The 133,399-nt window shown below is 37.9% G+C and overlaps 1 protein-coding gene and 1 non-coding gene across 3 annotated transcripts; one reads left to right on the top strand and one right to left on the bottom strand.

Moving 5' to 3' along the window:
* Window positions 1-73,516: 73,516 nt before the first annotated feature.
* CLINT1 (clathrin interactor 1) lies at window positions 73,517-132,300 on the top strand. 2 transcript variants are annotated; one of them, XM_078446405.2, is made up of 12 exons: window positions 73,517-73,744; window positions 104,252-104,356; window positions 104,896-104,992; window positions 106,422-106,530; window positions 107,481-107,645; window positions 110,449-110,626; window positions 114,007-114,253; window positions 116,160-116,229; window positions 123,360-123,434; window positions 127,229-127,521; window positions 129,400-129,550; window positions 130,547-132,300. In XM_078446405.2, exons 1-12 carry the CDS (start codon window positions 73,704-73,706, stop codon window positions 130,891-130,893), a joined length of 1,878 nt encoding a protein of 625 aa, XP_078302531.1. In that variant the 5' UTR covers window positions 73,517-73,703; the 3' UTR covers window positions 130,894-132,300. The 2 variants fall into 2 exon arrangements, with proteins under 2 accessions (XP_078302531.1, XP_078302530.1); XM_078446404.2 differs by having other exon boundaries at window positions 129,346-129,550.
* LOC132682574 (U6 spliceosomal RNA) lies at window positions 111,042-111,145 on the bottom strand. The gene has a single exon (XR_009611751.1). It is a non-coding gene; the product is annotated as a U6 spliceosomal RNA (small nuclear RNA).
* Window positions 132,301-133,399: the final 1,099 nt, after the last annotated feature.

The following is a 133,399-nucleotide window of genomic DNA, read 5'->3' as shown; positions in this document are numbered from 1 at the left end:
ATTGCTCTTATAAAAATCGCCTTAAAAAAAAAAAAAAAAAGCTGCCAGGAACCACCTGGGAGAGAAGAGGCAGGGCCAGCCAGCTCCATCTGCTAGCCTGCCACTCAGCCCCACCTCAAAGCCAAGACTGGACTGGTTTGCTTCCCTTGGGGGCACTTCTCCGCTCCCCTATCCTTCTGTGTCTTGTCTTCAGGGTTTGTGAGAAAGCAGAAATGGTTCTGTAAAATGAAGACAAAAAAAACCCAAAAAACAAAACCTCTTCCTCCTTTATCCTTCCTCCTCCTTTCTTTCCCTGCTACTCCCTCACCTCTTGTGTTTTCGACCTACACAGCAAGAGTTTGGTTACATACAGGATAATGGAAAACAGGGTTCTCACTGAAATAAGAAAGTTACAAATATGGAAAAGGGGAGGGGCACCTGGGCGGCTCAGTCGGTTAAGCGACCGACCTCTGCTCAGGTAATGATCCCACAGTTCATGGGTTCAAGTCCCACATCAGGCTCTGTGCTGACAGCTCAGAGCCTGGAGCCTGCTTTGGATTCTGTCTCCCTCTCTCTCTCTCTTCCCCTCCCCCACTCACACTCTGTCTCTCCTCTCCCAAAAATAGGTAAATAAACATTTTTAAAACTTAAAATTTTTTTTTTAATTTTTTTTTAAAAAGTGGAAAGCAGAAATAAGCCTTATGGTATTGGATTGGAATTGGAGGTATTAGTGTGAATTCAATGGTTTTAATATAGATACATATATGTATGTTTATGTCCATTCTGTTCACTAAGACTAGAAGCATAATATACCAATAATAGTACCCCTAGATCTTGGTTTCTGTAGATCACCCTCCATGTGAGTAAATCAAGTCTCTTAGGAGAAATGGCTGATTGCAGGGCTGGGTAGGAAAAATACAAGATAAACCTCCAACATCTTTTTGCTCCAGAAAGTAAGGAAGAACTCAAAGAATGATGCGGACATACCAAAAAGACACAGAAGTAGCTATAAAATAGAGCAATCATTCTAAATGGGAAAATGCTAGAATCTTTCTTTTTAAAAAATGGAATGGATCCTGCTAATACCACTTCTACTCACATTGTAAAGGTCTAAGCCAGTATGATAAGATAAAAACAAATGAGTTCTAAGAATTAGAAGAGAATATAAATCCATAGTTAATTGCATATTATATGATTATTTAAAAATAAAACTCAAAGGGCACCTGGGTGGCTCAGTCGGTTAAGTGACCGACTTCCGCTCAGGTCATGATCTGTTGATTCGTGAACTGGAGCCCTGTATTGGGCTCTGTGCTGACAGCTCAGAACCTGGACCATGCTTTGCATTCTGTGTCTCCTTCTCTCTCTGCCCCTCCCCTGGTCTCACTCTGTATTTCTCCCTCTTTCCAAAATACATAAACATTAAAAAAATTAATAAAAATAAATAAAGCTCAAAATAATACTTTTAGATAAATTATTAGAAAAAAAAAATTTTTTAATGTTTATTTATTTTTGAGACAGAGAGAGACAGAGCATGAATGGGGGAGGGTCAGAGAGAGAGGGAGACACAGAATCTGAAACAGGCTCCAGGCTCCGAGCAGTCAGCACAGAGCCCAACGCGGGGCTTGAACTCATGGACCGCGAGATCATGACCTGAGCCGAAGTCGGCCGCTTAACCGACTGAGCCACCCAGGCACCCCTAGATAAATTATTAGAAATAAGGTTTTACGTGGATGGAACTGGAGGGTATTATGCTAAGTGAAATTAGTCAGTCAGAGAAAGATAAAAATCATATGACTTCACTCATATGAGGAACTTAAGAGACAAAACAGATGAACATAAGGGAAGGGAAACAAAAATAATATAAAAACAGGGAGGGGGACAAAACAGAGGAGACTCATGAATATGGAGAACAAACTGAGGGTTACAGGAGGGGTTGTGGGAGGGGGGATGGGCTAAATGGGTAAGGGGCAGTAAGGAATCTACTCCTGAAATCATTGTTGCACTATATGCTAACTAATTTGGATATAAATTTAAAAAAATAAAACAAGTTAAAATAAAATAGATAAATAAATAAAAATAAATAAATAAATAAATAAAATAATTTAAAAAAAAAAAAAGAAGGTTTAGGGGTGCCTGGTGGTTCAGTCAGTTAAGTGTCCAACTTTGGTTCAGGTCATGCTCTCATGGTTTGTGAGTTCAAGCTCTACATCAGGCTCTGTGCTGACTGTGCAAAGCCTGCTAGGGATTCTCTCTCCCAGTCTTTATGCCCCTCTCCCACTTGCACACTAGTCTCTCTCTCTCTCTCTCTCTCTCTCTCTCTCTCTCTCTCTCTTTCTCAAAATAAACTTTTCATATATAACATTAAAAAAAATAAAGTTTAGCAAGTAAGTTGGCTACAGAATTTTTTTTATGGTGAAAAAATTTAGATTTTAGTAGCTGGACTGTTTAGATCTTAATTTTGTTGGCAATATACAAAGCATCATAGTCAGGAGCCAGTCAAATTATGCCTCTAACTAAGCCTGATGAGGGTGTTGACCTTAGCCATGTCAGTGTCACAGAGCTTCTTCATAGCCATGCTGATTTGGTGTCATTGGCCTTGACATCCACAAGGAACACAAATGTGTTGCTATATTCTATCTTCTTCATGACTGGCGTGGCGGCCAGGAGGAACTTCATGCATAGTAGGACTTCATGACCTTGTTTCTCCTGATGGCACTCTAACGATATTAGAGTAGACTTCTGAGCTGCTCCTGGAAGATGGGTGATGTGTACATCTTTTTTCTGTGGCTGTGGACATCTTTCAGCACTGCTTGTTGGCCTTAAAAACCTTTGCTTAGCAATAAACAATTAGAAAATGTAGTTTTAAAAAAAATCCATTTACAAGGGTATCTGGCTGTCTCAGTCAGTAAAGCATGAGACTCTTGATCTCAGGGTTGTAAGTTCAAGTCCCATGTTGAATATGGAGATTACTTAAAAATGAAATCTTTAAAAATAAATAACCATGTACATAATACAGAGAACATCAAGATAGGAAAACTAAGAATCACAGAGGAAATTATAAGACTTTGTTAAAATATTAAGACCCAAATAAAAGAAATATCTAAGATGCCCATGATTAGAAAGACAATATGGTGGAGATATCCATTCTCTCCAAATTTATCTACAGATTTCAACATAAAATCTCAACAGGATTTTACATGGAACTTGATAAACCAATTCTAAAATGTACATGGAAAAGGAAAGGACCAAGAATGGATAGGATCATCCATACAAGAGCAGAGCAGTTTGTAGGTCTTGCCCTACAAACTATCAGGAATATTATGAAACTACAATAATTAAGACAGTTATATTTGTGCAAGGTCAGGTAAATGGACAAGTAGAGTGGAATGGAATGGAATGGAATGGAATGGAATGGAATGGAATGGGCTATGTTAGGACAGGATAGAATAGAATAGGATAGAATAGGAGTCAGACAGTACAATAGAGAGCTCAGAAATAAATCCACACATTTATGTAATGTTTTGATAAACGATAGAAGTGGCATATCACTTCAGTAGGGAAAGAAGTAACTGTTCAATAAATAAAACTGTCATAAAAAATGCAATCTATATAGAAAAAAAATGGATCCCTGTCTCACACTATATCCAAAAATCAACTCCAGATATGTAAAAACATAAGTATAAAAAAACAAAACTTGTATTTTTAAATAGAAAGCATTAACTGGGTATTTTTTTACCTTGAGCAAGGGAATGATTTCTAAACAATATAAAAAGCATTGACTGTGAAAAACAAAACTGAGAACTTGTTTATCATCAAAAGACACCTTAAAGAAAGTGAAATAAGACATTAGCTAGATGTCCTACAATTTAACTCAATTCTGATGCAGTGTTAGCCTGATCCTACAGTATAAGGGCTATTAATTATAAAGGATATTAAAGATGCAAATGAACATCCAGATAATCACTACAGGTGATAAAACCAGAGATAAAGAGGTTTGGAAGGAGCTGAGCACAGTACTTTCTGTTCCCATGGAGTTTGGGGTAAACCACCCTCCCAGAACTTTCTTGTTCACCAACGTGGAAGCTTTCTGAACCCTCCTGTCCTTTAGGGGTTTTACAGAGACTTCATTACATAGGCATGATTGAGTAAATCATTGGTCTTTGGTAATGGAACTCAATCTCCAGGGGTGTGGTTGAATGTTGGAACCCTCTAATCAAAAGGTTGGTTCCCATGGCAACTAACATCCTTAAGGGTGGTCCAAAAGTCACTTCATTTTTTTTTTTAATTTTTTTTTTAACGTTTATTTATTTTTGAGACAGAGAGAGAGACAGAGCATGAACGGGGGAGGAGAAGAGAGAGAGGGAGACACACAATCGGAAGCAGGCTCCAGGCTCTGAGCCATCAGCCCAGAGCCCGACGCGGGGCTCGAACTCACGGACCGCGAGATCGCGAGATCGTGACCTGAGCTGAAGTCGGACGCTTAACCGACTGAGCCACCCAGGTGCCCCAAAAGTCACTTCATTAACATAAACTCAGGTGTGGTTGAAAGAGGCTTGTTATGATAAAAAAAAAAGACACCTTTATTGTTCACCTTACTTGGGAAATTCCAAGGATCTTAAGAGCTCTGTTGAGAATAGAGGAACACCAAATATATATTTATGATAAATCAAAACATCACAAGACCCTAGAGAGCTCCTTTACCCATTCCACCATGTGAGGACAGAGCAAAAAGATAGCCATCTATTAACCAGGCTCTCACCAGACATTGAACCTGTCAGCTTCTTAATCTTAGACTTCCCAGCCTTTAAGACTGTGAGAAGTACCTATTGTTTATAAGCTACCCAGTCACTGGTGTTTTGTTACAGCAACCCAAACAAAGATAGGGTGGCTTCATTCACATGCTGGATGGTTGGCAGAATAGGTGGTATAGGAGCCTCCCCTGGGACCCTTGTCTTTACTCCCTCTGTTTTCTCATCTTCTAGCAGGCTGTTCTGAGCTTCCTCATGTAGTGACAAAAGGGATCCAGCAGCAAGAGAGGGCAAGCCCAATGTTTTTGTTTTTTAAGCCTCTGGCTGCATTACATTTCTTAATGTTCCTTTGACTAAAGCAGGTCACATAGCCAAACCCAGATTTAAGAGGTAGAGAAAAAAACTCTATCTCTTGATGGAAGGACAAGAAAATCACATGGCAAAGAGGAGTGCAATCTGAGATGGGAAGAATTTGCAGCCATTTTACAATCTACCAAACTGTAAACATTTAAACAAGGATGTGAATTCATATTCTGAGTAGTCAGTGACTTAAATTACTAACCTGTCATCCTAGCCCTCTGTAGTTTGATTCCTCAAGGAAAGCTTTTCCACCAAGTCTATAGAATAGTCCATGTTTTTGCTTTTCACAGAGCTCTCCTGTGCAGATCTCTTGTCCAAATGGGTTGGCTGAGACATTTCTATGAAAATACTATATATGTCAATGATTCCCAAAGAGAACAAGCATTCCCCCCACCCCTACCAAAACTCCACCCAGAGAGACTTACCAGACATGTGGGGGGGGGGGAGCATATAATTTGAAAACACTCAAATAAATGACATAATTTTATAGTTAGAAAATGAAATATATACAGCTATTTTTATAATACAAATTATAGAATGCATCACATTTCTAAAATGGAGGCATGGGTTTTAAAACTTGAGAAGTGCCAACCAGATACTAGAGAGATCCCAGTTTCCAGGTATTCCCTGAGCTCAGTAGAAGCCATTTCTCTTCAAAAGAGACCCTGTGGTCATAGGGTCCAGTTAAAAAGAGAGCATCCCTGGAAAAGTCACAGGAATATTATTCTCCCGGCTGAATCCACCCTGTGGCTAGTTGGCACTTGGCAACCTGACAAGTGTTTTACATTCAAAAGGTCAGACTCTGAGTGAATCTGCCCAGAGACTCTGGTACCACTCACGCCTGGATGCCCAGGCCCAGCGTCTGTCCCCTGCCCCTGCCATTCTGACAGCTCTGGAGGAAGGGACCCAGGTCCCTGGTTTGGGCTGTCAGCACAATGACGGCAGCCCTTTTACTGAAGGTCAAGCTCTAATTCTCACTCCAGGGAGCCTTCCCTCTCTTTCTCTCTTTCAGCTTGTTTATCTTCATAATTGTTGGTATTTTTCTCCTACTTTACATTCTTCAAAACATTTTCCCTTTCACACTCTCATTTGATTCTCTCTGCTAGGAAGGAGTATCAGAGTTAGTAGTTTCCCTTTTGTAAAAACAAACTGAGGCCTAGAGAGGCCAGGCAATTGAGGATTGGAAGAAAGTAGAAAGTGGTGATGAAGAACAAAGGCTCTGGAGTTAGAATCCTGCCAGTTACCAACCAAGTAACCTAGAGCAAACTACATAAGCTCTCTCTGACTCAGTTTTTTTCCCATTTCATAAAGTTTTTCAAGAACAAAGCATCATAAGTAAAATGCCTGGCATATAACAATAGCACCATAAGCCATCAGTATATTCCTATTATTTATAGTGCTTCTGTTGTCATATAGATAGTGAATGGCAAAGTGAGGACTAGAACACACATCCATGGGCCTGAAAGCCATACTACTTGTCTCCATCTTTCAATAAGTAGAGTGGTGGTTCTGTTCTGCTTTCCCAAATAAGAAGTAAGCTATCTCATGAAGGAGTAGTCTAAAGGTCTCCTTTAAACCCATCTCTTTATGTATTTTTTTAAATAATTTTTTTAATGTTTATTTTTGAGAGAGAGAGAGAGACAGATCATGAGCAGAGGAGGGACAGAGAGTGAGAGAGAGGGAGACACAGCATCTGAGGCAGGCTCCAGGTTCTGAGCTGTCAGCACAGAGCCCAACACGGGGCTCAGACCCACAAACCACAAGATTGTGACCCATCTTTAGAAAGTGTTTTGGGGGGGGCGCCTGGGTGACCCAGTCGGTTAAGCATCCGACTTCAGCTCAGGTCACGATTTCGCCGTCCGTGAGATCGAGCCCCGCATCAGGCTCTGGGCTGATGGCTCAGAGCCTGGAGCCTGCTTCCGATTCTGTGTCTCCCTCTCTCTCTGCCCCTCCCCCGTTCATGCTCTGTTTCTCACTGTCCCAAAAATAAGTAAACATTAAAAAAAAAAAAATAGAAAGTGTTTTGGGGGTGCCTGGGTGGTTCAGTCGGTTAGGTGTTGGACTTCGGTTCAGGTCATGATCTCGTGGTTCGTGAGTTCGAGCCCCATGTTGGGCTCTGTGCTGACAGCTGAGAGCCTCGAGCCTGCTTCAGATTCTGTGTCTCCCTCTCTCCCTGCCCCTCTCCTGCTCACAATCTGTTTCTCTCTCTCTCAAAAATAAATAAACATTAAAAAAATTAAAAAGAATATATTTTCTTATAGTTTGCTAAGACTTCAGAAAAGAATCCCAGCTCTACTGATAATCAAAGTTCTTGCTTCTAGCCAGAAGTTTCAAATTCTTCCCAATGAACCTTTTATCAAATTCGCTTAAAAATCACTAAATTTTAATTGCTTGAGTTTTTTTTTCCTCCTTCATCCCTGGGTGATTATTAATAAATATGTTGGTGAGCAGGAAAAGGTTATAAAATTGGCAAGAGAAAGAAGAAGGTAAAAAATAAATAAATAAATAAATAAATAAACAAATAAGAGTCACATTACCTGATAATCAGGTTGCCATTCCCTGAATAACCCACAATTTGACTTTGCCCACCATAAAGAAAATTAGAAATGTGTAGTTACAGGATGCAAAAACAAGCAAATGAAAGCTTAGAAGCAGAAAAGAATTAAATTTCAAATGTAATAGTGATGATATTAAAAAAAAAATCAAATGGGAAAAAAAATGAAGTGAGTCTGAATCCCCAGGAAATATATTAAACCATGGCTGTGAAAGACAAAGAGAACAGAAAGAGAGAGAAAAACAGCATAGAAATCTACCTTCATTACACTGTGTCCGACCAAAGAACAGTATAATGAATCTCCCACTACCATTAAATTAAACACAAATTGCTTTTGTTTCTAATTAACATCTGCCTTGCCAAATGTGATGTGTGAAAGTCTCCTTTTTAATGTCTTTCCCATGCCACAGAAATATTACAACCAGAATGAAAGCTTATGGATGTTTTTCAATAGCTTCCTCTAAAGTATAGGCCAAACCTTGTTGAAGGTATATGTGAGAGTCATTTGAATTCCAAATGCACTTATAAGGACCGGCTCTATTACAGTGCATAGCAAATGAATACATAATGAGGAGATATTCCAGACCAATTGTTCCAAATTATGCTTTAGATTATCTTCATTTCTCTTTTGAAAATATGTCTTGTTATTTTTAGCATAACATAAGAAACCCTTGACTTTTCTGGCATCAAATTTCACCCCCAGTTTCTATAATTGCTCTTTCTTATGCTTTTACACACCAGCCTGACCTCATTGGACTTAGATTCTTGTCATTTCTCATAAACTCCTGCCATCCTTCAAAGCCCAGCTCAAACCTCCTGCCCTCCTACCCTGTGTGAAACCTCCGCCAACACCCTCAGATAGAGTGAGGAATCCCTCTTCAGTGCTCCCAACACCTTATGTCCATGCCTCTATTATTATCCAGGTGGCCTTCAGCAAGAATCTTCTCTTGCAATATCTGAACTCACCAGGTAAGGGGTGTAGCCACAGTGCCCATACAAATGGATTGTATAATAATTGAGTAACAGAGGGGCACCTGCCTGGTTCAGTCAGGAGAGGATGTGACTCCTAATCTCAGGGTTGTGAATTCAAGCCCCACATTGGGTGCAGAGATTACTTAAAAATAAAATCTTCTGGGGCGCCTGGGTGGCTCAGTCGGTTAAGCGTCCGACTTCAGCTCAGGTCACCATCTCGCGGTCCGTGAGTTCGAGCCCCGCATCGGGCTCTGGGCTGATGGCTCAGAGCCTGGAGCCTGCTTCCGATTCTGTGTCTCCCTCTCTCTCTGCCCCTCCCCCGTTCATGCTCTGTCTCTCACTGTCCCAAAAATAAATAAAGGTTAAAAAATTTTTTTTAAATAAATAAATAAATAAATAAATAAATAAATAAAATCTTCGAAATTGAGCAACAGAGATCTATAGGAGCTAGCTTCAATTTAAAAGTGGGGGGAGGTGGGGCACAAGTGATAAGTATACATGGAAAGCACATAAAATCCAAGCCAAGATTCTGAAAGACAGATATAAGAAATGGAAAGCCATCTCTCATCCAAAAGTCACACTCTCCCCTATTCCATCACCGATTCACCCTTACATCTGCTTTGCACTACAGACTGACTTTTTCTGTTATCAGATTACACAGCGAAAGAGGAGGATGGTAGTGGAGGGACTCGGTTCTACCACAATTTTTGCACCTACAGGGCAGAAGTGCAGCCATGCCAAAAGAATCCCTTGTTGTCTCCTCTTTGGTCTCAATTTCAAATTCCAGGGAAGGAGTCAGAATGCCCAGTTTGAGTCGGGTATCCACGGCAGTTCAATTTACTAACTTCAGTTGGTCACAGCTATATGATTTAAACACAATTACTAGGGACAATGAAAAGGGGGCAAAAGAGAAGAAAGAATCATTGTGAGCTAAGCAGACGGCCCAAAAGGTGACTCCTACACAGGTGTTTTGTTGAATAGAAGGGAGGGAAAGAAGGAGGAAGGGAGGAAGGGAGAGGAGGCAGGAGGGACAAATCCAAATACATTTGGAGGGCTTCCCTATATTGGTAAGAGTCAAACCAGAAGGTTAGGAATTTAGTGTCTTAATGTAGATACTTATGAAATCCAGTGACAGTGATATCATCGATGTCCATATGCGTGTGATGAGTATCCAGAAGTAAGTAGCCACTGATAGGGACTCTTAGCTTTAACACCATGTATGCCAATCAGAAGCAGGGATCTACAGCTTAGGAAAATAAAAAATTGGCGAAGAGTCCACTAAAGAGCCCAAAACCAAAAATCCATACATCTGTCAGTGGCATCTGCTCCAAGCAATGCAGGGTCTGTGGTCTTCACATTTAATACACATCAAATCTTAGCGGGAGGCAAAGGAGAAACCCGTATCTATTCACACTGATGCATAAATGTGTGTTTGCAGCAGATTAGCTGCCCTTTGGACATCAGATTGTCAATAAAATTAAAGCCTTGGTATGACCAAGGTTTCCCAAAGTATGGTCTACATCAGAATCTCAAACAAGCAAACTGCAAATTTAGCTCTCAAGAAGCTTCTTGTGCACAGCATCACTATGCAGTAGTGGGGTAAGCAGCCTCTAAAATGACCCTCAGTAATACCCAAGCTACACCATTTTGTAGCCACCCCACCCCCAACATTGTACGAGGTTTTGTCTATATGACCAATAGCATATAGCAGAAGTGACAGTATATCACTTCCAAGATTAGGTTATAAAAAAATTGCAATTCCAGACTTGATCTCTTTCTCTCTTCCTCTCTCTCTCTCTCTCTCTCTCTCTCTTAGTCTCTCCCTTTATTTCTCCCTCTTCTTTTCCCTTTCCCTTTCCCTCTCCCTCTCTTTATCTTTCCTTAGACCACTCTTACTGGGGGAAATGAGCAGCCCTATGGAGAGAATCATGTGGTGAGAAACTGAAGCCTCCTGCCAACAGCCGCATGAATGAGCTTAGAAGTGGATAGTCCAGCTCCTCCAGAAACTGCAGCACCAGCTGACAGCTTGACTGCAACATCATAAGGGACTCTGAAATCAGAATCACTTAGCTAAGTCATTCCCAAATCCCTGAGCCTCAGAAACGATGTGAGATAATAATGTTCATTGTTTCGAGCTGCTATGTTTTGGGGTAACTTGTTATGCAGCAATAGATTATCAATACAGATAGTCTCTTTCCTGTGTGCCCTTCCTGTTCCTGATTACTGCTCCTCACATCAAGAGATGAAGTTTAGGGGCACCTGGGTGGCTCAGTTGGTTAAGTGCCTGACTTTGGCTCAGGTCATGATCTCACAGTCCATGAGTTCAGTCCCTGCATCGGGCTCTGTGCTGACAGTTCACAGCCTGGAGTCTGCTTCAGATTCTGTCTCTCTCTAGTTCTGCCTCTCCCCTGCTGGTGCTCTGTCTCTCCCTCAAGAATAAATTAAACATTAAAAAAAAAGAGAGAGAGATGAAGTTTATTTTTCCTCCACTTAAATCTGAGCTGGCTCTGGGACTGATTTGAGCAATAGAAGGCTGCAGGAGTGACATTCTGGAATTTCCTAGCAACTTCCACTTCCCACCACTTGGAACTCAGACACATGCAGTGAGCAACCAAAGCCACATGGAACGGGAATGTGGAGGAGAGCTGAGGTGCTCTGTTTGGCATTCCCAGTTGAGCTTCTAGCCAACAGCCAGCACTGATCGTGTACCACGTCTTGGACATCCCACCCAACTGAGCCCTCCAGATGACTGCAGCACCCCCCCCCCAATGCCATGTGAAACAAAACTGTCCAGTCAACTGAAAGAATTGTGAAAAATAATAAATTGTTTTTGTTTTTTTAAGTTACTAATTTTAGGGGTAGTTTTTATGCAGCAATCGATAACCAGAACATAGTGTTTTAGGCTATTAAATTTATTCTTTAATGACTGTATTCTGAGCATCAGTCCATAAGTGAAGTATAGATGTCTGTCCAGAGAACCTTTCTAGGCAAATAATTCATGCCATGTAACATAGTCCTGCACCTTGTATCTCCTTCACATATCTCATGATGTGGATATCCACCAGAAGCCCACTTAGGCTTTTTACATTGGCTCTCTGGATTTCATTCCAGCTTCGAGTAACTACTTGAATAGCTACCACTTTCTGAGCTCTGCTAGGCCCTAGCACTCTCCTAACTATTTTTCTTAATTTATTAAATTATTATAGCAATTCTAAGAGCTAGGTCTTATTGTTAGCTTCATTCTCCAGATGGGGAAACTGGGACCCCAAGAGGTAAAGAGCTTGCCCACAAGCTCACACAGAGATAATACACAGTGGAATCAGCAGTGAGATCTGGACAGTCCACCTCCATATCCACACTCCTAACCACTATCCCGTACCCCCATCCATTCTATGAGGTAAGGTAGATGCTTTTATTACCTCTATTTTAGCTACAAGGACCTGAGGCTTAAAGACAGTGAGTCCCTGACACAAAGTTCACACAGTTAATAAAGGGAAAAGCTAGAAGGAAAACTTCCTCTAACACCCATGTTCTTACACATAACTGTGTTCTGCACCCCTACGTTTGGAGAATGTGCAGATTGTAGCAAGGTCTGGCCCACTCACATAATCTCAACTCTTAGAGACTCTACCTTATCAGGTATTTTAAGAACAAAGTCAGTGAATCATGTATCTGCAGAGTAAACTTGGTAGCTCCTTAATCCTCCCTACCTTCCTTTTGTAGGAGATCCTCAGAACTTAGCAACATTCCCTTGAGTTCTTTAAATACTCTGAAAACAGCTGGCTCATTTTCAGGGACTCAGAAGAAACTCACCATATTTAGAAGTTCTGAGAGAAGAAAAAAAAAAGAGCAAACTCACAGATCTGCAAGAGAGAAGTATTCCCTCTGTTACTACTCTCATCCTGAAAACCCTTTTGCGCTCTTTTCATTTTAAATATGAACATCCTGAAACCCCTTTTGCTCTGCCTTTGTTTTAACTATGAACATCTCTATCCAGGAAATTTTCCACATCTATACCCTACAAACAGTGAGAAAATTAAAAGAAAACAAAATTTCCCCTACACTATTTCATCTGAGGTTCATGAGCTTCTTTTAATAGCTAAAGGTATTTTAACATACGTAGCCTGATGATTTGAGAATTTACTGCAGAATAATAATCTAATGAGATATTTCTGTGTCCATTTCTTCTTTGTCTATCAGGAAGGAATGAGTGGTATTTACCCCTCCCCAAAGGGCCTTTGTTCCAGGACCAAAAAGGAAAGCTGCTTGAGATGGGTGGAAGGGGGAAGGCCTTGATTACAACCCCAAATCAGACTTGTAAGTGCTGGAGGCCTTGTTCAGGGTCAGGAGAGACAGGCTCTTTCTAACAGAGCTGTAAATACTCAGCCGGCTTCCCAGAGGAGATTTGGGAAAAACAGTCTTGAAGCAAGTAGTTTGCAACTAACTAGGTTGATCCAGAGTGGAGAGGAGTAGTAGGTTACTTGGTCCTTTGATGCTTTGAGGGTAATCTGAGGTAAGACTCTTCAGGACTGTGGGTGGAGGATAAGGAAGAGTTGACCCTCCCCATACCTAGGGCCTGTGAGGTACAGGACTGGCATGGCCTCAGGGACCTCAGCAGCAATCTGTTCATCTTTGGGTGATACTTTAATGGAGGTCAATGCAAAGAATCTTGGGGAGCTCCACTAGATTTTAAAAGGTCCCGTATACATGGTTTATAACTGCCATCTATATAAAGTTGAGGCTTCATGTTGCAAATAAAAACTATTCAAGCTGTATTTGGTCAAAAATAAGATTTTTTTATAGAATTACAGGATGTTGGTTTCTTCTCTATCAGTCAGACTTCAATCAGATAACAGAACAACTATCAATATTATAGAATGAGAAATGTATTAGTATAGAAATGATATTTGCACAATTGTGGGAGTTGCTGGGGAAGAAAAGGTCTGAGAAGACCAACTAGAGGATCAGGAAAGTCACTACCTTCCCTGAAGCCTAGCCTGGGGGGACAAGCTGGAACAGTGGGAGGCAATGAGGGTGCCATAAAGCATATGCCTACTAATGTCTACGTTGACATTGCCTGTTATATCTCTTCTCCTCTTGTAAGCGTCCCACTTGTACCCATCAAAAGAATAGAAATGTACTCCAAAATTCTACCCTTTGGAGGAGTCATGATGCTACGGCTTGCATTGGAGTGAAAAGGGTCCTCATTCAAACTCCTCATTTTCATGCCTGTATGTACAAAGTGACTACACTATTTTATTTCTCTGCAGGAGTCCTTGTCTCACTCAGAATAGGTGTTCAAGTCTCAGCTTAATTGATTTTGACTTTATTGATTTCACAAAACTTCCAGAACAGTGAATGGGTGAGTGATGGTTTTGAAACGTTTGCAGGTTCTCCCACAAAATGTGGAATCTAATTCAACCTCCCCTTGATTATGCACTGACCCCCGATAAGTGACCTCTTCAAAGGGACATAGTACAGCAGAAGTGATGCCATGAGACTTGGGAAGTTAAAAAATAAAAAGCAATATAACTTCTACTTGGCTTTTTCTCTCTCCTTAGAACACGTACCCCTGGGGCCCTGCGCCATTGTGTATGAATTCCAATTACCCTGAAGCCATCATGCTAGAGAGATTACACAGACCTTGCAGAGCTAGAAAGAGATGTCAGAGGAACCCTGGTTTATCCAGCCCCCAGCTGTTCAAGATTCCTAGCCTAGGCAAGGAGTAGCTTTCAGATGCTTCCCCTCTCCCGCTGCCAAGTTGCTCCGGCCCACACCAAGGAGAGCAGAAATGAGCTTTCTCCGCCATGCCCCGTTCAAAATACAGATGTGTGAGCAAAATAAATGTTGTTGAGAGGTAAGTCATAAGTTTTGAGGTGGTTTGTTATGTAGCCATTTTCACTGAAAGAGGACGCAAAGCAATTTTCCAAATAAGCTGTAGAGTTCTAACTTAGAATAGCATCAAGTAAGTAGAGCTGCCAAAGATAAAACTGCATATATCCCAATGCATCACTATGGAAGTGCATTCATCTGAGTCACTAATCTCTCCATCCAACAAATGTGTATGAACTGTCTGTGTGCTAAGGACTCAGCAGCAAAGACAGAAGTGGTTTCTGCCTTGATGGAGCTTTCAGACTAATGTGGATTAAAGAGACATTGAAGGAGTAATTTATGAGTGTCACAAAAGGGGAAGCCCAGGAAGCTCTGTCAGATAAGTCACATGTCTTTTCTGGAAACTTCTTAAAGATATTTTCCCATTAATTAGGAAGAATCCTTAGATACTGGCAATGTTCCAGACATAGAAAGCAAAAGAAATCAATTTACAAGTTCAACAAATGCAGGCTACCTGTGTTACAAAGGTTTATGATGGCTGCTTTTGACTATGGCAATCAGCTGTCCTTTCTCTAAATCAAACATACATAAGTAAGATGTTGATTGTATGCTCTTTTCTGAGCCTACCTCGAAATTATTTATAATGATGAAACTCTAAGATCATCTTGTCTAAGAAACACTGCTATGCAGAGTGGCCATAGTTTGGTTGCAAATCGAAATCATGCACAAGATCTATATTAGAAGCTAAAAGCTTTCTCATCAGGCTTCTGATAATGAAGTTTGCTAACCACTCTAGTGCATAAAGTAGAATTATGAAAACTGATTCTGTCTAATTATCAAAGGGTCGGAGTTTTTCCGCTATTCTCAAAATGTAGCCATTGAAGCGGCTTGGAAACTCGTTGTCCGGAATTTAAATTGCCTATTGCCAAGGCTCACTGACTGTTCCAGGAATGAACAAAAGTACTTAAAATCTCCGGACTGTTTGATTACAGGTACCTATCCGCCGTTTGCTCGGTCATGTACAACTGTGCAATTAAAACAAATGGTGGCACATAAAAGGCTGACTGAGGTAGATTTAGCCTGTGGGCAGAGTGCCAGTTGTTAGAAAGAAGTGCCAAGCATGGTGGGGAAAACAATGAACAGAAGACACACGGGCCCCCATGCAACATACCCTCTTGCGGCTTACAGTCTAGTCGGGGAGAAAGACAAGTAAATGGCATCAACAGGACAGTGTATAACAGCAGTGTATAACTGCTTGCAGAGGAGCAGTTGAGTGTGGTGAGGGATGAGAGAAAGCTAACTAAGGAAGCAACCTCTAAGCTGAAGGTTGTATAGAAGTCAGCAAGGCCAAGGTGTGGAGGAAAGGAGAAGAAGGCATGGTTCAGGCTGAGTCAGGTACAAGCTATGACACTGAAAAGAATCAGAATGTCAGAGAAACTAAAAAAAAAATCAGAATGGTTGGAAGATTAGGAGACAAAATGGGGAGATATAAGGCTGCACAAGTAGGGAAAAGGGCCGGCTGGGGATATGAAGGGCTTCGTAAGCCATTTTAAAGAGGTTCGACTTACTGTGACTTAGATTTCATTTCTAACACGAAAAAGACAAGGTTAGCTAGCATCTCAGAATTGTTCCTTAAAATGAGATTCACTTTTATGAGGATCTCTAAAGATCAAGTAAATGGAAGAATCTGTTCTTCTTTGGTCTTAGGTCAAGACTTCAGAGAACATGGAGTTTCCGTTCTCATGCTCACATTTTTGTCTTCCCAAGACTGGGAGCTATTTACTCCTTTACCTACTCAGCCCTGACCTCTCTCTGCCCAGCAGATTAGAGAGGGAGGCTACAGAATGAAGTCTGAAAGATTAGAAAATATACTTTTCCGTTCTTAAGAAGGAATCATGCAGCAAAAAGGATAAGGATTACTGTTTCAGACAAGCACAAGACTAAGTAAATACTGAGAGTTTATAATTGTCAAAGATTTTACTTTTCGTGTGAGGAAGACTCCTGCATAGAACATTTATGCCTTTTATCTGGGTCTCAGAAAAATCATGTATCTTATGGTTTAGTATACAGCAGGTGTGAATACACTACTACCACTTGGTAATCAACCATTTTTACTGTAGGCAAAGTGATTACACACTTGTAAATTTACTCAGTTATGGAATGACCACCTCTCCTGAACGCTGCTTGGTTTGCAGAAAGGACCTGAGCCAAGTGTAGGATGCCTCCTTGTTTGAGTACTAGACATTTAGTGTACCTAGCTAGCATGGTACTAAGGGGAAGAAAATAAGAGATGAATTAAATACAAGCCACAGTCCATTGGAAGTCCAGGCACAGGCTTGATGACATGGGGCAGGCAGGTCTTCTAGAGCAAATCAAAGTCTGAGTTCTGCAAAAACTTTACACTCTCCTGTTTCCTGGACCAACCAGAGTAAACTAACAATAAAGAAATCCCTTAACACTGAACATAAAGACAAGTGTATTAGTTCTCTATTGCTGCCATAACAAATTACCACAATTTAGTGCCTTAAAACAACACAAATTACTAGGAATTTACCCAAGGGATACAGGAGTACTGATGCATAGGGGCACTTGTACCCCATTGTTTATAGCAGCACTCTCAACAATAGCCAAATTATGGAAAGAGCCTAAATGTCCATCAACTGATGAATGGATAAAGAAATTGTGGTTTATATACACAATGGAGTACTACATGGCAATGAGAAAGAATGAAATATGGCCCTTCGTAGCAACGTGGATGGAACTGGAGAGTGTGATGTTAAGTGAAATAAGCCATACAGAGAAAGACAGATACCATATGGTTTCACTCTTATGTGGATCCTGAGAAACTTAACAGAAACCCATGGGGGAGGGGAAGGGAAAAAAAAAAAAAGAGGTTAGAGTGGGAGAGAGCCAAAGCATAAGAGACTCTTAAAAACTGAGAACAAACTGAGGGTTGATGGGGGGGTGGGAGGGAGGGGAGGGTGGGTGATGGGTATTGAGGAGGGCACCTTTTGGGATGAGCACTGGGTGTTGTATGGAAACCAATTTGACAATAAATTTCATATATTGGAAAAAAAATTAAAAATAAAACAACACGAATTACTTTATAGTTCTAAAGATCAGAAGTCCAAAATGAGTCTAATGGGCTGAAGCCAAGGTGTCAAGAAAGCTGTGTTCCTTCTGGAGGCATTAGGAGAAGAGCCATTCCTCTCCTTTTCCTGTTTCTAGAGGCTGCCTACATTCCTTGGCTCATGGCCCCCTTCTCATCACTCTGTCCTGTTATTTCATCTCCTTTTCTGACTCTGCTGCCTCCCTCTTTCCCTTATAAAAATCTTTGGAATTACATTGGGCCCACACAGATAATCCAAGATAATCTCCCCATTTCAAGATCCTTATCTTACATCCATGTTTTTCTTCTTCTTTTTTTTAACCTCAATATAAATATAAAAAGGTGGGGGAGGAAGATCTCTAACTTAATCACATCTCAAAATCCCTCCTGTCATGTAAAGCAATATAGTCACAAGCTCCAGGGATTAGGACATGGACATCTTTAGAGGGCCATTATTCTGCCTGCCACAATAAGAAGAGAACAATCTGTGAGATCTGAAAGAGTGAGATTCTGTCTGGTTTGTTTGACATCATCCCCAGCATAGTACCTGGGCTCATCATCAGTAATCAGTGTATACCTATTGAGCAACTGAATAAATGAATAAGGAAAAAGAAAACATGTGCTACTTCCTGCATTAACCCCTCATGTGAATAAGTAATAGAAGTTTCCAAAATCTGTAACTTGTGTCTCTTAAAAATTTGAAGGACTGAATGGGTACTTAGTGTCAGTTTGGGAAGATGAAAAAGTTCTGGAGATGGATGGTGGTGATGGTTGTACAACAAGATGAATGTATTTAATGGCACTTTAAAATGGCTAAAATGGTCAATGTTATGTTATGTATATTTTACCACAATAAAAGAATATGAAGAAGTCAAGAAAAAAAAACATACAATGGGCCTTAACAAAAACAGTAACTGACTTGGATATCCCTCTTACAATAATTTCTGGAAAGAAAGTGTGGAATATCCTCAATCTTTGGGCCAAATTTCCTTCTCATCATCTTGTTTTCCTCCTAAAGCATTAGAATTTGTGACAGGTCATGTTCATTATGCCAAAATGTTTTCCATTTGCTTTTGGAGTTACACTAATGTAGGAGAGATCAGTCAAGCGAGCAGATTTTTATTTGGGCCTTTGGTTAGTTTACTTTTCTAAGTATCTTCATGTGTCTGCATCACAGTTTTAAACTCATACTCATCCACACACTTCCTCTAACACATAAACACAGTTACATACACACACATAAACCTGCGCAAGAAGTTAGTGTTGCTCAGACCCAACGAGTCTGTGAAGTGAATTTTTCACTGATTTATCAGTTCATTTGAGCAAACTGCAGATACAGCCTCAGAAAGACCATTCTCAGAATAGATGATCAACTTTTATCCCAGAGCAACAACTAGGAACCAATTAGAGCCATTCTCTTCAATGGGGCTTATTATTAGTGTTAATCTGTGAATAGAAGAGTCCAATTGTGAGGAAGGTTAGCAACCCCAAATAACATGCCAGTAAGGTTTATTAGGCTTCTGCCAACACCTTTAGGCTGCCTTAATTGTTTCTTCAGGGCTGGTTTCACACAGAGAATGGAGTCATTTCCAGTGCTCCAGCCTAGTTTCTCAGCTTCAGGTGCAAAAGGCAGGGAAGAGCCCAGAAAACTTGGGTCTCTCTACTAAACCTATCAGAGAGGTATTTTAAGGAACATACACAATGTTGCACGTCTAAAATCAGTAGAATAGAACCTGGAGCCCAAATCTGTCTTACTCGAAGTCTATTACATTTCTACTACATCACACACTGACCCACTGCTGAAGAGTCAGTCCTCAGAAAAAGACCAAGCCAATGTATGCCTTCAACAACTATTCTTCAGTCCTTCCCCAATATCCTGGCCCCCTTCCAGCAGCCCTCCCTCTCATTCTTTTACAGGAGCCTAGTCCCCTGCCATACACACCCATTAAGGAATAAGGCAGTCAACCTCAAGCCAACCTTTCAAGCCAACCTCATCTAGAACTAACTGGGTGCTTTACTTTGGGCCTGAACCTGTGTTAAATGTCTCACATATGTTATGAAAAATATTTTGTAAAATCTTATTCTTGGATATGATTGGTGATGCTGAGGTCTGAGAAGTCATCAGCAAAACCAGAGCCTGAATTTATGACACCAGACCAAGTTCCAGGCCTTTCTATTCTACCACATTGCCCTTGGGGCCAAAACTTACAACTCCATCTTCCTTACCACAGTGAATGTCAGTAAGTGGAGTATAATATTGACTTTGTCATATAAACAAAGCAGGCAAGGGAGAGAATGGAGACGGCAAAGAAACAAGGAGCCCTTAGCCAAGGGAAGAAAGGACTTTTCTATAAACAAAGCTCTCTTACATTTTGCTTTCAAAGAATTTCTTTATAGCCGCAAGGACTCTATGAAATACATTTGTGTTGGAAAGCACAAGAATGTATCAATATTTCTTCTGTGTTTTCTATGCCTTGGGTTGAAGGAGCTTGGCAAAAATGGTTCCTTCCAGCAGGAAGCTGACCCTGATCCCAGCAGATAAATAAGGTAAGATGGATCCAGAGCCAGTCTTGATAGTGTCCCAAAGCCCTCTCACTCTGACCAATATCTTAGAAAACGAGATCAGACGTTTCCCAAGAGATTTGCCCACAAGAGGCTCATTATTCTTTGAATCAGTCTGGAGTAAAAATCCCTCTGTGAAAACAGCCTTCCCTTGGAGAGCTTAATGTTATTTCCTGTCTCAAGATCGCCAGGGCTGAGAGTACTCACTCATGAGCACCCCTTTGCAAAGTTGGGAGTGGTGTGGTGTGCAGGGAAAGACATTTTATAGAGATTCAGGTCAAGGAGCAAGAGAAGATTCAAGCTGGATCTTGATTTTTCTTTTCTTTTCTTTTTCTCAGCCAATAAAACTATCCAAGAAATTGCTTCCACAGACCAAAAAACTGAAGGTTTGAAAGGAGGGATTCTAAGTTCTTAAATCTTTTTCTCTGAAATTAAACACAAAAGCAAACTAACACTACCAAACCAGTGGTAAACAACTTTGATGAAAACTAATCGGGGCAAATCAGTGTGGCAGGGATATTTGGTCTCCTTTGAAAGTGCCAGAAAATCATACAGTTATCAGACAGTAAGTCTCTAGCCTGCAACCCAGGACAATGGAGGAAACTTGCCGTGGATTAAATTGATACACAGAAATCCCTCTGTGGGCGGCATGTACTTACCAGGGAAGTTGGTGCCTGAGCTTGGGAAGAATCAGAGTCAAATGTAACAAACAGTTCCAGGGCAGAGTTAAGCTGACCAACAACATGAGTTTTGTTTGTTTGTTTGTTTGTTTGTTTGTTTGTTTGTTTGTTTTTGCCTATTTTACAAACTTGAGTTTGTAAAATTTAAAGAGTTGAAGAGAAGAGTTAAATCTTCCACTGACAAGTCTCCTGGAGAGCTTGTGTCTATTCTCTTGCTGGTTATGGCATTTGAAAACCCCAAGCCAAGTGGTCCTCGTGGAATGTGCAAGGAAAATTCCACTTCATCTGACTGACACCACGCTAGAGTCAAATTGTAAAGCTGGCCGAAGCCTCATGATATACGCGGAAAATAAAATGCCTTGCGTTCCCATACTGGCCCTGCCACCATGTCCATGGGAGATCAATGCGAGACCTTATTTTTCTCCTCTGCAAAATGAGGCTTTGGATTAGATCATCTCTAGCATTCCTTTAAGCCTTCACAATCTAGATTTCTAAATTTGTCTCTGGCCCTTTTTATTTCCCTCTATTCCAAGTCCTTCTCCCCAAGTTTTGTCACTTGCCTACTACATTCCAAGGCAGAGGACAAACCCAGACATTTCTGTAAATGGTAATGTCTGTAAATATTATGATTTAAAATACACACACACACACACACACACACACACACACAAAAGGATAAAGGTTTTGTGATCTTTGTTTTGCGGATGCAGAAGCTGAGAGAGATTAAAGCACTCGCCCAAGGTCAAAGGTCAAGAAGAGGGTTGTGTCTGAATTTGAATTCAGGACCATCAAACTCTGAAGTTCACATTCTCTTCGCTATACCCTGCAGTCTCCCTCTGTGGCCCTGGACCTTTTCTAAGAGTCCCAGGGCAAATGGCTCTTTTTTTTCTCAACTTGAAATTCCTAAGGAACAAACCTCTGTTCCCCATCAAAACTTATATGTCCTATCTCTCACTTCCTCAAATGCTTATCAGTTTTGCACACATTTTCTTTGTAACTGAGATAGAATAACCTATTCTGATAACTTATTCCAACCCATTTATAAAAAAGAGGAAGAAACTGAAGCCCAGACAGGAAGCATTTTGCTCATACTCACAGAGTATTTACACATAAGACCCAAATATAGCCCATCAAACAAACCCAGCTGTCACATTTTAAACTTTTTAAAGCTTTAATTTGTCACACAGCCATGACTACTAAAATGTCACTGAATTACCTCAATTAACATATTAACTCTCATAGGTAATATTTTTTTATAAATAAGATATGTTCTCTTTCATAATAAAAATAATACATGTTTATTTTTGACAATCTGGAAATTAAATCAAAACAGGACAAGAAAGAAATCCATGTACAAATCACCCAAAAAAGAGGAAAGTTAATTTTACCAAATTTACTTCCAGTACTTTCTCTTTCTTTTCTTTGACATTATTTCAGTTTTATTTTTTATAAAACTTTTTTTTCTGATTTTAAAAATATGTGGTCCACAAAGAGACACCACTGCACCCCCATCAGAAAGACTAAAACTTAAAAAAAAATTAAAAAAAAGACTGACACCATCAAATATTGGCAAGGATATGGAGCAACCAGAACTTGCTTATATTGTTCGCAAGAGTATAAAATGATACAACCACTCTGAGAATGGGCCTGGCAGTTTCTTACAAAACTAAATATATACCTACTCTATGACCCAGAACTTCACCCAGGTACCTATCCAAGAGAAAAACATATGTCCATAAGTGACTGTATAAGAATGTTCATAACATCTTTATTTATAATAGCCCCAAACCGAAAATGGACTAGGTGTCCGTCAATAGGAAAATGGAAATACCAAAAGTGATACATTCATACCACCCTCACGACAGAGAACAACAAACCGCTGGTACAAGCAGTAGCATGGTTGAATCTCAAAAACATTACGTTGAATAAAAGAAGCTTTACACAAAAGACTATATACTATACGAACCTATTTACATGAACTTCTGTAACAGGCAAAACTAATCTATGCTGGAAAAAACGAGAACAGAAGTTGCTTTGGGGAAAGGGATTGACTGGAGGTGAAGGAATTTTCCAAGGTGATGTCAATGTTCTGTGTCTCGCTGTGGATTTGTCAGGTGGATGTATTTTCAGAACCCACTGAATGGTACATAGAATCTGTGCACTTCATCACAAGTAAATACTACCCTAAGAAAAAAAAAAGTACCCAAACAAATTCTTAATTTTAAAAAATGCATAATGAAGTATTTGGGCAAAGGTATAGAGAGGCCAACAATGTATCTTGAAACGCATCAGAAAATAAAATGGATAAACAGAGAAATGGATAGATCAGTGATAAAACAAATATAGTAAAATGTTAATTGTAGAATCTAGGTTGTGGATATATGGGTATTCACTGTAATTCTTCCATATTTTCTGTATGTGTGAGAACTATCATAATAAAATGTCTGGGGGAGGGGCGCCTGGGTGACTCAGTTGGTTAAGTGTCCGACTTCAGCTCAGGTCATGATTTCATGGTTCATGAGTTCGAGCCCCATGTTGGGCTCTGTGCTGATAGCTCAGAGCCTGGAGCATGCTTCAAATTCTGGGTCTCCCTTTCTCTCTGCCCCTCCCCAGCTTTCACTCTGTCTCTCTCTCTCTCTCAAAAAATAAATAAACATTAAAAAAATGTTTTTAATGTCTGGGGGAAAACTTCAAAAAAAAAAAAAGTAGAACATATGGGAAACTCAAAAAGTTCAAAGAAAATAAGCCTCTCCCAAAACACTAATGCCCAACAACAATATTGAAAACAACAGTGAATTGCCTTCCATCCTTTTCTTCTGGATTTATGGGTTAGGTGGGTGTTTTTACAAAATTAGTATCAAAGCGATATAAATCTTCCTAGTATGAAGTAGCAATTTATGAATGACACTTTCCCAGATCATTAAATACTCTTCAAAAATATTGTATTATAATTTATTTAAATTTATTTTGAATATTTTAGGTTAACTTTCCACTACTATAAATAACACTTTCATGAACATAGACAAGTAAATATGCATTTTGTCTAGGGCCTTACATCCACCTCACACTATTACCAAAAGGAAATACTTTTCAAAACAACATAGCATTGTGGTTTAACAGGTGGAAATATGTCTACCTCCACCGCCTACTAAACGGAAATGTGCTAAGTCTCCCTAGGTCTATTTCTTCTTCTGGGTTCCAAGGTAGTTATTACTGGAAGTGCCTAGCACTGTGCCTGGCACATAACTAACTCCCAATAAATGGCAGCTATTATATTTCACCCAGTCATGTTACTTGTGCACTGTGACAGCTAGTTGAGCATATTTCTGACAAAGGAAATATTTGGGGAAACACTGCAAGAACCATAGACATAACAAAAGCCTGTCTGATTTGACTTAGTATCACCACATCTCGCACAGTTTCAATCCTATAAGAGGTCCTTAATAAATATAAGCTAAATAAATTAGTAAGGAATGAATGCATAAATAAAGGGCAGCTACCTGACTTTAATTCACCTAGGTGTGATGGCAGCCTCAACTTCCCCTGTAAGTTTTTTTCTGCCTTTGTCCCTCTGGAAGCAGCTGAACACATCTATCCTTTGTTAGCTGAAATTGTATGACATGCCTCAACCAGGAGACCAGAGTTCAAAGTCTGGTTCTATCTCGAACTAGCCACGTGTCTTTGGACTGCTAAAAACATACCCATTATTCTATTTGACTATTACGATAGTCTGTAATGAGGGAGGGGTAGAGAGCATGTCATTATTCCCCTTGTTCAGATGTGGAAACTGAGGCCCAGAGAAGTGAAATGATTTATCCAAATTCCCTCCTCTCCTCCAGACCAGGAGGCAGTCAGGTAAACAATTTCCACAGGCCTTTCTGGCTGTAAGGGGCTTAGGCTGCGTTGTTTCCTTTTGACCACTGCCTGGTTGCAAATAGATCCCCCCATCTACTATTCTTCATGCTACATCCTCCTGTGTTCCCTCTCCCTGCTCCCTTTCCCACAGCCAGCTGTGTCAGGTTGCGCTAGGGATTTTTGACAACAGAGGGGGCTGCTGAGCCAAACTGGGCTTTCTCCAAATAAGGAAGAAGAGCTTGCCTGCCTGCTTAGATGTAGCCTGAGTTCCTCATTCCATCCTGAGTTCTGTGAAGCCTCTTAGGTCACAGTAGCACAAAATATTTTAGGGATTTGTGGTACAAAATATAATCCATGAAGAACATGTGCTCTGGTCCTAGCTCTGCTAGTAACAACTTGTCACCACAGGAAAGTCCCTTCATAGAAATGTAAAAAAAGTCCTAGCGCAGGGGTTCTTAAACCTGGCTGCACATCAGAATCTCGCAGGCTGCTTACTGAAACACACAATCCTGGCAGATGCCCGCCACTACCCAGCTATGGTCATCCCCTCTGTGTTCTTAGACATCGTCATGCATGGTGAACCCTTGGGCCATTACTCCTTCGAGCTGTTTGCAAACAAAGCTCTAAAGACAGCAGAAACCATTTATGCTCTGAGCACCTGGAAGAAAGAATTTGGAGAAGAAATTACAGAGTTATTCTGGGATTTCTGTGCCAGGATGGTGACTTCACATGCCTTATTGGCACTAGTGGCACGTCCTTCTACGGGGAAAAATCTAATGGTGAGAATTTCATCCTGAAGCATATGGTCCTCAAATCTTGTCCATGGCAAATGCTGGATCCAACACAGAGTTCCCAGTTTTTTATCTGCACTGTGAAGATTTAATGGATGAATGGCAAGCATGTGGTCTTTGGCAAGGTAAAAGAGGGCATGACTTTTGTGAAAGCTAATGGAGCACTTTGGGTCCAGGAATGGCAAGACCAGCAAGACGATCACCATTGCTGACCATGAACAAATCTAATAAATTTGACTTGTGTTTTATCTTAACCATCAGACCATTCCTTCTGTAGTTCACAAAAGTACCCCTTCACCCTCATCTGCTCAAAATAACCTATAATCTTTGTGATCTCACTGCAGAGAATATGGGTTCCATATTTTTCTTATCCCCCTCCAAGTCTAGCTGGATTGCAGAGTTAAGTTTATTATTATGAAATAAAAACTAAACAAAAGAAAAGGAAGAAAATATACAATCCAGGGCCCCATCTCAGACCTATTAACCAGAATCGCCAAGAGTGGAACCTGGAAATCTCTAATTTTATAATTTCAGATCCCAGGACTTTCTGATACAGAGACATGTTTGGGAACCACTAAGTTAGATAAACTCAAGCTCTTTTTTTTTTTCATTCTAGATGTAAACTCGAAATGTCAACCTCTCTTCTGCTCCCCAAAAAAATACAACTCCTTTAATTTCTGGTTTATTGGTCATTGAATGCCTAAAGAACTGTCTTAATAATGATTTGAAGGCAGCATTATACAGTAGAAATAGAACATGAGCCACAAATGTGAGCCACATTTATAATTTTACATTTTCTAGCAGCCATCAAAAAACAATGTTAAAAGAAATAGGTAAAAGTAAGTTTAATAGCATATTTTAATTAATATATGCAAAATATTATTTCAACTTGCAACAGATATAAAATTATTGAGATATTTTACATTTTTTTCTTTTGTGGTGTCTCCATGATCATTATGTATTTTACTTGTACAACATTCATCCATTTGGACTAGGCACATTTCAAATGCTCTGTAGCCACATGTACCCAGTGGTTCCCCATTGTAGGGCTGGTAAGCTGCATCAATAGCGGATAGGGCAATAATCAATTAGCAGTATCCATGATGAGCAGGATATTGGGGGCGAGGCACATGTGCCCTATAGTTGTCATCACTGGGTAGTAAACACCAAATGACCTAATTTCCAGTTCTCTAGAGATCAGGCAAAAGGACAAAGGTCAAAGAAGACTCCGCCTACGACTCATTCATGATGAGGAGACAGGAAATCCACACTAGTGGTTAGTGGTTAGAAGCACTGCAATAGAGTGTAACAAATATTAAAATAAGTAAGATAAAGACTTAGCCAGGAGTGGGTAGAATAGCCCAAGCACTAGCACTTGAGAATATATGATCTTCCTAACTCAGGGTCAGTATAATGGGCCTACTGAAGGGCTATTGATTGATTGATAAGGAACATTCCCAGTGTGGTTGAATATCCACTATGAGAGATAGCCAGCTGATACATTGCAGAACAAGGAGGGAAGGAAGGTACCTAGGCCACGAAAATAATAACATAATCAGTAATAACAATAGATCACATTGAAAAATTATAATTTTAAAAAGCACTTTATTATCCATTTTCATTTGTTCTTTATGACATGGGCAGGCAGATGAGATGTGTGTGCCCATTTTAGACTGGGGAACTGAGGTTCAGAGAGGTATGTGTTTGCCTAAGTCTCAATAGCCAGGGAGTAAATAGCATAGTTTCTCCACATGAAGCTCTCTAGTCCATATAGGAATTCAATCCTGGTCTCATTATCAGTGAACTCTGGCCAACTACTTACCTGATGCAGCTATAAATATCATTAATTCACTTTTCAAAGGCCTTTTCTCTTCTAATAGATTAAGTCCTGTTAGCTTCCTATCCACTCCCTCCTCTGTGTCTGCGTCTGCCACCTCCTCTGCCCCTCTGCTGTCTCTAATCAATCATCTCCCTGGAAGGTGTAAATGCCTTTGCCTGGGGCAAGGATGCCTTTTCTACAGCACCACGTGGAGCTGACAGCCCACTGGTAATACAGAAAGCAGCACTTTCCTCTGCTGGCTGAGCCCAGATAACAACTTGCAAAGTCACTCGTGGAGGCATGGAAAGGTTTTGAGCATGTGATGAAATGAGCCGATGTGTAAGGCAGACAAACAGTTGAAGTGGAAAGAGGAAGAACCAGAAATAAAAAGAGGAAGAAGGGAGGAGTAGTAATAGTCAATATTGGCTCTTTTTCCCATTCAGCTCTTAGCTTCTATTAGTTCCTCAGAGAGGCCTTACCTGTATAGGCTACCCATCACGTCACTCTCTATCAGATGATCATCCTTTGGTTCTGCACAGCATCTGTCACTCTCAGAAGTCTTTGTTATTACCTGTCCCCACCCCAGATTGACTATAAAGTCCATGAATACACAAATCTTATCTGTTTTATTCACTGTTCTATCTGTAGATATTAAAACCACACCTAGACCATAGTAAACGCTCATTAAATATTATTTTAATGAGTGAATGAGAGGTTGGGCTAAGTACTTAACACCATTTACAAGTCATATCATTGAGCCCTCACCTTAATCCAAGGAATCAAGTATTAACCATCTGCATTTTACATGTTCCAATAATCTAAGCATGAGGTGATAAGAGTTTATAACCTATATACTGTAAAGTCACTAGTAATTTCCTAATCCTCAAATCCAAGCCCTTTTCTCAAAGAAACCGTTTCTCATTCATCCCAGCCTTGTTTTAACATTGGGAGACTGTTGACCTTGGGTTCCTCCTAGAAAATCTCTTTTGGATTCCACACATTCAGTCATTTAACAAAAGTTTATTAAGCACTGACTATGTGCCAATCGCTATTACAAGGGTTGAGGGTGCAAAGTTTTGGCCAAGTAGAAATTAAGAAGGGACCTAATACAATAATGCTAGTTTTCTCTCCATCATTTCTTCTCAACTTCCTCCACTTTCAGGTCCCCATTTTTCCTCAATCTCTCACATGTGAGTATCCCCAAGGTCCAGCTGTAGGCCTCTTTTTATGCACATTCCCACCTGAAAGAAAATGGTGATTTCAATCTACCATTGCCTCTTAAGCAGTCACCTATATGCAAATGCCTTCTAAATCAATAATCTCCAATGCAAACCCTTCTCCTAAACTCCAAATCTACATCTCTTTTCTACCAGGACAACCCATCATCACCTCTTCTCAACTCTACAACCTGCAAATGGAATCCATCAAGTACCCTGCCCTCCCAAACTGGCCTGAATTCCTGGCATCTATTACTACAGAGAGGTCACAAGGGAGAAACCAAAGAGACCCAACAATTTTTAGCTTCAATTAAGTTTATTATCAGCAATGGAAGCATGTGCTCCCTACCAGGTCTCTAACCCTGCCCTCCACCTCTCCAAATGTCATGGCAACCAAAAAAAAAAAAAAGTAAGTTTTCCATGGCTCAGCATGAGGAAGAGTATCCATAATGCACTGAGTCAGTCCAGTGGTCTGAAATAACTGAAACAGCAAACTAGTAGTAGGAGAACTGGCCTCATAAGGTGACATACAGATTGGGAGAGTAGTCAAGTGCACTAGAAGTCAGGGCTGTAAGTACAATGGACGCATTTTCAGCTGCACTGTAGAGTCAGCAGAGGGCCCAAGGCCTTAGGCTTCAAGGTAGGAGGTGGGAGCAGGGGCTCCTACAAGAATGTTAAAATCCTTGAAGTTAAGTCATTATGTACTATTTAAAGGCTCTATTACACTGAGTCCACTTTGACCCCCATGCAGGGATGTGCTAGAGTCAAAAATGCACATAGAATTTGAGTTGCAAAACAAGTGGAAAATCCTTGGCTTAGCAGATTCTGGTGTAAGGAATGAAAAGTTGACAGACTTTAGCATTAGAAAAACTTTTGCAAGTTAACTCAACCCCTTGGAAGAATTCCCTTTACTGCAGAAAAGGTAAACTGAGTTTGAGGACCACCAGTAATAAGTAGTATTAAATAAACAGGACCACTGCTAATAAATAAATAAATAAATAGTATCTATGTATACATTCTTTGAGAAAGAATGGCGTGATTGATGATTTCTGCCATAACAAGGAATGAGAGGCAAGGTAATAACAGGAATATCCCACCTATTGGGATGACCATTTGCCATCCCAAATGGTCAGGCATTTTTAGATGTATTCTGCTAATCATAGTCAATAAACAACAACATTTTATTTTTTTACTACACAAAAATGTGTATTTAACTTAAACAAATACATTTTATTTGAATCAAGTTAAGGAACAGTTGCTAACATTCCATATTGCTCAGGACAAAGCCATGGGTTCAGTCTCTGAGGGCTAGTTAACTTTGCTCTGTTAAGCAATACCTGATTTCATCCCTTGAAAAGTCATAGATTTACTTATAAATATGTACTATTCCATATGTGAAAAACAGATCAAAATGAAATGCACTGTCAATATTAAGATGTCAACTCTTCCCAAATTCATCTACAGTTTCAGTGCAATCTCAATCCAAAATCCAAGCAAAAGAAATTTATTATTTAAATTTCTATTCAATTCTAGAAATTGACAAACTGATTTTAAAATTTGTGTCAAAATGCAGATAGGCCAAATAATTTTTTAAGGAACAAAGTAAGGGAGCTCACACTACCTGATTTCAGGAATTATTATAAAGTTATTACAAACAATAAAATATGATATTGATGAAAAGACATACTTATAGATCAGTGGAACAAAATAGAGGGCCCAGAAACAGATCCACACATACAAGTTCAACTCCTTTATAACAAAGATGTCAAGTCAGTCCAATGAGAGAAAGGATAATCTTTTCAACAAATGGTACACCAAAATTAACCACACCCTTACATTATACTACACACAAAAATAACTCAAAATGAATCAAAGAGCCAAATGTAAGAATCCAAACAATAAAACTTCTAGAAGAAATCATACAGACTTTGGAGTAGTCTTAAATCAAAACATGAATTTAATAAGTTGGACATCATCAAAATGAAATTTTTTTGCTATATAAAAACCACTATTAAGAAAATGAAGGCAAGCAAGCCCCAGACTAGGAGAGAAGATCAGCAAAATAGATACCTTGAGAAGGATTGTAAACATATATAAAGAATACTTACAACTCAGTGATTATTAATAAGAAAAACCAATTAGAGCCTAAATAAAATATTTGAACAATCATTTCACCAAAAAAAATATACATACACTCACACACACACACACGCACACACACACACACACACACACACACAGATGGCAAACAGGCACACAAAAATGTGCTGATCATTATTAGTAATTAGGGGAATGCAAATTAAACGACAATGAGATATCATTACAATTCTTAAAATGTTTAAATAAAAAAACGAACTATACCAAGGGTTGATGAACACATAACTGAAAATTTCATACACTGCTAGTGAAAATGCATAATGACAGAACCACTTTGAACAGTTGGCAGTTTCTTAAAAGTCAAAAATACACAGGGCGCTTGGGTGGCTCAGACGGTTAAGCATCCGACTTTGGCTCAGCTCATGATCTCACGGTTTGTGAGTTCGAGCCCCGTGTCGGGCTCTGTGCTGACAGCTCAGGGCCTGGAGCCTGCTTCGGATTCTGTGTCTCCTTCTCTCTCTGCCCCTCCCCAACTTGTGCTCTGTCTCTCAAAAAAGAAATAAATGTAAAAAAAAAAAAAAAGAAAGTCAAAAATACATCTGCCATACCATTCAGACATCCCTCTCCTAGGTATATACCCAAAGAAAAAGAAAGCATATATACATACAAAGACTTGTATGTGAATGTTCATAATGGCTTTAACTGTAATAGCCCCAAATTGGAAAAACTCAAATATCCATCAATATGTCAATAGATAAAGAAATCAGAAATCCACACAATGGAATACAACTCAACAGTAGAAATGAACAGATTATTAATACACACAACAGGGATAAACTTCAAAATAATTACAATGAATGAAATAAATCAGACAAAAAACACGATATACATGTTTGATTCCATTTATATGTAATTCTAGAAATGCAAAAATAATTTACAATAGAAAAAAGCAGATAAATAGCTGTTGGAGAATATGGTTGGGAGACAAGAAGGAATTTTTTTGGATTTTTTTAAAGTTTATTTATTTATTTTGAGAGAGGGAGAGAGAGAATCTCAAGCAGACTGCACGCTGTCAGCACAGAGTTTGAGGTGGGGCCTGAACTCAGGAACCATGACTGAGTCGAAATCAAGAGTTGGACGCTTAACCAACTGAGCCTCCCAGGTGCCCCAAGAAGAAGGAATTATAGTGAAACATAAAGAAACTTTTGAGAGGTATGTGTTCATTACACTGATTTTGGTGATGGTTCACAAGTGTAGACATACATCTACACTCATCAAATTGAACACTTTACATACATACAGTTTATTTTATGGTTTTTATATTTCACAAAGCAGTTTTAAACATTTTTTTTAATGTTTATTTGTTTTTGGGACAGAGAGAGACAGAGCATGAACGGGGGAGGGGCAGAGAGAGAGAGGGAGACACAGAATAGGAAGCAGGCTCCAGGCTCTGAGCCATCAGCCCAGAGCCTGACATGGGGCTCGAACTCACGGACCGCAAGATCGTGACCGGAGCTGAGGTCGGACGCTTAACCGACTGAGCCACCCAGGCACCCCTCACAAAGCAGTTTTAAAAGCATGAGTAAAGACTAGAAATTTAAATAAACTAAAATGTTTAAAAAATTATATTTTATTATTGAAGTACAGATATCATGTATTTTATACATATTTCCTTTGCTCTATTTGCATTTTCCAAAATTGTAATACACTATTTTTAAGTGTTTTTCTTTTTTCTCAAATGTACCTTTGTATTTGCTCTTTAAAAAAAATTTTTTTTTAATGTTTATTTATTTTTGAGAGAGAATCAGCACGAGCAGGGAAAGGCAGAGAAAGAGGGAGACACAGAATCCGAAGCAGACTCCAGGCTCTGAGCTGTCAGCACAGAACCCGATGTGGTGCTCAAACTCATGAGCTATGAGATCATGACCTGAGCCAAAGTGGATGCTTAACCGACTGAGTCACCCAGTCACCTCTGTATTTGCTCTTTATAACAAGGATAAACAACAAAGAAGTTTAAAAGGCAAAATCTACTTACCATACTCATCATCACTGTCAAATCCCAATTCCAAATTAACCACCATTAACAATTTCATGTGGGGCTTTCCAGGGTTTTATCCATGAATATAAACTGACAGAAATTGTGTGTGTGTGTGTGTGTGTGTGTGTGTGTGTGTGTGTGTTAGTTTGGCAGTAGGATTTGGTGGTGGTAGTGAGTAATGGCCCCTCTTCACTTAAACCTTCCCAATCTCACAAAGCTCCTCTTTTGGCCAGCTTTAACATAGGATCATACAGGGAAGGGAACTCTGGGAAACAATTCTTAGCTGAACCAAGCAGACCCAGTATAATTTAACACATATAATACAGTATATCATGCTTTATTTCTTTATTCCTTTATTGATTATATGTATTTAAGTTGATTCTATGTGTTTGCTGTTTAAAATTGCTTATTGGGGAGCCTTGCTGGCTCAGAAGACCATGCAGCTTTTGATCTGGGAGCTGTGAGTTCAAGCCCCACCTTGAGTGTAGCAATTAATTAAGTTAATTAATTAATTAATTAACTTTAAAAAATAAAACAAAATTCTTACAATAAATGCCCTTGAGTATTTCTATTTTTGTACCAGCGTTCTTTTGTAAGATAAATTCCTAGAAGCGAAATTGCTAGGTCAAAGGATATGTGCACTTAAAGTATTTATAGATAAGTCCAAATTGTCCTCCAAAATGGTTGTGGTAGTTTACTTCCTTTTCTATATTGCTTCTTTGTCAACACTGGATATTACTTACCAATATGATAGAGGGAAACAGTACCCTGCTTCATTTTGCATTGCTTAGCATATTAAAAATGATTTATGTTTCATATGTTTAACAGGTTTATCTTTCTCCTTTGGGTTGCCTGTTGATATTCTTTGCTCTTTTTTTATATATGGAATTGTCATTTTCTTGTTTTCTTGCTGTTCTATAGTGCTTGGCTTTTGTTTTATTTTGTTTTGGTTAGGGTCATATCAACTTATTTTATAATAAAAAAAATTGTAACGTGTGCTGAAGGACTAAGTCATTTAAGTATGGTTCTATTAGTATAAGGATTCTCCACTTCTAGAAAAACCAGAGATGTGCAGATTCTGTTGGTGGCAGGTCAGATGCTAAGCCATCTCAAATGAAGCAAAGAATTACAGTTGACCCTTGAACAACATGGGGGTTAGAGGTAACAACCCCCCATACAGTAAAAAATCCACATATAACTTTGGACTCCCCAGACACTTAACTGCTAATAGCCTACTGTTGACCTACAGCCTTACCAATAACATAAACAGTTGATTCACATATTTTATGTTATATGTTTTATATATATTATATACTGCACTCTTAAAGTAAGCTAGAGAAAAGAAAATGTTATTAAGAAAATAAGGAAGAGAAAATACATTTACAGCACTGCACTATATTTATCCAAGAAAAAAATTGTATAAAAGTGAACCCACAGAGTTCAAATCCTATTCAAATCATGTTATTCCATAGGTCAACTGTAGAGCTATTCTGCACTGAGCAACCCAACTATCATTTTGGGGAAATCCACAGAATTCTAACTCCAAATATAGATACTCTCTCTCAATGTTTAACCAATATTCACATTGTCTGAGAACTCTGCTTGGAATTTTTCAGAGCCTATTCAACCAAGGAATACTAAAAATGAGGCACCCATACTATCATCACCACCATCCCCTTTTTGCACTCATGGTAGACCTTGCTAATTGATCACTCTTTCTTCCAGAGCTCAGATGTAGCCTAAAAAGCTTTCTCTATGGGTGCCTCGCTGGCTCCTTAAGCATGTGACTCTTGATCCTGGGGTTGCGAACTGGAGCCCCACATTGGGTGTAGAGATTACTTAAAAATAAAATCTTAAAAAATAAAAAGCTTTCTCTATGCAACATCCCAGGGAGCTGCTACCAATCAATCAGAATTGGTGTTTAAGATAAAACTTGTTTTGCCACCCTGGTTCTAGTTCAAACTTCTGTTTTTTAGAGAAAGAAATGAAGACCCAGGGTGGGGGTGTGACATACACAAAAACACGCAGCAAGTTACTTGCAAAGCCAGAACTCAAAACTAGCCTTCTGCTTCCCAGCTGAATGCTTCTTCCCTGGCACCATTGTGTCCTATCTCTTCTGCTACCACCAGGGAAAGCCTTTTCATGGAGCATTTGGTGAAGAAGACCCTTTTACAGAGTGACTAATACATGCAAATGGTTTGATCACACATTTGTGTCAATAATATCCTGATAGGCTTACAGCTGGATTAAGAAGGGGACTAGTAGGGCAATCAAGAATCTATTAAGGGGCACTGAAAAAGAGTGGCAACTGTAAGAAAGTGGAGAACTCACATCCTATGGAATTGAATGAAATATCAAATACATTGTGGTAGAAGTGGGGAGCTAGGGTCCCCTCAAAGAGCAGTCTCAGTAGCAACAGATGGTCTCTAACCAGTAGTCTGATTAACTTTTATTTTGCAGAGTCGAGCAATAACAAATCCTTGGGGAAAATAAAGAAAAGAATAAAGACGGACAAAAGCTAGCCTTCTTCTCTCTACTTCCTCCATGCGTGCTCCTCTACACTAATATTGAGCAAATATCTGACTATCAATTTAAAGGAACACTATATTTTTGGTGTACTCTGAGCATCAAATCATTGATCCTCAAGGTGCAGTCTTATGTCTCCAACCACCTTTGTTCCCTTACCCCCACCCCAACTCCACCCATCCTTCCATCTTACCTGCTCTGCAAAGGCTTCCCTAACTCGAACACTGCCGGTGGTTATGGGTTTCTCCTTGGGAGTATCATCTGCATTTTAATTAGGCCTTGGGAGCCTGTTATCAGCAAGTATCTCTGTATGGAAGGACAACCTGCTTCTTCTCTACCAGGCACATACTGTGCCTTTTCTTATTTGTATGCCATATAGCACCTGGTTGATTTTGCCACTGCTCAAAAAGTATTTGGTGACTAAATGGCAGAAGGAAAAACTCCCGTTAAACTTCTGGGTTTCACTTTCAAAGGGTCCATGGAGATCTTGGCAGCACACAGAATTGCCTTTCCTCAAAGGCCTATCTGATTGGGTCCTGTGCCAGTCATGCAAGGATTCTGCTTGGAGAGGCATGATTTTGGCTTGCCAAAATTCTTTCGTCCTTTCCTTCTTTCTTTCTTTCTTTCTTTCTTTCTTTCTTTCTTTCTTTTGTTATTTTTTTTTTTTTGTGACTGACTCTCATTTTATCATAGTATTATAAAAATTTGTTTCTACTTTCTCTCATGCCTAGGCTAAAAACAGTTTATGGTGAGACCTACAATGTAATTTATTTCACCCTTTATCTTGAAGGCCAGATATAGAGAGAAAGAGGAAAAAGAAAGAAAAGGGGAGCAGGAATGAGAGAAGTATGAGAATAATGTGAGTTCAATGATAAATGCAAATCTTTATCTAGAATAGTGGTTCTTAAGTAGGGGGAGAGTCTGTCCCCCAGATAGGTGCCAGATTAAATATAGTACACCCAGTTAAACTTATACATTCTAAAATTTATTCATTGTTTCTCTGAAATTCAAATTTAACTAGGCATCCTGTATTTTTATTTGCTAAATTCAGCAATCCTATCCCAGGGGACACGTGGCAATGTCTAGAGGAATTTTTGATTGTCATGACTTGGGGGTTGTTAAAAGATAAACTGAGACATATTAAAATTTTTAAGAGTTTGTTCGAGCAAAAATTGATTCAAATCTGTAGCACCCAACTATAAGTGGCTAGAAGCATTCCTCCAACAAGCTCTAGTGGCAAGACTTTTATGGAGAATACATGCAAGAAATGCAAGGATTGATCGGCTGTAGCTTGAGCTGTTACCTTATTTGGGAAAACCTAGTTGGCTATTTATGGTTGGTTGTCCTCAGGTTTTGATTTCTTAACCTTGAGGCATTTCTAGGCTTAGGTTTTGGTTTGCTTATGCAGGCTGCTAAGGTTTTAGAAACACCTCAGTCTAATGGCCTCCTTGTTTAATCAATTTAACAGGGTGCTACTGGCAACTAGTAGGTAGAGGCCAGGGATATTGCTGAACACTCTATAATACCCAGGACAATCCCCCCACAACAAAGAATGATGTGGTCCAAAATGCCAATAGCACCACTGTTGAGAAGCCTTGGGTAACTTTTATGTCTGAAAAGCACGCAGTCTGGCTAAAATGGCATCGTAGGAAAACAGTACTCATGCGGGTATGGATAAGCATATATTTTTCCTCCAGAAGACTATTTGCAAAGTTTCTTTGTTTTAAATCTACGTACTATGAGGGGCGCCTGGGTGGCTCAGTCGGTTAAGCATCCGACTTCGGCTCAGGTCACGATCTCGCGGTCCCTGAGTTCGAGCCCCGCGTCGGGCTCTGGGCTGATGGCTCAGAGCCTGGAGCCTGCTTCCTATTCTGTGTCTCCCTCTCTCTCTGCCCCTCCCCGGTTCATGCTCTGTCTCCCTCTGTCTCAAAAATAAATAAAAAACATTAAAAAAAAATTTAAAAAAAAATAAATAAATAAATCTACGTACTATGATAATCTAGAGTTTCATAAACGTAATTTCTCCAATTTCTCCCTGGGGAAATGTGACAAAATTCAGATCACATTTGGAGGGGAAAAATACTCAGAAATATTAAGTGATTTTCCAGGATCCCACAGAGCCCAAGGAAAATAGAATTAAAACTCAAAACTGCTAAACACATCACTCATTGCAATAAAGCCACCCTATCTCACTTCTCCTCCATTCTCACCAGACTCCGAATAAGGCAATTGCAACAGAGTTTTAGTTTTCAAGAGGAGATCAAAAGTTTTCACAACTGATTAGCATCCATCCAGAAAGCAATAGCTTCCCTTAACCTTGAGATGCAAATAGCCAAAGATTGTCAAGGGATCTGAAGGGCTGGAGGATTTGATGGAAGATCAAATTCCCGACATTTCCAGGGCAATTAGTTTCACATGCAAAGTCACAGGAAGGTCCTGCCTACTCTCCAGGAGCAGTAAAGCTGTAATAAGACCCTGCCTGAGCTTTACAAACTTGGACTAATTGGCCTGCATCTACCCAGCAGAATACATTATCGTTATCCCCATTTCATAGAACACAGAAGGTGGGTAGAAATCTTTTTACGCCACCACCACTAGGCACAGGCTTCTTTAATATTTCCCACTATGGATCACTGTACATAAACTCTGGGTACTGGGACTGCTTAGCTAATTATTCATAGTAGTGGAAAGGAAAGACCTGAAATTAAGTCAAATCTCTTTGCAGGTGCCTCTTAAAATTCCACTTGAAGGTGAATCCTGGCCTCAAAAGGGTTTAAAACAGTTTAACATTTTTATCTGATAGTTAAGGAAACCATGGAGGAAGTTGTCAGTTACAGTCAGGACTTCGGAGCATGAGCTAAATTGATTTTGAAAGATCTGATTACTGAACCACTTCCCTCACACTGGCGGCCAGGGCTGGAGCCACGGCTGACTTCTCCAGACGTGCTGTGGCAGTCAAGATCCAGCCAGGTGGCCGCATCCATTTGGTGACTCAAATGCAGCCTGTTGTCACGATGGATTTTCTGCTCACAAATGTACAGTTATGTCTGCACGTCTTTTTGTTACCGCCATGGTTCTCTCAAGGACAGCATGTTAGCTTCCTCCAGAGCCATTTAATGACTGGGGAATCTTCCACTGGGTGACCCTGCCTGACTGACAAGGGATATGACAACCCCAAATTCTCTAGGGCTTTCACCTTAATGCTTCTCTTCCTCTAGCACTGATGAGGCTTCACCTTATGCAAGCTGGCAGCCTGCTTTCTCAAATCAGCCAAAGGACACTGGTTGCAAAGACTTGCCCAGAGAGAATGTGGCCAGCCAAAGATGCTGGTGGAATCCTTGCTGGCAAGACTGACTCCTGTCTGAACATCTTAACATTGAACTACCTTTCATGAGACAGGTAAGGCTGATAACAGGAGGTCTAGGTCCTACAAAAGTTTCTGGCTTCTTTACCTCTCAAGGATGCTGAGTCAGGTATTATGGTTAAGAACAGGGTGCAGTCTCTGACATTTTACTAGCTTTGTAACCTTACACAAGTTATTTTTTAACTACAGTTTCCTCATCTATAAACGTTGGATAATTGGGACACCTGGGTGGCTCAGTTAAGTGTCCAACTCTTGATTTTGGCTCAGGTCATGATCTCAAGCTCATGAGATTGAGCCCTGCGTTTGGCTCCACTCTGGACTGTGAGTCAGCTTAAGATTCTCTCTTTCCATCTCCCTCTGCCTCTTCCCTTCCTTAAAAAAATGTGGGATAATGATACTGAGACTGAAAAGAGTTGTAGGGAGCAATAAATGAACCACTGGCACATGGTAAGGGCTCAATAAATATGACCTTATATTTATTGGTGGTGGTGGTAGTGATGGTGTTAGTTTGGGCTTCCACTATAAATCAAAGGTACAGGCAAATTCAAGCCTTCAGGCTCACTCTACAGCACCCACAAAAATGAAAGAAAAGAAAAAAGAAAAGAAAGAATGAGTCATAAAGGGGATTAAAAAAAAACCAAAAACCTCCAAGTTGCTGCATTTCCTTATTGCCTGTTGCATTCTAAAACCTCTCTCTACCCCCACCCAGTCCCAGTGCCCTCCTCCTGCCCTGTTTTTACCAGAAATCTATACCACCCATTGACCTTTACTTAGCCCTCTGACATGTGCCCTGGCACACATTAAACTCCTGCTGTCCATAACATCAAAGCTCCCACTAGCTCATTGCTCGGGTCTCTGCCATCACAGTATGCTCACTGGAACAGCATTGCATACTGGCAAATAACAATGCTACCTTCAAAGGGTGACCTGAGGAGTGCCAGGAGGCCATGCTTGCCCAAGAACCTCCCTGTACTGGTATGCAGTAGACCTTCCTTTTGTCCTTACTGGCCTGAAATGTCCAGTGTGAAATTTCCAGTTTAGGCAACATCATCCCGTGGACTACTACAGAGAGGAATCATTTATTACATTAGAGAAAAGCCACTTCCCTTTCTAAGTACTCAGTAACACACTGGTTCACAAGAATTGAGCCGATTAGAGAGCCGAGTGAGACCTGGGCCACAGGATGAGGAAGTTTTGATGGTATCTTAGAGAGAAAACATTTTACTGCAAGAAAAGCAGGCAGCTCTGGAGACCATAATTACTGGGGGAAGAATAAGGGCTTGATATCCAGGAACTTAGAAGGTAAGATGCCCAAGATTGTAGGGCAGATATATAGGAAAGGTCACCTTCTCCCACTTTTTGTAGACGCGTCTTGTCTCCCTGAACAAGAAGGCAATGCTGTCTGGCTGCATATGCATATTCATGGCCCCACATTGCTGCAGATAGAAAGGCATGAATATCTTAAATCTATGTTTTCTGTTTCTGTCATGAGTGTGGAAACTTTTGCAATCACATTGTGGAAGGCAGGAGGTTTGAGGGGAGAAATCAATTACCTTTTGAGCTTTAAGAGCAATAAACTTTTTCACCTGCAGGGTCTGTTGGGTAACTGATATAAAAAAAAAAAGCGGGGGGAGGAGGAGGAGAGGGGTGCTCCATGTGGGGCTTTTATCATGTCCCTGTAGTGGGTCACTTTATATGGGAAAAGGACCTAAGGTAGAAAGAGCAGTAATAAATGCAGACCAGAACAGTCCAGACTTTTAAAGTAGCTCAATTTATAAAGTCATTACTTTGGGTTACCTGAAGCACCTGAATTATCAAATGTAATTTTTATTGACTTGCATAGATGCTATTAACGTTTGGCACCTAACTCTTCCATGCCTGCACGCTTAAAAAAAACAATCAAAGAGGAGGAAAAAAGGCAGGCAGATGTATTAGGATAACACCTCTCCCCACAAAATCTCAGTGATCTGAGAGATAAAGGCTTATTTCTCATTCTCATCACAGTCCAATGTAAGATGCAGTCCCTCGGGTACCCAGATCCTTCCAGTGGATTCCCTCTTTGGAATGGGTCAAGAAGGAAGAAGGAGAGAGCACAAAGAAGGCTTCTCTGTGCTTAACCAGCTCAGCCCAGAGGCAACTTACATCATTTCAGCTTATATCACATTTGTGAGAACCAGTCAGATGCCCCAGATTTAATGCAAAGTGCTGGAGAAACAGAGTCTAGTATGTGCCCAGGCAAAAGAGAAAATGGATTGGTGAGCACTTAGTCTCTACCATAGCAAGTGACATTAATTTTAGCACCAAGCCAGTTTAACATTTGGTTTTCCCTTCATTAACACAATATATACTGCAGATATGACTGGGCTGAGCAAGATTCAAATTCACAGTAGCTGAATCAGAGAAATAAATCATCTTTCCCTAGATTGGCACGTTTTTGGAAGACTTGCTGTCACTTCCTATTTCCTGACCATGGCAGACATAGCTAATTAATTATGAAGTTCTCCCCTATAACTCTGGTCACAGCCTCATAATCGCCTCAGTATAGAACTGCAGATGTTCACAACCAAGGGGTCAGAGTCAACATACAAAACAAAACCTATTTTTGTCCCTGATTCTTTCCACCCCTCATATTTTACAAAGGATGAAACTGAAACTTGGGAAAGTAGAATAACTTCATTTATTCATAGACAGAGTTCTATTTTGTCCCTACTATATACTAGACATTATGTTAATCTTAGACAATATTCCTTCAAACAAGATGCAGGCCTGCCCTCAGGAACTTAAAGGAGACTAGGAAGTCAGATGAGAAGACAGGTAATTACAATACAGTATGACTACTGCCATGAAGGGGGTAAGGGCAGAAAACTATGGGAGAACACGGCAGCGACAGCTAACCTACTCTTGATGAGGTTAAGGGCAATCTTGCTAGCTGTCTAGCATTCATGAAAAATGAATAGACTTTAGCCAAGTAAAGGGTGATGCTGAAGAGCAAGAACCAGCCTGTGCAAAGACCAAAAGTAAAGATGAAGATGGCATATATAGAAAACTGGAAGAAATTTATCCTGACTGGAGCCATAGTGCAGAGAGACAGAATTAAGGGTGTATCAATTAGTCATTGCTGTGTAACAACCCATCCCAAAACTCAGTGGTTTAAAGTAAAGAGCATTATTACTGCTCATGAGTCTGTTGGTCAGCTGAGTGGTTCTTCTAGCCTCAGCTGGGCTCATGCACATATGAGCAGTCAGCTGAGAATAGGGCAGATAGCTCTCTCTCGCATGTGTGGGCATTAGCTGGCTGTAGCCTGGTTTCTGATAGCCCTGGCTATCACAACTGGGCTCTCCTCCAAGTAGTCTCTCATTTCCCAGCAGGCTAGCTGGCTTTGTGCACACAACAGTGTCAGGATTCCATAAAAAAGAGCAGAAGCACTCTAAGCCTCTGCTGCCCAGGCTCAGAATTGACTCAGTGCCACTTCCAGTGCATTCAGTAAGCCAAAGCAATTCACAAGGACAGCCCAGAGTCAAGAGGTAAGGAACCAGACTCCACCTCTTGATAGGAGAAGCTGCAGTCTTTTTGCAAAGCATATGGATATAGGGAGGGAGAATTTAGGCCATTTCTTAAAATCAATCTACTACAGAAGGAAAACAGTGGCAAGAAGTAAACCTCCAAAGAACATAAAATGGGCTGTTTTCCAAACCCAGGTGCTTACAGAGACAATAGAGAGCCATGGAAGAGTGAGATGTTCAGATACAAACTCTAGAAAAGCATTGCTTTTTTATTTTTTATTTTTTATTTGAGAGAGAGAGAGCGTGTGCACACACAAGTGTGGGGGGTGGGGGGGAGAGAGGGAGAGGGAGCGGGAGGGAGAGAAAGAGAGAGATTGTTCAGGCTCCACACTCAGCACAAGGTGAGGCTCGATCCCACGATCCTGGAATCATAACCTGAATCGAAATCAAGAGTGGGATGCTCAACTGACTGAGCCACCAAGGCACCTCAAATCCAAAAGACAGTTGATAAAGGACTAGATCATGGCAGGAAAGATGCACTGCATAGTGGTTAGGTTCAAGAGAAATTATAGATAACTACCTATTGTGGGGGTTAAAAGAAAGAGAAGCCTCTACAATTACATAGCTGGTGAAAGAGCTAAAATTAAAGCCAGATCTTCTACATCCCAAACTGATGTTATTGCCATTCTACCCTAGGTACAATATGTTAACTTCAGAAAATTTTCCACTACTCCCCTACCAGTTACAGTGTTTCCTAAACTTCTTTCTGAATCCATCACCAGAAAACAGGGACACCAAGGTCATTCTAAGAAGTAAAACTCATTGAGATATGAAGCCCTGCTTATCACACTAACGGTCAGTAACAGAAAGCTTTTAGAGATAGAGAAATAACAATAGACCCTAATAACTAGCATGTCTACTAGGTGTGGTTTAAAGAATCATTAACCATTGTTAGATAAATAAATGAAGGCGGTTACTTACCCAGAAGCATGCTTCTCAGAGTTGCTTATGTGAGAAGAATCTCAGTTGCAAATCAACACTTCCTATACATCCACCCTTTTGACCTTCAATTTAGGGCTCCCATTGAAACCAGTTTACTTTCTCTGCCCACACTATCCTCATCCCTTGGCCTGTCTCTCCCAGCCAGCAGCCTGCAGGCCTCAGTTTACTGTCAACTGCACTAGAGAGTGACTTCTCCCGAGCTCCTCACCGTGAATCACATGCATGCCAAATAAATATTGCCTATATTTTGTCTAATCATTGCAAACCTACCCTCCAAATCTGATTAAGTCTATCTAATCGATTTTGTGGGTCATGTGATAATAGAAACTACCTCTGTTTATGTTTCATGGATACTTGCCCCTGTCCTCTCACTGTACACTACACTTTTCTGCCAAGGGGATCAAAACATTTTGTGAATGTTGTTTCATTTGACATTGGATCTTTGGGGTTAGGTTCACATCAGCTGTCATTACTCCTTTTCTCCCCCCAGGTCCAGTGTGACAGTTGATTGCAAAGATGGCCTCAGTAATTCTGCCCATCCCTTATACTGCACATCCATCAGCAGCAACTCCCACCAAAAGGTGGAGTCTCAGTCCCCACCTCTTGCATCTGGTTTGGCTTTATCATTTGCTTGAACCAATAGAAGTTGGCATATGTGACACTGGGCAACTCAACAGGCCCTGTAGCTTCTGGTGTGTCTCTCCTGGAGCTGAGGCCATGGTAATTAACGACTGCCAGACAGCCTGCCAAGCTACCTTGCTAGAGGATTAAACAAGAGGATGTGTACTGGGTCCCCAGCACATACTTGGTGTTACAGTCCGTGTGAGTTTCTTGCCTCATTTTCTATAGTAATCAGTTTCTATCCAGGTAAAGCTTGAATTAAATTAGTCATTTTTGCAACCTTTCTTTTTAAGAGTAGGAGAATAGTTTCCCCCTCTTCCTTGCTCAGAAATGTACTAAGGACCTGGTGTGATGATGGCCAGTTGGTATGTCAAATATGATTACAATCTGAAGGACAGAGGCAGAGCTCTTCAAAAACCTTCTGCCCCTTACTGAGAGAAAGGGTTCACTTTGTAATATGTTCTCAAGCAATGAGCACAAAGAGGACTTTGAGTTCCGAATACTAAGTATAGTTCAAACATCCAACTCATTGGAAGCAGAAAGGAAAATCACAGGCTTTACAACAAAGTCACTCTTCAGGTTCTCAGAATCACTTGAAAAGACCAATTTTACTGTTTGCCTGCCAAACCTGGGTTTTTTGTCCTATGGCTGCTAACCATGTAGGTCTCCGTGGGTCACCAAGGCCTCAGAAGCAGAAAGACTGGGCTGTGTGCGGTAGCAGGAAAAACCAGTCAAACTGGTGGAGGGCAGAGCAGCAGGAGGCAACTTGCTCCTTCCTTGGAGTTCTTTGAGGTTTACAGGAGAAAGGGGTGTGGTGGGCAGATGGGGGCAGTGGAGAGGGTGGTCTGGCAGTGTCTTGCCAAGACTGTATGTGTGAGGGCAGCAGCAGCAGGGCTGATAATGGTCTAAAGCCCTTAACAGAAAAAGATACAGTGCCTGCTAAAATATCCAGACCACCAATAGGAAATACAATGAACCAGGGTCAGCCGTCTCCAGAAGCACCCACCCAATGCTCCCATACATGTTCCTCCCAGCACATAGGTACTGTGGGCACTAGGGACAGAAAGTGGAGAAGGAGAGAACGGAGAAAATCAATAGCCCCCACAATGAGATGTTTTGTTGGGGTGGTAGGGTGGAGAAGGCTACTCTTATGCCAGTTTTCTTTGGCATCTGAGTTGATCCTTGCCAATACTTGCAATGAATTGAAGTCTGTATGAAAGTTATTTTTAATGAGTAGAAATCGTGACTCAATACTCCATTTTTGAGCAATGTCATATGTTTTTATTTTTCTAAACTACACAGAATCCACCTTCCTGCACCATGCAATCAGGTCAGTGAAAAGACTGGTATCTGTCATTTTTGTGGCTTCCTCTCTCTGCCTTGGTTTGTGTCAGAATATGGGGAAAAATGGAGATAAGAGCTCTAGTTCAGTCCCCATCGGTCACTGTCATCACACTAAGCCCTCTAATATGCACACATGGCTGAGAGCTGTTCCGTCCATTTGTTGGCACTTGCTTCTCTGCCTCTTCCTTCATCCTTCCTCTCCCTAGGTCCTCAGGCCACAGAGGCTGAGATACTCTTCCCAAGAGCACAGCATCCACACAACCACCTGCTGGCCAAGGAACTGCCATTTTTGAAGGGCTTTGAGCAAGAGGCAGCCTAGAATTCAGACACCCTACACAGAAGTTTATAATCCCTATCCCTGCCAATCCCCAGGACAGAACTTCATCACAGCCCTCCTGGCTGGAAAATGAAGAAGGTTGTCAATGCACCTTTGGATCAGGGAACCTAAAATTCAAGTCTGTCTGCCCTTCCTCAGATGTGAATGGAAAATTTACCTATTCATTCTTTGTCTCTGAGTTTACCACAATTAATAAAACAGAGCATAAGCTAAATAATAATTTTTAATGCTTATTTATTTTTGAGAGAGCACAAGCAGGGGAGGGGTAGAGAGAGGGAGACAGAGGATCTGACAGTCTGACAGCAGGGGCTTGAATTCACAAACCATGAGATCATGACCTGAGCTGAAGATGGATGCTCAACTGACTAAGCCACCCAGGTGCCCCAAGTTAAATAATTATTAATGACAGCCTGCTTGATGTCAAACCAGGGTAATTTCTCTGCCCTCCCACTTTGGGTAAATAATAGTAAACCTTCACTGATAAGCACAGAAATGCAAAGTTGCTTACACAACTTGATCATGCTTTCTTTGTTCAAGTTAGTACCGTCTCTAAGACAGTAAATTCCTTGGGAGTCATCATCAGATCTTTACTTTTCAGTATAATGACAATATGATGCACAACTAGGCAGCTATTTATGATAAACCCTTCTAATGATAGTTTTCATCATCATTATTGTCATATAGTTCCACTTACTGGGAGCATATTTTGCAATAAACAGTACAACAAGAGTTATACATGCATTACCCCATATTTCATCCTCAGAACAAACCATACAAGTAGGCATTATTATCCCCATTTCATAGCTGTGAAAATTAAAGCTCAGAAGAATTACATTGCCCATGATTACTAGCTAATACATATAAGAACTGGGATCAAGGACACATGGTCTGACTTAAAAGCCCAAGCATTGAACCTCTGTGATATGTAGTCTTCCTACCACATACAGGACATGTCCAAGTGTGGCTCACAAAGTTCCTGCCCACGTTTCCAGATTTATGGACAGCCACACATCATATTTCAGGTCTATTAGAGAACACTCAAACTCTGAACACACTCTGCTGTTTGACACGTTGGAGCCTGGTTCATATGGGTCCCTCTGGTAGGATCACTTGCTTCCCACCTCTTTTGATCATTCATCTCACAAAAATCAGCTGAGACATAGGGTCCCTAGAAAACCTTCCCCAATCCTTTCCCCAGGCTGAGTTTGTGTCCTCACTGTTGTCCCCTAGTACCAAAGGCATTCCTCTGTCACTGTCCTTACCACACAGTATTGTAGTATTATATTTCCTGATTATTTGTCCTACTAGACTTTAAGTTCCTTAAAAAATAGGAGATGTGTGTATATATTAGATACACACACATATATATACACACACATATACATATCCTTTTATACATAAATGCATTTCTTATTATATATAATATATATCCTATTACCTATAAAATATATTTAGGTATATTTCATATATTCATATTATACACATAGTTTTAATCTCCAACACTTAATATATTCTCTATTATGTATCAGATACTCAATAAATATTTTCTGACTTGCATTGTCAACAATGTTCAGTGATTTTCCAATGCTTATCTAAAAGTATTACCCACAGCTTTGGAACAATAGGTAAAAAGTGATCACCTTTTAATTCAACCAATATTTATCACAAAATCACTTATGAAAAGAGCATGAAGGGACTTTGGAGAAAATTTAGTTCCAAATGGTGTATAGATGAAAGACTCTGAAATGGGAAACAAGGAACTGAGTTCAAGTCCCTCGGAGCTACTTTCCAGCCCAGGCAAACTTGTGACTGCTCTACATTTTGGGTTGCTTATCTATGGAATAGTTAGATTAAGTTAGATTAAGTAACTTGCCTAAGATTCTCCCTAGACTGTAAACTCACTGACAGCAGAAGGTTTTTGTTTTGGTTTTTTGGTTTTGGTTTTTTTTTTTTTATCCCCAGCTTCTATCACAGTGCCTGGCCCATGGTAGGTGCTCTGTGAATGTTTATGGAAGGAAGAAAGGAAAAGAGGAAAGGAGGAATGTCATACAACTAGTAGTAACTGAAAGCCCCAGAGTGCTGATTCTCAAGTCATAGGTTTTTCCACTTGATCATGGCAAGAGGTGCTGTAGGTCAGTGGTTCTCAGTGTGGTCCTGAGAATCAGCAGAATCAGCATTACTTGAAACCTGAGAAATGCAAATTCTCAGGCTCCATCTTAGACCTGCTGAATCAGAAACTCTGGGGGTGGAGTACAGCAATCTGGGTTTGAACAAGACTTCCAGGTGGTTCTGATGCGTGCCAAAGTTTGACAACCATTGCTGGAGGAGAAACTCTTCATTATCTGCCTATATTTGAGAATAAATGGACAGAAAAAAGGTGAATTTATTTATAGCTTTTAAATAATTTATCCTAGAAATCTAATGCACATTATTTTCATTGTCATTTCCTACTAACTTGACACACTTATGATACAAGGGGGAAACATTTCTGGAAAGATTACATCAATAATGCAATACATTTGTGGTTAAAAATAACATTTAGTAAATTGTTTTCTAAGCATAGAAGACTACATAATCATGGCTAATAATATGGATAAAAATGAAAATTGTAATGACACTTATATAGAGCTTACTGTGTACCAGGCACTATTCTGAATCTTATTACTCAAAACAATTCCATGAGACAGGTACAGTCTTTATCATCCCCATTTTATAGGGAGAAAATTGAGACATAATGTAGAAGTTATGTAACTTGCCAAAGGTCACATGGCCTCATAGATCCAGGATTTTTACCCATGCAGACCAGCTCCAGGGTCCAATAGATTAACCACTATGCTATACAATAAATCATCCATAATTGAGAGATCATCACTGACTATTATCAGTTACGGAAAATTTGGTATTTTCCTTCAGCTTGGTAGATGTGTGTGTGTGTGTATGTGTGAGTGTGTGTGTGTGTGTGTGTGTGTGTGTGTGTATACATCTGTGCATATACACATGTATATATGCTATATTGGTAAATATATTTATTTATAACTGCTATATTTACATGTAAATAATTTTAACATAGTTTTTTACATTTTTAACATTTTAAAAATATTTTTAACATATTTATTACAATTTAAAAAATGAAATCAGGTCATCTGCTACTGTAAGCTAATTCCTTTATTTAATAATACATTGTAGAGGTGCCTGGGTGGCTCAGTGGGTTAAGCATCCGACTCTTGATTTTAGCTCAGCTCATGATCTCATGGTTCATGGGTTTGACCCCACGTGGAGCTTGGGCTCCATGCTATTAGCAAAGGGATTCTCTCTCTCTCCCTCTCTCTCTGCCCCTCCCCTGCTCTCAAGTGCATGCACACACTGAGTTGTTTTCCAAGTGCTCACACAAGCACAGGCACACTTGCTCAAAAATACATAAACTTAAAAAATGATACAATGTAAATAAATACATTCCAATATTATAATTCTAAAACAATTGTAATGCTGTACTTAATTCTCTTCTATGATTTAATCAATTCTCTAGCAGTGGATAATAAGATCATATCCAATGTTTTGTATGATAAATAACATGTTAATGAACATATCTGAACTCAAAGTGTGATGATTATGCACTTCATTTTTGAATCTCTGAATAAGACTCCAATGTGGGCTCACACAAATAATGAAAGATAACTCTCTCCAAATAGTGCATATGGTCCTTAAGCTTTCTTACTTAAAAACTTTATGATAGCAAAATTGAATTATACCCCAGATCCTAGCAGCTAGACTATCTGATAATTATATTGGTCATTTAAAAATACTCTGAATGACAATTTCATTAGCTTTATGTTAAAGAAACCACAGATACTGTATCATCAGAAATTCAGAGATGCAGTGACGGAAGAACTGAATAGCAGTCAAAGGTCAAAATATTTGTGAAGGAGAATAAGAGCTTTCCTTGCATGTAGATTCATCACATGGTGAGACAGTATCTAGAACATAGCAAATGTTTTATAGCTGAATGAATATTAAGGTCTAGTAAATAGATGAAAACGTGAGGGAAACTATAGACCAGAAGAACATAGGCCCTCTCTCCTGACTTCTCTGAAAAAGCTATTCATTACACTGTGGCAAATAACTTCAATATTATTCATATACCAACACTATAGAGAAATATAAATAGCAAAGCATTTCGTTTACATACAACCACATTCCTGGTACAGACTTCTAAGGCCTCAGCAAGTTTGGGTTTGGCCTGAGGTCTCCCAAAACCAATTTCCCAAGGAGTTTGAAGAAAACCAAAATACTTAAGCCAAACTGGAGGGACCCAGAATGTATGCTACAGGCCCCAAAATTAGGATTTCTGGTCCACACTTATTACAGTAGGAAGGAGAGGCATGATTCTGCTAGACTTAACATGATTCTCCAGACTTAACTAGTGGGTCAGTGCTGGGGAAATACATGGGGAGGAGAAAGGCTGATAATGCCAAAATTTTCAGGAAAGCCCCTCTTTCTTTGCTGTGGGAGTTGGGGGGGGGGGGGGAGTAGCAATCTGGATAATGAAACACCCCAAAATTCCCAAAGTCAAAATGATGCTGTCGTACAGGACTAGGGCCTTATACTCATAGTAGATATTATACATGAAATGGGAGAAGAAAAAAGTCATTGTTAAAATAAAGATATATACCGCCAGAAGAAAGCAGGTCATTCTGGTGTCAGAACCTAAGGAGACCTTTTTCCCCTTAATTATCTCATTCACTTTTGCAATCCAGAGAGATGGGTTCTTCCAGTATAACTGATCTTCTTGGATCATGTAACTTTTAAAGGCGTGCTCTTGATGTAAATGTTTGAGAATCCTTAAATACTGAAATTGGAAGGACTTTCATATTCAACAAATCTCATTCTAATATTTCTCAAATGAGAAAATTAAGGCCTAAAGGGATGAAGCAGCTTTTCCAGAATCGCAGAGCAAGTCCATAGCAGAGCCAGGATGAGGTTCACAATCCTGATTGCCACTCCTACACCACATGGTCACTGCCCCATGTCTGTGGTCTTAGCCTAATTATATTACCTCCCTCAGACCATCAGCCAACAGATGTTATTTTAGCCGAATGCTGCTTAATTCCTTTGCATTCCTTATTCAACACCTATTTACTGAGTACTTTCTACATGTCAGTGTCCTAAAGGCAGGTGAGAAATTAGCAAGATAGGTCAAGCATTCACAGAGTAGGGAAATAAACAGGCAAGAAGCAGGTAAACATATAAAGAAGATAATTTCAGGTCATAATAAATGTTATGAAGACGACATAATAGATTAACATGGCAAAGGGTGTCAGGGATTGGAAGAGGCTACGTGAGACAGAGTGGTCAGGACAGGCTTCTCTGAGCAGGTGACATTTGTGGTAAAACCTGAAATATGAGTAGGAGTTGGTCAATTAAAGATCTAGTTGAACAGCATTTCAAGCAGAGAAGAAAATAAGTGCAGAATCCCTGAGGCAGGGGTTCCAGTTCCAGGTGCGATGCAGTAAGCACATTCCACTCTATTTCTCCCTCCCACTACACATGGCTAGACACCAGGGTAGCTGTCTTAATTTAAACAGCAGAAGGCAAATTGAAGAAGACTAGAATTTAAAGCACCACCAAGCTAGCTGTTAATTTCCTTTTCTTCTTTTCTGGTGTCCCAACCTGATTTCAAGGTATTTTGATATCTGGAGCTGGGCACTGGGCACAGAAAAAGGTCCAGAAGAAGCCCTCCAGCTCTGGCCTCAGGAGACAAAGGGGAACTCCTAAGGCTAAAGGAGACTGTTAAAATTGCTTGGAATTGTTCTGTTCTCTGTCCTCTCATGCACCAGCCCCCAGGTCATCCCATGGTGGCAACGAAAAAACAGTTTGACAGTAACAGCAGCCAGGGACTACAGATGCCTAACCTTGTGAGGAGAAGTGCCTTCCTCTCTGATCAGAGAGGCAGTGGTCCCAGGGAGGTGGAGAGAACACCTGTTGCTTCTTTTGTCTCTCACTGTCCTCCCACCATGTGGCCCCGACATAGGGGAAGCTGCAGGAGTCCAGCACTGAGTGTTGTACCTAAAGGCCTGATGACTGAACAGGCAAGCACCAGGAACCTGGAAAGTACTGGAGATTACGGAAAGGGAGGAGCCAGAAAGAATCCTCCCTTCATAAAAAAAAGGAAATACAAATGATTCAAACATACAAAAAAGATGCTCCATCTTGCTTATAGTGAGAGAAATGTGAATTAAAACAATGCTGAGGGGCACCTGGGTGGCTCAGTTGGTTGAGCGTCTGACTGGGGCTCAGGTCATGATCTCATAGTTTGTGAGTTCGAGCCCCACGTCAGGCTCTGTGCTGACAGCTCAGAGCCTGGAGCCTGCTTTAGATTCTGTGTCTCCCTCTCTCTCTGCCCCTTCCCTGCTCGTGCTCTGTCTTTCTCTGTCTCTCAAAAATAAATGAACATTAAAAATTTTTTTTTTAAATTGCTGAGATACATTTCTCACCTCTTCATATCTTTTGCCGCCTATTTGGCAAAAAATCTAAAAGATTAATGACATATTCTGTACAGATACTTGGGGGAAACAGATTCTTTCATTCCTTGATAATGGGAAGGCAAAATGATACAACCTCTATAGAGGTGAATTAGCAATATATTGAAAGTTTTCATTTTCTCTTTAACCCAGAAATCCCACTGCCAAGTATCTATCCCAAAATAACACTTATGAAGTATGAAAAATTGTATGCATATTTTGCCAAGTGTAAACCGGCATTATTTGGAATAGCAAAAAAATGGAAACAACCCAAAAGTTCACCAGTAGGGAGCTGGCTGCATAAATAATAGTACGTGCCTGCAGTGGAGTTCCCTAAGCTGTGAAAATGCTATGAAGTGATCTCCAAAGTATAACAATGAGTAAGAAAGCAAAGCAGAGAAAACTTCTTTTAGTAAACTCCTGTTCAAATACATACATACTTACACAGACACTATGTCTATGTATAATGCTTATATACATTTAAAACACATTGTTACCTATTTAGGAGGGACAAAACAGGGTAGAGGTGATAGAAGACAAACTAGACTTCCAAATATAATTTGTTTTGTAGATTTGACTTTCAACCATATAAATATCAAATGATTAACAAAAATAAAAATAAAAGCACTCCCAAAGAAACAGAAACAAATAAAACAAAAGCTAACAGTATATTGAAAAATTATTTCACATGACTTAAAACATAGTAATTTGACCATATATCCCTGGTGGAGAAAAAGAACTGCAAATACTTCCTTAAACTATTTTTAAAAATCATATTGTTAGCAATACTATTGCTATGATTATTTTGAAACTATTATACTCATGGTAGAATAAAGCCAACACATAACTGTTGATAGGAACCAAGACTTTCAGAATAAGAGAAAAGAAAATCAAATATATAAACCAAAGAAGTAATATGCTGTAATAATAAACTTTGAATTATTATGAACTCATAATGTCTTTCTTCTTTAAACAAAAAGTATTTCCAAGCTCTTTCCATTGAAAAGTCCTAGAAACAATAAATCCAATAGTAATGAGTACTTCCAATCTTCAGATTGTGGCCTCTAAATATCATCTCCTTAAAGAAATGGCCAAATCCAGGTTGGGATGGGAAATATAAAAGATACCCTGCATAACTTGTCATAATAAAAAACAAGGAAGTAACAACAAAAAAAGTCTAGCATGAAGTCGAAATGACTCAGAAACCATAGTGAAAAAACTCCCCCTGGCCAAAGTTGGGATAATTTGAACGTCAAAATGAATGGTAACAATAGTAACTGATTAAAATAAGTCAAATGTATTAAACTCCAGGAGTTCATTTTTAAAAATTAAAAAAAAAAAGGTGGGGGGCGCCTGGGTGGCTCAGTATGTTGAGCATCCAACCCTGGCTCAGGTCATGATCTTGTGGTTGGAGGGTTCAAGCCCTGCATCAGGCTCTGTGCTGACAGCTTGGAGCCCGCTTCAGATTATGGGTCTCCCTTCTATGCTTCTCCCCACTTGCACTCTGTCTCCGTCTCTCTCAAAAATAAATAACTATTAGTAAAAACAATTTTTTTAAAACTTCTTATTTTTGAAAGATGCTAGGGAATGAACTTATTATTCTCATCACTGGTGAATAGAGGGAGTATCAAGCATTTATCCTTGTTCTCAGAGTTTCCAAATAATTGATGAGAGAAAAATTTCTCTTTAGAAAAGAATTCCAGTTAAATGGAGAAAGAATAATAGAATTAGACCATGACCATCTTTGCCAACCCTAAATGAAAATAATGGATCTAGGCAGTAATCATCAATGGCAGCTAGTATTACCATGGAAGAAGACAAGCTCTCACTATATGCCTCTCAATGGAAATTCCCAACACCACCTATATTAGTTCTCTAAGGCTGTCACAATAAAGTACCACAAACTGGCTGGCTTAAAAACAGAAATGTATTTTCTAACAGATCTAGAGGCTAGAAGGGTGAAATCACGGTGTCAGCAGGTTTGGTTTCTTCTAAAGCCCCTCTCTCATCTTGGCCTGTAGATAGCCATCTTCTTATATCTTCACATGGCCTTCCCTCTGTAACTGTGTCCAAATTTCCTCCTTTTACAAGGACAGCAGTCATAGGTTAGGGCCCACCCTAATAGCTTTATTTTATTTTATTTTTCCTTATTATTTTTTTAATGTGTACATTTTTAATGAAATTTATTGTCAAATTGGTTTCCATACAACACTCAATGCTCATCCCAAAAGGTGCCCTCCTCAATACCCATCACCCCCCTCCCCTCCCTCCCACCCCCCATCAACCCTCAGTTTGTTCTCAGTTTTTAAGAGTCTCTTATGTTTTGGCTCTCTCCCTCTCTAACTTTCTTTTTCCCTTCCCCTCCCCCATGGTTTTCTGTTAAGTTTCTCAGGATCCACATAGGAGTGAAAACAAATGGTATCTGTTTTTTCCCTGTTTGACTTATTTCACTTAGCATAACACTCTCCAGTTCCATCCACGTTGCTACAAAAGGCCATATTTCATTCTTTCTCATTGCCACGTAGTATTTCATTGTGTATATAAACCACAATTTCTTTATCCATTCATCAGTTGATGGACATTTAGGGTCTTTCCATAATTTGGCTATTGTTGAAAGTGCTGCTATAAACATTGGGGTACGGGTGCCCCTATGCATCAGCACTCCTGTATCCCTTGGGTAAATTCGTAGCAGTGTTATTGCTGGGTCATAGGGTAGATCTATTTTTAATTTTTTGAGGAACCTCCACACTGTTTTCCAGAGCGGCTGCACCAGTTTGCATTCCCACCAACAGTGCAAGAGGGTTCCCATTTCTCCACATCCTCGCCAGCATCTATAGTCTCCTGATTTGTTCATTTTAGCCACTCTGACTGGCGTGAGGTGGTATCTGAGTGTGGTTTTGATTTGTATTTCCCTGATGAGAAGTGACGTTGAGCATCTTTTCATGTGCCTGTTGGCCCTAATAGCCTCATTTTAAATAAATTACCTCTTTAGAGACCCTGTATCCAAATACAGTCGCATTCTGAGGTACTGGGGATTATGACTTCCACACAGGGATTTGGGGGAGACAGGTTAGCCCATAATATCACTCATTAAATATTCTTGCCCAAAACTAGAATCCAAATCACATCAAGTCTCCAGAACTAAATATCAGTTTACAGAGAACACAGGGAGAAGAGAAATATGTCATACAACACAATAAAAATGCAATCAGCAAAAACCAGAATTTGGAAAACTCCAAACTTTCCAGACAATTGACTGATGTGTTTCTGCAAAAAATACACTGCAAAAACAAAAGAAAGTGGGGAGCACCTGGGTGGCTCAGTCAGTTAAGCCACCGACTCTTGATTTCAGCTCAAGTCATGATCTCATGGTTTGTGGGATTGAGCTGCAGGTGGGGCTCCATGCTAACAGTGCAGAGCCAGCTTAGGATTCTCTCTCTCTCTCTCTCTCTCTCTCTCTCTCTCTCTCTGCCCTTCTCCTGCTCTCTCTCTCAAAATAAAGAAATAAACTTAAAAAAAAAGAGGGGCTCAGTCCAACAAGCGTCCAACTTCGGCTCAGGTCATGATCTCACAATTTGTGAGTTTGAGCCCAGCTTCAGGCTCTGGGCTCACAGCTCAGAGCCTAGAGCCTGCTTCAGATTCTGTGTCTTCCTCTCTCTCTGTCCCTCCCCTGCTTGCAGTCTGTCTCTGTCTCTCTCTCTCTCTCTTAAAAATAAACATTAAAAAAAGGAAAGAAAGAGGGAAGGGGGTTACCTACAGGTTACCAGAGACTTAAGAAATTATGAACAAAAGCTGTCTATGCACCTCATATGGATCCTAACAACTTTTTAATGACAATTTTTTAAAGATGAATTTATGAGATAATTTGGAAATTTGAACATTGACTTATTCTGAATATTTTTACAATATTAAGGAATTATGATTATTTTTAGGTGTGATAATAGTATTGTGGGTATGGTTTTTTAAAACAATCTTTGTCTTTTAAAGATACATATTGAAATACTTACAAATGGGTGATATGAAATCAGGGATTTATTTCAAAATAATACAGTGGAGAAGGAGGCTAAGAGAGTATAAATGAAACAAGAATGGCAATGAACTAATGATTATATCTGAGTGGTAGGTACACTGGACTTTATTATATCATGCTCTTTATTTTGGGGTATGTTTGAAGTTTTCCATAATGAAAAGAAATAAATGAATGAATGGATAAGTGGTCATACCAGGCATCCTACTGGGCAAGAGCAAACCAACTGGGATGAAAATAGGTAACACTAATGTACTAAAGGAAGTAATTAGAAGTAAAATGTGATTAATGAACAATTGCAGCTACCCTTTGTAAAATGTCAGCTAGACTCCACAAAAGAAACATTATCTGTCTGTATGTAAAATCACAAATCTCAACTGTTTTTCCTCTTTATAACATATCTGGAGCAGGAGGAAAATTGGGTTATTTCACAAATAGAGAACTTAAGACTCAAAGATGCCTGAAACCACAAGCTGGTGAGGACCTGAGACAAACCAACACCCACGACTTTGGGCTACAACTGGTTGCACTTTTCCTTTACCACTTACCCTACTCTGCCTCTCCGGTCCAAACAAAATGAGAGAGGGACAGCCACTTGAGTCCATAGAATTCTCTTTCTTTGTTCTTAAGGAAAGCTGTTTTAACAGTTGACCTTGCTTTGTCCTCTATTAGTGCTATTTTTTTTTTAAAGGTATTTAAAATAGTCCTTATCTAACAGAAATGTTTGTAGTTACATTTCTTCACTTCTACAGTAATGAATATAAAATATCTCCTTTGTGCCCATGGTGACATAGTTTGAACTATGACAACAACAGGGAGAATATGAAGGAAACAGAGATCATGTGGAAAATACTCCTGCACTACTGATTTTCTGCTGTGAGTTTCAGGTATTCCTCCATGGCAAAATGATACTCCTCAGACATGACTCACATGCACAGTATCTCAAACAAAATGGCACCCACCTTTCTCATTTGGAGAGGTTTTATTTCCATTGTTTTAATTTTTATTACACTCTTCTTAATAATGTGGGGAGGTAGACTCCATTTCAGAAAGATTTCCATCAAGACAGATAAAAATGAAAGGTTCACCAGAAACAGACTCTTAACCATAGAGAACAAACTGATGGTTATCAGAGGGGAGGGGATGGGGGATGGGTTAAATCGGTCACGGGAATTAAGGAAGGTTCTTGCTGTGATGAGCACTGGCTGTTGTACAGAAGTGTTAAATTGTTGTATTGTATACCTGAAACTAATATTACACTGTATGTTAACTAACTGGAATTAAAATAAAAACTGAAAAAAAAAAAAAAAAAGGTTTAGCCCATGAAGCTGAAGCCTGTCTTCCCTGGCTTGCCTGGCTACAACCAGGCATTACTCAAGCTATGAATGTCACCTTCTCTCTCTCCCCAGATTTGTAACTCCCTCTGAATATCAGGAAAAGAGCTGAGGTGGGCATTAGTGATTTGTCCTTTTTGGAATCACCCTCTTGACACTGCTCTTTCAAGCTACTTGTTCTCTGGCCACTTCTCTCTCCACAAAGGTGGTGGGGGGAGGTCTGGAGAGAGGGGCCCTTACTTCCCTTTATGAATCCACCTAAAGCCCAAAGGACTGGGGATAGAGGGGTGCGAAAGGGCCTTTTGATTTGGTCTCCCATTCATGAAAGGACTAAAATTTGTCTTTAAAGTTATTTCCAAATGAGGTCATCTATAAAGATAGAAAGATAGGCTGGCAGGACTGGAAGATACTGATGCTCGCCTTGCAGATTTAGGCTTGTGTCCTAACCTCTGAACTACAGTGTCCAGAATGTGCAATACATGTACTGTGTAATTACCCTGTGAAGAGAACAGTTTTATTGCTCACATTTGTGTGTGCGTTGCAAAGCATTAATTTGTTGTATGTAAATGTTTAAAGCATACCACAATATTTTGCAAACACATTTTGTAATTTCCTTATTTTTTAATACACTAGTGGCCTCAAAAAATGAAAGTGGCCCTGGCCTCCCTTGATGTTTGAAGGGCCTTGAGAAGGGAAAGAGGAAGACAAGGTGTGGTAATAATAGTCACAACAGTTAACATATACTGAGCACTTTTATGTGCTAGGCACTGCCAGGAGTCCTAATTTAATTTACATTAACTAGCACATTAATTGACATGTACTAATTCTTTTAATCCTCACCTATGAGGTAGGTATTATCTTCATTGAACAATAAGAAAATTAAGGCACAGTTGATAATTAGCTGTGTATCAAACTTCACTGAAGGGTTAAAAGAAGCAAAAGGGAATTAAAGAGTATGAGGAAAATAGTGTAAAACTATATATACTAAGTATGACTTTTTGTGGTTAAAGGGGAAAGCACCTAAGAGGTTAAATCCTTCATAAAAAGAGCTTTCTTTCTGGAAGCTCCCAGATCCTCACCTTGTTTCTGGATCCCCGTATTCTCAGATGAGAGCACCGTCTTCCTCTCTACTCTGGAAAATTTCACTCATCCTCACAAGGGCTGTTCTTGCCCCCAGGGTCATCCCTCTTCCTCAACCAGGTGATGTGTTCACCACAGGTGAAATATCTCAAAGTCTCAATTACTAAGTCTAGAATAACACTCAGAAATTTGTCCAGAGGTGGGTAGTAGAGGGGGGAGTTGTTGGTACTCCAAGTGTCCTGTCCTCTTTGGTGTCTCTCTGACACAATAGGTGACAGTTAAAGATCTTTATTCTATCTTGGCCTGTCAATAACTGTTGTATCTACTTGTATCTTCCAAATATTGGCATTAATTGTCAGAAGCAGTTAAGTATAAACCAACCCATAGGGATATACAGCATCATCTCTAAACACTTCATAATTTACAAATACATCTTTCTCAGCAAGGGAGTCAGTGCTTTAGATTACTATGTTTTGTTTGTTTGGTTCACTGACCCCTCCAATCAAATTGGGTTCCCCTGGGCATAAATGCCTGGGAGAGATGGGCAGTGAGTGGGTGAGGGTACACAGGCTTAGGTCTTCCAGCTCCACCACAATATCAATAAAGTTGTCTTTTTTAATACACTTCCTCTACATTCTAAGTGATCAATAAAAGACTGTGGTTGATAGTCTTTGGTCACATTTTACCCTAGCACCAAAAGCATTCAGTAAGAGTTCCCTGAGGGCCTGGCTGTTATTAAACATTGTATAACTACTTTCTTTGAGCCAAGTACCAGGGCCTGGCCCTCACCCAGCTAAGCGGTGAGAAATCTCATGTTAATGTTTCATTATGGTAAACATTACTTGGAGCTGACCCAAGCAAAGGGAGAAATGGGTACTATAAACAATTCAAAGTCATTTTTTTTTTATTTTTTTTTTATTTTTTTTTCAAACGTTTATTTTTGGGACAGAGAGAGACAGAGCATGAACGGGGGAGGGTCAGAGAGAGAGGGAGACACAGAATCGGAAACAGGCTCCAGGCTCCGAGCCATCAGCCCAGAGCCTGACGCGGGGCTCGAACTCACGGACCGCGAGATCGTGACCTGGCTGAAGTCGGACGCTTAACCGACTGCGCCACCCAGGCGCCCCTCAAAGTCATTTTTAGAATGAAAGCAAGCAATTCTCTGTGAATTGTTCCCAATGCCCAGAATAACAAGTTAAGTTCTCCAAAGCACTTTTATACCTACTACATTGTTTCAATCTCACAATTACACAGAAAGGTTGTTAGATTTGGCTTGACTACCTACATTCAATAGACCAGGAAATTGAGACTTGTGAGTTTAAGTGATTGGGCAAAGTCACCCAGCTAATTAATCATAAAGCAAAGCTTGTTTCCTGACAACCTAGTCCAACTCTTGCCAAAGCACTAACATTTGCCCTCTTTGTATCTGTAAAGTATTTCACAGTTATTCCTCCTGTATATTTCCATAGCCATCTTTTTCTTTTTAATTTTTTAATGTTTATTTATTTTTCAGAGACAGAGAAAGACAAATCATGAGCAGGAGAGGGGCAGAGAGAGAGGGAGACAGAGAATCCAAAGCAGGCTCCGGGCTCTGAGCTGTCAGCACAGAGTCCGACACGGGGCTCAAACCCACAAACTGTGAGATCATGACCTGAGCCAAAGTCAGACACTTAACCGACTGAACCACCCCGGAGACCCTCTATAGGCATCTTTTTAAACTCATTTAATCCCTGTGATAATTAATTTTATGTGTCAACCTGACTGGGCTAAAGGAGGCCCACCACAGCTGGTAAAACACTATTTCTGGGTGTATCTGTGAGGATGTTTCCAAAAGAGATTAGCATTTGAACTGGTGAATGGGTAAGCAGATGGCCCTCCCCAATGTGGGTGGGCATCATCCTATCCACTGAGGCCTCAAATAGAATAAAAAGGTGGAAAAAGAGCAGATTTACTCTTCCTCCCTGTGAGCCATGATATCTGTTTTACCGGGCCCTTGGACATCAGCACTCCTTCCTGGATCTCGGGCCTTCAGACTTGAACTGTTAAACTGGGAATTACACCCTCACCCTCCCTCTGCCACCTCCTTTGGTAGGTTCAGTGTTGTTTTAATCAAGAATACAAGTTTGAGACACTGGAATGATCTCTGAAACAAAAGTGCTCGAATGGAAGGAGACAAAAGTTCTTCATGTAAACCAGGAGCCAGCAATAATTCTAGTCATTGTTATTAACTTAAATATAACATGAAAATCACATGTAACCAAAGAAAAAAATGATAAATTGGACTTCATCAAAACAAAAAATTTTTGTGCATCAAAGGGCACTATCAAAAAAATGAAAAGACAAATCACAGAATAGGAGAAAATAATTGCAAATCATTTACCTGATAAGAGACACAAATGAAATATATAAAGAACTGTTACAATTCAACAATAAAAAGACAATTTAATTCAAGTATGACTTGAATAGACAATTCCCAAAGAAGATACATGAATGGCATACAAGCACACAAAAAGATATTCAACATCATTAGCCATCAGGGAAACACAAATCAAAGCCACAATGAGATACCACTACATACCTATTGGAATGGCTGTAATCAAATGCTAACAAGGATATGAAGAAATTTGAGCCCCTCATACATTTCTGCTGGGAACGTAAAATGGTGCAACCACTTTGGAAGACATTCTGGTAGTTCCTCTAAAAGTTAAACATAGAATTACCATATGACCCCATAATTCCACTCCTAGCTATATACTCAAGAGAATTGGAAACGTATCCACACAGAAGTTTGTACACCAATGTTCATAGCAACATGACTCAAAGTAGACAAAATGTGGAAAGAATGTACATCAACTGATGCATAAATAAAATATGGTATATCCATATAATGGAATAATAGCCTTAAAGGAGGAATGAAATACTAATATATACTACAAATGGACGAACCTTGAAAACATCATGTGTAGCTTAAGAAGCAGACACAGAAAGCCACATATTGTATGATTCTATGTATATTAAATGTCCACAATAGGCAAATTTATAGAGAGGAAAGTACATTAGTGGTTGTTAGGAGCTAGAAGGAGATGGTGACGGAAGGTAAGTGAGTGCTAATGACTGTGGATTTGGGGTGGGAGGAGGCACTGATGATAATGTTCTGAAATTAGATAGTGGCTTGTTTGCATACCTTGTGAATTTATGAAAAATCACTGAATTCACACCTTAAAAGAGTGGATGCATACCATGTGAGTTATATGTCAATTTTTTTAAAAAGTGTAACTTCTGGCTTCTTGTGGTACTACATTAAAGGAAACAAATAAATCACTTAATTCAGGGCACCTAAGCCTATCATCAGGGAGCCAAGCAAGAAAAGAACAATGTTCATAAAGTCACCAGGGAGATCAGACTGGGTGTTATGACTCTAAACATATTCTAGTAGCAGTCCATGTCAGTCTCTAGGGAATTTGCATTCATGCTTCATACCATGACTAGCCCCAAAGTAAAACTGTGGCCTTAAGATCAAGGTGATCTCATTTGTCATTTAACCTCCATCTTGCCATCTTTCAGATGTTTCTTCTTCAATATCAGAAAGAATGAAGATCAAGTTTATGACTCTTCCTCAGATAACTGAACTCAAGTCAATTTAACACATTTTATTGAGTACCTGGGAAGTGCCAGACTCTTGCTAGCCCCAGGGAATCAGCCGTGATCAGGATGGATGTTCCCCTCCCTTGATGAACTTTAAATTCTGATGTAAGAAACAGATAATAAAAAATATTCTGGTTCTTCTTCAATGGTCCAATCCATTCCCAGTCCATTCAGTGGCCTTTTCCGGCCTTCTTTGCTTTCTGGAGAGGTCGGGTTGACCTCTGAATTACCTTAACCAGGCTGCCATGTACTGGTAGGAAATCAGGAAAGACGAAGAAAGAGATCAGGGTATGTCTTCTGTACTTCTCCCCCTGCCTCAGCCCCATGGTTCTGGCAGTATATTTCAATTACTGTATCTCCTGTAGGACAGATCTTCCTCCACAGTGCCAGATCTCATTAGAAATTCTATTTTTTCCCTTCGTCTTTTTGTACTGAAGCATATGTAGTAGATTATCTGTAAAGACAGCTACTAGTGATTCATCTCAACTCTATATGCACATGCTCTCCTCCCCTTAAAAGGTAGTATTTATTTCACCTTCCCTTCAAGCTGCATTTGCCTCACAACTTGCTTTGACCGTAGAATGTAGCAAAGGGGATGTTTGGTCAAGTTCTTAAAAGGCCTGGTAGCTTCCATTTTGACTTTCTTGGGATCTAGCCACCTATTAACAGCTCAGGCTAATTATGAAATGAGAGACTCCATGGAAAGAGAGCCAAGCCTAGCTCACCCCATACCATTCCAGTCACTCTAGCACAGGTATCGGCTATGTAAGTGAGCCCACCCTGTATCCTCACCCAGCACCACTTGAGTTGCCCCAGAGAACTCCACCAAGTGCAGAGTGGATAAGCCATTTCCACCAAGCCCTGTGCAAATTGAAGAACTATGAGAAAACAAATGGTGATTGTTTTTTTAAGACACTAAATTGTGTGGCAATTTGCTACACAGCAATAAATAATTGAAACTGATGGTAATGGCTCCTCACCACTGCAAGTTCCAAGTGCTTTGACATCCTTATTAATACACTTAACCCTGATCTTGACTCCATAACTGGTCTGTTTGCTTCATTCTTTTCAATTAAACCTTTTCAAGTTGAGTTCTGTTTTCTGTTCTAAGTTCTGTGGCCCTGCCTAATACAAGTAAATAAATAGACAATCACAGATTCTTGTTGATACCAAGATTAAAATAAGCAGGCTGCTGTGACAGGGGATGACAGAATAGAGAATTCTTCCTATTAGGCTGAGTGTTTTGACTTGGAAAAGAAACAAACAATGGGAATAGCACCCTTGGCCATGCCTGCCTTCTATCTTCCAATATACTTGAAAGTGCAGTTTTGAGGGATGTGAGCCATACTGACCTAGAAAAACAGGACTGAAAAATGGGGGAAATGTTAAAAGAGACTTTTATACAAGGTATGAAAGTATAGGTTTATCTCAGTTAGAACTACTTTGAAATTAAGGCAACATGTTTTTATCAGTCTAATGGGCAAACGTTCAAAGGAGCAGCAGAATCTCGTGCTATGAGGATGTGACAAAATAGGCTTTTCAATATGTTGCTCATTGAGAGTGAGAACTGCTATAATCTCTTTGGTATACAATCTGCCAATATCCAATTAAATAAAAAAAAGAACACTTATCTTTCCCTAGTCCCACTTTTTTTAAAGTTTATTTATTTTATTTTGAGAGAGAGATTGCACAGAGGAGAGGGGCAGAGAAAGAGGGAGAGAGAGAGGGTCCACACTGTCAGCTCAGAATGTGATTCAGGGCTCAAATTCATGGAACCCTGAGATCACAACCTGAGCTGAAATCAAGAGTCAGAGGCTCAACTGACTGAGCCACCCAGGTGCCCCCCTGTTCCCACTTTTGAGACTCTCTTCTAAACACCATATGTAAAGATAGAAGTACAAAGATACATTTTATTGTAACATTGTTTACAATGGCAAAAACAAAAAATAGAAACAACCTACCTACCCATCACCAGGAAAATGGTTCAATAAATTTTGGTGCATTCACATTAAGGAATTATACCAATATTTAAAAGAACGAGTTAGATCTGTATTTATTGAGCTGGAAGGATATCCATAATGTATTATTAAGCAGATATTTTAAAAAGCAAGCACTGTGTATAGCATGATCCTAAGGCAAAACCTGCATATATTCACATGTAATTGTTTATATCGTAAGCAAGGGAAGAGTGTGAAAAAGTACATATCAGGCTTTTAACAGGATTACCATAGTGGGGTGAAAATAAATGGTAAAGGATTAACTTTTCCTTATGTATTTTTGGATTGCTTCACTTGTTGAAATGAGGGTTTATAACTTTTGTCTTTAATTCTCCTGTTCCCACCCCCCTCCTTCCACCTCAAGCAACAATAGCTCTCATTTATTTCACTTTCGATTAATTTTGCCTGTTCTAGAATTTTATATAAATGGAGCCATAACTTTTTGTGCCTGCCTGTGCCTTTTTGCTGTTATGTCTGTGAGGTTCATCCAGGCTGTTGTATATATTCATAGATCATTCCCTTCTAACACTAAATCATATTCCATTCAAATGACACATCACAACTTGCTTGTCCATATCCTCTTGATGGACACTTGGATTGTTTCTAGATTTTGGCTATTGTGAATAAAGCTGCTATGAACACTCTTGCACAAGAATTTTGACATAATTTCCATTTCCCTTGGATAATTACGTAGGAATTGAATTGCTGGGTCAAGGAATAGATACATGAGGATGTATGAACATATTTTACTTTTCTAATTTAAACAACCTAATAAAAACATTTCAAAAAAATGGAAGAAAGAGAATGAATCTGTATTTTTAATGTTTTTTTTTTCAATTTTTTTTAACGTTTATTTACTTTTGAGACAGAGAGAGACAGAGCATGAATGGGGGAGGGTCAGAGAGAGAGGGAGACACAGAATCTGAAACAGGCTCCAGGCTCTGAGCTGTCAGCACAGAGCCCGACGCGGGGCTCGAACTCACAGACCGCGAGATCATGACCTGAGCCGAAGTCGGACGCTTAGCTGACTGAGCCACCCAGGCACCCCAAGAATGAATCTGTATTTTAAAAAGGTAATAATGCTTGCTAGCTTTTTCCCACTCCTTTCCCTCCCAATTGGTGTTTGGGTCTGTCAGATTTTAGGCTTCCCAGGCCAGGTCAGTGACCCACCACTCTTCGGGGTGAATCATCAAAGATGGGGAAATTCTCATGTTATACCTTCCCAACAAGAACTGTGTTTAGAGGGGTACCTGGGTGGCTCAGGTGGTTAAGCTTCCAACTTCAGCGCAGGTCAGGATCTCAGGGCTTGTGAGTTCAAGCCCCTCATTGGGCTCTAGGCTGACACTTCAGAGCCTTGACCCTGCTTCAGATTCTGTGTCTCCCTCTGTCTCTGCCCCTTCCCTGTTTGCACTCTGCCTCTCTCTCTCAAAAAAAAAAAAAAAAAAAAAAGGACTGTGTTTAGATACCACCCACTAGAAACCATAAAACTCACGTGGTAATTCAAGAAAACTGCTAACACACACACAGGAAAGGCAGCTTCCACACTTGGAAACCACTTGCAAACAAAACAAAAGAAAACTCATGGCACTCCTTTTCTATAACAAGGCGTCGCCAGAATAGATATTTCACGTTAAAAAGAAGAAAAAGAAAAGAGTATGTTCTGAAACTAATCAAATAAACATATCAACAATGAGAGTAGAAGTAACCTCAGCACAAGGAAAGGATTTATAAACAAACTGTGAACCAAACCTTAGTCACTTCCAGGTCTAAACTGAAAGTCCAAGATGCTACAATAATCCACTCACTACCATGAAGACCTACCCTTAGGAAGCACTGGCTGGAATATACCTATATTTTTAAATGTTTAAAAGAAAAAGTACTGCAACACTGCCAATGACAGATTTTAGGGATACCTGCAGGGCCCATGGCCACCACCACCTCCCTTTTTCCTCAGAACTGGCCTTGGGTCATAACCCACACGAGGGTGACCGTATCCATCTTCCTCCAGGATAACAATTGTTTGGACCAGGGATCGACCCCTGATAGGTTAAGTTTGGATTCTAACTGTCATGAAAAGCCATTGAAGTATTTTGTGCAAGTGGTAACATGGTCCAATTTATGATTTGAAAAGATGATGGGGGGACAAATTAGGAAACATTTAGTTCGTAAGAGATGATTATGGCTGGCATTGGCAATAGAAAAGGAGAAAGGTAAGTTCTAGAGAGCCCCGCAACATCCACAAGCTGGGGAGAGGAACAAAATGTTTCTAATGAACCCAAAATGTAGGAAAGACAAGAAGCCTGTGGGGTCGCGAAAGCTAAGAGAGCAGGATGTTTTGAGAAGGAAGAATTGGTCAACCTTGGCTCAAGAAGTAACAAAGAAGAGCCTGTTTGTGAAGACGACAGCCTTCCTGTTAAGAAGAGATGAGAAGCAGATTGTAGCTGTTAAGAGGATGATGTGACAAGAGAGTAACTATACCATGTTTGTAGCTTCCTACTGCACTTCAAATAAAAATCTGAAAGACCAGGTCCTATCTGGACATACAAGTCACCCCATGACACCTGCAATGCCCACAGAGGGCCTGGGCTCCTGCCAGAATCGTATCACTGAAGCAGGAAGGAAAGGGAAGAAAATAATATCAGGACCTAGCTCTCCATCATTTTCTGCTCTGCCCTCACAACACTGGCAGAGCCCAACCAGAAGCCAGAAGCATGAGAAGGTAGGTGATGGAGTCCAGAGAGGGAGGTTAGGAGGCACAGGGCAAGGCAGAGCAGGCTGGAGAGTGCACTGGGCAGGCAAATAAGCTCATCCTTGTTCACCTCCCCCTCTCATCTTTGATCATTCTCCCCATCTCCCTCCAGCCTCACTGGGCCTTCTTTCATGTCCCGGAACATACCAAGCTGCGTCCTACCTTGGGCCTTGGCACAGAGTGTTCTTTCTATCTGGAATACTCTTCCTCTCTCTACCTCATTAACTCAGAATCATCTTTCTACCTTCACCTTAAATGTCACTTTCCCAGAAAGGCCTCTCCCGAGAACGAAATATGAATAAAGTATCATTGCCACATTCTCCCATAGCACCCCATTCTTTTCTTCTTACAGCTTTCATCATTGTTTGAAATGATAGATTTGTGAAGTCTTATTTGCTCTACACCCATCTCCTCCCTCAGACTGCAAACTTCACGAGAACAGGAATGGTATCTGTTTTTCACAGTACAATTCTTGGCAGTGGAGTAACTGTCCAAATATATACTTCTTGAAAGATTTAGTGAACCTGTTCTAACACCCTACGCCATATCGCCCATGATCTGTGGACGATAACAGATGTTATTTAATGGGTCCTTGTTATATGTCAAGCAATTTAGTGTGTCGTCTCATTCATTCTTCACAGCAGTGCTATGAGTCAGGGACTCTTATCGATCCTGTTTTCCCAACAAGGGATCCAAGACCCAAGAGGTCCAGTAATTTAGCCAAAGTCCCAGAGCTACATGGTATGAACCAAGGTCCTGCTGATACCACAGCCAGGGCTCTGACCTCTCCCCCATGTTACACTGCCTCCTTAAATATCTTGCTGTGGTTTTTCTTTGTTTAGATGCCTATCTTCCATATTAGACTTTAAGTTCTGTGGGTAAGAACAGGGTTTAGTTATCTATTTAATCCCATTGCACATTGCAGGTGCCCAACAAATGTTGAATGCTGACTCTTTCTCACCAAGAAAACATGCCTTGTACTGACAGACCTCCCCCTTGCCCACCCCTCCAGTCTTTAGTCACATTCATTTTGCTTATTGAAAAGCAGTGGTCTCTCCATCAGACTCCTTTGATGTCCACTGCAGTGAGCTCTTCCCCTAGAGCACAATTCTTTTGATGAACTGATGAAGTCCAAGGACTAGCAGAGCCTCTGTGTGAACTCTGGACACCTGTGGACTTTCCCAAGACACTTGACCTTATCCAGAAAAACCCTGCCTCAGAAACCCGCCAGCACATCCTTTCTGACATCTGCACCATTCACCCCTGAATGTGACTTGACAATGCAGGATCAGTTCCCACAGTCACAAGCTGCCTCATTGCTTCAATGACTGTACCTTGGCTTCTTGTGAATAGAGTTTTCAGAGACCTAGACACTAGAAGCAGCACATCCACTCTGAGTTTGCCTATGGTCCAGAGACAGGAGACAGAGCATCCCAGGAGGCAGGGAGATGATTCCAAAGCACTTGTACCTACATCTCACCTCCTGCCAGTGCCTGCATGTTCTTGCAGAAGGACTGCGAATGTATTAGCCCTTTGGAGCACCTACCAGGCTTTCTGAGTAGGCCCACCTGAGCCCTGCTGACAGCCCTGAAAGGAGACGGAATTTCAGCCAAAAAGAGCCCAACTGTCAGCAGAACAGAGTTAGCAAGAGGGTGCCCTGCCACCAGCTTACCTGCTGCACAATGCAGCGATCCTCTTAACTCCTTCCTTCTTCATTGCTTCTTTTTCCTATTATCGCCCATGGTATTCTTTTCTTTTGCTGTCCCCAACTCAATTTTGTGTAATTTAGACCCTAAAAAAAGAGAGGGGAGAAAAGGTGTCAGAGTTACAAAGGACGTCATCTAACTCAGGGCATCCCAAACCCTGGAAAAATCATTTAAGAGGTTTTTTTTGTTTTAAATACAGATTCATACACCCTACTTTAGATCTACAGTTGTAAACAACTCTTGCTTTCTCTGCCAAGGCATGGCTTTCTTCAGGGTGTCTTCAGAGCACTCTCTTTTTCCCCACTCCATGTGGTTCTCCTAGGGCCACCGATTCCGTAATAAACACCTCTCTAAAGATGATTGGTCCCACCATAGGTACATAATCCAAACTGGTCTAGTCAGAGTCCTTCCCTGTGTTCTTAGACTCACTGGATAAAAGACAAAAGTGTCTCTTCCTCTTTGGTTGCCTAACTGAAAAAAATAGAACCCATTCTCCACAAAGTAGTAGCCCGAGTTCCTGCCAACTAAGAGAAACCTATCTGCAATAGAGGAAAATGAGAATCAGAGAGAGTTCTGACAGTATATGCTAAGTTCCTGAGGCAAATTTTATCTCTGAATTCCCCAGTCTCCTGTGTCAAAAAACTCCCTTGTTCTGCTTAAGATAGCTTCGAGTTTCTGTCACAAGTGACAGAAAGTATAGAAAATAATATACTAGTGAATCAGGAACTCATGGGGCAGGATTAAAAAACCTGAAATTTTTAAAGATGTCCAGGAATTTCTGATGTATGGCTAGGTTTAGGATACTCTGATAGAACAGCCTATCAGTTTATAAGGAAAAAAGCTGAGATCCACATAAGATAAGTGGCTTGATAATAACAGTAAGGTAGAATCTAGTGAGCACTTTACTACATGTAGGACCCGTGTGAAGTGAGTCACATATATGATTTCATTTGTTCTTCAGCAGTCTGCTTTAAGTTTACTATGTCTAACACATCTATTTGCTGCATACTCTGTTGGTTTTATCTACAGTTATATATCTACCACCTAGCACAGTACCTAGAACATAGTAGGAACTTACTAAATACCTGTTGACTATTGAATACATTTTACAGATTAATACAATTACTACTAGTAGTAGTAGTAATAATAGTAGTAGCAGCAGCACTGCTAACATTTACTGAGTGTGTTACGTATGTTACAGATTCTTTTTAAACATTACCTTATTTGATTGTCTAAAAAAGCCTTTAAGGTAGGTTTCTACTACTCCCCATTATGATGGGAAAACTGAGTCACAGAGGTGTGAAATAATTTCCCCAAGGTCACACAGCTAATAAGTAGCAAAATTAAGATTCAAACCCAGGCAATCCGGCTCCAGAGTCCAGTTCATAATCACTGTCTTATACTGGTTTAATTAATGTATCCAAAATGACCAAGCCACTGAATAGCAAGCAGATGCAGTGTTTGAGCCTAGGTTTGTCTGCATCCAGAATCTACTCTCTTTAACTGCTCTTTATATTTCTTCTCTGTGGTTAATTATCTGGCAGTTCATGGTGGTCCACGTAAATGGTGGCCCTTGTTTTGTGCAATATATAATATGCATGGCTCTCATGGCAACTCTCACAATATGATTAGAAACCATCTATCTCAACTTCTAGAGAGGAATAGTCAGGTGTGATCAAAAACAGGACTCAATGGGCCAAATACTGAAACCAAGGTACAGCTGTTTGCCTGTTGTGTCAATTTGGTTACTACAGGAAGCAGAAGCCAAAATGGAATTAGAAGTGTAAGAGATTTACTGGGGGAAACATCTATGAAGAAGAAAGGGGAGAGGAAACAACAGTAGGTGGAGACAGCCTCAGACCACAAGGAAGTTCTGACACCTGTTAAGGGTGAAAGAGGAGGAAGGAAGATTGGGTAGGAAGACTGCCTGATTACAACGAAACTGGAAACTTGGAGGTAATCTGGGTGAGGCTGATGGGAAGTCCAGGGCAATGCTTGCCCGGTAGGGAAGTCTTGCACTGGGGAGAAATGGCCTGGCTCCAACATACTCAATCCCTGCCTGAGAGTAGCCCAGTGAGAGCAGGGCTTTGTGTCAGTGCTGTGGTTGATTCCTGAGGAGCGGCTGCTGCAAGCTGTCGGCCATCCACACTCCTTGCAACTGGTTCTCTTGGAGAGAGACTTAGGCTGTGCCTTCCCATGGCTGCCACACCTATGTACCATGAATTAAATCTTCAGAAGGAAACACCAGGGAGCCAACCACAGAAGATAAGCAGTCAGGGCCTACAACAGCACCTCACACATCTGAGTACATTTGCTTTCAAACCTTGTGCTGGTTTGGCCTTACTAAAAGTGTCAGCTCATTTAGTGAAAAATGTATGTTTTCCTGAAGAGGGGTGAGTGGGACGATTTCTCATTTATTTTTCGACAATGGACACATTTAAATTGCCACAAAGAAGTTACTATGGAAACTGCTCACAAACTTGCAAGATAAAAGGTAAAAATGGAACACTTTGTTGACATGCAAATGATTAGTCTTTGGAGACCACTTTTGAACACAGTCTTCTTGTCTGGTTCTTCTGAGTCCATTAGAATCAAAGGTAGACAGGCAAGTTTTTTGGTGTTACTTTCTAGATGCCCCTGGTGTGGTAACTCTGGAGTAAGTCTAGACACTTCCAAACTTGGTGTTGAAACAAGCAAAGTAGACAATGACATTGTACTTCTAGGTAATTTTGGGAAGGCTGACTACGAATTGCTATGAATGTGCAAACAGGCCCAGGGCAGGGAAGGTGGTTGTTTTTATGCCAGGCCCATTCTTCTGATGTACCCTGGACCTGCGTGGTTGAAACTTAACTTGCTGAGCTCTTATTTATGCAAGGTAGTTTCTCTTTCTTATCTTCTCTGGCCACATTCCATCCTTTGAATCTTGGACCAGACAGCCTTTTCAACAGAAAACAAACTTCTCATCTGAAAGCACCATTTGTCTACCTATCTCTGCTCCTCTTTCCCTGCCTCTTCCCACCCACCAATCCAATTCACTTTATGTCCGCTTAAGCATTCCTATCTTGACAAAGCTTTGAGATAGCTTTGTCCCGATTTCTGCTTTTTCTATCTGGCAATTCTTTCAACTTGCTTCTCCCAGGCCTTAATCCCAAAAGCTGTATTGAAACCCTTTTCAAAGCTGCGTCCAATAATTAAGTGGATGCAATGTGAAGAGGTGACTTGACCTGAGGAACTAGGGGTCAGAGGTTCAGGGTTCTTAATTTAGGACCATTGTTAACAAGCTTCTCAACTAGCAGCAATCAATTTCACTTCTCCCTTGTGAATCAGTCTTCATCTGTTCCCTCCACCAGGTATTTTTTCTGGCAGATCTTTCTTTCTTTCTTTCTTTTTTTAATGTCCAGCTCCTTTTCATCATTCAAGTTTTAGCTTAATTATAGAGTCCTCAAAGAGGCCCTAAATACTCTGTATTGTTACTTTCCTCTAACACCATTCTCTTCAACATTATCTTCTGTTTTCTTCAACAATTTTCTATCTGCAATTATCTTAAATGTTTCCTTGATTATTATATTTGCTCCAAAGACCTGTAAGATCCAAGAGAGCTGAGGCCTTGTTGGTCTTGTTCCCAGCTGTATTCCCTACTCCTGGCACACAGAAGATTTCTGCTCAATACATCCGTGTAGAATGAAAAGCACTGTAAAATTCAAGCAGTTGGGCCAAATGAATTTTAATGTTTCTTTTGCACTTCTAACATGACCATTGTTAAAAATGAATAAGCAAGAAAATGAAGTCACAGCAACCATTGCAATAAAACACTGAGTGCAGTGTGTATTTGTACTTATGCTTAAGAATATAAACCTGCCAAGTTCTTGCATGTGTTACAGTGTTGTCTTTCTAGTTTCCCATAGAGTGTGAACTAAGTTTCTGAGCTTGAAGATAAAGTATCTAAGGAGGATATTAGGTAGCTGTCTAAATATAAAACCACTGTATCACAGAATTAGAGTGCAATAGGTTTTATTTTTTTTTTCTAATTTTTAATTTAAATTCTACTTAGTTACCATACACTGCAATACTGGTTTCGGGAGCAGAATACAGTGATTCATCACTCATATACAACACGAAGTGCTCATCACAACAAGTGCCCTCCTTAATGCCCATCACCCATCCAGTCCATCCCTCACTCACCTCTCACCATCAACCCTCAGTTTGTTCTCTATCTTTAAGAGTCTCTCGTGGTTTGATTTGCATTTCCCTGATGATGAGTGATGTTGAGCATTTTTTCATGTGTCTGTTAGCCATCCGGATGTCTTCTTTGGAGAAGTGTCTTTTCATGTCTTTGGCCTTTTATTTCTTTGTGTTGTCTGATTGCTGAGGCTAGGACTTCCAATACCATGTTGAATAACAGTGGCGAGAGTGGACATCCCTGTGGCGTTCCTGACCTTGGGGGAAAAGCTCTCAGTTTTCCCCCTTTGAGGATATTAGCGGGGGGTCTTTCCTATCTCAAGTAATTTTTTTTTAATCTTTTATTTTTGAGAGAGAGAGACAGAGAGAGAGAGAGAGAGAGAGCAGGGGAGGGGCAGAAAGAGGGAGACACAGAATCCAAAGCAGGGTCCAGGCTCTGAGCTGTCAGCACAGAGCCTGATGTGGGGCTCGAACCCACCAACAGTGAGGTCCTGACCTGAGCCAAAGTCAGATGCTCAACTGACTGAGCCACCCAGGTGCCCCTCAGGTACTATTTTAACAAGACTTATTTCACAAGAAATTCCTTTCAATGAGGTATTCGAAGACTCAAAATCATAGCACGCTGTGGTATTTGTTACATATTCAGGACTGTTTCTAGGGAGAAACAATACTTACTATTTGGAAAATGTGTCTGAGGGCTGCTTGATCCTATACCAGTGCTTCTGACACTTGAGCACGGAGGACTCCGTAAAGCACAGATTCCTGGTCCCCACCCCAGAGTTTCTGGTTTTGAAGGTCAGAGGCATGGGGAAGGGTGCGCAGGACCGGAGAGTCTAACAGAAATACTACCAAGTTTATCACACTAACTCTCTCAGCTTAACCTGTCCGCTAGGCCGGGGGAGAACTACAAGTCCCGGCGTGCCCCGCGCGCAGAGGGCGGAAAGTCGGGCACTTCCGCTCCACGCAGCGCCTCTGCCCCCGCGTCTCGACGTGTCACCGGCGGCGCCGCGGCTGTGGCAAGAGAAGGACCTAACTGGGGGAGTTCGAGGCGGCAGGCGGCGGCGGTGACCCCGGCCAGGATCTGCACCGGCGCGGAAGTGTTCCGGGGTCTGTGGGGACCAGGGGAGGGAGCCGGCGGCTCGGCCCGCGCGGGGCACGATGTTGAACATGTGGAAGGTGCGGGAGCTGGTGGACAAAGCGTGAGTATCGGGGGTCAGTTGTGGCCAAGGCCCACGCAGAGGAGAGGAGGAAGGGGGAAGGGGAGCTGGCCCTGCGCCCGGGGCTGCCCGCGTCACGCCCCCCGGCTCGGCCAGTCCCATCATGGCGGCGACCGGCTCTCTCTCCGACCCGGAGCAGGTCCCGACCCGCGAGGGTGAGAAGGGACCCTTCCTCGTTTCAAAACATCCTGTTAGCCCCCTCCTCTCCTGTGCAGGCCTTCCTCACCTTGCTCCTACCCCCATCCCTCTAGGCACAGACCCTTTGGTCAGGGGAGGGGGTGGGGTTGTCCAGAGCTGGGTCACTGCCCTGGTTGGAGGACTGTCTTGGCCCCAGGCTGTGGGGTTTTGCCTCCGGGGCAGCTGGGAAGGCTTGGAGGTGGGGGATGCAATGCACTGACCCTCTGTGTTCTCAGGGTGTGGTGCAGAGACTTAGGCCTGGTCGGGTTGCTTACTAGGTTTCTTTTAATTCCTAATGAACCTGAAGTGTTGGAGTGGGTGGTAGGTGTAACAAGTGGCCATTGTGGTCAGGCTGAAGTTACTCAAGAGGAGATTCATCCTTTGCTTTTCTAACACTAGTGAAAGTAGATCACCACATTACTTACTGTGATTCTTCTTTTCCTCTGTTTCCTTTTCCACTACATTTCATTTTTGGAGGGTCACTTGTTCCATTGGGCTTAGTTAACAAGTCATTAAGAAATTTACCCTGAAAAAGGAAACAACCCGGGTTTATATCCCGTTGATCTGCTTTTAACTTCCCTGACAGGTAAAATGACTAATGCATAGATGATTTCCTATAAGAGTTAGGTTATAACTTTAGTGTCTCACTACACCAGAAAAACCTTAACACTTAACAGACGTAACATTAAGGACTTCTAGGCCAGCAGGAAATAAAGTTTAAGAATTTAACCAGTCCTCTTCCTTTGGCTTCTAGTGATTGTGCAATACGTGTGGTGACAGAAACATTGGTGATACCGACCCAACCTAAAATCAGGAAGTGTTGATGGCAAACTTTTCAGTTTTTCTTGACACCAAAAAAAAAAAAAAAAACCAAAAAAAAAAAAAAACCACACCAAAAACCAAAAAACACAATTTATAGTGGCTTGGATAATCATCAGATGGAACTTAGAATTTGACCATATTTTCCAGTTTGCTGTGCTACCAAGAAGGCAGTAGAGCACCAAAGGGACATGGGTTTTAGAGCCTTCAGAGCTGGGTTCAAGCTCTGTAACCTTGGCAAGTTAAGTAACTTTAGGTGCCCCAGTTTTCTTAGGTGCAGTATGAAAATAATGATAGATACCTGCCTTACAACGTTGTAAAGCTTAAGGACTAAGGACTTTACATATAAAGCTCTTGCCACAGTATATTTAGATCAGTATACTTTGGATGACTGTAGCAGATGTTCTGCATTGAGAGGGAGATAAACATTAAAAGAGAAACTCCATGTTTGAGAAATGGTTTGCTTTAATAATTTTCCTTTATCAGCTGTTCATTTGATCATTAAGTCCTCAGACATTTATTTTGGGTTTGTTTTGCTATTTATATGCCCTTTGCTTCCTAAAGATAAAATCATGGTTCTTTTCCAGATACAGGTTCATTCGTTTTTTATATTTTTAATTTTTTTCCAATGGACACTGTGCATGCCTTATTGGATCATTGGTTGTTTATTAATATGGTGTAAAGACTGGGATACTAGCTTAAATAGCTTTGAAAGTCCAAAAGTCTCTACAAAACTCTTTATTTCTAAGCCAGAGAGCAGCAAAAGAGATCTAAGAGAAACCTTGTTATCTTAGAGAACTAAGTTTGTGGTACTCACAAATTTGCAGAAGCTATATACATTTTTCAGGAGACAGAAATCAAGGCAACGTTCCTGCTGATGTTGTACATTTGCTATTGTTTGTCTTTATCACCCATGTTACTAATCTTCAAGTGTTCAGGTGAAATTTGGCACATAAGTAGTTATCAAGTCATCTAATGGAAGAACTGTTGTTGAAAAAGAACTTCTGTCTTCCTTTTTACTACCCATTTTAAAATGGAGACTTGAACCAAGTTCAGGAACATGTAAGAATTCTGCCACCAAGGACTTTTTAAAGTTTTTGTGGGTGTCTGACACATGATATTAAGATTAGAATGTGAGGTTATTTTACTGAATACTTAGAATTTAATTTTCATCTTTCATTGGCAGGAGAGAAAAAAATTCTTCCCTCAAAATGTAAGCATCTTACAGAACCAGTACCTGTGGCACAGTGTCCAGTTAGATTCTTCACCTTAAAATGCCATAATGGAGGAGAAACCAATCTGTAGAATGGATGCTTTGATTATTAGAGGAATAAGGTATTGAGGGAACTTGGAAATGAAGAAACGATGAAGTGATTAAGGACTGCTCGGAGAGTTTGGATTAATAGAATGAGGTCTTATGTATTAGGAAGGGCACAAGTTAGGGGTTTTAGAGACCTGGGTTCAGATTCTGATACTTCCTTTTAAGCTAGCCATATGTATAATTTTGCAGAGAATCACATAAATATCCAAATGATAGATTCCTTATCAGTAAAATGAGAGGATGAGGGTAGACAAAGGCTGTTTTCAACTTTACTGGCTATTTGGAGACATGAATTTCCATTGCGTGGGCAGGGGGGAGATATGGAACTGGTATTTCATAATGGCACATAGATTTTGGAAAGTCATTCTCCAGCGACAGTTTTGGCTGAAAAAGGATTTTTTTTTTAAAGTGGTAATCAATAATTGTTATATTTAAATGCTTTATGCAGTAAATAAATGCAACCAATGACTCAGGAAAACTAGGGCTTTTATTTAGCATATATCCCTACCCAGTGAGGTTTACTTGAGAAAGAAAAATGTTTTCTTTCAAAATGTGTTCCCTAGAGCTGCAGTTAGATCAAGTATGGTGGCAGTTCCGAAGTATAACGATGTATTTCAGATATTGGCTTTTGAGAGCTTGAAGACATGGAGGGTGAGGAGATACTTTCCACAATTGTTGACCTCCTGGTAGTATTAAATGGCTTGTTTTGCAGAATACTGTGGAACTGAGGAAAAGCAGATAAAGTCATAGGCCAGCCAAAGCTTAGAGTACCAGTTTCCTCCCACTTGTACTCAAGTTGCATGAAAGGCAGCTGTGGCAGGAAGGGATAAGTGGCACCACTCCCACCAACTAGGACTAGCTTGACCATTATCATCGTGTGACCTGCCTTCTTGTAATAAAGTTGGATTCTTTGATATTTTGTTATCCCACACATGGTATAAATTAAAAGTTGCTACAGTTCTGTTCTGTTTTTTCTCCAAACTTTGGGAATGTAGTCAACGTGACAGATAGTGGTAGATCAAAATGGCTACTTATTATTCAAGCCCAGTTAATCCTTCTCTTCCATTGCACAGAGTAGTACTAGTGGTAAATCTATTTCATCGGTGGCCCTTACTCTTTTTATGATAGTGATTCAAATAGTGCTGGCCAGCTGCTATTGGTGGACAACTGCTATTGGTAGTCCTTTCTTATTTTCTTAAGCATAGCTTGCGTTTTCCCTTATAAGTTGATTTTTGTTGGTGTTAACATGCGGTTTTATCCCCTAAATGTTTGTAGAGCTATAGAAACTACTGTTGCCTAGTCTAGACTCCAGAAGGAGAACCTTTTACTTTTTAAGAAAATATTTTATTCAGTTATTTCAACAGATAATACATTTTTTTTTTTTTTTTGGAGTAGTACTGTATTTTCTGAACTTGAAAAGTACAATACAGGTACCCTGCCTTCAAGAAACTTGCCATTACAATTACACTATATTTTGAACTTACTGTCAGTTTTGCTTTTTAGTCACCAGATGGTTTCCCCCTTATTTTCCCTGTCTTCCCAGTAAATCTCTGTTCTGTTTGCTTCTTAGAATTTGAAAGCAGACATGATTGTCAGCTTTTTAGTCTTCCCCTATCAACTTTTTTGGGAACCAATAATAGATCATTGTTATTAGTGAAATAATTAATTATCCGCCCTCTCTTATGGTAAGTGGATATAAGAAGATATTAAGAATTTAATTCCAAAGACAGAAGAGTTTAATTTATCTTCTGCCAATATTTCTGTAGTTTAAATTAGCCAATTTAGTACTACTGTCAAAATGCTTTTAAAAATCACTTAGTTGTCTCTTATGTTTTTCTGTGCCCTGTAGTGTTAGTTTACAAGTAGTTTTTCATTTGTTTACTGATATATCCACTGAAAGTACTTGTGTGTGTGTTTTTTTTTAATTTAATTTTAAGTACCACTTATTTAGTTAATACTTCTAGTTTTTACAGTATGGCTCCACAGTTGAACCTTTTTGTGTGCTCTTAAATTATTTTCTTATTTCATTTTTTTTAAACAAATTAGTTTTTTTTTTTTTTTTTAATTTTTTTTTTTTTTAACGTTTATTTTTGAGACAGAGAGAGACAGAGCATGAACGGGGGAGGGGCAGAGAGAGAGGGAGACACAGAATCGGAAGCAAGCTCCAGGCTCTGAGCCATCAGCCCAGAGCCCGATGCGGGGCTCGAACTCGCGGACCGCGAGATCGTGACCTGAGCTGAAGTAGGACGCTTAACTGACTGAGCCACCCAGGCGCCCCTAAACAAATTAGTTTTTAATGTTTATTTATTTAGAAAGAGAGAAAGTGCCATCAGGGAGGGGCTGAGAGAGAGGGAGAGAGAGAATCCCAAGGAGGCTCCGTGCTGTCAGCACAGACCCCGACATGGGGCTTGATCCCAGGAACCATGAGATCATGACCTGAGCTGAAATCAAGAGTTAGATGCTCAGCCGAGCCACCCAGGCGCCCCTCTTACTTATTTCTAGTGTTTACTTAATTCTTTTAAGAAAAAATAAAGAGTAAAGGCAGCCTTTTTTTTCTTAGTTTTTTTTTTAACGTTTATTTATTTTTGAGAGAGAGAGAAAGAGCGTGCGCAAACAGGGGAGGGTCAGAGAGAGACAAAGACATAGAATCTGAAGCAGGCTCCAGGCTCTAAGGTGTCAGCACAGAGCCTGACGCAGGGCTCAAACCCACAAACTGTGAGATCATGACCTGACCTGAAGTCAGATGTTTAACTGACTAAGCTACCCAAGTGACCCAAGAGTATAGGCAGTTTAAATAACATTTTAATCTTGAAGAAATTTTATTGTTTTATCTTTCATATTAAGATATATCTAGCTGTGAAAAAGTACTTTTTTAGTATTTGTAATAGCTCTTATGTACAAAAAGTTAACTCCTTTTAACCTCAACTGACATTACTTAATATTCTTGGACAATGTATATGAACTGTTTATTCTTTTATGCCTTTCTTTATTGTTTGTTTTTTGAGAGAGAGAGATAGAGAGCGTGTGCGAGCAGGGGAGGGGCAGAGAGAGGGGGAGACACAGAATCCAAAGTAAACTCCGGGCTCTGAGCTGTCAGCACAGAGCCTGATGTGGTGCTCAAACCCTTGAGTTGTGAGATCATGACCTGAACTGAAGTCAGATGCTTAACTGACTGAGCCACCCAGGTGCCCCTCTTTTATGCTTTTTTAAGGTGTCACTTCATGAGCTTTCCTTGTTTGGTCTAATTACATATGTTTATATATATGTTTTTATAGTAATTTGCTAGCAAAACACATTCTTCTGTTATACCTCCAGGTGATATTTAATGGATCTAGGAAGCAGTTTGGTTCAGAGATCAGAACTGAATCGAAATCTGAGGTCTACTATGAAGAAACAGTGGTCTTGGGCATTGGAACAATATCTCTTAAATTTTTCTGTCTGGAAAATGGAGATGATAATTATTTTACAGGGTTCTTGTGAGAATTAAGTTCATGTGAAACACTTAGCATATTACCTGACATAAACTCTTGAAATACCTATTCTTATTATGTAATGCAGAAAATCACTTATAACCTAGAAAAAAACAAAGGAATATAGTGTTTAAAAGAATAAAGAAAATATTGTTGTTAGATTAGATTATTTACAAGTATGTGAGGACTGTGTCTTAATCCATGCATCATTATTTTCAGTGAGCACTCTTTCATAAAACTCTTCACCTGAATGGACATCTTAACCTACATATAGGAAAACTCATATCTCTAATGTGTATGCCATGTGTTGTTTTCACCAAGTCATAAATGCTTTTACTTTAATATTGAAAACATGTTACAGAAGTAGAAGTAATTCTTTAAAAAGATATGTTGAGGAATAAAGTCTTTGGGGAGACATATTGCAATTTCTATCTGCTAATCTTTGTTCAGTTTGTTTTGTATTTTCTAAAGATATTAAAGATAGTACTAATGTAAAACATTCTCCTAAAATGTAAAAAAATTTATTTTTTGAACTTGGCAGTTAATTCTTTTTTTAAGTTTATTTTTTTGAGAGAGAGCATGCATGCAGGGGTCAGGGGTAGGGATTGAGGGTGAAGAGACAGAGAGAGAGGGAGAGAATCCCAAGCAGGCTTCATGCTGTCAGCATGGAGCCCGATGTGGGCCTCGATCTCCTGAACCACAAGATCATAACCTGAGCCGAGACCAAGAGTTGGACACTTAACTGACTGAACCACCCAGACATCCCCTAATTCTTAAAGAAACTGAACAGTATCAAGAAAAAGAACCCTCTAAGTAATCAAATTTGCCATCTCTGACAATAGATGAGCAATATATACGGGGAACGCACATTGCAGAAAGGGCTTTCCGATTATTCAGCCCATTCTCCCAAGTTGGCAAGAAATTATTTTGGCTTACCAGAGTTCTTTAGCCTGAAAATTAAACACAGGTAAAAGAACATAATGTATTCCCGTGTTGGAACTAATTTATAGCTAATTATGATTTGTGGATAAATTTAGCTAATGAATTATTAGTTGGAGTAATTTTGTTAATGCGTAACAATAGGCATGTTTTGTATTTAAGTGAGTTTGCCAATTGTTTTAGAATGTCTTTTGACATGCAAATTTGTTTAGTTTTGAAATTCTTAGGAAAGTATTTAAGTTCTACATAATTCAAATATCAATAATTTTTTTCAATTTCCACATAAATTCACCATTCACCATTATGTGGTAAATGTGTATGCATGCTTTCGAAATGTTTCACTCAAAAATTCTCATTCAGATAGCCTTAAATTTTTAAAATAGCAAAAATATATGCATTGAAAATTCAGTTTCCTGGGTTTTTTTGACTTTTGTTTTCATGTATTTTTAGAAGATCGTTAAAGAACAATGCAAATAAATATACTGAGGATTTTTTTCTATTGATTTTTCTCATATTTGTTCTTCAGCTTAGGGTTGTTGATTAAAACTGTTTTTATTTGCAGCTAAACCACAATGGTTAAGTAACATCCTTAGTTTGATGTGTTTGCCTTATATTTAGAAGTTTGGTACTGAATGGGCTTTTGAAGTGTGGCTCATTTCTCATGAAGCCAAATAAAAATTTTAACCCTGCAGTCTGCTCTCCACACAGCAATGATTGATTCTTGAAAAATACTAAATCAGATCTGTCTCAGCTTTTCAAGTCACTTCTCCTCGATCTGGCTCTCTGCTGCCCCCTCTGGCCCCATCTTCCATTACTCTCTGATTCTCTGTTCACTTTCTGTTTAAAATAGCATGCATCCACCTAAGTCACTCATTTCCACCTCTGCTTCTTTTATTTACATGTATTCTGCTGCTACCTCTAGGATGTGAACTCCTTGAAGGCAGGGACTTCGTCTTGTTTACTGCTGTATTACTAACTCTTAGAACAGTGTATGTTATATAGTAGGTGCTCAATAAATATCTTTGACTATGTTAAGTTTGATAAGCTGATTTATATTACTGAAGAAATCTTCTAAGTCCATGTATTTCTAATAAAAGCTAATAGTTATTTAGTATCTCCCATGTGCCAATAAGAATTATGACAACATTGTTATCATCTTCAATTTATTGATGAGCAAATAGGCCACAGAGAAGTCCAGGAACTTGCTGAAAGTAACACATCTAGAAAATAGAGTCTAGATTTAAATATAGATGTTTACTTTCAGAACATATATTTAACAGTTTTTGCTAACTTTTACAAGACATAGTTATCAAAAAAATATTTTACTATAATAAAGGTGAGTTGCCAGTGTATACTTTATACTAATTAAAAATTACTTGGAAAAATATTCATAATATTTAAAATTTCTGCACCAAATTCATTGAGTGTTTATTCTTTTTTTCCCCCCATATGTACCTGTCATAAAAGAAAAATTTTCTGGACTCTTGATGTACTTTGAATAATGTCTGTATGTTAGATGCCCCTCAACAGAAGGAAAGCAAACAGATGTTTGTGTAGGTGCAAAAGAAAATCTTTAGCTATTGTAATGAAGGTATTCACTACTTAATCCTAAAATTTGTGACATTTATGGGGCGCCTGGGTGGCTCAGTTGGTTGAACATCCAACTTTGACATAGGTCGTGACCTCACAGTTCGTGAGTTTCATCCCTGCATTGGGCTCACTGACTGAGCCTGCTTTGGATCCTCTTTCCCCCACTCTCTCTGCTCCTCCCCTGCTTGTGCTTTCTCTGTCTCAAAGAAAAAAAAAAAAAAAAAAAAAAATATATATATATATATATATATATGTGTGTATATATATATATATATGTATATATATATATTTTTTTAAATGTGACATTTATAAACATTATGTGCTTCAGAATTAGTAGTCCTCTGTAACCAGCTTCCACAACTTATTAAAGTTTCAGATAGTTTTTTGATTGTGGTCTTTGCTGTGCCCTTAGTGCTGTGTCATATTAATCTGTAATTTATGCCCAACTTTTCTCAGTTTTTCTTCAGACTGAGCATTTAGAAATAATTTTTCTTAGTCCATTATATACTTATCCAAGTACTGTATTTTTGGCATAGATTGTTAAGTATTAAAATGTTATGCAGTAACTGAAAATATATTACTGATATCCTTACTAATCTTGGCCATACCTCATAAAGGTCCTTCAATGAGTGCTCATTAAACATCTACTATGAGCCCTGTAGGGTACTATGAGAGACAGACCTTATGGTTCCAGTGGCATGTATGATTCTGTCAAGCAGATGCACTTGAAAAACACATGAAAAGCACATGAACAAGAAATAGAGAGTAATACAAGATGGTATGATATCTGAATTTAGGGTACAGGGTGTAAATATTTTTGAAATTCAGAGAATAAAAAGAACAGGACTGAGCAAAAATTCATGAAAGAGATACATCCTGAGACACTTTTTTTTTAAGTGTTTATTTTTGAGAGAGAGAGAGAGTGTGTGAGCAGGGGAGGAGCAGAGAGAGGGAGACACAGAATCTGAAGCAGGCTCCAGGCTCTGAGTTGTTGGCACAGAACCCAAGGCAGGGCTCCAACCTACTAGCAAGATCATGACCTGAGCCGAAGTCAGACGCTTAACCAACTGAGCCACCCAGGCGCCCCCTGCCCCCGTTTTTTTTTTTTTTTTTTTTTTTTTAAAGCATATTTACCTGAAAGGAAGATGAGGCTGAATAAGGTATCAAACATGAAGTGCAAAATCTGAAACAGGTGAAATAATGATGTAGATTCACTGATAAGAACCTGCACCCAGATGGTTGTGAACATAGGGTGACATCAGTGAATACTCTGAGAAGGTGTCCCATTGCAAAAGGAAGTCCCCTTTCTATTCCAATCAAATAGTCCAAATTAAATAATTTGAAGTATAGATACTTGGGTTTTTTTAGAGCTTGAGGGGGAATAAATTATAAAGGTCTCAAAATTTTGATAGGTTCTAGAAGTAATTTCCTTTATATCAGAAAAGTTGAATCTAGTTTTCAGGATTTGGAAGTACATTTGGATAAATCCATGTTTAATCAATCAAGGATGAAAATGAAAAACTATTAATTTAAATGAAATATCAAAGTATTTGACATCATATGGAGGTAGTTTTATAAACTTATTGTTGAGGTAGGTGCAGGATTTCTCGTTTTAGCATCGTTGATAGGACTTTTTAGTTACATACTTTTGGTTAGTGTTTGATATTTGGCAGTGTTTCTGAACTTAATCAGATAGAAAAAAAAAAATCTGTTAGTTATGTAATCACACTGTAAATATCAAGCATTTGTGTCTACAAAGATGTAATTTTCACATGTTGTCCCAGTGCAGAATATCTCATCAGTTTATCATTCTGTCAGAAGAGTTTTATGCTTTTTCTTTTTTTTAAGGTTAACTAATTTCAGTACTTCCTTTTAGATTTTTTCCCTGAAGGAGTTAGGCAATATGTTTAATAAAATTATCTTAATAGGGTATTTTAAGCAGAAGTAGGGTGCCACATATTTGAAAAAATAAATGGTCTTGAGTGTGCCCAAGTTGAGCAGATTGCTTTGGATTTCAATTTTATTTATTTATTTAAAAAATTCTTTTAATGTTTATTTATTTTTGAGAGAGAATGAGCAGGGGAGGAGCAGAGAGAGAGAGGGAGACCTAGAATCCGAAGCAGGCTCCAGGCTCCGAGTTGTCAGCACAGAGCCCGACTCAGGGCCCAAACCCACGAACCATGAGATCATGATACGAAGTGAAGTTGGACACTTAACCGACTGAGTCACGCAGGTGCCCCTCAATTTTATTTTTAAATGAGTGGTGGAAGGGGTATTGAAGGGGAGACCTGATAAATTAAGAGATTTTGTCCACTTCTGCTGTATAAAACAGGATAAGGTCAACTTTCCAGGACTGTTAAGAGAATTAAATGAGTTAATGTATTGTGGAAATGTTACCAGTGAGTTCTCAATACATTCTTGTTTATTGCTTTCATTTTGTTTATTTAGTTTTGTCATTGTAAGACAGCTTTAAAAAGTGATAACCCAAAATTAAAAGATAGAGATGAACAAAGACTGTTCTATTAGAATTAAGTAGAGTAACAATTCGTTAGATTAGTTCCAGTTAATAGAAATTTAGAAGTTGGCAGAAATTTTTTAATAAACTTTTAAACCCCTTTAACAGTAAAATTTTACCATTAAAAGTATTTTAGTGGCTATTCTATCCATACCTGTAAAAAGTTAGAACACAAATAAAATTCTTAACACTATACTTATTTTTAAATACCTTAGATATTTGATCCGTTTGTGAAACCATATGATAGCTCCTGACAAGAAAAAGATCACATTGTCCTTTCTTTATAAAAAATTTTTTTGATTTACTAACTAACTTGTGTAAGAGGCCTTAAACAACTGTCATCAATAGGGAAAGATTTGTTTCACCATTAACACACAAAACAATGCAAGTCTAAAGCTTCCTTAAATAGAGTAGGAGTGGTTTTGGTTGTTGAATAGGAATAATATTCCATACTTAAAAAAAAAAAAAAAAAGGACCTTGAGAGATTAGGCTTTTAAATTTTATTACCTTGGAAGCTTAGATTTTTAAAATTCATTAGAAATTGCACTTGAGGAACTTGTACCTGAATTGATAATGTGTACCACAGGATATACAATTGAATTTGTAATCACTGGTATTTCCACAACTTTCCAATAAACATTTTATGCTAAATATTTGACTAAAAGTTTTTCTAGCAAGTGGGAATGGGCGTCCTAGTTATTTAGAGTCATGAATATTCTATCACTATTGTATCTAAATATAACATTTTGCTAGCTTTTATTAACTTGCCATTAAATATGGTAATAGGTTACTGTGATACGTGGAAACTTTGGAATTAGAACAGTCCTGAGAGTTTCATTGAGGGTGATTTTGTCCTATTTATTAGTTGAGTAAAATGTTTCACTGTGAGGATTTTTTACTCATATCAATATTTAAGACTGCTTGACATGCTAACATGGTTTAGCACAGGAGATGTGGTGTTTGGTTTACCTAAAGAATAAAATTTGTGTAAGTTATATTACTAATTGTTCCTTCACTATAACTTAAATATAAAATGACATTAATTATAAAGATCTGGTAAGCCTTGGGGCGCCTGGGTGGCTCGGTCGGTTAAGCGTCCAACTTCGGCTCAGGTCATGATCTCACGGTCCGTGGGTTCGAGCCCCGCGTCGGGCTCTGTGCTGACAGCTCAGAGCCTGGAGCCTGCTTCAGATCCTGTGTCTCCCTCTTTCTGTGACCCTCCCCCGTTCATGCTCTGTCTCTCTCTGTCTCAAAAATAAATAAATGTTAAAAAAAAAAATTTTTTTTAAAAAAGATCTGGTAAGCCTCAATTTCATTATGTGTTTTAACTCTGATGAACTTTAACAATTAAACTTAATGCATTTTGTATCTAACAGCATAATGGACACTCTGTATCTAAACTCTTTGATGCTTTAATGGAAGAGTGATTGGGCTTGAGAAAGCTAGTTCTTGCCTAGTTCAAGGCTGAAATATATGATCTCCAAATTGTAGAATCAAGAAAATGATAGCTCAAAATGAAAAGGAAATAAGCCCAACCAATGATTTTCATGAAGTTTGACTTCGTTCCAAGTTATGTATGTTACCTAGAGAGATAAATTAAAAAAAAAAAAAAAATGATTGAGGTAAGAGTCACACAACATTAACCATTTTAAAATGCTGAATTCAGTGGCATTTAGTATATTCACAATATTGTGCAATTAGGCAGGTTTTTAAATAAACTTTTATTCTGAAATTTAAATTTTAACAATAGTAAGGAAAACACCTGTATATCGTTTACCCACATTCACCAGTTTTTAAGATTTTGCCATATTTGCTCGACATTCGCTCTTCCTCTTCCACTCTGCATGCGCATGCACATGCACACACACACTCACTCACTCACACACACACTTTCCTGATCCATTTAAAAGTAGGTTACATGCCCCCTTTGCCTCCAGAGTTCAGTGTGCATTTCCTAAGAACAAAGATGATTCTCTCACATGGCCATAGTATGGATATTAGATTCAGAAAACTTAACATTGAAACAGTAATTTTATCTCTTTGTAGTCCATATTCTAACTGTGTCAGTTGTCTCATTCCAGTGCACAGTTCTGTCCAGAATCATGTATTTAATTGTCATGACTCTTTAAGTCTCCTTTAACGAAGAGTTCTTTAATCTTTCTTTGCCTTTCATGATATTGGTATTTTTGAACATAATAGGCCAGTTATTTTATAGAATATTCCTCAATTTAAGGTTAGCTGGTGTTTCCTCAGGTATGTATTCTGAGCTGGGATATTACATTAAGTAATAACATGTCCTTTTCAGGAGGAAAACAAGGTGTGTATGCTCTTTTAATTTTGAGCACTCAGTTAAAGGTGTTGTCTGGTTTCTCCATTATGTAGTTGTTTTTCTCGTTGCAACTAATAAATAGTCTGTGGGGAGATACTTTAAGATCTCTCCTCATCAAACTCCATCCCCCCCCCCCCCCCCCATTTAGCATCTACTGATGCTTCTTCCTTGATGTGATAGTTACAAATGATGACTCCTCCCTCTTCAACCACCTTCCCCCACGATCCATCCTTCAATATATAATTACCAGTTTACTGTAAGGAAGAGCTCTCATTTTCCCCCCTCTGTATATCCCTCCTTTGTGGATTTTCATTTTATTCAGTGCCTTGTAATCCCTACTGTCCTTATTTATTTCAGTACTCAAATTGTCACAGATTTGGTCAACAGGAGCCTTGTAAAGTTGGCTTATGTCCTTTTGCCACTTTTCTTTTTTTAAGCATTTTCTCACTTTCTGGCAAAAGATGTGTGAACCTTTTTCTGTACTTTTACTCCCTCATCCATGGAATGAGCCATTTCTCCAAGGACCCTTGGTTTTGATTACTTTTAGTGGTGAGGCAGATTTTTAGAATGAAGATTATATCGTAGATTATATAGAGAGATTTTTGTTGTAATTAAGATGTTGCTAGAATTTCTTAGTATGTAGAAACACCTATAGTACAAAGAGTTGGCACATGGGACAAAGAGGTTTTTTGAAGTGTGGTGGTGATTTTCTTTTGGATAATTAAGGTTTTATTTTCAAATTGTGAAACTTTAACGGAATTGCTGTTCTCTCCATGCTTTTCCCACTTACAGCAATGTAATTTGCTTTCCATAAATCAATGAAGTATGAAAAGACAAAAATCGCAGCATGTGCTTTACAAGTGTATATATTGTAGATAATCTGATTATGTCAATAAAATGCTCCCGTAGAATGTATTCTTCCAGTGGTATTCCCTGTTACAGCCATCTACCTGTAATTCATATACTTCTCTCCTGTGATAACTTGTTTGGATTTTGAATTGTTTATGCTAGCTGCTGATTACTGAGTAATTTAAGTCTCAATTATGGCAGCACTATCCTAATTAGAATGCTGGATGTTGGCACTTAATTTAGCAAACAAGTGTAAAATGTCTGTGTGACATTTGTAGAAATAAGTATTGAGGATTAATTTTCTGTAGATAATCTTAGGATGTATATCTTAAGTATAGACTTATGCTTACTTTATCTGCAAACCAAATACATAACTCATTTGGAATATGAAATCCTTTTGACTTAAATTGGAAAAAAATGGCTATAGTTGAAAGTGGCGTTTTTCCAACAATTACAAAAAACATTGTGTGTGTGAAGAAGCAGCAAAATTACACAATTTTAAATAATTAAATACAAGTAATTGGCACATTGAGAGTAGAAGAGTTTGAGAAAATTAATGGAGATGCAACATTGGTGTTTGATTTCAACATAGGTAGTATCCCTTTGGCCATGTTGGAATTTATGAGGAGTAATTTGAAAATAACATACACACATTCCTTTTAGACTGATAACATTTTTTCAGATAGGGGTGTTTTTTGTTTTTTTTTTTTTTATAATGTATGATAGTAATCATCTTTTAGTGAATGAATTAAAATGTATTCTTAATGTTTATATAATCTCTGATAAAAAGACTGAAATTATAGGCATGCTTCTCATGTGAGATGGCCAAATGACAGAGGATGAGGTGTTGTACTAAGGATTGCAGGAAGCCACAGGATGACCTAGTTTATTTTTTTCACGAATATTTATTGATTATTTGGAACTCTTTAAGATACTCGAAGTGTAGTTATAAACAAGTTTTGGTGGGGAGAGACAAATAAAAACAAATAAATAAAATAATTACATTTTTTAAGTGTTATGAAGGAAAGGGGCTGAAGTAGAATGATGAATGGGAGGGACTGTGTTAAGTAGGATTGGAGAAGGAGACCTTTCTGAGGACATGGCATTTATGTTAAGACTTAAAAGATTTTAAAGTATAGCACAGAGAGTAAAGGAAAGTATCCCAGAGAGAAGATGCTGTGGAGCAAGCAAAGTGGAGAAAGAGCTGGTGAGAAAGAGAACAGTGTGGCAAGAACATGGAAGAAGGTAGTCTCAGGGAATGTTTGGCCATTGCATGGAATTTGGATTTATTATAATAAAAAGCTGGTGAGGAATTTCGATAAGCAAGAACATGAAATGATTCCACTTATGTAGCTACTCTTGGTGCCGAGTTGGATAACGGATCAGAGGGGGACAAGTAGAAAGAGGCAGTGGTTAAAATTGTGATTTTATCATAAGAGGTTAGGATCAGAATCTCTGAACTTCATTTGTGGATTCAGACTACCTAGGTTGAAATCCTAAGCATACCACATTTATCTCTGGATTCATACTACCTGTGTTGAAATCCTAAGCATACCGCTTAATAGTTGTATTAAGCAAGATACTTAACCTCTTTGTGCCTCGGTTTCCTTATCTGTGAATGGGAATGGTGATGTTAACTGCCTCATAAAGTTGATAGATCAGATGAATTGTTTGTAAAGGGCTTAGGACCTTGCCTGGGCCATAGAGTTAGGTAAGGCCTAACTCTTTTGCACAGCTCTTCTTTAGTAACAGATTGTGCAAAGCGAAGACATGGTTCCAGTATGTACCAGTTTCAGTTAACAGGGCGCCATGCAAAATGAGGGCTGTTTATATGAGAACTACAGCATCTGTAGTCACCCTTTATGACTCCTAAATCGATAGTTGACACTGAGCATAAGTAAGAGATTTAAAGTTTTTGAAGTATTTTTTTAGCCTTTGATTTCAATGTTTTAGCTCTACACATGTTTCTGTGGACATAGAATTCTGCCAACATGTCTTAACATTTTAAGTCTTTGCTAGGGGTTACTAAATTAACTTTAGGGGATATAGCAAATTAACAAGTCTTTATGGCCATGCCTTCAGAAGACCTGAGATTGAAACTTTATTCCAGGATAGCCTCATTTCTTTTCTTGTCTTTTTTTTTTAAGTAGGCTCCACACCCAATATGTGGCTTGAACTCACGACTCTTGAGATCCAGTCGCAAGCTCTACTGACTGAGACAGCCAGGTGCCCCACCATGATGGCCTTTTTAAAAATTTTTTGAGAAAGTGATATTTCTCACGTCATTCTCTTTGTATATTTGTTGGTCAGAGATTGTTTATTTTAGCCCCCTCTATTCGTATCTTAATCTCCGTTTGTTTGTTTGTTTGTTTTTTGTTTTTGTCTTTGTCTTCCATCACCCTCTCTCTTACCAAGAGATTATAGATTTCATTTGTGTATTCACTGGTCAGTTATTAAATACCCATTTTATATGAGACATTCATGGTTAGGTACTAAGAGGGGAATAAAAATGCATAGTATATGCTATAGTCAGTTCTTGTTATTTGAGGTGCATAGGTTCTACAGAGTCACCACAAAAACTGAATTAGCAAATGCCGAACCATTGTTCCCAGGTTAGATTCCTCTGGGCCTCTAGTCACATTTCATCATCCAGTCAGTGCATAACCATGTTTTGTGTCTGTTTCTGTATGAAGATGTCTCAATATACATACTGTTTTCAGTGACACTGAGCTCAGGGCCCAACAACATGTTACAAAGCTTATCTGACAGGTATTTTTTCTGTAAGGCATATTACAGCATACTTACACATAGAAACTCTAGACAGCACTTCAGCACCAGGCTTAGAGATCATTAAACAGCGATATCACCAAAAAAAAGCACAAAGATGTGAAAAATAATGGCATTGCATAAACCAGGGAACAGACACTTGTTTATGGCATGAGAACTAAAGGCAGAACATCGCCTTTTGGCCTCACCTGAGAATGTGCCCAACAGATGAGTCAAATCTTTCACTGCTCTGCACATATTCACAAATGACCATGAAAGTGCTGTGAATATTGATTTTAGTCTTACAAAATTTTAGTAATGCTAAAATTTTAGTAGTGCTCATTTTAGTGAGCACATTCACAAATATAGAATCCTCAAATAAGGAAGATCAACTATACTTGTTTTTTAAAAACTTACAATGTTTTAAGGGGGAATTAAGATATGTTCATACATAGCTATTACATAGGGTATAATATAATTCATAAAAGTTATAAATGTAATGTTTATTTTACCATAGGAAGGGGAGGTTATGGGTTGGCAGGAATCAGGAGGACTTTACTTTTGCATCTTTGTTAAAAACTAGGTTTGAGTTTTACTGAAAGGAGATAATTCTGGGAGTGAACACTTACTGAGGTAAGAAAGGGCGTGTTTAAATTTCAGTTGTTATCCCATAAAGGAAATAAAACAGAAGCAGTGGGAAGAAAGGCTAGGCAGGTAGATTGAGGCCAGATCAGGTAGGTCCTGAACACCAGAACTTTTTGAGTCAAAGGGAAGAAGCTATTTAACCTATTTGCTCAATAACTTAATAAATATTATGGAACATCTGCTATCACCAAGTCTGTTACAGGCACTGGGGATCTTTGAAGTGAGAGACAGGGGTGCCTGGCTGGCTCAGTCAGTTAAGTGTCTGACTCTTGATTTCGGCTCAGATTATGATCTCACAGTTTGTGAGATCGAGCTCCACGTCAGGCTCTGTGTTGACAACACAAGACTGCTTGGGATACTGTCTGTTTCTTTCTTTCTTTCTTTCTTTCTTTCTCTCTCTCTTTCTTTCTTTCTTTCTTTCTTTCTTTCTTTCCCTCCCTCCCTCTCTCCCTCCCTCTCTCTCTCCCCTTCTCTCTCCCTCTCTGCCCCTCTGCTGCTCATGCTGTCTCTCTCTCAAAATAAATAAACTAAAAATTAAAAATAAAGTTAGAGACAACTTGTGTCCTTTGGATGTTTTCAGTCCAGAGGGGGAGACAAGAAAACAAATGTGCCTGTTATAGTACACTAGTTTTAGTTTTAGTTCAAGATAAAGAGCAGGGTGCTATGAAGAGCATATAGGCAGATCCCCAGAGTTAAAGGAAGGTTTCTTGGAGGAAGTGGCATTTAAACTAAACCCTGATGATAAGGTGAAGTGAGGCCAGTGACAGGGCTGAGTGGGTAGAGGACTTACAGACAGGAAACAATTCATGCAAAGGCCTTGAGGTGAGAATGATGGTGATGGGACTGAAAGAATAAATTGATATCCCACATGAAAGACTTTTTGTCATGTTAAGGAGTTTGGACTTCATCTTGAAGGCTTCCAACGGAAGCCTTTGTTGGATTTAAAAAATGGGGGCTCAGTTACATAGGATTTGTATTTCAGCAAGAGTTCACTTTGGCTCTGGTCTGGTGGGAGATAGAGGAAAAGCAGAGACACTAGTTATAAGATTGTTGGCAATAATCTGGGTGGGAAATGGTCGTGACCCTGCACTGAGGTAGTGGCACCGTGGGTAGGGAGAAGTAGATGGACATATTAGAGACACTTAGGAACCACCGTAGGTAGAAAAGTCCAGGAAAATGGATTTAATGCTGAATAGGAGGGGAGGGAAGTAATGAATTATGATGTTGAAGCCGTAACTCTGGATGGTACTGTCCACTGATAACACAAAGAGGAAAATACTTGGGGAAGGTGGTGATGAATTTGTGGTGGACCACATGGCCAACGGTAAATATATTAGGAAGCTGAATCTAGTCAACGGTTTGAAGGATAAGTGGAGAACACACCCCAAATGGAGACATTGTTAAATGGCTATTGTTGGAGCCTAGACTAGAGAGATGAGTGCTTTGTATTTTTAATGCAGCACAAACAGGTCTTGGAAATTAATGGGAAGCAGGCACTGAGGGAAAAGGCTCCCAAAGATGACTCCAAACACCCAGCACCTGCATGCAGCCTGCCTGGCCTTACCATGTACCCTGCAGATCATGTTTCACCCTGAGAAATCGTGAAGCTGCCTGAATGTTGCTCCTTCTCAAGTACATGAAAACTAATAATTTTATTGTTAAAAAGCATCTCTAATCTGGAAGAAGAAGAATTTTATCACCCCTTGGGACTTAATAAAGCTAATCTCATTTTGAGTATCTCATATACGTGTTTCATTGATCCTTGTGAAAAATGTTATCCCTGCATCGGGAGGGCCAGAAAAACAGCAGTAAGTGTGAGAGTTAGGGACTGTGAGAAGAGCCAATTCCTCTCTTTTCTTGAGCTCTTTGTGCTGTTTCTGTTCATTCAGTGATGTGTTATAAAATGTAAAATAAGTAAAACGTGCAAGAAAAAAGGAAAGACATTATTAAATGAGGATTGAGAACTTAAAGCTAAAAATAGAGAACTTTGAAGAGGTTGGAATAAAGTTTAAAAGTTTTTAAAAACTCAGTGGAAAAAAGGGGCCCAAAAAGTAATACTGATGAGACTTAAAATAAACAAGATAGGAAACTGAAATCAACAGTAAAGATCAATCAAGGTTTTTTTTTTTTAATAGGTTAAAAATAAGTGAGATGTAAAGCAAGATAAAAGGCCTAAAACCAGCCATCAGCTAAGAATTTAAAAACATAAAAGGTTAAAAGGAAAAGCTATCCATTAAAAAAGAATAAGAAATAACAGATACTAAAAACAAGAGTGGTAAGATGAAAGGTATAGACATTTTTGTGAGTCTAATATGAAGGGAAGTTTTAAAAAATAGGGTAAAAACCCCAAAGTGGGTTTTTTGGAACACTTAGAAAATGCTCCAGGGAGAAGGAATGTTATCACCAAAATTTTAGCCATGTTTAATATGATCCCCTCTTTGAGATTCTCAAAGCATGTTAGAATATAGTCTCTGAGAAGTGCTGTAGTAATAAAATTGCCTTAGTTTTACATAACATCTCCAAAATCTTACCATGTTTCACAAAATACTAGAGTACTGTTTTAGAAGAAAGTAAAAATGGAAATCTTAAAAATTACAGAGATAGAGGATAAAGAAAAAATCAGCTGGAAGTAGAAAATAGAATTGGGTTGGGGCTAGCATTCCTACGGAATAGTCTCCAACACTGTTTTGCAGCTAGCCAAGAGAAGAAGGCAACTTGACACCCTTACCTCTGGTCCTTTATCCAAAGCGGGTCTTCAGAAAGCTTTTATCTGTGCAGATAGGGCACTGATATAACATAAAGAGGCTGCTGAGCCAAGAGAGTGGAAACTGATCCTCAGCAGAATTAAATCAGCTCAGCCATGGGACACTGCCCTAACAAGTGAAGAGAAGTTTTATACACAAGTGCTGTTTTTCTTTTCTTTAAAAGTGATCGATTTTTTTTCATCATATAAATAAAATTGTAAACTAATGTGTCTCCGTCCACATACAGTTTTTCACGTTTTTTTTTTCCTTCTAGATTTTGTCCACATGTACATGTGTTTTTATATAGTTGATAGTAGTTACTGTTCATCAGATTTGTGTTGTGGGAGCTGTTTTTCTATGGCAGTGAAAGGAAAAGAATTTTCTAGTGTGTACCCTCTGCCTGTTTGATTGCTATATTGTCCCATGTACCATTGCTGCCACGTTTTAGAAACAACTTATCTCACTTTCCTGAATCACATAACAAATACCTTCTTTTGCCAGCCATAGAACATCCCTTCCCCAAATCTTAATTGGCACCAGAAAATTTCTCTGGAAAAAAAATAACTCTTTAGCATCATGGGACTAGCCAGTGGTTGGGACAGCTTTTTTTAAGCTTGTCATCTGCTACCCAGCTCATGGTAGCAGCAGCACCTATGCTAGAGGGAAAGTAGAAGGGTTTCTACATAAACCATCAAGATCCATGAACATCCAGACATTTCTTCGTTTAATGATTTGTGCTCTTGCAAAGGAAGCAGGATATAGAAACCAGGTATTGTGGCCCTTCTAAAATGCTTTCTTCAGACAGCCACCTCATGGAATGAATTATATGACCTTATTTTGGGCATTTTGAAAGCTCAGAATTCTGCAGTTTCTGATAATGCTAGATAATTTCCCTTCTTATAATAGCTTAAAAGTCTTTGTTTTTGCTTTAATTTTGCTTTGGGATGTGCAACTCCATCAGTAGATGTGAATGAGTTTAGTGAATCCAAAAAAAGGGACTTTTTACTTATTTGATCAGATGATGTCAGGTTACCACTAAAAAATGAATTGCTACTTTATGTAAAATAAAACTGTAGCTCAAGATTAGTAACAGTAAACTTCAAAATAAAAACTCTGTTAAGCATAAAATAGTTGTTCTCTGCCAGGGCTTGCATTAATAGTATTACTACTGTAATATTATATTATTAGTATTATTAGTGTTAATAATTTCTTAGTAATACTCATTTCCAGGTCTTTGGCCACTTCTTAATAATAGTTGTTTTTGCCTTGCCTATATACTTAACATTTTCAAGATCTTCATTTCAGTATCTATGCTTTGGGTCAGATAGGCTGCTAGTTACCATGACTGTAAAGTTCTGCAACAATGAATGAGATGTAAGTAATAAGAATTAGTTTACTCTAAGGGACCATATAAAGAATATCTTCAAACTAAAAATAAATACTGGCAGAAAAATGACCATGTGTGCTAAATGGTACCCTTAACCATTTCATTTAATCTCTATTATACATAGGAACTGTCTTTCAGATGAGGAAACTTGAGACACAGAGTGGTTGATTTGTCCAGGAGTCCACGACAAAATTCAGGCCATATTAATCTCTAATTATTGGTCAATTAATGTACATATTACTTTGCTTTCCTACAAAATAGCCATAAAAGATGAAGCAGATTATGAAAATACATAAATTTGCAGTAGTTTCCTTTAGGGTGGGCTTGTGTTTGGAACAGTTCCTAGAGCCCAGGCCCATTTTAAATGTTTGGAAATGGGTTGCTATCAAACAGGTTATTTTATTTCGTATTGCTAACCACTGAAGTTGTAAGGAAGGGGAAATAATTTTATAGTTTCTTCCTCCCACAGGTCATAATTTAGTTGTGGACATCAGGATGTTTTTCTTGGCTTATCTCATTCATGTAATTTTTTTTGCACATCTGTTACATAAATTACTAAAACTCTTTCCTTGAAAAATTGCCAGTTTAAGTCACACTTAATAGTGATCAAGAGGTCGGTAACTTTTGGAAAAAAGAATTCAATGACAGACTTCAAGGGGCAGAAATCCAACTACCATCCTGGTTTAAGTATTTTTTGTTTTGGATCAATTCCTTAATTTTTTGAGTCATTGGAATAATTATGTGTGGCTTCTAATCTTTCCCTGAAGACTTTATATTGGACTATAAACATTTAACATATAAACTTTTATATAGAAAAGTATTTTAGTCATTGCTTCCATAAGTTTGTATCATTTAGTGATCAATTTATGTATACATTCTAATCTGGCACATAGTTTGCCATGAGAAACTAAACTTGGAGTATTGACTTCTTTAAGGCTTACCGATTTTATGTAACCTTTCCTAACCCTGAATTCTACATAAACTGCAAAATAATGATTTTCTGTGGGTTTTTTTTTGTTTTTTGGAAAAAAGTTCATAAGACATTACTTCTGCTAGTTGCATTTTAGAACAGCTTTATTATACTTAAGTGATAAACATATCAGTTGTTAGAAATCTCAGATATTTTAGATGTAAGTTGTTAGTTTGGGCTCATGTAAACTGATATTGAATCAGTACTGGAAATTTTCCTGGAATGTTAGGTAAACTCTTCCTTAAGCAAGGGACCAACTATTTATTTAACGCACAATTTGAAATTATATGGATTTGGAATGCTAGGTTTTAAGCTTGAAATCTTTAGATAATGATATCATTTGGAGTACTAATAATCTGTAATGGGTATATTTAGAGATTAGAAAATATGTGATAAATCGGTTAATGTCAGTTACTGATAAAAGTTCTTAAATATTTTTTTGTATTACATTTCCTACTGTGTAACCATCCTCCTTTCTAAAATGTAGTAGATTTTTGTTCAGTTTTGACTTTGTAAAACAGATCTAGATTTGTTAACAGGAAATAATGTACAATTTTATTATGATCCAAATCTTACTTGCAGCTGTGGGGACAAGTCACTTAGCCAAGCCTTTCATTGGCATCCACTGGGCAGCTCGGCTTTGTTATGTTACAGCTCTGGGGCTGTTGTAACTTAATTTCTTTGTGAACAACAAATCAAGAAAGCCAACCTCCAGTACTGGTAGTGAATGTGGCAGAGCCTGAGAAAATTATTATTAACAGAAAATAGTAGCTTTACAAAGGGTATTTAGAGAAGAACACATTGGGTTTGGTAGTACCTTGGATTAATGACACAATCCAATTATACAGAATCAATAAAAAAAAAAATTATGAAAAGTGTTCTGCCATGCATAAGTTTCCTACCTAAGAAAGAAAACTTGATGAATCTAACTATTTTTACCATGTGTTGGGGAAGTATAATAAGTACAGGATACTTTAAAGTCTTGATCGAATCTGGGAGATTGTCAGGAGTCTGTACAACCATTTTTGTCTTTGTAATTTTTAAGATAAAGGTTTTCTGTTAATCGTTCATGAATGTTAGAAGTTTATTCTTAGTCATTTCTACGTGCAGAATATGTTCAGTGTTTAATTTGTTCCCCATTGTCCTCTGCAAAAAAACTGAAAATATACTTTCTGAAAACATCAGGGGTGGTTAAATTTTGGACTCCCAATTCTCCATCCCCATGGACTAAACTATTACTGGAATTGAAGGCCAACATCAATCAGAATGGATCAAAGAATTTGTTAGTAGTATGGGGGAAGAATAGCTTTTGCCTTAGAAAAGAGTAGATACACCTTAATTTTGTTACATCTTAAAACAATTAGAATTTCAGTTAGAGTTACATCAGCTAGAGGTGCTTTTCTCTTGTCATATGTGGGGAATGAACAACTGAATTGGTGTTTTTGAACGTTAATACATTTTCTGTGGTTTTCATGTCGTAAGCAGGCAGCTTGTGTTTGGACTTCAGCAGTTTTTCTGTCTGTACTGTTTTTAAAATGTTTTAGGTATCCGGTTATAGTATCTAACTTGATCTTTGAGTATCCAGAATATTCTAAAAGTAGAAGCTTTAAAAAGAACTATGGGAGTCCCCTCCTGCCTCAGTAAAACCTGGCAGTAAACTGTTCTTTAATATTTATTTGGTGTTAATTTTTTTTTACTGTGATAGCTAAAGCATGAAGTATAGTATTTCAGTGCAAATTCTTGATGGTTATTTTAAAAAGCAGAAAGTCTCATGTTTCAGCATTTAGTATTTTAATGTTCCCTCTTGAAAAGTAAAGAGGAAAACAGAAAATACATAATCCAGCATAGTCCTCTGTGTAAATAGGTGAAGTCATAAATAATATGCACATGAGCATCCCACATATTTATGATATAAATAGATTGAAATAGGGTATATGTTTTTTAAATAACCAGGTTATTCTTCTGAAGTCTTGTTACTACAGAAGAATGGATAAGAGAGCCTGAGATTTTAGAGGTCTTCAATTTCAGTTTTTCCTTATTCAAAATGGGTTTTTTTACCTTGCTTTTAAGAGTATTTGTGTTTAAGAGGGGGAGGAATACATTGGTTTCCTCCTTTCCACTTGGATAGTTCATTATTTAGTATTTAGTAAAACCAAAGAAAATATAATATCCATAACTGGGAATATATTTCTTTAAAGATTAATTCAGCATTTCTTTTAGTAGCACAGTTTGTGATGTCATCTTAATTTATTAACTAAGAAGCTTTTTCTTTTAGGTCGGATGATATTACTAATTCTCTGATTTTAGGGCATTGTGGTATAATATGGGCTTTAGAATTAGAAAACCCAGCAGTTTAAACATCAGCTGCTTACTAGTCTTGTGATGATACAAGTGAGCTTATTTAATTTCTCTACCAAGGGGTTGCTATTAAATATTATTATATTTCTATTAAATATTGCTATAATACTGCTATTATATTGCTATTAAATATATTATATTAAATATACTTTTCCTCTCTACTCACTCATTTTCTTTCTGTTTGGTAGAAGGGGCCGCTGCTGCTAATGACAGCATGGCAGCACTAGAGAGAAAGTGGCCAGCAGTAGGTTTGTTGTATTTGTTTTTTTCTCTACTTTCCAATATTTATTATATTAGTTTTCTTCTGGTGTGGAGGGAACACTGTAATTTATTCCTTATATTAGCACTGTAGCTATTTTATAACTAAGATACTTTATAATCAAATATGATAATATTTGCTTTAGCAATATTAATTCTACTGAACCAGTCCTTTTGTTAAGACATTTTTCGGGACACCTGGGTGGCTCAGTCATTTAAGCGTCTGACTTCGGCTCAGGTCATGATATCACAGTTTATCAATTCGAGCCCCATATTGGGCTCTGTGCTAACAGCTCAGAGCCTGGAGCCTACAGCCTGCTTCTGAGTCTGTGTCGCCCTCCCTGTCTCTCCGCCCTTCTCCTGCTCACGCTATGTCTCTCTCCCTCTCTCAAAAATAAATAAATCTTAAAAAAAAATTTTAAAAAGACATTTTTCATTGCTTTGTATTTTACTTTCAGGTCAAGAAAATACTTTTTTTTTTCCATGGGTAGCAAATATCCAGCCAAGTAGATGAATCAGTTTTTCCACCTCCCCACACCATTTCTGTACAGCTTCAGATTTTCTGCTGACAATGAAAGTTATGTATTTGTTGAATTTAGAAGTGGTAGACTTCTTGGTTGTTGATCATAAATATGATTCTGTTCACAGGATTGTAATACCATGTACTTGGTTTTAAAATGAGTATTGAACCTATAAAATGTTTAGCTTGCAAATAAGGGTCATGTGGTAAAGGAGGTCCCCTGATGAAAACTGAATATCAAATGGTCTATATCACACTTTTAGAGCAAGTATTCTTAAAACTATTTTCCTAATGTTTTGGCCAGAAGCTTAAAAAAAAAAAAAGGAACAAGCATTAAAAGAAGGAATTTGTTACCTGAGAAAACTTTCTTTTTCAGTGTTTATTTTATGGGTGTTTTATTATTTTTAAAAAGTTATTTAAAGATTGATACTTTATTAATGGGAGCATAATAGTTTTGCCTGTGTCATAAAAGTATCTTCTGAAATCTTTGTGGCATTGAGATTAAGAGGTGAGTTTTTAGTGTAAGTTTTAATGTTCAAGAATTATTCTTTCCTAGAAGAGTTTCTTAAAAACATGTTAATTTTAATATTAGGTACTTAAATTGATCCCTGTAGTTTTACACATATAGCACTTGGTATACATATTTTAGTATGTATACATATACATTAGTTACTAGTTTGCTGCACTTATTAGCCTGATAAAAACAAGATGTTGGAAGTACAAATAATACATACGTGGGCTACCATGATGCTTATTTGCTGATGAAAGTTAAAAGGTTGCTAATGATGATACTGTACTTGATTTCTATTTTTAATGGCATTTAAAAGTTTCTCCTTGGTTAAAGTTCATGGGAGGAAATTTGGAAAATACAGGAAAGTATAAAGAAAAAAATACTGTTATTTAAAACCATTACTTTGAATGTTGTGTCTCTGTCTCTTGCTGCCTGTTTTCCTGTTAGTGAAGACTCTCTCTAAGTGTGGATGTATGTGTGCATGCATAGAATAAAATACAAATTTAAAGGTCTAAGAGAAAATACTGCTAAATATTTTCCTGATCTCAGAGTGAATGAAGGCTTTATATAGTAAGTTTAAAACAAAAAGAAGAAAACATGAAAAATACGACTTTTTTTTTTTTAAAGGAGGTAAAATTAAAAGGACAAGCTGGGAAAAAATACTTTCTACTGCATCAATCTGTTTCAGTTTCCTTATTCCTTTGCTGGTAGTTAGACTGAATTGTACCTAAGCTTTACCTTTTCTCTTGGTATATAGTTTTGTTTTAACAAAGCATATTGAACTTTTGGCAGGAAAATATATCAATAAGAACTATTCAAATGTTTTCTTGTCAGTTACTTTACTGATTATTCTTAATGCAGATTAGAAGAAGCATTGGCCATCTATAAGTAAAAGTCCCACGTTAGCTCACTTTCAACCAATCTTGCCTCTAAAACCTGTTCCCAAACTGTTACTAAGTAAAATAATTTGGTATTCTATCAGTAGTGAGCAGTGCAATAAACAGAAAATGAGGAATAAAGAACAGAGCCAAGTGAACACTAATAATTTACAAATTGAATAGTCAGCCCTTGAATAATTGAACATTGGCCATGTGAATACAGTCACAGAAGTATGTGTACAGAAGTTGAGGGCAGTAACTTTTAGTCTTTGGCATTAAAGATCCAATGAGTGAGTGGTGCTGGGTTGTCGAGGGTTAAGTACTCTCACTGGATCTCCCTTAGTCCTGTCCTGCCTGTTAGGGTGCTGTGAGGGGCAAATGTGAAAGCATGAAAAGGACTGTAGATGCAGTGAAGTCTTACTGATAACAAACAATAATGAGTGTGGTTCAATACTGCTTTAAGGTAAAATCTTCAGAACATGAGCAGATTCTTAATATTCTTCACTTTTTGGTTATTTCATGGTAATTTCCTAGAATTTTACTTGCAGAACACATCCTAGACCTTTGTCTGAATTTGGTGCTTTAAAAAACTGTTGAGAGAGCCCCCTCTAGTGTCTGAATTACCCATTCTTAAAACATTTTTGTCAATCATAGGAAGTTTTAAGAATTAAACTAGCTATTTTTTCCTTTCACATCTGGATGTAATTTCTTTTTAACTTTTTTTTTTTTTTTTTTTTGGTGGGGGTTGGGAAGAGGTTATTTTCCTTTTTAAAAAAGGTCACTGGAATTATGGGTAGGGTGTGGATTGAGGGCAACTGAAAACATGGGAAAGGAAGGATCAAAATGCCATTTCTACCTTTTTAGAAATAGTTATTTTTAAAATGACCTGGAGTAAGGCCAAACTATACAGTAGTGTGTTGTTTTGTTTTAGTTTACATTTGTTTCTGAATTAGGTGCAGCTTAAAAATACTTTATTTTGGAATTCTTTATAGCCAGCAGATCTCATCTTCAGAGTTCTTTGCAGTTTCTGAAAGCAACAGTTTCACTGGAAAAATGGCTTTAAAATAGAGCCATTCTCTTCATGGAAGTGTTCTAACTTTATTATTTTTTGTTATTGTTGCTATATTTTGTGGATGTACTTTGTGTACTTTGTAACTATATTGTAAGTGTGTTTTAATGGTAAGTTGTCATTTTATATAGTTCACATTGTTTTTCAACCAAGGAAATAAGGAGATTCTTAAATTATTGGCTGTCTGCCACCTCTTCCTGTAAACACACAGCACTCAAACACACAGGCCTTCAGCTAAGAATCTTGCGAAGGGTTAGAGAAACAGGACCTTTCTCATTTGACCCATGGGCTTTTGTAGCTTGAACAAGGAAAGTAGTGTTCTGAAAGCTACAGCATTTATGAAGGCTCTAGTAAAAATATTTCATGTGCATGGACTAGAGATTAACTCCTTTCATCTTGTTCTCTTGAAATTAAACAATGCAAACAGATTTTAAGTGCATTCTTGCTAATGAAATGCTTGGGTGAATTATAATCCTAATTGCTATTGTTCATTCCCACAGCTGCATGTTGACACTTATAACTGCCTAAGCCACGCATTCTTCAGCCAGTAGGATAAACAAAAGCATTTTGAAATCCATCATTTTGTGGCATCTTAAATTGCAAATCTGTCATTGACTGCCTTGATTTTATTTTGTTTCCATTGTTGAAAAAAATTGGAAAAAATGTTACTCCTTTGTATCTATACATAAAATTATTGTCAAGAGGATCATTACTGGGTTTTTAGGAAAATTCATTCATTAATCGTCTCAGTTGGTAAAGGAGGCATTGGAAACTATGTCCCAGGGAAACAATTTATACTTATGTTATCAAACTAGTTGATACTTTAGGAGGCAGCTTTCGCCAAGATTTGAAAGAAAGTGATATAGGATTTCACTGTCCTTCCTTAGTAGAACAGTATTCTGGATGTAAATCTAGAAGCCAAATTTATTCTGTGATTTGGCGTTATGTATGTGTAATGGTCCCTTTCAAATTTTACCCCAAACCATTTATTAGTCTTTTTTTTTTTTTTAAGTAAAGGAAGAGAAAGGTTTTCAATGAATTTGAAATTTGTATTTCTTTATATTTGAGAAACAGATTTGAATACAAATTATATCCATACCTTCCTTCCTTTAAAAAATAGAACTTTCTGATAACTGAAAAACCATACAGCAAGAGTGAGATGTATGGAAGTCATAGTTACCAAATTCTGATTTTTCTGTATTTCTAAGGCTTGATTTTAAGTGAAAGATTTGAATGGTCGTACTCATAGGCATCTGTTACAATAATTGCTCAGTAATAATTGGAATTTTAGATGTCAAGTGGATACTACTATAGTTTGTCACTTTTCACAGTATTTCTTTCTCAGAATGTCATTGAATTCTTAAATCCATATGAGTATGTAAATTCTATTTTAATAACCAAACATTTTGCTATCTTTTATCTTAAGGGACTCTTTTCAAAGTCCTTTCTTATAAAAATATTAAGTAATATTTTTATTACTCCTAATAGGTGTTTATTATCTTTCTTAATAATAATGACAGCTGGCCTGTATTGAGCAATTTCTGTGTGTCAGGCACTATGCTACTAATAGATTTCATTTGAGATGCCACCCTTTTAGATAGTATTCTTTCTTACTCCCATTTTGCATTTGAGGAAACTAAAATTAAGATAATTAGAATAACTTTGCTAAAAGTCACAAAGTAACTGAAGTCAGATCTTTCTGATTCCTAGAACCCATGTTCTTCATCACTGTTGAAGTCTTAAGTGAAAGTTAAATGTTATACAGACTCCTGATGGAATATTATGTAGCCATCAAGAGTGAGGGTTATGGTGACTAGTGACACGGAAAACCTATATGATGTAATAAGTGAAAAGAGACCAAGGGATTACAGTTTAAATGTTCATAGTGATTCTAAACATTTTTAATGTTACCTTTGGCTTGTCGTTGCTTCTTGAAAATGAAATATTAATAATGTTTAGCTCTTCTGTAATTTTGCTGATTAATTTACAGAAATTCTGTAAGGAAACAAGGGTGCATGTAAACTAGATCTGGTTAGGAAACAGACAACTTAGTTTTATAATAGACTCTAGTGTGTTCAATTTCCTTTTTAATTTGACCCAAAGCCATTTTTTTGCTGGACTTAGGCCAGCTCTAATGTAATCAGTCTCTCATCTGTTTTCTGGAAGGCTAAATGGAATAGTAAAATTTTCTTAAATATAACTTAAATGTGCTATATAGTACTCTCGAAGTAGCTTATGCACAAAAGATGTTTTCTTTCCCACCCTGTAGAGGTATCTCATTAGGACACCCAGTAGTGTCATTATTAAGTTTTCATGTGTTTCTCAGTTTTGATGCTAATCTTTGTGTGTGTGCGTGCGTTTTTTCCCTCTGCAGCACCAATGTGGTTATGAATTATTCAGAGATCGAGTCTAAGGTTCGAGAAGCAACGAATGACGATCCTTGGGGACCTTCTGGGCAACTCATGGGAGAGATTGCCAAGTAAGTGATAATTTGACTCAGCAGTGCAGAAAGAATCCAACTATCTTTACATAGAAATATGAAATTTGCTTTCAGTTTTAAACAGTTTAGCTGCCAGACAGAAATTCTGTATAATCATTCAGATATTAGTGGAGGAAGTTCTACACACAGTCCATTTCCCCTTAAAAATTAGCTCAAAAAAGTAAAACTATTTTTCAGTGAAGTTTAGAGACTTACGTAGCTTATCATAGAATTTTGACAAATGTGTATAAAATAACTTGAAATAAAGTTAGGAAAAATTTTTTTGATGAGCATCTCGACCAGTATGCTGGTAAATAAAGGGCTTGTAAAAGATGATATTAATTAGTGGGGCTTACACACGTGCTAGATATTACACAGACCATGAGAAAAATATTTTTATGGAAGCATATCTAAATGTTTTGAATTAAGCTTATAATTTTTAAGCTTTTTGGCAAAGCACAGTAACTTAGAACAAGCATGCCATCTACTGTCAAAATTAATGTATTGCAGAGTCTTGAGGAAAATTATTCTTTTTTCAGGGCTACATTTATGTATGAACAATTTCCCGAACTTATGAACATGCTTTGGTCACGAATGTTAAAAGACAACAAAAAAAATTGGAGAAGAGTTTATAAGGTATGGGTATCAGTTTTTATTATTTGACATGTTGGAAACAAATGCTTGAAATTTTAACGTATACATACATAAGTGGTTATGAAGAACATTAAATCCCAGAATAGAATATTCTTACACAGATGGAAGAAGTAGATTTGCTACTTGCGTTCTGTTTTCTCGTCACCATAAACAGCTATTCTGAACCTAAAATGTTTAAAATTAATATAAATAATACTTCTAAATATTTTAATATTATTAAAATTTTTCTTAAAATATATTTGTGCATATCAAAGTAATGAATCTGCAGTTGGATGCATATTTAGTGTATGAGCGATTAAAACGAAAACCACAGTCTAGTATGTTTTCTCATCTCTACATAAAAATTTGCTTAATTTATAATAGTATTAACACCACCGCACCAAAAATGTTACTTTAAAACATAGAGATTCTAAAACATACTAAAATTCTAACATTTTAAATTCCCAAATATGTACTTTTTTACCAGATTCTTTTTATTTAGTTCTGATTTCATCATATAACATAGAATTCTAAAACAAGGTAGTCCTGTTTTCCAAACCCACCGTATTTTCTTGCTATCGGAGTAAGTTTTTCTGTGCTTTCAAAATGGCATATAATATTTATATTTGGAACTTTGAAAGCATCATTTTAGCTTTCAGGATTGAAGAGCAGTCCTGTATTTATTTCTGTGGTTTTGTTGTTGTTTCTGAAAACATTCACTGTCAGTCCCTCAGCTTGTATAATATTTGTGATGAAATAGTCAGTATTTCTTTATGTGAGGTTTGTTCCAAGCAAAGGTAAGTTCAAAATGCATTAATTCAGTGGTTTTTAGTATATTCACAAAGATGTACGTCAGTCACCACTACTTAATACCAGAATGTTTTCATCACCTCGAAAAGAAATCCCTTAAATGTTTGTTTTTTCTCTCTTATTTGTTGGCTGTAAGGTTTTGAAACAAAAGTCACATCCTTCCAAATTTAATTTTATATGCAGAAAACACTATGGGATCATATAATTACCAAATAATTGCTCTGTTTAAACCGATGTTTCTAACAATTTACAGTTCCATACTGCCCAAATGAAAAGTGAAAACCGAGCCAGCTTTCTAAAAGCTTAATAACGTTCTTTTGTATCATACATTCAGGTCTTTTTTAACATCAGAACTATTTTTTTTAATCTTTTGACACATGGTGTCCAATGGACAGTTTATAATTACTTACTATGCTTGGTTATAAGAGGAATTTCAAATTGATAATATAAGTTATACTATGTATTTAAAGTCCAGTATAAGGTAAAGAGACTCTCTCTGCCTCTCCCCTACCCCCACAAAGATTATTTATTTGCTAATGTTGGAATTATTATTTTTAACCACTTACCAAAGCTCTACCAGAATTTATTTTGTTAAATCATTTGGTGCCTTGTATTTTTACAGTCATTGCTGCTTCTAGCTTACCTCATAAGGAATGGATCAGAGCGTGTGGTTACGAGTGCCAGAGAACACATTTATGATTTGCGATCCCTGGAAAATTACCACTTTGTAGGTGAGCAATAGAAAAACCTTATAAGCAAATTAAAACAGTAGTTGGAGTTGTCAGTCACCTGAACCAGCTTAGAAGCTTCTCCGCTCTAATTAGAATGTGACTATTGCTGGTTGTGTGACGAGTGCAGAATCCAAGACGTGGGGCCCTAGAGTATTAATTAGTGAAGACAAGAACTTGCAGAAAAGACTGGCTAATAACAACAGAACCAACACAACATGAGTGTTCGGGTTTATATTAAAATATGCACTGGAGACTGGTCCCCTGTGGTGTCCATAAAGGAATAGCTTTAATCATATGGGAAGAAAAGGTTAGAGCTCCAAAACACACACATCTGTTTGAAGCTGGGTTTTTTTTTTCCTCCCACCAAATAATATTTACTGTGCAAAGGCAGCAGGGCCAGAGTGTGTTTTGAATGTGAACGAGGATACAGAATAAACCACATTTCATTTTGTAGTGTACCCCAGTTGAAAGCACTTTAAAAATTCAGTTTTTCAGCTACACTAAATCCTGGTAATTAGTGTTTCCAAACTTGTATTGGGGACACCAAAGCATTTGGGTGCATTGTAGTCATTAAAATGGTAAAGTGGATTTTTTTGTTGTTGTTGTTAAAATACTATAGGAAAAGAAAACATTTATGGATATAAGTCTTTTTCGTATAGTCATCATTAGTAATGCTTTTTAGTAGATTTTTCATTGATCTTGCATGGCACCAATATCTGTGGTCCTTGTTAATTCATCTTTATTTGCTCTTACAAGCCAGAATTGAATCTCAAGACTTAGAATTTGCTGATGAGAAAATGACAAAATTTAGTAGCATTATTTGTCTTTTTTTTTAATTTTAAATATTAAAGTTGGTTTTTTATATTGAAATTTTCATGTCTGTTTTTTGTGTTAAAGGGCTTGATTGACTGAATTCTTAAGGTTTTGTTTCTCCCTTACCATCCTCACAGATGAGCATGGCAAGGATCAAGGTATAAATATTCGCCAGAAGGTGAAAGAATTGGTTGAATTTGCCCAGGATGACGACAGGCTTCGTGAGGAGCGAAAGAAAGCAAAGAAGAACAAAGACAAATATGTTGGGGTTTCCTCAGACAGTGTTGGAGGATTCAGATACAGTGAGTATCAAAGACAGACTGACACCTAAGCATCAGTCTAGCTTCCTGGGTGTATTTTAAAAATCACTGAAATACGAAAGAACAAAGTACCATTTTTTTTTCTAGAAATAGAATGCTAAAGTATATGAAGTACTCATTTTGGCTCCTATTAATATGGATATTAGGAGTCATCTTTTCTGTTTATATGATTTGAACCATTAATTGTTAATTAAGTGACTACGAACTTTGAGTTGACAGAGAATAAAACGTATATGCCCTCCCGTCTTGGAATTAATATTTAAAAGAAAAAAAAAGATTTCTCTACCTCACCATTTAGAACATAAAAATATAAAGTTTGATAGAGAGCTTCATCTTCCCAGTTCGAAACTAAATTAGCTCTATTTTGGGCCAAAAATAGGTAAGCTTCCTATAAGTTAGTCCTGCCTCAGTCTCTTCCTATAATTAATTTGACGTAGAAAAAAGGTGACCGGTAATACTGTCAGTTTTTCACCTAGGCCTATCACTTTATTGTTTCTAATACATTTAAGAACATTGTCGCTCATGTGTATTTTTAATGTAATAATATAGTTTCCCTAAAACAGATCATTAGGTACTTGAAACAGGCACAGAAAATAACTCTCTGTTACAGACATGTCCCTTTGGACTCATTCTGTCTTCTCTAAGCTCTGACCGTCCCCTGGTCATTTTGGGTATACACAGACAGGCTAGTGTTATGTGTACTTAGCTACATATGGGGGCTCCCCAGTTCCCCCAACCCATATCTGAGGTTGTTTATATTTGGATTATACTGGGATCTCAGAACTCCTGCATTGGAACCGTGTAAAGATTTTCTATTTCTTACCTTGTGATTATTACAAAATAATATCTTCACCCTTTTGCTTCTTTGCTTCCTTGCTCTCAAAGAAAAAAATACTGTATGTACTTAATTAACTATTAAAGGGTGCTTTTAACAAGAAAATTTCTTTCTTTTATGTCTAAGCATCACATAAAAGTCAGTTCTTGAATTAAGCAAAAATGTTTCTCTTAAACAATGTTAAATATGTTTTGGAGTTTTTATTTGTTTATGGGAGTAAGAAGTTTTTGGATTATTTGCCTACGTAGTTATTTTATTCTTTAGCTTTTTTAAAGTAGCTAGAGCAATTTAATGTGTTTTTGAAAAGAAATTGCTATTTGCAGCTCATTTTCTCATTCCGATTGCTTGTAACCCTCTTTTTACCAGCACAATATGTAATTAGATAAATTTAGAAAATTGAATAAGTTCTCAGACTCAGTCACTGTGAACTAATTGCAGCATCTGCATTAGAGAGTTGAACATCCTGTGTATTTGCATCACATTCTTGTAAAATTAGTTTTAATGTTATATATATTATTCAAAAACTTAACTGACCAACGTTAACTATTTTATGTCTTTTCATTCTGACCTTAGATGGTGCCTTGCCAGTAAACCAGTATTTTTGGTATTCATTCAGCAGGATGTCCATCACACTAATCAGTTTAGTTTCGTCTACTGTACTTCTTACTACAAATTTGTCTTTTCAGAGTCTTATCATGCTTTTATTGAAATGTACATTCACATTATTGGAAAACTACTCATTTTTATAAAGCCATCTGGTTAAAATTTTGTCATGTTCTCTTTAAGTTGGTGGTCACTTTCAAGTCTAGTAGACATATTTTGAAATCTCCTTACAGAAAATTTTGGCTTTGTAGTTTTCGCAGGCATTTCTGCAAAATGGTTTTGTTCAATCTCCAAAGGGCTTTTTGCCACCAGAATTTGTTCACCAAAGGTCAACACAAAGGCTCAGGCACCTTTTGATTATTTTGTTACTTTTCATTGCACTTTCTCCTTTCTCTCCAGCCTGTCTTAATTTTTATTGTTTTCTTATTTTTGACCTCATGTGATTTTTCTGTACCTTCTACTCTTGTCTTTTTAGTTGTGTTTGGGCACAGAAATGGAGAGGTTCTGTTTGGTGCTTACAGTTTTTCTCCATGTGTTAGGTCCCTATGGTCAAGGACTAAAACAAATCTTGACATTTTGGGGTCTTTGTTTACTGCCATGATCTATTCTTTTTATTCTCAAATTCACACAGAGTCTCCCCAGGTTTTGCCAGTCCCAGCATATGTTTGGACTTGGTGTTTGAGTAGATCATCGCTGTTCTGAACTGCGTGAGCATATTTCATGATTCTTGTCTGTGTACTTTCAGATAGTTAGAATATCCTTTTCTCTTTACAGTAATTAAAAGATGCTTTCATATGCTATGAAATCCATTGAGTTATTTTTCTAGTATGACATTAAAGATCGACAGTTATTTTCAGCATATTTACAGCATATGGGACATGTAGCATTCAGAGTGGTGTCTCTTAGAGTTGGTATTTTTCAAGAGACTATTGCTGTTCAATACTTTTTCTGATAATTGAAGAACCATTAAGAGACAAGAATGAAATACAATGTCTTATGTGACTTTTGTAAAAACAAAAAGATTTCCATTTCTCTTTGGCTTATATAGCCTGTGTTGGTTTTTGTGTTTTCCTCTACTCTTTTAAGAACTTCCTGATGTGCTGTGCTGTGCATTAAGGTTGTGTAAGTTTTCATAAACAAAAGCTTTTGAATCTGCATTCCTGCCACTTAATGACTGGCACTACATGCTGTGCCTTGCTGTAATTGTGTTGATTCAGCACTGTGGGAGCTTTCTGTTTTCCTTTGAAAACTATTTTATTATGAGGAAAAGCTTCAGAAATAAGGACTATAGACACCTTTTGAATTTAATGCCCTTAGAGTTGCCTTTCCTTTTAATGCTTTATATAGGTGAAAGATATGATCCTGAACCCAAATCAAAATGGGATGAAGAGTGGGATAAAAACAAGAGTGCTTTTCCATTCAGTGATAAATTAGGTGAACTGAGTGATAAAATTGGAAGCACAATTGATGACACCATCAGCAAGTTCCGGAGGAAAGATAGAGAAGACTCTCCAGAAAGATGCAGGTAGTAACACTTTGTCTCCTGGGTCTCTTGGAAAGGGTGCTAAATTTATGTAGCTGGGTTTTTGTTTATCTGAAGTTTAGTTGTTGTTGTTGTTTTTTTTTCTCTTAAAAGATTTTAGTTTTTAGAGCAGTTTTAGGTTCACAGAAAAATTGTACACGAAGTAACAGGGTTGCCATGTTAACCTCCCATGTTGCACACGCACATGCACACACACACAATTTCTCTTGTTATTAACATCTTGTATTAGTGTGGTACATTTATCAGAACAGTTGAAAACCAATATTGATATACTGTTATTAACTAAAATCTATTGTTTGCGTTAGGCTTCACTGTGGTGTGTAGTTCAGAAATGCATTATATCCGCCGTTATTGAACCGTACAGGCCTAGTTTCACTGCCCTAAAAATGCCCTGTGTAGAAACACGGAATGATTTGTGAATTTGCATGTCATTCCTGCATCGGGACCATGATAATCTTCTCTGCATTGTTTCAGTTTTACATTTGCTGCTGATGCGAGCACTGTGCAACTGTTTTTCAGATGCTAGGTCAAACGTTTGTAATTAGTATCAATACACTGTCTGTATTGTTGTCTGTGTCCATTTATTTCTAAAGTTGATCACATTTTCTGTATGTTTTTCTACAGGCTATTTATTGAAAATTTTTTTCCCCAGTGAAAGCTTTCACAGCTTATTTTGCATTTGGGCATCAGATGACCCAGCCATCTAAGTTATTGCTGAGAGATAGTGAAGCATATTAAGTTTAAACAAAAGTTCAAGTGTTTGAAATATAACTCTGTGACATTTTATTAGGACTCCATGCCAGTGTATACAGGAAAAAAATCTAAATGATTTTTTAAGCTAAAATATTTTCGAGTCAGATCTGTATTAGGGTATTTGTATTTAGTTTTATGTAGAACAATATTTGGAACTTTTCAACATTCACTTTTTGTTTTTTGTTTTTGAGGGAAATGAGGGCTGCATTTCACTGTATAAAAGTGAAAAAGGTAATATATATAGCATTTCATTTGTAAAGCAATTTTTACTAGTTCTTTGTCATTTGTGCCTTACAGTATTTCTGTTAGATAGGCTAGATCAAGAACTTTACCTTTATTTTTTAGAAGTAAAACCTGAAGCCTAATCAGACTATGGAACTTGCCTTAAGTAAGTTTGTGATGGAACTGTTTGTTCAAGTGATTACCTGTAACTAAATACCATCTTTTTTTTTCCCTTAAAAAAAAAAAAATCTCACCAGTTCAGATTTAGGGATCATTAAAAAGAAGTAAGTATAAAAGCATAATTTTGAAACAGTTTTGAAATACGTAGTGTCTTTGGTATGTTTATATATTAAATCTCTGAAATGCCTCTTTTTCAAGACTGTTTCTGGAATATGATCTTTGAAGAGCCAGAATTTACTTTTAGTACTTTAAGTATATCCATTTTACAACTACATTTCTGGCTCTGTTATACTGAAGAGTATGCATATAATAGTAAATACTAAACTTGGAAAGCTATGTCTATTTAAGTATTCTGTGGATATTCTACTTTTTTCTCTCATTAATGTTCTTGTGGCCTCTGTATTTACATTTTTAGCTTGGTTTAGAAAACATAGTGGCCATATATTCAGTTGCTGTTTCCTAAAGAGATGTGGAGATCAGGTAGGTAGGCTGGTTAGAGATCTGACTGTGCATTCTTATGTTGTTACTTTTCTCTCCTTTGCCCTTCTGTCCTCAGTTTTTCTTTCTTTGCTTTGTCTTTCTTTTTTTTTTTCTTTCTTCTCCCTTGATTTTCTTTTTTTTTTTTTTTTTTTTTTTTTTTTATGTTGCCTCTAAGACAAGATCTGCTAGAGTCCCTAAATCTTTCATATAGAGTATTTGGGTTTAAAAGAGTAAAAATATAGTGTGTATTATTTATCATAGTAACTGAGGAGCACACCAGGGACTTTACATCTTTGAGTATTTGTGAGGGAAGAGTAGATTTTGAGACAAAGTTGCATGTGACCTCTCTGGCATGTTACCAGAATGTCAGACTTACTAGTTCATTATTAAATTCAGGGATTCATGAACATTGATCAGATATATTAAGTTTCCATTTCATTGGGTGCTAGTCAGTTTTATATTTTTAACATATACCTTCCACTGAAATCAAATTGGACATCAGAAAGGTAAGAAATTTTAGTGGCAATCTGTAGGTCATTTGTTGCTGAGAGAAATTGGTAAGGGACAGGGGCTTTTGAACACTTAATCAGAACTTGTAGATTCCTGAAAATGCTTATAGATAAAAATACAGTTAACGTTTGTACTCTGTGGGAAGTTGTTCTTGATCCTTGATTTATACAGGTTCCAAATAGGTTTATATTTAAGTAGTAATTGCTTTAAATTTGTGTGGGTTAAATTAGTATAGTTTTAAGGAGAATTTTAAGTGTTTCATTTCAGAATATTCATAAATTAAATCATCTACTCCAAAATTAATAATGTAGATAATGGAACATATTTTAGGTAATTCCTCTGTCCTGCTTGCACTAGGAAAAAAAAAACCCAATTGCTTTATTACTGAAGAACAGATTAATGCTGATGTTTGTAATTCATGGCATATGAAAATACCCAGTTTTTTTCTTATTGTGTATGTTTTTCTTTTGCCCTATTAAGATAAAAAAAATCATTTTGAATATGCCTAAAAAGGAATTATTTCAAAGCATTTTAAATATACTTTTTTCCTCTAAAGCAGTTTTCATAGTTACGTAAAAGTTTGTTTCCTCATGCTACAGTAAAATAGAGCACTGTTGTACTGTGCAATACCTCCTTTTTTTCTTTTTTACATTTACAGATGAGAATTTAATCATTTGAATATAGTTAGGATAGTGGTTGAAAAGGTATCCATTGGAATTGTAATAATTTATTATGTATTTGTATTAGTATATGAGACAGTGACAGAATTGTTATTTAAGTGAGACTGTAGTTTGCACACAATCCATTTCAAGAAAGTGGTTGTCAGATGCAGATGTTTAAGCTCGCAGTCTCATCAGTTGATTCTGATATGGTAATAATCCTGCCGTTTTATTTTTTAATTAAGCTTTAAATCTATAATGCATAAACATTTGAATAATTTCAGGCTTTTTTTATTTGTACACATTTATGTAAATATGTTTTTTTAGTAGTGTTTTAGACTTACCTAGGGAATTGAGTGGGTTCCCATTTCCCCTCCCCAACACATATATAACATTATTCAGATAGCTTAGATAATATTCTATTGATCTCTGTCAAATAGTCAAAGTATGGAATTTTGGAGTTACTGCATTTGAAATTCTTTAGCTCAAATCACTGAGGGCTCCATTTTAAAATAATCCCTCATCTTATTATTTTGCTTCATTTTTAATATCTTTTAGCGACAGTGATGAGGAAAAGAAAGCAAGAAGAGGCAGATCTCCCAAAGGTGAATTCAAAGATGAAGAGGAGACTGTGACGACAAAGCATATCCATATCACACAGGCCACAGAGACCACCACAACCAGACACAAGCGCACAGCAAATCCTTCTAAAACCATTGATCTTGGAGCAGCAGCACATTACACAGGGGACAAAGCAAGTCCAGATCAGAATACTTCAACTCATACACCTCAGTCTTCACTGAAGGTGGGAATGGCATGAGTTTACACATTGAACACAGTTTTATTCTTATGAATTACTTTTAGAATTACTGAGTTAGTAGGGTTGGGCGTTTGTAGGCAGTCTTATTAATTATAGATCATTTGGCCTGTATTACTCAGAGTCATTAATAAAAAGAAATCTCTTTGGGGAAAAAAACCTGTCCAATTGCTGAATGATTGTGCACTTTCTGTGAAAGTAGAAATGACACTTTTGGTTCATTTGGGAAGGGTGGTGAATCAGAATGTAGCGCATTTGTTCCTTTCTAAGAACATAACTGGTTGCCAGACACAGTAAGATTCACTAAAGAAAATGGGAGTATTTTAGAAGATGTAAGAAATGACAAAAGAGGACCAAGTAGATATACAGAGGAGACAGTCCCATTTAATACAGAGTCGTTGCCTATAAAGAGAGGCTTATTTGCCTGGTGGTCACTACTGATCAGTGGCAGCACTGCCTTCTTCTACCTTCTTCATTTATTTTTTATTCACCCACAGAAAATGAAATCTACTTAGTAGATACCTGGCCACAAGCTAGTGTTTTGTCTGTCTCCCCACCACTAGTGTTTACCTGGCTTTGCATCAGAAGCAGCTAAAAACTAGGGAAGACATTTTTCTAATGTATCCTGCAAATTGTAGTTAACTCAACTTTTGCCAAATATCTTCTTTGTATAATTTCACCCATCTTTTTAGTTTTGATGAAAATATCATAATTAGAACTCAACTTTAGTTGTAGTTAAAAAGAGGAAATGGCTCTTTCAGTGTTTTGTGGTCCTTTCCCCTGCTGTGGAGACAGTTCGCTTACTCATGGCCATATTCAGGATGTGGTAGATCGTTATAATTAAAACCTGATACATAATGGCTGTTATAAGGAAAATTCATGTAAGCCTACATGGGGAAAATCATCCAAACTGTATAACTTTTTTAATGATAAATTAAGACTTTTGTCTCTTAAAGGATTTTAAATATCAGTTTGTAGTATAGACTAAATACATGTCACTCTGCCATAAATATATTTATAGTGTAAGCTTTATGATTTTTTTTTAATACAAAAAAAACATCAAGGAGGCCAGAGTTTTTGGAAAGTTACTCAATTGCTTGGATCTCTTTTAATCTCAAAACCTTTTTGAACCAGCATATAGTACTTCAGGGCTCAAATTAACATACCTAGAAACTTACAGTGTTTCCCTATTGCCTGGTGTTTCTGTTCTAATTTGTCATATACGTATTGAACACACAGGACATACACATCAAGGTGCTTAGGACTATAGGGAAAAGGAAAAATAGTATTATAAACTCCAGCCCCACATTTTAGTTTGGGAACTAAATGTGAAGCAATTAGATGTGAAGGTATATTAAACAACATAGAATGACTTGTGTGGTATACAAACAGTAATCAAAGAATCATTGAATCTAAAATCATAGAATTTTAAAGCTGGATAGGATCTTGGTCTCTAATCTGGTGGATCTCAGACCTTCTTATGCCTTAGAATTCTCAAGCGAGCTTTGTCAGACTTGTATAGGCCAAGATCCCACCCTGGGCAGTTATGACTCAATATGTTCTGATGGGCTGGGGCATAAGTATTTTCTAATGCTTCTTAAATGATTCTGATATATAGCATTAAGATTTCAGTGGGATCTGGAAGGTATATTTTCCATAGTGAAATTTGGGAAAACAGTGTAGAGGTTAGGGATTTTATGTTGCTGTGGATAGAATTACTTAAAAATAACTATCTCTCCATAAGGATTCAAGGTCACATCTCTTTGTTCAGAAATCTAAATGTACCTTTATTAAGATATTACAGGTATTACAGAATTAGAGATGAAGAGAGCAGATTTAGGATAAATAGTATAAATTATTTTCTGAACTTAGTAAGTTCTGTGTATGTTTTCAGACTTCAGTGCCTAGCAGTAAGTCATCTGGTGACCTTGTTGATCTGTTTGATGGCACCAGCCAGTCAACAGGTAAGCTTCCACATTGGCGTCTTTCTTCTTAGTAATCTCGATTTCAGAATAATTTTTCAAAATGCCATATAAATGATAGAATGAAAAATAAAATTCTTTGCATTGGATTTATTTTTAATGTGAGATTAGTGAGCCTTGAGCATTGTTTGGGGAAAATTGTTTATTGCCTACAATAGAGAAGTGTGCTTAAATATTTGACCAATAATTCAGTAATATCTGTCTCCTTAATTTCTTAGTGCTGAGTATTTGGGGTCCTTTGCTTTCTCTATAAGCAAAATGTACTGTGCTCTGCCCATTTTATTCTTTCCTTAAATCTTAATTCTGGCTCTCAACATCAGCTATGGTAGTTCATTTCAACTTTCGTTCAGTTATGCAATAAGTATTTATTGAACCAGACACTGGTCTCAGTGCTTGAGGTATAATGTTTAGTGAAACAAAGTTCTTGCCCTCATGGGAAGGTCAGGTGGAGGAAGTAATCATTAATCAAAGAGTCACACATAGTTACCTAGTGATAAACATGCTGAGAGCTTTGGAGGAAAGGGGCATTCTATGAAAGTAGGTAACTACCTACCTGACATATTTTAAGGGGGCTGTAGCAAAAGAATACTTTCTTTACCAAGATTTTCTTATAGTTGGGATTAGTGATTTCTTCGATTAGATTTTCAGTAAATGCCAGATTTTGAGTTATTCCCTACATATTGTTTTCAAGAAAGTTGACATTTTAGGTTGCATTTAATGATTATGTAGTTCTAACAAAGTCCTATGCTGCAAGTCAAAACAGCTTAAGAAATACAACTTTTGTTTAAAGACCATCTTTCCCAATCTGTTTAAAGTTTATTTCACATTAAAACGTAAATGGGAAGATTGGTGTATAAGCAATGCAAAGTAAATCTATTGTTCCTTGATATGTGTAGTGATTTTTCAAAAATGAATTGTTTTGAAATTTACATTAGTGTTTGAGTGGAGGTCTGTGATGGAAATTACTTTTCATTGATAGTTAAAGACATGTAATTAATAGAAAATCTTCTGTTATTATCTTCTCCTTGTTCATTATTGTAAAATTCTTGGACTCAGAGTGAACTTCATGGGGCATCTGGTTCAACCAAGTTTCTGAGCTTCTTCAGTTCCTATTCCCTTTTTTCTATAACTAACTCTTTCTAAAATTATACTGTAAACTCTATTGAACTGTCATGCCAAAGGTTACAAACAACTACATCAGTGGTTTAACAATTTATGTGCTATCTTTCTGTATGTTTAAAATTTTAACTGTAGTATTAACTGTTAGTTAGCATGTGGTCATATAATTCAGACATAGTGTCACAGAATATCAACTATTTTGGACTCCCTGGCATGAAATATTAAGGACCCCTTTTCATGCATTTGTGGAAAGTTTTAATGAAGCAATCAGAGAAAAATTAACTAGGAAGGTCAGATAAGTGATGTAACTTTTTTCCTCCGTGATACCAAGATTGCTTTGAACAGAGAGAATTATTAAATACCAACATGCTTCCTTTGCTTGGCAAGAAACTGTTGAGTGGTTTTTCTTCTCCAGTGCAAACAGTAGATTGACTAATTAAATAGAAGTAGCGATTAATATTAATACAATAATTGAGACAAAACTTGAATGAAATCTGGAAGGCTTCTTGCCTTAAATGTTTGTTTTATCATAGTATTCTCTAAAAACAAGCTGCATGTGGGTTGACATCAGAATTATTTTTTTAAAGTTATTTGAAATAGTATGTTTAACCAGTTTGTGTAGACCCTCCCCCAAATCAGCACATAAATTTTGTTACTCCAAATCTCTATTTAAATACTTTAATAATATATTTTATTTTTGTTTTGTTTTTAAGTTTATTTATTTTGAGAGAGAGAGCTTGCATATGTGCGTGTGCAGGTGGGGGAGGGGCAGGGAGAGAGGGAGAAAGAGAATCCCAAGTAGGCTCTGCACCATCAGCACAGGGCCTGATGCAGGGCTCAATCTCATGAACCATGAGATCATAACCTGAGCCCTATACCAAAAATTGGACACTGAGCCACCTACTTAACCACCCAAGTGCCCCTTTAGTAATATATTTTAAATTGAATTCAGCAGTGGAAAAAATATTGGATATTAAGTCTTTAGTACCTACACACGAAAAAGTTAAGAATCAACCATATTAGTATATGTGCTGCCGAAGCGAGCACTGAATCAACCATATTAGCATTGCTATTCGGCATGCCATTTGGGTGTCGTTTACCAGATGTGCCTATACTTACGATATTACTATCATGCAAGTAATATGGGCATGAACTGTAAACCTAAGCAGATATGGCGGCATCTGTACCTCTCACCAGATAAATACCTCCTTTGAGGATATGCTCAGGTTTTCTTTTTTTTATGTGTTACTACATCCTTTTTGTTAACATCTTCAAAAGCATGTGTGGTAAAATGATTGTAGAATATCTACCAAGTTTTAAAATACGCATGTGAAACCCATTCACCAAGATTTATTTGAGACTGTCTTGATACATATCCCACTCTGGTGATGTTCTTATAAAATCTGCACTGAAAGGATATTTTGGTGGCTTTTACATATAGTACATTTCTAAGTAAACATTTTTAAAAATGAATAATTCAAAGTATTTAGAAAATAAACCAACTAGAATGCCAAAAACATCCCATTTCATTTTTTAGTATATCTCATCTCTTTAAAAGTCTGCATCGTCTCCTTTGTTCCTTTCTAATTAAGGAATTTAAGTCTTGATTAACGTACTATTCTGTAAGTTCATAAATAAGGTTGAAGAGAAAATACACCATACTCAGTGCAAATAGAAAGACATTACCTGACTTGCAGTATGTTTTGAATTCTTTTTTTTAGTTTAAAAGTTTTTTTAAAGATTGAAGTATGTCAAATTTAAAATTTTTATTACATTTGTATTTGAACCTGTTGCCTTGTACCTAGTAATCACAAAAATTAGTTGAGGATATTCACTTGAATATGAACCATGTTGTTATATATTCAGTACACCAATTTATGTATTAGAATTTCCATGGGAGTTATCTGTAGTTTAAGCCAAGCTTACTAAAAATAAAAAGGTTTAACATTCTCTTCACTAATTGAAAGTAATGCATGCTCATTTTAGAAATTTGATGGAAAACAAGTGATTCGCCATGACTTGGATACATAAACTATTAATAATTTGGGTGAATACTCTTTTTTTAAATATACTTTCTATGTATTCAGTCAATATATTTGTTTAAACATTTATTATGTGGCAAAATGTTTTCAGGCTTTTGGATAAGGGTTTTTTTTGTTGTTGTTTTTCTTTTTCCCCTATGAACTGCTTTTCACCTTAAATCTCATGACTGTTTCCCTATGATCGTTGGTATTCCTTTACAGATTTTTAACTGCCTTATATCTTAATCCTGTATGGATATACTGTAATTTATTTAACCAATCAGTTTCTTATTTGGGGAGTGTTAGGTTTTGGGGGGTTTTTGTCCAAATTTTTCTCTATTATAGTAGTGGAATCATATCTTTCAGAACCATCCAGTTTGATTAAGGAGAAAATAACATTTCATTTAATTTTGCATTTGTTTGGTGAGTTTGAAAACTTCCCATGTTTTTATAGACCAGTTGTAACCTGTGTATTCATATTCCTTTGTCCATTTCTTTGAGTGGGAGTATGTATCCTTATTGTTTTATATTTAAACTTCTTATGTATATGTATTAATCTTTGTCATAGATTTATAATTTTTTGCATTTTGTCATTTTAATTTTGTACTTAACTAGAATTCTTCTTGCAGAAGTTTGTTTTTTATATTGTAATCTGGATTAAGTTCTTTGTTGAAGAAAATTTCCATTTGTAGCTTAAGCACTGTCTAGTGCAGCTATATTTTTCCTGTTCACAGTATTGCTTTGGAAAATACATGTTCCCAGCTGGTGATTGTAAATAACCTCCTTGCTGTCCTGAAAAGGCAGATGGAAATGGTTCATTTATAATGACAGCTCTCATGTGGGAATCTTGAAGAATAGCTCTTGTTGTGAAATTTAGCAGTCTTCCACATGCAGCAGTTTTTGGTGCACTCTTTTATTTAAATTCCCTTAGATAGAAATTATCTGGGAAAATGGTTCAGTATAGAAAATTTGTGTTGAATTTAAGATATTGATATGAATAACATCATACATCTAGTTAGGGACAGTCCTCCCTAGAGAGAGAAACTTTTCCTAAAAGAAATAAAGAGATTTTTGAATTGTTGAGATAGTTTTCAGAGTTGAAGGTCACATTGTGTAAAACCTATGTAGAACCATAATTTGTGGCACTTCAAAAGATTAGAGAAAATTTTAAGTCCTTTTCAAGAAAAGGTGACTTCCTTTTGTAAAATATTTATGTGTGTTTCCATTCTTTACTTGCAGTGTTTGTAAATTGGTTATGTTGAAATCAGACTCCCTATAGTATGAAGAGGTAGAATATTTGCTATAGATAAGTTATAAGTACAGTATAATTTCAGTTTAGATATTAGAATGTAGGACAGTGGAATAACCAAAGTAGGTAATTATCTGAAATATCAAATTAGGATATGAGAAAAATAAAACATCTTACCCAGTCTGAAGTTAGGATCCTGTAGTATTCAGATGCCTTTTTCTGCATCATGCATTTTCTTTGTAGCCCAGACTGGAAAAGATTTGAAAATCCCTAGCTGTTTTACCATAATAAATTACATATTGATGTTTATTTACTGTCAGATGAAGCAAATTAAAATAATCTCCAATTTTCAAATCCCTTAATGTTACCATATATGATTAACTGTCATTCTGTTACCTAACAGTATACTTTGATCAATATTTTTAACATGAAGGAACAATACAGAAGACAAATTTATGAATATAAAGCAGCAGCCGTTTGCAACATTCATTTCCCTGCTAGCTTTTATTAATATATGTCCTTGTTTATATAGTTTAAAAATATAGCTCATGGATTTTTTATGCCCCTCCCCTCATTTTATCATGATGTATGTATCTTCAAAGAAGAGAAAAACAAATCACCATATTATTATCCTTTGGATAAAGCAAAAGTAGCTACATGAGCTGTAGTGTTGGTAAGAGTGGAGAAACTTGGCCTTGGTAGGAGTTAGTTCATGATGAGTAAGGATATATGTGAGTATGTGCATCTGTAATGAGGTAAAAAAATGAGAAATGTTTATGCCTGCTGATAGTTGCCTACAGTAAATGTGCATTAAAAAGAAATACCAGGTACACATGTATAAGAAACTGATTTGTTCCTTGTATTACTGCTGGCCATTTATTAAGAAGGGGAGATGGTTCTAGTTTAATTAACCCAGTTGAGTGTAGCAGATGGGGCAGAATGTCTTGCAGCGATAAGACAATTCAGAAATGGCACCAGATGTTGGAAGCTGTCCCCGGTGGTATTTGAGTGCAGCCCAGATGTTCCAGTCCCACCTGGCTAGTTTCTAAGCACTGCAGGCTAAGCAGCTGTGATGTAACCTATATAATGTTCGCATAACACTAAAAGCACCATAATTGAACTGCCGCTCTAAACTTCTAAGGTTGTGACTCTTAAGAGGTGAAATCTTTAAGGGCAAAGAAAAATAAGGACAGGTATTTAAGGTTTTAGATCCTTTGGCTATTGCTATTCCATTGATAACTGAATTGACAGAAATGGCATATTAAAATTGAGTGTAATATTACTGTTCAATTTGTAGGTGAAAGTAAATATTTGTAACCACATAGTGTTTACAAATTAAAAAAAAATTTTTTTAATTTTTTTAACATTTATTCATTTTTGAGAGACAGAGACAGAGTGTGAGTTGGGGAGGGGCAGAGAGAGAGAGGGAGACACAGAATCCGAAGCATGCTCCGGGCTCTGAGCTGTCAGCACAGAGCCAGACGCGGGGCTCGAACTCAGGGACTGTGAGATCATGACCTGAGCCGAAGTCAGACGCTCAACTGACTTGAGCCACTCAGGCACCCCACAAATAAAAATTTTTATCAGAATGTGATGTTATGCACACAGAGATTGATTTGCAGCCTTTGGATCTCATTTCAAACCTACAGAAAATTTGCCACATTTTCTTTATCTCTCTCTAGATCTTTTTTTTTGTTTTTAATTTGCTGTATACCATTTGTTTATTGTGTACCATTTGAGAGAAAATTGGAAATACCAGGACATTCTGCCCCCAGGATACTTCAGCATATAACTTCTTACAACAAGGACATTCTTCTTTATAATAATTACAATACAGTTATCATACTTGGGAAGTTTAACATTTAAACAGTATTGTCTAGTATACAGACCATATTCAAATTTTCCTGATGTCTCAATTATGTCACTTCAGGATAGCACTTTTTTAAAAATCCATAATCCAATCAGGGATCATGCATTTCATGTACTTGTCATGTTTCCTTAGACTCCTTTAATCTCTAGCAGTCCCAGCCTTTTTTGTCTTTTATGATGTTGACATTTTCTGAAGAATCTGGAGAGTTGTTTTGCAAAATGTCACTCACTTTGTAATTTGTCTGATTCATTCCTTATGATTAGATTCAGGTTAAATATTTTTGGTGGGAATTCTTAACACAGGTGATGATCTCCTTTTGAGTTCCTTGCATTAGAGAGCCCATGAATACTATTTTATCTGATTACTAGTGACATTAAATTTAATCAGTTGTTTAGGATGATATCCATTCAGTTTGTCCATTGTAAAAGTAGTTTCATTCCTTTGTATTTACCGAGTAGTCTGTGGGGTGATGTTTAGCGATTATGTATCTTATTCCCTAGCAACATTTTACCCAGGTTTTAGCATCCACTGAAGATTCTTACAAAGAGCATAATTGACTGGATAAACCACAGGTCCACACTATGTTCAGGCAATGTAAGTGAGGGATAACTTTAATCACAAATGTGGTGTCAGTTACTTACAAGGTAAAGAACTGAGGAATGTAAGAGTTTGTGGTAGTTTAAAAGGAACATGGTGACATGAAAACCTAGACCTACAAACTAGCTTTTCTAATGGCTCTGGAGCCTCTAATATTGGGTAGTTTTTAAGTGTGGTGCAAAAATGGCTTCCTGAAATTGCTGTCAGTGGTTCTGTGGTTTTATCAGTTTAACTTTTCTTCATGCTTAATTTCTAGGAGGATCAGCTGATTTATTTGGAGGATTTGCTGATTTTGGCTCAGCTGCTGCATCAGGCAGTTTCCCCTCCCAAGGTATGATACAATTTGGTCAGAAATCTAGGGGTTATCAAAACCAAATAGGTTTGATAAACCAGAAAAGGTTATCAAAACCAAATAACTCCCTTCCCCACCAGATCAGCTTCATTTTGGTATTTTACTCCTTGTAATATTTATCATTCCTAAATCCTAAAGGATTTATTCACAAAAGTATTTTACTGGGTCAATGTCTTAATGTGCCAAATGGATTAATGTGGTTGTAAACTACTCAGGCAGGCACACCTAAATAAAATTGCTCTTATTCATAAGTGACTCTTGTTTAGTTTTGGGGGGCGGGGCAGTTTGGGTGGGGAGTGTGAATAAGTGTAAATAATCTCAGTTTAGTGGGATGAATATTATGGTTTATGTTTAGCTTATATGTTATGATCCCAAGGATGGGATTAGGCAGACTATCTTAGTAAAATTTATTTCTTTGTGATTTAAATATATTAAGAGGATTTCTGTAAAAAAATAAACTTCATTTTGACACATCCTTAAATAGTGAGCAATTGAACCTCAGGCAAAGCTTCTCTTCATGTCAGATTAGAAATTTTAAAAATGCCTTAGACTTATCGTAGTGGTCATTTTGCAGTATATTCAGATATCAAATCTTTACCTGTAACTAACAACGTAGGTTTAAACATCAGGGATTGAAATGAAGCACTTGTCTTTTTTTCCCTTTCTTCGTTACTATTTTTTACCTTACTGTCCCTGCCATATACTATGGTAGCTGTTTAACTTTGGAAAAGCTTCTGAGCCTCCCAACTTTAGAATCAGGAACATCACTTGACATGGTTCTTTATAAGGACAGAGTAATGTCTATAAAAGTGTATAGAAAGGGACTAAGTTCATTAAGTGTCCTTTCTTCTTTAAGTTATAAAGGTGTTGGCTATAAGGTTTTTTTGTATAAAATCAGTCTGAAGTTTGAGAGAGAGTATGAAAATTTAGTTAAAACTTTTAAACATGAAGTGAGGCAGGGAGAAAAATGTGTAATTTAGCTGAGTGAGCCTTACTCATTTCAAGTACAGTAACCATTCGATTAATGGAATTAAAATTTATATTTACTAATGCCTGATTGAGGTTTGTGAGGATTTAGGAAGAAAGATGCATAGGTTTTAATCATCTGGGGTTTTGATAGCCTACTTGTGTAAATTCTGAGTATTTCCCAGAAACCAGAATTGTGGAGTAATTAACTTCATTTCAAAAGCGTGGTTATGCCCTCTAAGGGTTAATAACTTACTTCAGGCAAGTCAAGTGGAAGATAAACATTGCCCTAATTTTACAGACTGTCTGTGTAATTCTCAAAAGTTTTTATGTATATAAACTTGCCTACTATGCAAATAATTCGAATATGTTAATGTTGCTAAGTGATACATCTCTTCATCTGTATGCATGTGATTAATATAACCTGATCACCATTACGTAAGGGGCTGAAACTGTTGCAACAATGATTAATCATTTCTGAACAATATATGCCCTACTAGAAATCTCTTCTTCCTATGATTAATCATCTCAGATAAAGTTTTCAGATGGGGCAACACATTTTGCCCCAGTTTCCATTCTTACTCTGTTTTATAGATCAAGCAAATAGAATATCAGCATAAAGTACCTTTATCCAGCAGTCTTTCTTAAATTAGTTTAAATTGTTTAATATATAGAACTAATTGTAAAACTCTTAATTCAGTCTCTTTTTTGTAAAGAAGATCAAAGACATGTTTTATAGTAAAACCCTGAGGTAATGAAGATTAGCCCAGTTCTTGTATTAAATTGTTGGTAGAGTGTGGATTTTCTAAGTGACTTATTTTCTTTTGAAGGGGCTTACATTTTAATATGGTAATAGAAGAAAATAATTTTAAAGACTTAATGTTATTGTTCTCTTTAGATATTTAGCATAGTGAGAGACAGTATTGCAATGGCTGGTTACCTTTAGGCTAGACAAAATGTATTTCCAAGTTGTAAGTGAACATGGAGAACAGAGTGACGGTGTTTTTAACTTGGCAATATATACTGTTCTCTTTCAGATGACAGTTTATATGTAGCTCTTTCTTCACCTTTGCTTTTTCAACTTCCATTAATTCTTATTTATTTGTCCCTTTCTTAAGGAAAGGTTTATTTACTTAGAATCATGCATAGTCTACTTAAAAAAGATTTTTAAGTATCAATTGCCTTTATATTTATTGTGTTCCAAATAGTAGATGTATTGCAGAATTTATAGAAGAGTGACTTACACTTTTTTCTGGCATACCTAAACGAAAGAGATTGCGGTACCTTTGGTCCTCCCCTGTGTTTTCACAATTAATCCATAGTAACAATAACAAACTATAAATGGCACTTACTGTATATTATATTATTTAATCTTTACAACTTAGATTTTTTTTACAAAGTGAGACACAGAGAGGGTTATGTAACTTGCCTAGGGTCACTTAGCTAGTAAGGTACAAAATCCATGCTGTTAAGCATTATAGTCCATCTGTCAATTAACCTCTTAACAACTTTTACATTATTGAATGCATTAAATCTTAAACTTGTTGTAATTATCTTTGTAGTATTGAGGGGTTTTCCCTTTTTTTTTTTTTTAATTTTTTTAATGTTTATTTACTTTTGAGAGAGACAGAACATGAGCAGGGGAGAGAGGGGGAGACACAGAATCCGAAACAGGCTCCAGGCTCCGAGGTGTCAGCACAGAGCCCAACACGGGGCTTGAACTTAGGAATCGTGAGATCATGACCTGAGCCGAAGTCAGACTCCCAACCGACTAAGCCACCCAGACGCCCCTTCCCTTTGTTTTAAATATTAGCATTGAGTTCCCCTCTTAAGACTGTACCCTGCTTTTTATTTAAATAAATAAATTGAGGGGCGCCTGGATGGCTTAGCTGGTTAAGCGTCTGACTTTTGGTTTCAGCTCAGGTCATGATCTCACAGTTGGTGAGTTTGAGCCCCGCATCAGACTCCACTCTGATAGCATGGAACCTGTTTGGGATTCTTTCTCTTCCTCTCTCTCTGCCCCTCCCCTGTTTGCTCTATCTCAAAATAAATAAACTTAAAAAATTTTTAAATAAATGGATAGACTAGATTAGATAGGTAGATGAAAGAGAGAGAGTGAGAGAACAGTCCCACTGGAAGCAAGTGCTGTGCTAGGGTTATACCATGGCTATCTATAGCCCTTGTGTTGTCAATGGAAGCATGGCCAAAAGAGTGAGAACTTCTTGCAGAAATTTACTAACCCTACTCTTAATTTTACTGAGTCCTTTTCTCTGTGCTTTTTTTTTTTCATTTTTTTATAAATTTAATGTCATGAATTTGAGTTTTTATTTACTTGAGACCATGTAAGTCATAGTTTGATTTCTCTTTGAACCTTTCCAAGTAATGAATGGGTGAAATGAGTTGAATTCTTTAATTTTGTTGAGTGTCTCTTCACATGAGGATTCTCGATCTCCCCAAAAAAACTTTTACCAGGTAAGTTTTCTTTTTCCTTTTCATATTTGTTGAGCTGGCAGCATATTTAATATGCAAACTCAGGTTGAAGAAACTTTTGATTGTAATTTCTACGTATCACCCCAGACCTGCTATGAGGTGAATTTTACTTTATATGTGGATTTTTTTTCCTTTGCCACCTTGTTAACATTTGTGGAATATTCGTGAGAAAAAATAATGTCCAGATGGAGATAGTATATGCAGATGTTAATCTGGGTGGACACAGATCGGCTCTAATTTGTTTCAGTTCGTAGACTGTTCTATTTGTTCTGTGCATTTCAGAAAGTTTCTTACCCCTGTTGTCCTTTCTTTCTCAGTTACAGCAACAAGTGGGAATGGAGACTTTGGTGACTGGAGTGCCTTTAATCAAGCCCCATCAGGTCCTGTCGCCTCCAGCGGTGAGCTCTTTGGCAATGCCTCACAGCCAGCTGTGGAACTTGTCAGTGGCTCACAATCAGCTTTAGGCCCGCCTCCAGCTGCCTCAAATTCTTCAGACCTGTTTGATCTTATGGGCTCGTCCCAGGCAACCATGACATCTTCCCAGAGTATGAATTTCTCCATGATGAGCACTAATACTGTAGGCCTGGGGTTGCCCATGTCAAGATCACAGGTAAGTTGTCTGTGTCCCTTGCAGATTCCTCATCTCTGAGATTCCGTAACTGATGTAATGATAAACTAACATGAAATAGAAAAATAAGCCATACATAGGTTGTTTTGGCACATTGCATTTACCTTACATTTTTTTCCCCTACTATAGTCATTCAGGTTCTAGAGGGCAAGGCCTCTCACCCATCTTGTAGGCCATGCAAAGCGAAGCGTGATGCCTTACACAGAGGAGTCACTTCATAAAAATTTATTGAATTAATAAATAATTTTGTATTTAATAGTTTAATAAAAACTGTTTTTAAGAAGGAATAGAGCTATTGCTTCACCCGTGGCCTGTATTCACTCAGTAAAATCTCTGATCCTTAAAGAGGTGTCACTCAGTGGTTATAGGCAATCGTTACTAATATAGAAAATCAGTCTCTAAAATGACGAATACTCTTCCCTATTTTGGGCCTGTTCTACATTATGTAATCTTTATATAGGCTCTTCTTTCAACTCTCATTTTCTTTTTTTTTTTTTTAATTTTTTCTTTTAACGTTTTATTTATTTTTGAGACAGAGAGAGACACAGCATGAATGGGGGAGGGGCAGGGAGAGAGGGAGACACAGAATCGGAAGCAGGCTCCAGGCTCTGAGCCATCAGCCCAGAGCCCGACGCGGGGCTCGAACTCGCGGACCGCGAGATCGTGACCTGAGCTGAAGTCGGACGCTTAACCGACTGAGCCACCCAGGCGCCCCTCAACTCTCATTTTCATACAGGAAAACCAGTAAATGGGAATTTTTTAATTCACTTTTTTACAGTTAAATCTAAATTACCTAGTATTAATTTGGAATTCAGACAAACACAGGGTTAGAATATATGTGCCTGAGTTATACCAGGAGCTTGCTGTTTTTGATTCGAGCAATTCTGAATATTTTTTATGATACTAATTACTCATTTTAATATGTAGATTCTCCTCTTTGGGTGTTGGGATGGAGGAAGAGAAGAAAGAAGCAGAAAGGTGACTGTTGTGCATAACAAGTTGGACCTAATATTAAGAAAAGGACATCAAGGGCACACCAGTACCATTAAATTGAACGGTGCACCACTAAATAAGCCCAAGCCAGTTGATTCTTTGAGAGTCTTTCATGTGGTCTAAGTGTAAAGCCAGTCTACTTACTTGTAGTCTTAATTGCAGCTGTGTTGTAATTCTTTGCATTGGTACATTTTAAATTATTTTTCCTGTTCCTTTTCATTTCCCTTCGTCTACCCTTTTCATAGTTATCCTTAGTAACTACCAGGCATCCCTGCTTCTTTCTCCTGAATTTCTCCTTTCTCCTGAACTGGTCCACATATATCAAGTTCCACTAGTGTTGCTCACTTTAGGCAATAGAAGTGTACATGGAGCAGGAACATGTCAGTCAAGATTTGTGCAATATAATTTGCCTCTTTGATGGTTTTGCTTTTTATAACATGAGAAATCATGTCCTAAATTCTATCTTGTAAGAATAAATTTCCACTTGTCTATTTCCTTAAAGCTGTACTAACCTGAAGTTGGCAATGGCCCTGGGATGGTGGCTTCTAGACTTTGGGTGATGGGAGGGTAATTGTTCGTGTAAATATGTTGGGTTTTTTTTTCACCCCAAACATGATTGGGGATTCAGAGGAACATTCTGGGGAGGCTAGTGATTCAGCTTGAAGAATTTAGCCTAGAACATTTGTGGTTCTTTTGGTTTCAAGAGTTTATTACTAAGTCTCATGTATATCTGGAGTTACTGTGATTAAATTGCCATTTGATAACCTTTATTGAGCAGATGTTTAATTTTTAGAGCATTTTTTTATTTTCCAGCCTTTGCAAAATGTTAGCACAGTGCTGCAGAAGCCTAATCCTCTCTATAATCAGAATACAGATATGGTCCAGAAGTCAGTCAGCAAAACCCTGCCCTCTACTTGGTCTGACCCCAGTGTGAACATCAGCCTAGACAATTTACTACCCGGTATGCAGCCTTCCAAACCCCAGCAGCCATCGCTCAATACAATGATTCAACAGCAGAGTAAGTTACCATGAGACAACTTGCTTCTTTGTGCACTTGTAATCTTTACCCTTGTGCCAAGACTAGTGTAAGCCATGAAATAAAAATACATGACATTGATTGTACTAAAGGCAACCGTGTATCGCTTGGGATTCCCCCCCCCCCCCCAATGATCGATGTACACCCTGGCATATTCAGATTACTTTGTATCCTGCTCTTGGCATAATAACATGATTGTGTATGTATTATGGTGAGTTTTGGGAGTCTGATCACTAAAATAAAAATATTTGTTGTAGAAAATGTTTTAAATATAATTAAATATGACCAGGAAACAAAAATCATCTCACCTCCGTAATCCAGGGATAATCGCTATTAATTCGTATTTTCTATCTTTTCTAACCATATTTTTAATACTCGAAGTCACTCTATGTATATTGTTTTGTTTCTTGCAGCTGTCATTCAGCATTAAATTATCATTTTCCTGTATTTAATATTTTTAAGAAAAAATGATTTTTAGATATTTATAGTTATGTGTCATACCAGTGTTGAATTTCTTTATTGTTGGTTATTTCTGTTGTTCCCGGCTTTTTGCTATTGTAAATAACTCCATGATTTTATATAAATCTTTGTACTTGTATTTTTCTTCCTTAGTGTAATGTTCTAAAAATAGAGTGAGTCAAAGGGTATAAACTTTTTTAAGGCTTTTGATACACAACAGCTCCTGACAACTTGTTAGGTCAGGTTGGATTCAACACTAAATTCTGTCAGAATGATATCAAACTGCCTCGTGTTTTCCCCCAGCCCACTCTTAACTGTTTCTGCATCTTTGGGAAACCAGAGTTAACAGCCACAGAGTATTTTTCTAGAGCAAATAGTGCAAGTTAATTGACTTACCTTGTAAAATCACCATAAAAGAATTTTATTAGGAGTTACAAGTGTTGATGGTCAAGAAGATTGTTTTATTCTTCTGCTTGATGAATCTAATGTGAAGTTCTTTTGTCTCTTTTCTTCTGGTAGATATGCAACAACCTATGAATGTGATGACTCAAAGTTTTGGAGCTGTGAACCTCAGTTCTCCATCAAACATACTTCCTGTCCGGCCCCAAACTAACCCTTTGATGGGGGGACCCATGCCTATGAGCATGCCTGGTGTGATGACTGGCACAATGGGAATGGCCCCTCTTGGAAATACTCCAATGATGAACCAGAGTATGATGGGCATGAACATGAACATAGGGATGTCAACTGCTGGGATGGGCCTGGCAGGCACAATGGGAATGGGCATGCCCAACTTAGCCATGACTTCTGGAACTGTGCAACCCAAGCAAGATGCCTTTGCAAATTTCGCCAACTTTAGCAAATGAGAGATTGTAAAGGAGCAGATTGAATGAAGGATTTTTAGCGGTGAAGATAGGTGATGTTGGGATGGAAAATGCTAATCAACTCCCCTTTCTTTTATCAATTAATTAAAATTTAAACCTACATAAAGAACCAAAAAAAGGCTGTTTTATAAAAGTGAAGTATCTAGTATTTCAGATGGACAGGCAAGGGCACTTCAGATGAGGCAGTAAAAATCATTTTTCCCAGTAAGAATAGACCACACATGGGGTAGTGAGACCTGGAAAGCCTTTATAAATCGAAGAGCCCATTTTAACATCATGATTTGTGGGAAGTCTGGAATAGGGCTGAATAAATGTGTTTGAATCTCTAATTTTATACTTTTCTTTTCCTGAGGAACTTGATTTTTCTGTCCCTGAATCGCCTTGTCATAATTGGGTCTGTTCCTTTTACTACCACTCTTGAGTCCATAAATGAAATCATTAAAGTTGGATGATCAGTTTTTTATAAAAATATATATTTTTGTCCAAAAAAGGCATACATATGTGATTATGGCTAAATCAAAGGTAACTGGAATGTATATACTTTTGCTAATGTTCCAGCAACACTGCTATTACCATTATACTATCCAAATTTTTATTGTAACGAAACCTCTTTAAGCGATTGGTGATAGCTGTGGGACTTTTCCCATGTCTTCTGCTATAATTATCCTTTGCAGAACTAGGAAAAATATTTTTTTCAGGACTGCTCTATGGTTTCCTTTAAAAGAAAAAAAAAAAAAAAAAAACCCTCCAGAGTTTTTGTTTGTTTTTAGCAGTCATTATTTACAATTTGCAGTGGTTAACTTGGCAAGGCTTCCTTCCGTGTTTATCCCTGTAGCCACCATTTATCAGTCAGGAACAGTCAAAAGAGAAAAATATTTATTTTTATTTTTTTTGGTGTCTTTTCAAAAAATTGAAAAGGTAAAAATTCTTAAAACCTTAAGTTAAATATAAATGTTAGAATTCAACGATGTTGGCTTTTAGATTTTATACAATATTTGTTTTGTTTTGGTTTGAGTGTATATAATATGGCATTAGCAATATGGTTCCAATAGAGAGGAGTTAAATATATATTATTAAAGGAGACCTGTAGCAGTCAAAGATTTTATTGATTTAATGGCAAATAAAGGAAATTAATTAAAGTGTTTTTGTTTTCCTGCTGTAATTCTGCGTTAAGCTCACATGAAAATCATGATTCTAGAGTTTGGAATGCAAAATTAATTGTTTTCACCCTCAAGCTGGGAATATTTTTAAAAATAAATACTATAATATAGGTATCAAATTATTACCTCCCCACTTTGTGTTGAAATTTTTTTTTATTGATAAAACTTTGTTTCCATTGTATTCATAATGTTCTGTTCTACATAACATTAAACTGTTCATTAAAATCAATGTTGAACTGCTTTTTCTTTCATTCTGTTAGACATTTGAGACCGTTTGGGGAAAAAATAATTATAATTTGGGCAAAGTAATTTTTATAAATAATTTAAAATTATTTAATGACTTCTCTCTTCTTTCCTCTCAGACTCTACTGTTAGGAATTAAAAATGAAGCAGCAAAGATATCCTGACCCGCTCCATTCTTGCTAATGTTCCATCTACAACATTTCTAATTAGGCAGAAATTCATGTACTTCAGCTAAGTGGTAATGAAAAGTGATTCATTTGCTGAATAAGAGATGAGAGAGAGTGTAATTAGCTGACTGTGGTTTTTAATCTTTCAACAATTCAATGTGTTTAAATTGGTTTCAAAGAATAGGAGCTTTCAAGTGTAGTTAGTTCAGAGCAGTCAAGCCAGGCTCTGGTGGCAGCACGGAGATCTTCACTCATACTTAAAACCCATAATCTTCAATGAATGTTCTCATTAAACAGAGAGGTGTAGCATCGCCTTTTCAGATACATACGATTCTTGGAGCAAATAAATACTGTTTCCAAACTTTTGTGTTTAAAGATGCTTTTCTAATAAAATAAGATTTATCTCTAAAGCATTTCCTGTACTATGCCTCCTTCCTATATCTCCGAGGACCAAAGGGAGCCCTGTCACACGTATTACTGCACCTCAACGTACAGTTTGCTGTCTTACCAGTGTGTTTTGTTTCAGAGCCCATGAAAGAATTGCCTCGCTAGGGGTCCATCCAGTTTAACAATTTGTTACTGAAGGGGTCACTAAATGATACTTCAAAGAAAAGTCTGAATACCCCCAAGTAATTTGGACTTGATAAGAAACTACTCTTCTTTAGTCTGTTGGACTCCCTCTGCCTGTCCTATACCCCTTTACCTTTTTGAGCTTCCGCTTAATGTATTTTTTTTTGCTGGAGAGGGGAAAGTAGGAACTGTTCACAAAATTTACAAGTGAATCTCCACCGCCAACCCGGATTTCATCTTTTTCCCGTTTGAAAATTTTTTTTCTACCTCTAATACAGTCTTCAGGAACCACACATGGACACAGCGTGCTTGTATGGTACTTGGGATGTTTCCTCTGGTGTCTATAAC

Source organism: Panthera onca, chromosome A1 (genome assembly GCF_046562875.1).
Source record: "Panthera onca isolate mPanOnc1 chromosome A1, mPanOnc1 haplotype 2, whole genome shotgun sequence".
Classification (NCBI taxonomy): Eukaryota; Metazoa; Chordata; class Mammalia; order Carnivora; family Felidae; genus Panthera; species Panthera onca.
The sequence above is the reverse complement of the archived record's forward strand: the minus strand, read 5'-3'. Positions and strand labels throughout refer to the sequence as shown.

Excerpts from the sequence above, each read along its gene's own strand:
- CLINT1 (XM_078446404.2), top strand. The coding sequence starts at position 73,704 with ATGTTGAACATGTGGAAGGTGCGGGAGCTGGTGGACAAAGC. Across the intron at positions 106,531-107,480 it reads GGAAAATTACCACTTTGTAG|ATGAGCATGGCAAGGATCAA; the intron begins GTGAGCAATAGA and ends CCATCCTCACAG. Across the intron at positions 114,254-116,159 it reads CACCTCAGTCTTCACTGAAG|ACTTCAGTGCCTAGCAGTAA; the intron begins GTGGGAATGGCA and ends GTATGTTTTCAG.